Genomic DNA, 144,179 nt, shown 5'->3' on the forward strand with positions numbered 1-144,179 from the left:
TAGCAAAAGCCTAGTGGAGTTCTATCCTGGTAAAAAAGATGAGGTCCTTCTTTGCAATGTGGGAGAGGACTTTCTGCTTCCTGTCTTCCCCTCTCCAAAGCCTCATGGCCCTTTGTCCAGAAAGCTGCTCCTAGGTAGAGGAAAACAAAATAAAATCTGCAATGCGTGTATCCATATAATAGATCCTGTGTTTGAGCCTGTTTTTGTTTTGTTTTGTTTTTCAATGATCCGTTGTGATGGTTTCCTCTGCCTGAAGAGTCCTTTCAATTTGAAGGCCGCTTTACTGTAACCACCCCCCCCCCCCCGACCTTTTTTCTTCCCTTTGGTTTGTAACACCTACAATGATGACTAACATTTAGTAAACATTTAATGACCATTTCACAAAATAAAATTTGTCCCCTCATTTTTTACCTGTTTAAGTTGACGATGCATAAAAAAGCAAATGGTAACACTTAAAGCAATGATCAGTTATAAACTAATAAGACATAGCCTCACGTTCCCTGAAAGGCTGGTGACATTATACAAAAGATTACTTCTCTACAGAGATCCGGCTGCACAATGCTAGAAATTGCCTCTTGCTGTTCAGCATGTTTCCTGTCCTTCCTCTTTGGGTTTTATAGCTGGAGGCAGGTGGCTCATTACAGCTTGAAAAGAGCTTCTCCAAATTCAATTTCTGGGTTCTCTGCAGGAATAGGCTTTGTAGAGTCTTATTGTGCAGAGACACATTTGTTTGTTTGTTTGTTTGTTTTTCTTTCTCCGTAGCCAATAGGAAACTCACTTAAATTGATTAGCAGTTAAAGTCAGGGTTATTGCAAACTGTTCTATAAGCAACACTTCATATTCCAGAACCAGTAGGTTGCTGTTTGATTTCTGCTAGTGGGTGGTGGGTTTTCACTTCTTCACAACTCCGATGACAGGAACTTTGCTGTGGAGAGTCAGAAGTAGGGTGAATTTTTGTGATCTTTAGAAGTGTCTTGAAGGAGAATTTATTACACTATGGCAACAAAATTTTATTACCTCTGACAACAAAATAAGTTTATATACATGTATATACACACAAGTATGTACATATAATATATACCCATAAATATTAAGAAAAAAGACTATGAAAAATAAAATGGCTGAGAAAAAACAAATTATAAATCAAAGTAGGAGTATTCCTCCCATTTTACAGACAATAAAAAAATATTTGCAGTGAGATAGAAAGGTTAAGTGTCTTATTCAAAACCATAAAACAAATGAGTGATGTTTCTGAGAAGAAAAAAAAAATCTAGAATACTCCCAGCCCCGTTCTCTATCCTCTAATCCTGAAACTATATTTTCAGTTTTATCCTCTGTCTACAATGCTTTCCTACTAGCCACTACCTTTGTCAGTGAAAAAGGCAGCTTTATCCCCTAGTCCTGTGATGTCTCATCTTCCACTATCACTGGACAACTATCTGCATAGAGACAGCATGCAAGTCTTAATCAGGTGAGGCCATTTTACTTGGTCTTCCCAGACTGTTCTTATTTTCTTACAACTATCAATTAGTCTCATAGTCGTCAGGAATTTAGATCTTTAGTTTAATTTTTAATTAAAAGTTATCAAAGTATACTTTTTAAAAGTAAATATACTTTTAAGTATATACAAAGTATATATGCTTTTAAAAAATAAAATAACAGAATCTATGATGAAAATAATTGATTCCTTCCTCTGCCCCAAGACCTCAGAAAAAGCCCCTTTTAATGGCTTTCAGGCTGTTTTTCTTTTGGCTATCTTTATAATTCCAAATAAGGTGCTTATGTTGTCATTTCTTGATTTCTCTCTCTCTCTATTTTTTTTTTTACAAATGCCTTATAATAGATTGATACAGATTTATCATCCTTTCATATAGTGCACACACACACACTATGTCAGTATTTTTGGTTCTCTCTCAAGCTACTTTGGTAACTTTAAATACCCTTAAGATAGTATCTCTGGAGGGGTACCTGGGTGGCTCAGTTGGTTAAGTGTCTGCCTTTGGCTCAGGTCATGATCTCAGGGTCCTGGGATCGATCCCCATGTGGGGCTCCCTGCTCAGCCAGGAACCTGCTTCTGCCTCTCCCTCAGCCCCTCCCCTCGGTCGTGCTCTCTTTCTCCCTGTCTCTCAAATAAATAAATAAAATCTTAAAAAAAACCCATAATATTTCTGGATTATCAAGTTGTTAAGGGTTGAATTGTGTCCCCCACCTTCCCAAATTCTGATGTTGAAGTTCTCATCTCAGAATGTGATTTTATTTGGAGATAGAGTCTTTTTTTTTTAAGATTTTATTTATTTATTTGACAGAGAGAGACAGCGAGAAAGGGAACACAAGCAGAGGGAGTGGGAGAGGGAGAAGCAGGCTTCCCGCTGAGCAGGGAGCCTGATACGGGGCTCGATCCCAGGATCCTGGGATCATGACCTGAGCCGAAGGCAGATGCTTAACAACTGAGCCACCCAGGTGCCCCTGGAGATAGAGTCTTTACAGAGGTAATAATCGAGTTAGAGTGAGGTCATTAGGGTGACCCCTAATCCAGTATGACTTGTGTCCTTTTAAGAAGAAATCTGAACACAGTGACACTCACAGAAGACAATGCGAAGAGACAGAGAAAGAAGACCACCATCTATAAGCCAAGGAGAGAGACCAGAACAGATCCCTCCCTCACAGCCTTTAGAAGGAACCAACCCTGCCAGTACCTCTATCTCAAACTTTTAGCTTCCAGAACTGTTTATTCCAGACAGTAAATTTCTGTTGCAAGTTACCCAGTCCGAGGTACTTTGTCAGAGCAGCCCTGGGAAGCTAACACGGGTACAGTTCATTGTCTCTGGACCACACACCACCACCTCTCAGCTGAGTGCTGTCCCAATAGGACAGATGGGGGCCTTAGGTCACTGGCCTTAGGCTGAGTTGGAGCCTTAGCCTCTGAAAGCAACTGATGCTCCTCCTTAAAAGTGAATCATTGGTTGTTGTTTAGTTTTGGGTTTTTTTTTTTTTTTTTTGAGTTTATAAAAACTCTTCTTAAAGCAGTAAATGTCATTTAAAAGTCTTGAAAGTTCAGCACAAATCTGAGACTGAAAAAAATGCTCATTAATTTTGAGAGCATATGCTGTTATGATTTTCCAGCTTCTTTTCTATCTCCACACCTGGCCCCTTCTTTCCTCCAAATCACAATTCTAGGATAACACCACATACGGAAGACGATCTATTTCAGTTAGTCAAGGAGCCAATGAAGTATATAACACCATTACAAAACCCTCCAAGAGACATTTCCTTGAGGAAGAGAGCTGCTTCAGGTTCAAAGTAGTTATGGAAGCAAGAAGCATGATGGGTAAATGAATAAGGGACTGAATGAAGGAAGAGTTACAGAAGGTTACAGATTTTTGTCTGTTCTTAAATAATTATGGCCTGAAGAAAACTACTCTATATAAGTATCTCTTTGCTCATTTATTACATAAGGATAACAGATTATTTCTGAAAAATTTTTAAGAATAAATATTTGAATTGTTTAAATTGACTATAAATTGTTTGAAGCACTTCAGAGATCAGTTTACTATTCTAAAACATTAAAATATTTACTTGATAATGAAAATTTCAGAGGAAGTGCCACTACTTATAATTTTCCCTAAGACAAAAACAAGATTACTCTGTCATATCACTGCTTGTATGTCCACAATACAAACTTTGAGAACTATTACTTGGCAAGTGTCTAAGAATAGAATGTTTCCATTTGACTTTTGGATTAGTTGAACAATATGCTATTTATTAAAGTATCCTATTTTGAAAATAAGTGTTCTCCTACAATAAGTTAATGTGTTTCTCATTGAATTTGGTCATTTTGATTTAGTCCAGAAGCTCATCTCTTCCACTGAGATTAGGCAATAAGTGTTAGCTTCTTCCCCTTTCTCCCACACCTTGAACACTGGTTTTATTGAAAAGTTTACTCAAATATATTTTTCTGCTTAACATACTGACTCAGTCTCTGAAATAATAATGGAAACATGGAAGATATTATAAAGTAGAGAGAGACTTAAACACCTAATGTAGTTTATGAAATGTACCAAAAAAGAAATGTGTGTTATAAATAATAATGAAAACAAAATCTAGTGTTAATCTAACCAGCTTTCCTCTCTAAAGTCTCCTAGAGTGCCCCTGGATTAGTTAGATCAAAACTGATCCTGTAGTTTAGTCCTGAAATAGAAATTCAGTTTGGACATCCCTGCCTCCTGCTTTATCAAGAGAATGAAGATCATTGCACATGAACCTCGTCAACTCACTCCTTTCTAGTCCAGGTATTCCCTTATATTTACCATTTCTGTTTCCTTTCAGACTCCTCTCCATCCTGTCATTGCCCGCCCCCCTCCCCACCCCTCCCTAAGAGTGGTGTAAGGATTATCCCCCACCCCCTACCCCCATCTGAAGAAGGACCACCCTCTCCCTGCAGGTTGACAAAGGACTATTTATTTCACTTCCAAGACAACATGGATGTTTTAAAGTCTGCTCTTGATACCATTGTATCTCTGCCCCACCAGGACCTAAACCTTAATTATTTGCACTTTTATTTTTATTTCCAGTATCTCCTTCTCTGTGGTCTTCATCACCTCTCTACCCAAATTTCAACCTTAAATGTAAATAAACAATAAAAAGAGCATCTCTCTCTCTCTCTCTTTCTCTCTCTCTCTCTCTCTCTCTCTCACACACACACACACACACGCACACACTCTCTCTGCCATTCAAGCTTCTGGCCTCTTCTGGTTCTTCCAGCTCTCAGCACCTTGTGTCCTAAAAGAGCTAACTGGAAGTATTGCTCCCACGTCCTTGCAGACTTTGTCTTCTTCATGATCCCTATATTTGGTGGCCAATTTTGCAACTCTGCCTTCTCTCTTAATAGCCAAATCAGGTACATGTTTCCTTAGTTCCCCTGCTCCTTAAAGTCTGAAGGATTTTACAGTGTTTCCCATGTGTTACTTCTTAAAACTTTACCTTCTTGGTGGATGTGGACTTCGTTAGGCCTAGATTTCTTGAGTCAGAACTTGCCCACGTGGTCACTAAAAATGTGTTATAAAAAGGAACTATTCCAATTGTTGTCAAATCCCTGAACAGGATTCTTTCACTCACATCTCTCACTATGCCCTTGCTCTCAAAGAGTTTTTAATTTTTGAGGGCCAGAAAAGACTGATGTTTTTTAAAAATGCCTTTTAAAATGCTGTCTATTCATCCCTGATATCTGTAATGGTGCCTAGTAAATATTTATTGAATTGCATTAAATCACCTGACTTCAAGCTCTGAATTAGGTGAAATCTGTACTCTAAAACTTTTTTCTATTTCTTTCTGTTTCAATTTTTGTAGTTTATATATTTCTAGGAATTTATCCATTTCTTCCAGATTGTCCAACTTGCTGGCATATAATTTTTCATAATATTCTCTTATAATTATTTGTCATAATTATTTGTCATAATGACAAATTGTTTGTTGGTTGTTATTTCTCCTCTTTCCTTTGTGGTTTTATTTATTTGGGTACCTTCTTTTTTCCTTGTGATAAGTCTGGCTAGGGGGTTATCAATTTTATCAATAAATGGGTGATGGGTATTAAGGAGGGCACTTGTTGTGATGAGCACCAGGTGTTTTATGTAAGTGATGACTCACTAAATTCTGTACCTGAAACTAATATTACACTGCATGTTAACTAACTGGAATTTAAATAAAAACTTGAAAAAGAAAAAAAAATAAACCTTCTTTCAACTAAAAAAAAAAAATTAGGGGCACCTGGGTGGCTCAGTCGGTTAAGCATCTGCCTTGGGCTCAGGTCATGATCCCAGGGTACTGGGATCGAGCCCAGTGTCAGGCTGCCTGATCAGCAGGGAGTCTGCTTCTCTCTCTCCCTCTGCCTCTCCCCCCAGCTTGTGCTCTCTCTCTCTGTCTCAAATAAATAAATCAGTAAGTAAGGAAATTTAAAAAATGCTTCCAATTATAAGTGAACTTTTGGGTACCTTTACATCTCAGTATTTTCCTATTTTCTTTAAATTTATTTTGTGCTCATGTTCACATTAATTACAAGACCTCCACACCCCCCCCAATAAAAATAAATAAAAACAAAACATAATGTCATATAGAAGAAACATAAATGTAAGGTCTCGACAAGTCTTATCATATGCCTTTAATCATTTCTTCCAACCAAAGTTCATTTTATAATTCTTTTGGAATCAGTTTCTCTGCTTATTTCCACTTACAGGGTGATTCAGATGAAGACCACTCTAAGGAAAGTAGAAATTCCTTGAACTCATAACCTTACTCTAAGTCTCACATTAAAACCTTAAAGTCATACCATCCATTAACAGCATTCTCAAAACCTGTCATTTCCCTTTCCTTTGTTGAACATTTAGATACTCTGCTTACCCATTTTTAATGGCATTCAAGCTTCTGACTGTGTTCTGCCCTGCCCTTCCTGTCATCTTACCACGGGTTCCAATTCTTGATCCACATCCTTGCACTCCTGACTCCTCCACATTACTATTAGTAACGTTTGAAGATGGAGGTTGATTGCACTAGCCTAAGCTTACCTTTTGATATCTGAAGAGATGTCATAACGCTGAATTCTCCATTTCTCCCTTGAACACGTTACCTCCCTTGCCACCTTCCACTAAATCGCTAGCTGCAGATACAGAGCTTCATACTAAGTTTGGAAAGTGAATATAGGTCACTAACACAGCAGGGCCATGGACTGCAATTTGTCCACCAGCCAGCCTCATTTCATGTTCTAATTTCAGTAAGAGGGTGCTGATTCTTTGCTAAGTGGTAATTGCACCTGCAGTACTAAAACCCTTCTACATGCCTGGAAAAGCGCACTCAACATCAACTTATAATCATCTCCTACCGTGCACTGCAATAGCTTCTAGGAGCTTGCTGGCCTTGACCCTCAGAATGAATCCCTGGTTTCTTCTATTAGAGGTAGTTCTGCGCCTCCCAGAAGGCTGTTCTTGTCAGCGGGGGACCAGGCATAAGATGTACCAAGACTTTGGATCAGTATCCTGTTTTCACTCTAGGGCTCTTATGGAGAGGTGTCGTATGCTGCCTTTGGTAGTTTGGGAACTCTTTTTCACCGAAGGTTCAATTGAGTCATAAGAATATCAATGATAGAGATTGGAATCCTAAACTTAAATCCACTAATCTAAATAAAAATTTTATGTTAGTGCAAGATACTGGATCTTTTCTTCATGAGACAGAAAATTCAGAGTTGTTGCCTTTTCTTCCTCCTCTGTGTGTATTAGTACTGAGAAAAAAACACACAGATAAAAGCCCACTTCTCTTTGTGTTGCAAACAAGATTGGGCAGCAATTCACCGTATGACTCAACTTGACGTTGCAAATGCTCAAACAGCTATGACTGCTCTTTTAAGTTTGAATACATATTCTGACTGCATGCTTGGATTGAAACAAATCACAAGCCAGGCCAATGTTTGCTTTCTCTTCTTTACTATTAATACTATATACTGTATATTCCCCTTCATTCACAAGACTAGGGGCAAGGATTTTGACTTCCCTGGGAGCAACTGTAGTTTCTGCCAAACCAATGCCCAGTAAATGTTTATTGAATGAATGAATGAGTGAATGAATGAATGGAGATGTTTCGCCAGCTTAACAAAATTCACACTGGAAAGTCTAGTTTGGTATCAGCAATTGTGTAAGTAGAGATTGGATGTGGTTAATTAGAAGGTAAATAGAAATGAGGAGAGACATAAGCAATATATAGATTAAAACAAGACGAGTTTGATAAGAATTTAGTAGAAAATTATAATTTTCTAATCTATTTTAGAAAAGGTTATTGCATGGAGCACTGGGTGTTATACGCAATGAATCATGGAACACTACTTCAAAAACTAATGATGTACTGTATGGTAACTAACATAATAAAGAATGTTAAGGATGCTAAAATAAAAAAAAAGAAAAGGTTAAATTGCTACCGTGAGCACATGAGACAAATGGTGGGGGGAAGAAACTAAAGCTGTTAGTATTCACAGAAAATGAAAGAAATCAAGGGCTAGGCAAGCAAAAGAAAGATGGGGCATAAAGAATCTGTGTTTCTTTCCCTCTTCCCTTAGGACTGGAACTCATAACAGAGAGAGCTGGTTGATTTGTCACCATTGTTATTTAACAAAATGGAGAGCCCTGAGATAAAAGGTGGTGGTGGTGGGGGGAAACAGGGAGGATGTGTTTTTAGGGTCTGCAAGGTACACTGTTTGGACTTCTGGTAAAAAGAAAGAACAGTGTCAGGGGCCTGGGAGCCTGTTCTGTGAAGAAATGGGTAGAGGGAAAATTGTAAAAGAAGATGTGGGGAAAGAGGCACATAAAAGAAAATCTTCATTCTCATAATGCCCTGTTTGAGGAATGAAATGTGCATGCTTTTGCCCTAGGAGAACCAAACTCTTGGTATTTTACTATAGTTGAAATGTAATCTCTCACTTCAGGGAACTTGTCCTATAGAGGCGTGTCTTCATCATACAACATTCCACTCTTTAAGATGGATGCACACCCTTTGGGAGAGGATTTCCTAACACCACTTTAATCAATAATGGTAATAGTACTACTACTTAATTTTTCATGTTACATGCCAGAAACACTCTGGACTTCTCTGTCTCTCAGAACTATAGACTCAAAAATTCACAGAGAAAGTCTAGTGGCATCTAGACGAGAGTGGTAGCATGCAAACCACTAACTAAAAGGACAAGGTTCTTGGGTCATATGGAGGCGCATTTCTTATCCCTCTCTCCATGACCCCACTGGAGTCACCTCTGAAGGTAATGTCTGGTGCATAATATCCTCTTAGTAAAAAACACTTTAAATGGAAATAGAACAGGGCATCTAATTTATGCTTGGAAATTCTTTGCCATACCCTTGGAATGAGAAAATTTTGTTCAAGACATTGACAGCAACACTGTATATGTACTAAGGTTGATGCTTTTAACCTCTGTGAACCACAGTTGAATAGTAAATCACTGAAGGTGAAAAGAAAACTATAAATATTTTGGGGAAAAGCCAAAAATATTAAAGGAAGTTGAGCTTAGCCAGAGATTGCAGCCAATTTCACTTGGCAGGATTGCTGCCATCAAAATGTGGAATTAGATGCAAGTCACTTAGAATCAAACAGGCAATTACAGTTACCCAACCACTTCAAAGGAACTAGTAACTAATTTAGTAATTAATCAGTATTTATCGAGCATCTACTTTATTCAATGCCTTGTCCTAGGCGCCATTTAAGATTTGCCTTCAATGAGCTTATATCATTTGAAACCGAAACCATTTCCAGATCTAACAAAGATTCTGTGGCCTTTTAAGGTGAATTTAATCTTATATACATACACTTTATGCTGTATAAAAAGGTCATAAGTATTACTGAGATGAAGTAGCTCTTGATTACTACTAAAATTTACTACTGAAATAATCATGTCTAAATATGAAATGTTTCACATTCTGTAGACACTACTTTGTTTCCTTTGTCTACTACACTTTCTACCTGTTGTCGCCCTTCATTTTCTTTGCGGCAGGCCTGCTCACCCACTGGGGAAGCTAGAGCCCTGTACGAGAAACACTTACATTCATTCACTTAACCATTCTTGCCATACGTATTTATTGGCAACCTGATATGCACCAGGCACAGTGATAGGCCCAAGGTGTGCAAAGCCTGCGTGGTTACTAACATCGTGAAGCCTGTAATACAATAAGACACAAAAGCAATAAATAGATCATTGTGAGTATGTGTTTCAAGACAATTACACATTGTTTTATGTGCATGAAGGAAAATAACGGAACATCATTAAGAAATAAAAATGAGGAGCAATTTTAGATAAGGCAGGAAAAATCTCCCCAAAGGGAAGAATGAAAAGAAGCCAGTCGGGGATATTGGGGATTAAGCATTCTAGGGGGGAGAAAGCATCTGGAAGGCCAAGGTGAGGGCAGGGGAAGTAAATAAAACTTGGCTCAAGGAACAGAGAGAAATCCAGTGCGGCAGGAAGATATTTTGCTGGTGTAAAGGTATGAAAATGTAATAATAATAGTAGAGCTTTTCATATGTGCCACACATGGTTGTAACCACTTCTTATGCATTATCTTATTTGACCCTCACAACAGATCTGTAACTTAGGCATCATGATGCTCTCCATTTTACAAACAAAGGAAACTGAGGCAGGGAGAGAGTACTTTCAGAGGTAAAAATTGAAACTAAGATTCCAACAAGAATGTGAATGGAAGAGTCCCAGTGCTTAAACCATTACATTATATTGCTTAGGCATAACATCGGGCAGGTGATGGCCAGCTCACATGGAGATGCCGAGGTCATTCTAAAACTTCCTATATTTTATTCTGAGTTCAGAGAAAAGCAATGAATAGTTTTAAGTAGAAACCAAGCCATCAATTCTACTGAAAGCTGATAAAACATTTAGTTTGATGAGGACTGAAAAGCTTCCATTAGATTCGCCTTTATGAAAGTCATTGGCTGCGTTGGCAGGAATTTTTGGGATGGTGGAAGCAGAAATTGCATTGGAAGAGATTGAAGACTCCTTGGGAAATGATGGGAAATAGCATATGTGGACAATTTCCTCTTTCCCGAGGTTTGGCTGGAGAGAAGAGTGGAGAAATTGAGGGCAGCTAAAAGGAAGATACGGAATCATGGGAAATGTTTTGTTTCAAATGATGGGGGCCATAAGACATATTTGTAATTTAATGGCAATATTACATAAAATTTCCTTTGATTTCCAGTTAGGCATGATTCTGTCTTTGCTGCAAATGCTGTATGATAAGATCTATGCTTGGCAATTAAAATAAATCTTTGTTCCATGTCAGCTGTGCACTAGGACTTCACTTCTGCCCTGCTGCCTCGATTCAAAATCTGAAGGCCTTTATGAGGGCTTCTGTTATTTTTGACCTCTACTCTCAGGTTTTGGGACCTCAATTTTGGTATTATCTTCAACTTGCTGCCTCCCTGGTATGAGGAAACCTCTATTACTTAGAGCAGTGCTAACCACTATAACATACGAACTAAAAATTTTAGTGGGTAAACACACTAAAAGTTTATTTTATGCTCATGAAAAACCCAAAGTGCCTACTCAGGAGAAACTGGTAATCTCTTGTCTCTGCAATGAGCAGAGCCCAGGCTCGTTGCCATGGATATCTGTTTCAAGCCAGTGAAAGGGAGAAGAGAGTGAAGGATCATTTATGGGAAGGTTTCGTAGGTCAAGCACATCACTCTGAAGTGTACATCACTTCTATTTATATGCCACAGGCTAGAGCTCAGTCCTAAGGGTAAATCTAACTGCAGGAGGCTGGGGAATGTAGTCTAGCTGTGTGTTGAGGAAGAAGAGGTACAGGGTCAGGGGACTAGACAGACGGTTACTTGTTGCTTCTCTGGATCTGACCACTTGCCCCTTAGGTGAATTAGAACACCCGCAGCCTACTCCCTTGATTGATTTTTCTGTACTTGACACTGCACCCCTCTACTGAACAGACCAGGGGGCTTCCTCCCCTACAGCAAAATTTCTGCTTCTTCCTCTATAGTTCTGTTTAATATGGCCAAAGTCACAGAATGACATTGATGTTGGTTTACCCTGTCTTCCAAAGGAAATGGACAACACTCCCTATTAAAGAGAACTTCATATAGCAGCTTAATTCCAGTTACAACTGCAAGAACAATTGCTGTGCCCCTTAGCCACAAACCAAATTAATCTCGTTCCAGCAAAATCAGCTCCTCCCAGAAAAGATACGCATTCAGAAAATATCCTTTTTTGAGAGATATATTGCTGCAGAACATTTTATTACATAATCCTTATAATTCTAGGAAGCAGAAATGTTAACCCTTTTATTTTATGAATGAGGAAATTGATAGGGAAGTTAAGTTTCATTTAACTCATGGGTGGGTGTTAGAATTTTTTGAAAAGCTCTTATTTCTGAAACTTGGTGAATGATTTTCTCTCATCTGGGGCAATGTAAATTTTCTGTAGAACATATGGAAAAACTAATGGAAATCATAAAATAAGAGAGGGTTAAGAAGCATATTATCAGTGCCCCAAAGCAGCAAATTGGTAAATTTTTCTTACAATCTAATTTCTATGATTTTTTAAAAAAAGATTTATTTATTTGAGAGAGAGAGAGTGTGTGAGAGAGTGGGGGGAGGGGCAGAGGGAGAGAGAGAGAGAATCTCCAGCAGACTCCACACTGAGTGTGGAGCCCAACGCAGAGCTCCATTTCACCACCCTGAGATCGTGACCTGAGTCGAAATCAAGAGTCAGACGCTTAACCAACTGAGCCACCCAAGTGCCCCTCTGTGATTTTTCTTGAAAGAAATTAGTTCTGAAAAACTATGTATAATGAATTTAAAAAAAAACACTTACGTACCCACTACCCAAAATATTTTGAAGTTATTTTGTTTAATGTTTGATTCAGATCTCTTTTTAAAGATATAAAAATGTTACAGATAAAAGTCACATGTACTTTTTCTTCACATTGCTAATTCATGGATTTATCATTTCATACTTTGCTCTTTGCTAAATATTTCATCATAAACTTAATCCATATCATTAAAATTCATCATAAACTTAGCTTGTTGAATGATATTCTCTTGTTAAATATTTAGGAATTTTTTACAGTTATGCTATAATTGTGCTATAATGTGTTTCTTTATGCTTAAATCTTTTTCCATAGTACAGATAAGTTCCTCTTGGTATAGTTCCTAGAAGGGAAAATAAATGCAAATTTGTCTCTACCATGTCTATCACTACTTCTACCTTCTTAAATTGTTAATTCTGATTTTTGTCTCATCTGAAATATTTCTTTATGTCACTTGTTTCCAAGATGGGTAGGTGATTAGTATATTTTTTAAATTTTGCTTATAAGAGAATGGTTTTTTGTCAGTTTCACAAATGAAAGACAATTTCGCTAGTGAAGAAATTCTTTCGTTATAGCCTTTTCCTTTGAAAACGCTATAGATTGAATACCAGATTTTCTGGCACTTAGTAATACAGATGAAAAATATAAAGGCAGCCGGTTTTTCTGGGTGTTCTTTCAATATTTTCTTTAACCATTTAATTCAAAAATTTTGCCAAGGGTGTCTAGGGATCGAACTCTTCAATTATTTTATGTATAGTGCAGTGTGATTTCACAGTTGACTTACTCAGATTTTTGTTTGCTTGTTTGTTTTAGATTTTACTTATGTTCCAATGGTTTCTTCTCCTTCAAAACACCCAAAATTCTTCTTCCATAATTTATCCTCCATGTCTGTCATCTTTTTTCCTTCAGCCCCCTTTTTAATCTCTTGGTCATTTTTCTTGCATTCAGGGAAAAAAGAATTGACATTTACATTTTACCAGTGATTTGATTTTTAAATAGATTTTAATGTCTAATATGAATTTAATTTTTTCATTGTATTAGAGTTTTTCTGCCAATCTCCCTTTCTCAGCCCCCTCCCATTTCACTGCATCCTGTTTCTGTCCACATTACCCTGTACTGTATGTGTGCCTTTCACACCTGCATCATAGATTCTGTATTGTTTTGCATCCTATAATGAGTCTAAAGAGCTATTGTAGTTTCCTTTCATTATTATTATTATTTCTGGATCCTGGTATCATTTTTTCAGCTTTTGGGATGACAGTTTCTTTTTTTTTTTCCTGCTGTGTCATTACATAGGTCCCTTTATTGTTATTTTATTGTTGTTAGTGTTGCTTTGTTTTCTCCTCCTCAGATGGGTACCTTTTGTCAAGGTTCACCATCTGCCAGTGGACAAAGGATGTTTTGCCTTTGGTCCCATTCTCTAGGGATTTCAGTGCTGGGTGAAAATCCCCTTGCTGAGGTTTGGCCAGACGTCCAGTTAATACGCACAGCTCTTAGCTTAATTGTTAATGTCAATTATTAGGATTTTATCAAGTGTTACTATCCTGAACTACGATGAGATTAGCATTTTCCACTTTCCAAGTCTCTTTCACTCTAAACAGGACAGGAGGAGAAGAAGAAAAATATATATATACACTCAGGAGACACTCAGAATTTTTCCAATTCCCATCACCATAAAGTTCTTGGAACGCAATACGCCAATGTTATTTCCTGTGCCTACTTCATAAACACTGATTCTCTAGAAGTTTTACCCTTCAACTGAGAATAGAAGGAAAAGTGCTAATGGGTAGGGAGCAAAAGCTCTACCCACACAGAACAAAGGCAGATTCCTGACTTTCTCCTTGCCAGAGAACTTATATTTCTGAAAGTGAGTAAGTCTGGGGACGATAAGGGGACTGTAGCGCATGCGTGCTCCATCAGCTGGGTTAAACTGAGAGCCAGCCCCCCGAAAAAAATGGAACAAAGTACAAGGTCCTGGCAGCAGTGGAAATGTTCGTAATTATTTCCCTCACTTTGCCAGTCCTCATATCTTAGCAGTAAGTTGCAAAAAACTGAACTGGAAAAATTAGAGCCAGTTTTAACCTGGAACTTTTTTTTTTTTAAGATTTTTTTTTAATTTTTTTTTATTAGAGAGAGTGCAAGCAGGGGGAGCGGCAGGCAGAGGGAGAGGGAGAATCGGGCTCCCTGCTGAGCGGGGAGCCCAACGTGGGGCTCAATCTCAGGACCCTGGGATCACAACCCCAGCCGAAGGCAGACGCTTAACCGTCTGAGCCACCCAGGCACCCCTTAACCTGGAACTTTTAAATGATTATCACATAATGTATTTTGAAGAGGATACTTCTATTTATTATAAAATACACAAAATGATCCAGGTTAAACTTTTTCTATGATAAGCCCAACTTTTTCCTGTACTTACTTAAGAACACAATTAAAAGAGGAAAAGGAAAAAAAAAAAAAAAACATGGAGAAAGCACAGATGGTTTCTTAGGATGTTTTCATTAATGCTTTAATGTAAAAATTTTGCCGTTCCAAAAATGGGATATATTCATAAGGTTTGAATGAATGTGGAATTTCGCACGACATGACAATTCTCACATTACTTGAAGAAGACCCTTCTCTAAAATCCTAGGAACAATCTCAAAATGTACCCAGGCATACTCCCTATGATCTTTCCCACATGACAAATTTATCAGAGTCAATCAACATTTTTATTCATAACTGGATTATTTTTTAATTGTAGGTATGTAAGTAGTTGTATTTGCTTGTGTTCTACAATCTGGGAGATCATACACTGTCTTTTCTTTCCTGTCCTTGAAATACATAGAAGCAAATGCCTACAGTCTGTTTTCTTAGGATAATAAAATGTCACTTTCCAGTGAAAATGTGATAGGTATAAATTTGGAAAAAACGTGATTAATTTTTTTTTATTTCTACTTAGGATTACTAAAAATGTTGGGCTTTCACTTCAGAATAAGGAAATTCACAAAAATATTTGTGGGAAGCATTGGTGCTAAATTCTTCCCAATTGAATAAAAATGAAATAGATCATTTCAACTGGAGATGAAATGTTCTGGAAATGTACTGCTGATGGTGCCAAAGCAATTAGGAATTAAACACTGACATTGGGAATACTATTTTTTACATGTATTGAAGGGTGATCATTTAAGCATTCTCACCAAGTAAGCACATTATCTCTAATTGGGCACTCTAAGGATACATCCTTATACTTTTTCCCAATGATAATAATATTAACTGGAAGATCATTATCAATTTTAAAATTGAGATTAGTATTTGCTCTTTCTTACCTGAAGGGAATACCCTTCAGGTTATAATGACTGTGTGAAGGGACCAAATGGATTCCAACAGTCAAGCTAGTTCTACGCTTGGCCATATTTACCTCGGTTCTCTGTGACATAGTGAGATAAAAGAGCGTGACCATTGGGCCATCTAGTATATTTAAAAGGCAATGGAAGGGATATGAAAGCTTATATATCATGTTTTCTGATATTCTGCATCTTTATTTTGAGAGCAATGGGAGGTGTGGTCTTTTAAATATCTGGAGAGGGAACATCTGCTCAGTAGACTCAAGGTTTATCAGCTACATCCACTCCAAGGGCAGCCAGAGCAGCCAGATACAAATGTTCTATTAACAGACTTGGCCCTGGTCTCCTGCCTGTAATCTCCACATTCTCTTTTGCCCTGTTGGCTTTTCACAGGCCTTTTGTAAGAGCCAAAGAACCTTTCTTGGAACCTGTAAAATGCAACACAAACAAAAAGTAAAAAGTCATGTTTCTGATAAAGAGCCATTAGCGCTAATTATGTCACCAATAGTCCAGTGAGAGGGAACAAGAAAAAGTCTCCAGATAAGGACCTGAGGAAAAAAATATTGAAAATCAACTTTTGAGTTATTTTTTTATCCATTTGAGCTCCTTGTGGGTACACAACTAAGTTAATATTTTACTTGCTTTTTTTAGTCTAAATAACAAAAATAAATTCAAACTTTCAAAAAATATCAAAGACTTTTAAATTCAAAATTGTACATGTGATTTATTTAACCTATTTGCTGTTCTTCCTCAGGGTCATAAACGATTTTTTCTTGAATATTTATTTAGTCTTTAAATTTCTCAACATTTTATATAATATGAAAAAATAACACATTAAAATAGATTTATTGTTAAAATCATCATTCTACTTCTCATTTTGAGAAGGTATTTGCAAGGCATACAGATAAATATTAAATCTCTTCGGGAGCAAATAGATTTATCATACAGGATGTATTTACATTGTGATAGTAAAAGCCAAACTTCTAAATGAGAAAAATATCTCTACATAAAATTGTTAGAACTTGTTATACTTTTATAGCCATGGAGCTCATTAGTGGCCATTGTAGGATGATGTAACACTGAGAATTTCTTGCTCTAAAACCACTAGCAGACTAAAATATTCCTGGTACCCACTCAGAGATCGTATACATATTCCAGCTCTAGGAAATCTTAATGCCCTCTCCAAATTATACTATTATAATTGTGGTTAAAAACAATAGAAGTTATTTTATTTATGAAAAGATGAACAGGGTTGTAGGTATAGCATGGCTAATGGTAAAGGAAACATGACAAAGCTAACGCCTAAAAATATCTTGAGATACAAATGTCTAAGTCAGGAATAATGGGAATGCTGATGAAAATTTAAATATGTAACTGTTTGAATAAGGTTGGTTTGTGACTTCAGCAAATTGAAAGTTGTTCTTGAGGTTGGTTTTACATTAAGGTACTAGCGTCATCTGTTTCAGTATCTGGTTTTTTATTTTATGTTTTTTAATAGAATTATTTATTTATTTATTTATTTATTTGAAAGAGAGAGAGTGCGTAAACAGGGAGAGGGGCGGGGGGCAGGGAGAGAGAGGGGAAAGAATCTCAAGCAGACTCCCCGCTGAGTGTGCAGCCGCATGTGGGGGTTCATCCCATGACCCCCGAGATCATGACCTGAGCCGAAATCAAGAGTCTGGTGCTCAAGGGACTGAGCCACCCAGGCGCCCCTGTTTCAGTATCTGTTTTGATAAAAACTAACCCACACAATTATTTTCTCTTTTAAACATAATTGTAGACTCACTGAGTATATAACGAGTTAGCATTCTTGGCAGTTAGTGTACTTCAGAGCAGCATGTTCATGACTCAGTTTATTTATCCCTTACCAGTAGACTGATAGCTAATATAGTAGTTGTGATGGCTTAGATTTTTATATTAATATTATTATTTGTTGTATGTGCTCTATTTTTATGCATTTAACTCAACTGGCAAAAACAGAAAGCAAGAGGAATACTTATATTGAAACACAAGTTAAAGTGCCTAAAATATAAAGTCTGCCAGTTTACCTGAAGATATAATCATTGCAGGATCCGTAAGTGATATTTATCATATAAAAATTACTCTGTAAAACCCTAATATCCCTCCTTATATGTCAAAAACTTTGACAAAAATCAAAATATGGTAAATTTTTAAAAAAATTTTATTTATTTGAGAGAGAGGATGAGAGAGAGAGAGCACATGAGAGGGTAGAGGGTCAGAGGAAGAAGTAGACTCCCTGCTGAGCAGGGAGCCCGATGTGGGACTTGATCTTGGGACTCCAAGATCATGACCTGAGCTGAAGGCAGTTGCCCAACCAACTGAGCCACCCAGGAGCCCAAAATATGGTAAATTTTTATGAAATTAGGTTTTTCGTTTATTGGAACTAAAAAAAAAAAATCTATGCCTACAGTATGTTACATACTTGAAAATGCAGCCAGAAATTCTGATATCTTGTCATTTAGAAAAATATATGAAAACCATAAAGACAAACCAGTGGAAAAAATAAATAAACTAGTGGATTTTTAAATACAAAAATTCCAAACATGAAATTTTAAAAGTGTTTCCATTATAAATATTAAAATTTCTATTTTAATAAATTGGAGTTTCAAGATTCAAAGTAAACATATCAACAGTATTGTGGGGCACCTTTGTGGAATAAAGAAAACTATGTCCATTTGAGTTTGTTTCCCAGGAAACAAACTGACCTACACTTCCAGCTTCTTACAGAAAATTTCTTCTCTCTAACTTTATTGAAACCTTACTCTTCCTTTGATATACACTCCTTGCTGAGGCCTCTCTGATGGAGGTGGCTCATTTTCCCTTACCCGTGTCTTAGCTCAGGCTGCCATACCAAAATACCATAGGCTGGATGGCTTAGACAATCGAAATGTATTTTCTCACAGTTCTGGAGACTGAAAGTCCAAGATCAGGGTCCCAGCAGGGTCAGGGTGTAGTGAGAGCTCTGTCCTTGGATTGCAGATGGCTACCTTCTTGCTGTATCCTCACATGGTAGAGAGAGAGAGAGAAAGAGAAACAGAGCTCTTTGGTGTCTCTTCTTATAAGGACACTAATCCTAATGTATCAGGACCCCACCCTTAGGACATCATTTAACCTTAATTACCTCTTCGTAGAGATAATTAACTATATCTCCAAATTTAGTCACGTTAGGGGTTAGGGCTTTAACATAGGAATTTGTCGGGGGACATAATTCAGTCTATAGCAGTTCATGTACCTCGGGTAGGGAGCAGGGGCAGCAGTATCCTCACTCCTCCATGCAATTTCCAAACTGTCCCTTCTCCACCTTCATGTAAACCCCCTCGTTCCTTGTTCAGGAACTCCTAGAAAACCTCAGTGCTAGAAAGAGCTCAGTATGTGCTCTCTCTGTGCCTTCACTTGGGACACTGAACCTAGCTCGAGAAAATCAAACAAATGCATAGACAGGAACTCCTGTAAAGTCATATTCTACCACCTCAACTGCAGTCTCACTGTTGCCCAAGTTTTGCATAGATAGTGGTTTTCTTTTTTTCATAAGAGAACCGTACCAAGTTGCCTTCCACTTCTAAAATATGGATCATCAGATTGCTCTTTTGACTGATTAATTGATTATTTGGATTGGTTAATTGATTATTGAAGTAATAGCTTATCAGGTGCAAAACTCACTCTACTTTCTGTTATCAAATTTAAAACTTATCTGTAAGTCTTCCATCTTCTCCTTCTAAAACTAATTCCTCCCAACTATGCTGTATACATTAAAGTTTTTTTTTAAATTTACAACTAAAGAGACTACAAGCAAAGTTAAGCAATGAGGAATATGGTGGAAGAAGCATTCATTTGCAATGTGTTTAACCAGCAAAGGGTTAGTATCCAATTTACATAAGAAGTTCCTGCAAATTAATAATAATGGAAAACAACCTAGTTGAAAAATGGGCAAAAGCTATGAATAGGCATTCCACATAAGATGCTTTTCACTAGGACTAACAGGCAAATGCCAATTAAAACAACATGATACCAATTCACATCCATCTGTCAAAAATAAATTGAGTAGCACCCAGTGTGAGCAAGAATGTAAGCTGTTAGATACTACTGGTGGGAGCATTCATTGGCACAATGACTTTGAAAAACAATTTTGTAATATCTGGAAACATTACAGATGCATATTCTACAACCCAACATTTCTACATCTAGGGAATACCCTAAAGCAACTATCATTCATGGATACAGATGGTCATTGCTACATTACTGATAAAAGTGAAATATCATAAATCACTAAAATATCTACCATTATAACAATGCACAAATAAAAATGGTTATATTCCTATCATAGAAAACTATGTAGAAAGTAAACTAATGACCTTGATCTGCATATAGTAACACTGATAAATTTGAGCCATTTCATGACCCCTTTGAAGCATTATCTTCATTTAACATCCAGACTATGACACCTGATTCTCCTCCTAAATTTCTGGCAGTCTCTCTGTCTCCTTTACTGATTGCTAGGCATCTCCATAACCTCTCCTTGGATTTCTCTTTTCTATCAACCTTTACTCTTTAAGTGATCTCATCCATTTTTATAGCTCTAAATACCATCCTTGTGCCAATGACTTTGAAGTTTTATCTCCAGCCTAGATCTCTCCCCTGAACAGCCAGACCCCTATATCTCATGGCCCATGTATTCAACATCTCAACTTAATGATTTGGACTTAGGATCCTATGACCTCATTTTTCACCTGTGTTACTGGATGGCAATTCTTAAAGTTGCTCAGAGCCTCCAAAATGTATCTCCAATCTGATCACTTCTCGTCATCCCCACTGCCACCTGCCTGATTGAAATCACCATCATCTTTTGCTTTTACTACTGAAATAAGTTTTGCAAGAGGTTTCTCTGCTTCTGCCCCTGGACTTTTTTCTTAACAGGACTGTTGAGAACAATTTGTTAAAATGAATGTCAGACCCTGTCATTCCTGTTGAAACACTCTCCCATGGTTTCTACATGATCTGGCCTCCATTAACCCTCCAGCCTCATCTTCTCCCACCCCTTCCGTCTTCCCCTCCACTCCCGCCATCCAGACCTCCTCATGGCTCCTGGAACACGCCACACACTACTGCGTCAGACTCTGCACTTCCTGTTCTCTCCATTAGCCAAGTGACCACCTCCTCCACTTTCGTTGGTCTTTTCTTAAGAGTAGCTTCTTAGATAAGACTTTCTTGGACGCTCAGTTCCAACTTCCAGAGTGACCCTCATCACTCCATCCCTTTTCCTACTTGCTCTCGTTAGCACTCATCAACATATAGCAGCTGCACGAGTGTGCTGGGGCTGTCATAACAAAATGCCGCACCTTGGGTGGCTTAGAGGATAAACGTTTATTTTCTCATGGTTTTGGAGGCTAGAAGTTCCTGATCGAGGTACCAGTAGATTTGATTTCTGGTTTGGGCTCTCTTCATGGCTTGTAGATGGCGTCCATGTCCTCACATGGCCTTTCCTCTGTGTATGTGTGAGGAGAGAGAAAAATTTCTGATGTCTATTCTTCTTATAAGGACACCAGTGCTATGGAATTAAGGCCTTTCCTTTATTATCTCAGTGAATTTTTATTGGCTCCTTATGGTCCTTTATCTCCAAACTGAGTTACATTGTAGGTCAGGGTTCAACATACGAATGTGGGGGGTTCTCAGTTCAGTCCCTAACAGCACTCTATATAGAATATTTCATATTTTGTTGTTTATTGTTTGTTCACTCTACTACAATATAAGCTTATGAAGGGCAGAAATGTTTGGTCATTCATTGCTATATTCTAGCACTTAGGATGATGCCTGAGGCATAGTTGGTATTTAATAAATATTAAGTAAATTATCTCAAAAACCTGATGTGAAATATAAAAAGCAAGTTATGATTTTGCACTAAAAACATCATTTCAAAATTTCCGAAATACAAAATTATGCTACGAATTTTTCATGAACAAATATGTATGTGATAATATATTTTAAAATAATTGGAAGAATGCCAACTTCAGGATAATTAATTACTTCCCTGAAGAGAGGAAGGGAAATTACGTTTGAGATAGGTCAAAGCAGCTCTAACTGTCGCTATGTGATTTTGTTTTTTTAAAAATATGTTTTGAAACAAATAATGCAAAATATTACCGTTTGTTAAATCTTGAGGGGATATAGGAATGTGTGATATATGATTCTCTGTATTTTCTATTTTTAAATATTTTAAGAGAAAGAGGTAAGAGTTCCTATAAGGGCAGAGACCATATCTGTTTTGTCCCTGCATGTATTCCAAAGTCCTAATGTGAGTGATGGTCCATAGTAGGACCTCAATGAATATTTGGCAGATAGATGAAGTTTTAGACCATTTGGACTTATTTGTCTTTGGATCTGAGCATAATACCCGGTACATAGATGAGCAAGTAAGCAAAGAAACAAACAGATGAAAATATTTCTTGAAAGCTCTACAAGTCTCCCTAACCATACTAATCATGCCCTTCCCTCTTTCTGACCCTTCTCGTCAGTGATTTGGGAATGGTATATCTGTCTTGGCTGCCCTGTTCTACCATGTCCTTTTCTGTTCTCACCTCTAATTTTCATTTCTGCCAAAGTAGAAGCCACAAGAGAAAGCTCATAGGGGATGAACAGGGCTTACAGTTAAGGCGCTGATCTTCTGCATTTCCCCATAAACCCTTAAGTCATTTGGAACCCCTATTTAGATTTGCACTTCTCTGTGACTCTTCCTCATTAGCTTTGATAGATTATTCTGCCTAAAACAAGTCTTGTTGGCCCTTCAAAGAGTAGCAACAGAAACCTGTTGTTTTTAACCTCTGCTTGACTCGTTAATACCCTTTGCTAACTAACATCATTTCCTGCCCATCTCACAGTCAGACGCCCCAGATCTAGCCAGACCAGACGTAGGCTGCTTTCTCCCAACATTCTCTACACAATTTTCCTAAAAAACATTTGTGGTTCCTGGTTTATCTAATAATCTAGCGTCATACATTTATATTTACCTTCCGTAGATGACAAATTCTAGTACATGTTGAGAGTTACTGTGTTCCTTTTTTTCTCGTTTTGCCTAATTGTGAGTATTTTATGTATGTTTCAGTCCATCTATCTCTTTTCTGCCTTAATTTTTTTTTACAAACAAGCAAGAGTCAAGTTATTAGCCAGAATGTGAAGATATTCAGAGAACTCATTCCCTGGAATAGATTCTCACTCCATGTTAATTAGGAAAACAACAATACAGTATTTCACACTTGCCTGTGTAATCTTTTCTCTCTACTTGGCCATGGGGAAAGTGAAGACCCTAGGGATTAAAAGGAGAAAAGAATTTGGAATTACAAATTAAGATCCTTTATCTGATAAATACCAAGCCAGAAATTAGAAATCGCACCTCACACCACACTAATAAATAGGTTTCAGATGCATTAAGAGTTAAAAAAAATCAAACCAGAGAAAAATTGAATAATGCATCATTAAGTATTCATCAGATCTCTGGATGGAAGTCTTTCTTAGCTTAAAAGCAACCACAGGCATACAAAAAAAAGTGGACATTTGATCTGCATAAACATTTAAAATTTAGATACGATTTTTACTTCAAAAAGGCAAAAACACATAATTAAAAACAAAAGATGAAAAATGGATTGGAGAAACTGTTTGCAACAAATATAGTATTTTTCACTATAAAAAGAGTCCATTCAAATTGATACTAAAACACTAAGACCCTTGAAGCTGAAAAAGGATTGAGTGACATGGCCAGTTAATTCGTAAATGAACTACATTTAGTAACAACATAAATATATGTAAGTAATAAATATCATAATAATAATGAAGGAAATCAAATTAACAAAGCAGAGGGAACCAATGGGCTGTGGGAGGCAGGCTTTATAGTTACTAGGGTGGCTTGACTTCTGCTTCCCATAGGAGAATGTGATTGGCTTGTTTGAGTAATTTTATGGCCTGGCAAGGAAGTATAATCCTTTAAATTGAGAAGGGGCAGGTGCAGCTGGTCCGGCTGATAGGGGACTAGCTGGTGGAGTTTTTCATGCTGAGCGTGAAGGCGTATCTGGCAAGAGCAGTAAAGTCATGGTTAGGCCTGTGGACCCTGTGAGGCTCAGCGATGTCAAAGCAGCACTTGAAATTTTAGGTCTTACAATTCATTCTACCGGGAAGAGAAGGAAGAAGACAGAGACCTGGTCTACTTCTCTTTGTGTGAACAGTTTCCAGCCACGCACTCAGTGACAGTAATTTTCAGTAGTGTCTGCTGTTTTCTATAATGAATCTTAACAGGGTTTTTATTGGGAAAGATATAACGAAACCGGTAGTAGATGTGTAAAAAACTCCCATTTCAGAGGGAAGTACAGTGGAAATTAGTTTAAATGTGAATGGCTCGTATGTAAGGTATAATTAAGATGGGTATTAATATTAATACTTTAGTGTTCAATTAAACATGCATATATTCTGTACTTGAATAAGCAAACGACATAAAATATTTCTGACCATGCATAAAGCAAAGCATGATCAGATTTTTCATTGGAATTTAATTATTTTAGTTAAATTTAACTCTATCAAATCTTACCTGTCCTCTCGACTCTACCTAATTTAAAAAAAAAAAAATGATCTGAGACCATTTTTAAAGATTTCTCTGTAACATTAGGGGCTTATGTTTTATCCATTCTCATGCAGTGTCTGTTCTTTGGGTACCATTTGGAATTTTTCACCATGTTCTGTATTTTTTCACTTAAAAACTAGCCCTTGAGACCAGAAAGACATTCACTGGTGACTCTCAAGGTGAAATGGTTGGATCACCCACTGAATCAGAGCCCCCGATTGGCAGGGCATTTTTAATGAGCTCTGCAGTTGATTCCTGTGCATGTCTGAGTTTGATAAGTCCACTGATACTAGACATGCTTTCATTTCTGTGGCTCAAGGAAGTTATACAGTAGTTCTCCATCTCTTCTAGTGGGGGGCAGGAGATGGTAAAAAAGAGAAAGGTGGTGAAAGGTTTGCATGCAAGCATCTCTCTTATGTGTGACTGTGGCAGGTTACATTGCTTCTTTTCACCTCCTCTTCCTTCTCTGTAAAACAGAGGTAACCTACAATATCCTAGTCCTGTAAGTCAAGAATCTGGTACAGAGCTGGCGTCCACTGTACAATGAATAATGTTACCGCTCTCTCCTCCTTTCCTCCCACCTCCCCAGTCTCTTCTCTTTCTAACCCCCTTAGGAGAACTTCGGAATACAACTAAGGTAAGGTAAGTCATTGTGAATCTTCTACACCAAACCCCAAATTATACACGTAATAATGAGGGTTTTACATTTATCATCTACCATGTATTACGTGCTTCTATAGGTAACTTTTAATTCTTAGAAAAATGTGACAAAGTTGATTATTGTGTATCCAAATCAATAGATTTACAGATGAGAACACTGATGATGAGAGGAACGTTTAACTGGGCCATTATCAGTTTAGTAGGTGTTGAAACTAAGATTCAAGTTCACATAAGTCCAGATACCCAACTTGTCCCACCAAAAGCGCCCAAAACTGCAGTTATTTTAATTTAATTTAATTTTTCCAAAAAATAATTTTGGACCGTGCTCTTGATTTTTAAAACCCACATTCAGGTGTCTCAAACTCATATGCCTAATAGGACCAGGAAGAAAATGTAAATGAGAGGAAAAGCTGGGTTGTATCCAGCTGACATAAAGACTGATTTATATATTTTTTGACCATTTTTCCTGAAACACATAACCCTCTAAGCCTCTCTTTTCTTTTCCTAGTTTTGATAGAAAACATAGTTACAGAGAAAACCAATAGCAGACGCATGATGAGAAACGGCAGCTGGAGTTTGGCTTCAGGATTGGGGCAAAAGAAGGAAGTGGCAAAGCTTTGGCTAAGGCAGGGCGAAACCTCATACCTTACCTGAGGAGCACAACTAGCTGAATAGCCCACACCCGCTGTCCCGAAATTCAGGTCGCAAGACTCCAGACCTGGTTTCTAAAGAAAAGTCAGAAATCCAGGTTTTAATCAGAAACCTCACAACTTTTGGTTGTTGGCCTAAAATAATAAAAGAAAACAACCACTGAACATTATGCTGGCCAAGCAGAGCAGCTCTGCAGCCCACATTTGCCCACTGGCCACCAGCTTGGAACCTCTTCTCTTCATGAACAATAAGAAACACCTGGGGTTTTAAGACTCCATACTTAGGGAAACTATTTTAATTAAAAATGGTCTCAAGCATGGGCTTTTGTATCAGCAACTCCTGCTTGAAGGGGCCTTCCTCTAAATTTTTGTGTGACTAACTCCTGGTTGGGCAGTTTTCACCTCCAAGATGTCTTCCTTGATCCTTCTACCAAATATTGTCCCCACGTGTCTTATTCTGTCCCACTACCTACTACAGTTACTGCTGTCTGAAGTGATCCTATTTGTTTCTTAGTGTGGATCTTTCCCACTGGAGGATGGTTTCCATTGGGGTAGGAACCTTGCATGTCTTATTCACCATTGTATTCTCAAGACCCAGAGCAGTATCTTGTACCGGGTACATGTTCCACAGTAGTTCATAAGGGAGAGTAGCAATTACTGACTGAGTACTTCCTATATGTCCACGTGCTAGGTGTCTGGAGATCAAGTATTTGATGGCTGCAAAAGCGAGAATAAGCAAAGGAGCTGACTGTACCCTTTCCAGTGCCAGGCACGCAATAGATTATCAATGAACATTTGTAGAGTAAGCGAACACTGAGTAAATCACAAATAATTCAGATTCATTTAATTTACACTTAGCTTCCTAAAATAAGGCATGGTGGGGTTTAATATCCATAGTATTTGAATGTATCAGCACATTATGTGCCACATTATTCCAGAAATTGCATATTTGATGTGACCACTGTTGCTAATAAAAATGACCTTTTACAAAATGATTTGCATCCCATGCCCATGGGACTCACTTACTTTGTTAGGCAATTAATCCAGCATACTACCCCAAATTACACATTTTATATTTATTAATAAAGGTAATTTAGATGTTTCAGATACACTGTAAAGCTTTTGTAGATTGAGCAAAATATGGCTTTTCTTCTATACACAGTCAAATGGTTTCTTAATAACACAATTATCTTTGGCTGATTGATTCTGGGAATTTTGCTCATTGTTTTCTCAAAGTACTGTGAGATCTTACATCTCATATTACTTTAATTTTTAAGGAACAAAGCACTGCTCACTTTTTCTAGGTGCGATTTTCTCTTTTTGCACTGCCAGCTCTGAACTGCACATGGTTAATCGTGGATTCCTAGAATTGATAGAAAACTAGCCGGGCCTAGTAAATTCCATGCATGTTCTCCCCCTGTGTGTGCATATTAAAAAAAAAAAACAAATATAATAATCAGGTTTCTGAAGAGAAGCTTCTATAAAGTACTCTTTTATGTAATCAGGAGCTCACTAATGAAATTATGGATAATATCAGCTACCATTTGTCATAAATCTCACCTTTTAAGAGTTTCACTTTTATTATCGTTAGGAGGGAAAGAGATTATGTTTGTTACCTCTCCTTGTGCCTCCATGGCCTGGATGTTTCAGAGTTGAGAGGGGAATTACACCTAAATTGGCAATCCTGTGAAGATAAGGTTTTGGATCTTTTCTCTGGAAGTGGCTTCTGGAAGCTTCAAAGTAATCTTACCCCATATGTACAAAAACTCTATGTACTTCTGTGAATCATCAATTTAGACTAAAATGTCTGACGATGTCAGAAGGGTTCCACATAAAAATCTTCTGGCAACTCTAACGAATTTCCATAGAAATACAGACACAACCCTCCATAATTTGATAAGTAGAGTTCAAAATAACCCAACCATGTAACATCTGTGAATAGTATTTTTTAGTCAGGTTTTTTTTTTTTTTTAAGATTTTACTTATTTATGACAGAAAATGAGAGAGCAAGGGAAAGAGCAGAGGGAGAGGGACAAGCAGACTCCACGCTGAATGCCAAGCCCAACACAGGGCTTGATCCCAGGACCCTGAGATCGTGACCTGAGCAGAAATCAGGAGCCGGATGGATGCTCAACCTACTGAGCTACCTGGGCGGCCCAAGTCAGTTTTTACTGAAACACAAGCACATAAATAAAGATAGTGAAAATTGTATCTAACTGACCATACACACAAAATTAACAAAATCATATATGATCACAGAACAGTCTTTAATAAGAAGTCTTATCTTCCCCCCACCAGAAGATAAAATCTTGAGCACTCTCCTGCGCTCTCACATTTAACCCAGTAGAAAAGCTTGTCAAGCCATGCAAGTCCTATTTGTTCTGCAAGTACCTTCTGCCTCATCTATTCTCGTGTCCCAATCTGTGCTAAGCCAGTCATCCCCATCGCTTCCTCTTGCCAGTTTACTGACAAACATGCTTATAGATGTACGTAAAGGAAATAAAGCCATGGTATTTTCTAGCATTTTCTTTTTTTCTCCCGCTTTATTTAGGTATAATTGACTTATAAAAATTATATATGTGTAAGGTATATGTGATGATTTAACATAGGTATACATTGTGAAATGATTATCACAATCAAGCTAATGAACATATCCATCATCTGATATAGTTACCCTTTTGTTGTTGTGAGAACACTTAAGATTTACTCTCTTAGTAAATCTCAAGTGTACGATGCAGTATGATTGAGTATAGTTGCCATGCTGTACATTAGATCGTCAGAACTTACTCATCTTATTATAACTGAAAGTTTGTGCCCTTTGACCAACATCCCCTCATGTCTCCCACCCCTGAGCCCCTGGCAACCACCAACTGCTCCATTTCTATGAGTCTGACATTGCTTTAGTGAAATAACTCGATCAGAGAAAGGCAAATATCGTATGATTTCACTCATACGTGGAATTTAAGAAACAAAACAAATGAATAAGGAAATATGAGACAAACCAAAAAACAGACTCATAAGTACAGAGAACAAACTGATGCTTACCAGATGGGGGTGGGTGGGGTGAAATAGGTGAAGGGGATTAAGAGTACACTTATCTTGAAGAGCACAGAGTAATGTATAGAACTGTCGAATCACTATATTGTACACCCGAAACTAATATATAAAACTGTGTGTTAAGTATACTCAATTAAAAATAATAAACTCAAGGGGCGCCTGGGTGGTTCAGTTGGTTAAGGGACTGCCTTCGGCTCAGGTCATGATCCTGGAGTCCGGGGATCGAGTCCCGCATCGGGCTCCCTGCTCGGCAGGGAGTCTGCTTCTCCCTCTGACCCTCCCCCCTCTCATGTGCTCTCTCTCTCTCTCTCTCATTCTCTCTCTCAAATAAAATAAATAAAATAAAAAATAAAAATAAAAATAAAAATAATAAACTCGAGTCACTGTGATAAGCATGCGTCAAAAACTCCCCAGACCTGGCTTTAGTACAGAGTACCCCCTTGACAGGGGGTTGGCGTTCCCCTGAGCATCTCCTAATGGCTTCAACATTCTGGGTATAATGAGTGAAAAGACACTTGCAAGATCAGGTCCCTGAGGAAAGAACAAGGGTCCATGCAGACAGGAGGCAGCTGGCCCATGCCATCTCCTGAAGTGACAGAATTTCTGTTGTGAGCTCTGAAGGATGTCTGAGTGTCCAGGGATTGTAGAAAGCCTCGGCAAGCTGTGATTTTTATCAATTTTTATCACCATTTTAATTGTTTAAAATTGACATTCTGCTTTATAAAACTTTACTCAGAAACCTTCCTTATATATAATTGCGTTAACATACTTATAAAAGCATATGTATACTTATAAATAATTTCTAGACATGAGGGTTTTTTTTTTTTAGTTTGCTTATTTCATACGCCTAAGAATCTGAAGAAAAATGTATTATGCTGTGGTTTTGGAAGGAAGAAATAGGAATGTCTATGAACAACTCTATTAACTAGCTTTTATAACCATTTTTAAGAGGGCGAGATAACATCACAGGTTTAAATTCAAGGTCTCTAATCCATCTGAAAGATTTATTGTGTTGGGGAAAAATTCTGCTTGTTGCTGCATCTTAATAAAATTAATCTCTATAATTTGTATTTGGGCTTATATATACAATCTCATATTTTGGATGCTGACAGAAAATGAAATTTTTAGTGGACAATAAATTACCTTTGCTTTGATTTTATTCTTATATGACATGGCCATTACCTGGGAGAAATGCAATAATGGAAGAGTTGCTCCTTGAAAGAAATTTTAAAGCCCAGATAATTAGAGCCAAAGAGTTTACCTAAACTGAAAAAATATATATATTTAACTCTTTTCCCTTTAGAATTGCCTTTCTTTTTAAAGAATCAAAAATGTTTGGGTGCTTTTTTCTAAACTGAAATTTTCTTGTCTTTAATACACTCTATGTTGCTGGAAAGCACTCAAACGTTAGTCTCTCATGCAGAAGAATTTGAGAAATGTCGTTTTCATCTACAGTTTGTACCTTCTGTGTAACAAATAAAACTCAATTATATATTAAAGTATGAAGATGTTGTATAGCACCCAAAATAGGGATGCATTTTTAGCCAAACTAAAAAGTCATGTAGTAACCTTTCTTCTTTCAACACAAACATTGACACATTTAATTTGCAAAATATATACTATATAGGGAATTCGACTATTCTTTAACAGAAATATCTTCCCATTATGTAATGGATTGTATTTTCTTAAAAAAAAAAAAGACCTCTGTAGAGTTTCTGTTTTGCAGAATAATTTCTGTCCCCCAATTTTGATCTCTCAGTAGCTGTCTGGTTTGGAAATAACATTATAGAAATTCCAGAGGATGTGTCTTTCTTTTTTTATTTTTTTTATCATTTTACTTTTTTTTTCCATAATAAATGTACTCTTTAATCCCCATCCCCTATTTCTCCTAGTCCCCCATTCACCTTCCCTCTGGTAACCATCAGTTTGTTTTCTTTAGTTAAGAGTCTGTTTCTTAATTTATCTCTCTCTCTCTTTCTCTGTTTTTTTTTTTTTTTCCTTTGCTTATTTGTTTTGTTTCTTAAATTCTACATATGAGTGGGATCATATGGTATTTATCTTTCTCTGACCAACTTATTTTGCTCAGCATTATACCCTCTAGCTTCATCCCTGTTGTTGCAAATGGCAAGATTTCATTTTTCTTTATGGCTGAATAATATTCCATTGTGTGTGTGTATATATATATGTATATATAAATATATGTATGTATGTATTTATATACCACTTCTTCTTTATCCATTCATCTATTGATGGACAGTTAGGCTGCTTCCATAGTTTGGCTATTGTAGATAATGCTGCAATAAACATAGGGGTGCATGTATCCCTTCGAATTAGTGTTTTTGTCTTTTTTGAGTAAATACCCAGTAGTGCAATTCCTGAATCATAGGCTAGTTCTATTTTTAAATTTTGGAGGAGCCTCCATACTGTTTCCATAGTGGCAGCACCAGTTTACTTTCTTGTCAACCATGCCCCAGGGTTCCTTTTTCTCCATGTCCTCACCAACACTTGTTATTTCTTGTCTTTTTCATATAAGCCATTCTAACAGGAGTGAGGTGGTAGCTCATTATGGTTTTTATTTCCATTTCTGTGATCATTAGTAATACCCAGCACCTTTTCACATGCTGTTCTTCTTTCAACAGATAACCTGTTGGCTATTTTTTTTTTTAGTATACTTAAGACACATTACGTTAGTTACATTAGTTTCATTAGTTACTAGTTACATTAGTTTCAGGTGTACAAAATAATTATTTGACAAGTTTATTCATTATGCTATGTTCACCTCAAGTGTAACTGCTGCATGTCCCCATGCATCCTAGGATTTGTCTTTCTTAAATACTGTGTTGCATAAGTGAGGTTCAGATACATGAAAGTTAATATTGCAAGGGAAGTGTCAACCGAATGTGCGTTATTACCAGACTGAGTGCTTTTCTTGGAAATCTGTCTTCTGTGAAATTCTAGGGCTCTGTGTTGGAAGAACTACAAGGAATCTTAAGCACATAGATTCCCAAGTCGATGTCTGCTGGAAGCTGCCAGCTCCTTATTTCTACCCATTGATTACATCCCTGTTCCTCTTTCTCTTTGAAATCAGAGTGTAGCCTATGTAAACAGCACTCCTAGACAAAGAAGAAAAACAAAAAGCATTGGCCAAAGATGGCTACATAAGCACTCCAAGGAAGTACAAAAGGCTCTTCCGACTCACAGTTGCCGCATTTCTGCCACCATGCAGCACAGCGCTGCCATGCACAATTATTACCCACCACCTGTCAGATCCTCTTCAAGTTTCAGTCTCCTCCTCCTCCTTCAGAGGATCAGTCCCTCAGCCACACATTCAGTTGTGTTCTGCCTCTAAAGTGCAAGAGTCAGGGGATAGTCAGGATAAAAATGGAAGTTTGTTTTTCATCTTTGATCTTTCCCCTACCCTACACCCCTTCTATTAGTTGGCAGTGATGCCATGACAAAATACCACAGACTGGGTGGCTTAAACAACAGCAGTTTGTTTTCTCACACTGGAGGCTTGAAGTTCAAGATCCCAGTGTTGGCAGGTTTGGAATCTTCTGAGGCCTCTCTGCATCACTTGTGGATGGCTGCCCTCTCCCTGTATTCTCACACGGTTCTCTCTCCATCTCTGTGTTGTCTGTGTCTTAATCTCTTCTTCTATAAGGACACCAGTTATGTTGGATTAGTGCCCATCCACATGACCTCATTATACTTTAACTGCCTCTGTAAAGGCCTTATCTCCAAATGCAGTCACATTCTGAGGCCCTGGTGCTTAGAGCCTCAACCTATGAATTTGGGAGGGGGCACAATTAATCCCATAACACCCTTCTGTCGATTTCCTAGGACTGCTCTAACAAATTCCTGAAAGTAGGTGGCTTAAAACAATGGAAATTTATTCTCTTAGACTTCTGGAGCCTGCAAGTCTGAAAGTAAAGTATTATCAGGCCCATGCTCCCTCTGAAGGCTCTAGGGGAGAATCCATGCTTCCTTTTAGTTTCTGGTGGTTCTTGGCAATCTGTGGTATGACTTGGTTTGTAGCTGTATCAGTTCAATCTCCACTCCGTGTTCCCCTGCTCTTCTTCCCTGTCTTCACACGGATATCATATAAATTCACCAGTCATTCGATTTAGGGTCCATATTAATCTCGTATGATCTTATCTTAACTACTTAAATCTGCAAACATCCTGTTTTTGAATCTGGTCACATTCTGAGTGAACATGGGTTTTGGAGGGATGTTATTCAACCCCATAAATCTCCTAATATAAGTAATCTCCAATAAGTAATCTTCCTCCAGTAAGGAATCTCTCACAACTCAGGTTTGTATGTTTTGTTTTGTTTCTCGTTCTGGAAACAAAGATTGCAAGTGAGGAGGGGAAAAAGTGAATAATTAAGAGCTCGGGAATTGAGGGATGAATTTTCCCACATTCAATCTTTGGCTCTAAGTGTCAAACATTCTTAAAGAGGGATATAATACGTACTTAGTACACTAAAGCGCTTTTTGTTCTTTCTGCATTTATGGCATTGTTTTGCTTTTATGACATGCTGATGGTAGTTCCTTATTCCTTTCTCTTTTCTATCTTCATTATGTCAACATGTACCATTTTATTTCTGTACAGGCTTTAGAATTAGAGAAAATTGAACTCCAACAGGCCATTTGTCAAGGCACAGTTTTCCTCACATCCAGAATTAATGTAATAGTATTTAACTCTCAAGTTTGCTGCAAGATAATAATTGCTTGGCATGCTATTTACACTTAGGTCATGAACAAGACATTGCATTCTATTTGTAGCTCTCTCTGGCCACCTGACCTTGCTTTATGTCCTCAGGGACAAACGATGACCATCAGGGGTTAGTATATAAATATCCCAGTTCAATCACCCCTCCAGTGAAATAACACACATGTGTTTTCTACACTGACTCCCAGAATTCCCTTGTGGGATTAAGCTCCAGTTTCCCACAGAGTAACTAACTTGGCATGGCAACCTTCACTGCCTGGCTCCCTTTCCCAGTCTCACTTCTGCATTCCTTTTATGGCATGTCCAGGGATTACCTTCAAATTGATGACTTTCAATTGAATTATTTGCTCAAGATCTGCTTGGGAGAACCCAAACGAAGACAAATACTATTATATCATTATTAAGAATAAGATATGGAGGGGATGCCTGGGTGGCTCAGTTGGTTAATCATCTGCCTTCAGCTCAGGTCATGGTCTTGGGGTCCTGGGATCGAGACCCACGTCGGGCTCCTCACTCAGTGGAGAGTTTGCTTCTCCCTCTCCCTCGGCCCCTCCCCCTGCTTGTGCTCTCTCTCTCTCTGTCTCTCTCTCAAATAAATAAATAAAATCTTTAAAAAAAAAAAAAAAGAATAAAATATGGAGCTTTTAAAATGCTCAATAGTTTTCTGGGTCCACGCCTTGGGGGGAGGTGCCTACCATGTCCGTTATCCCTTCTCAGTGGGAGACTTTTGCTGCAATCTGCTGCCATTTCTCTTCCCATCCAATGTACTTCTTTTGATGGCCAGCCCAAGTCTTTTTCATTCCATAGAGTTTTGCGTCGGCTGGCATCATGCAATTTTGTGGGAAATTCCCAGCCTTATTTAAATGCTTAACGCTGGCCCCCAAGCATCACGTATGACTTCATCTACCTGTCTCTATCTATCTACCAGTCTCTTTTTCATGGCATTCACACTGAATTACTTTCCCTGACCAGTTGCTAAACCACATTCGTCCTTCGCTTGCTCCTTTGATGCTAATTTCAGACCCACCTTGGCCTCTGGACTTGATGCCTTTTCACTTATTCAGGAATTCAGTACCTATGCATTGAGTGCCTACTATCCGCCAGGGACGGACCTGGTATTCAGAGGTAGACAAGACGAGGTCTCCATTCACACTCTCGGGTTTCCTTGCTTCATTCTCTCCGTAAAGTCTTTTATTTACAAGCAGCAAAAATAAATGGGCTACTTTAAGTAGATGAAAGGAACTTATTCAAAGACATGTAGTAGCTCAGAGAATTCTTGAGAAGGCCAAAGAATTGGGCTTGAAAGCTACTCTGCCAGGAATAGCACCCAAAATCACATCTCAGAAATGTTTCTCAGGACAAAATTGCCATTAGCACTGCAGCTAGAGCTTCGGTATTTTGGGACTTTTAGAGCTGAGTGTAGCTGCTGCTTTTGCTGGCACTCTCACTAGAATGAATTCCATACTTTCCATGGTAGGCAATTTCTGAAAGGTTGCCAAGGATCCCTTCCTCTTGGAATTCACATCCTTATGTAATACTCTCTCCCTCATGTGAGCAGAACTGAGTGACTTGCTTCTAGTGAACAGAATATGGCAAAGTGATGGGATGTTATTTCTGTGGTAAAGTCTTTAAAGAGGTGACTTCTGCCTTGCTTGCATTCTCTTTCTCTGTCTGTGGTTCTTGTTTGCTTGTTCTGATGAAAGCAGTTGCCATGTTGGGAGTTGCCCCCAGAAGAGGCCCGTGTTACAAGGAATTGAGAGCAGCCTCCAGCAAACAGGCAGTGAGGAACTAAGGTTGAGTCCAACAGCCTACATGGAACCAAATCCTGCCAACAACTGGAAAAAGTAGCTTGGAGGCAGAAACTCCTCAGTTGAACTTTGAGATGGCCCTGGCACCACAAGGCCCTGATGGCAGCCCCAAGGGAGATTCTGGAGAGAAGACTCAGCTAAGCTGTGCCTGGAGTCTAGACCCACAGAAACTCAGATAGCAAATGTGGTCTGAAGCCACCAAATTGTGGTGTAATTTGTTATGCAGCAATAGATAACTAAGATACCACCTATAGTTATTTCTGTTGCTAGCTGCAGATTCAAAATCTGGCAAGATCTGGTAAAATCTGTCTAACCAGTTGGACAAAGAGCATACACTTGTATCCCCACTGCAAGGAGGCGGGGTGGGTGAGCAGCCAGCATTTTCATCTATTACAGTTGGAGGTGGTTTCCTCCTCACAACAAGGCACATAGGGGGATTTTCCCAAATTTCATATTTTGGTCAGTTAAAAACAACAAGTATTGTGTAGTATGTTGACTGCCTGGCCAGATGATCAGCTCAACTCACGGTCTGGGAAGGAACCAATATCTTGCCTCCCTTTGTACACTTCAGATAGGATTTTCCCTCTGTGCTTGCTCTGGGGCAGGCCACTCTACTCTCTCACCCAGTTTTCTCTAGACTCCTGAAATAGCTGAGGTCCGGAAAGAACTAGAGGGGTATTTTGTTCGGGCTGCTTATGGATTTCTAGGGTATGATTTTAGGTGAAACAGTGTGAATCGTTGAAATCATTGCTCTGAAAGACCAACGGGCTTTGTTGTTTCCCCTGGAACACTTTGAGATAGAAACCCTTTCAAACAGATATCTCTCATAGTAATAGGAGGTGTTACAAATCCACACAGAAAGCCCCAAATGTCACAATAATCCTACCCACTAGCAAAATCACAGGCCTTGGCGCAGAGAAGAGATGAGCAAAGATACCCTGGAGCTGTGGGTGGCTGTATAGAAGGGTTGGCAGGTTCCTGATCGCCACAGATCCTGGGAGAGAGGATGCCAGCTTGAAGGCATAAATCCATTAGTACGTGAAATACTTTAATAATGAAAGATGGGTGCCAGTGTGGAAGGCAGGCTCTTTGCAGAACCCACAGGTCATGGGGAGAAAAACCACATCAATGGAAAAAAAGAGAAATCCCAGTGAGCAGGGGAACTGGTACTTTTTCAATACCTGCTCTCATGTCCCCAGCCATGGGCACAGCAATTACAGGGGTGACTCGGGCACCTCCCGCATTCAAGAAGTGCACAGGATCTTCTAGAAAACAAAGAGGGAACCAAGGGTAAGACTTAGGGGCAGGAAGAGAACAAGCTGGAGAACGCAGAGAGGACATTGTGGTGTGCTCCAATTTTCATATATATGCATGTTGCAGAATCGTGGGGGCCTATTAATTTTTCGTTTTCTTTCTTAAACCTCTTACTAACTCAGTGCGGTCAGAGGATTTGCAGTGATGAGAAATGTCTTGTCCAGAAGGTTGCATGCCCTGATTCTGTTCTTTAGGGGTATGGGAGGTGTGAGCCAGGCAAGTTAGAGCCATCCTCCAAAAGATGGCTCCAGGAGATGCTTTACCCCTTTGACCGTATTTCTTCTCTCTGCCCTTGAATAATCTCAGTGAGTTCGTTCATAATGACTTTGTCAATGTATTTTGATTAGTACACATGAAACATAGTAAACGCTATCCTTTCTCCCTAGTCAAAGTCTATACAATTCCTTCTGGCCAATTTTAGCATGCCAGTGACAGCAAAACACCTCAGAGAACTGAAAGGAGCCACAAAATTCATGGTGCATTGGGGAAAATCATGATTGATTGAAAGAAAATTTATTGTCCCTCAGTATGAAATTTAAGAAACAACCCGTGTACAGTTTCCTTCATTACTTGGGAGGCAAGATGGTAATAAGTTTGCAGTTAGTGATATTAATGGGATACATTTTTTTTTTCAAAACTGTAGGCATGTTATATTTGTACAGAAATAAAGTTATTTTTAGTAAGGAAGTGGAAGAGTTGTGGAATCCAGTATGTTAAGATTTCATACAAGTAAGCCATCATTAAGAGAAATGTTTTCTACGTGGTAAGCTGTCATCTTTCTCTTGAGAACTATACTAATAGCAAAAAAAAATATGTCGAAAACATATCTCTTTTAAATTTTATCAGATCTCCTTTTTGAGGCAATGGACCACAAATTGGCTGTGGGTTCTCAGTGTCACCACCATCATTGTGCGTGATTCTATTTCCCAGAGTAATAAGCCTGTTAGGACTTTATTTCTGTAAATCAAATAGATATCCCTAAAACCTACAATTATCTGTGCAACTGTCCACTTACATTTACTGTCCAAAATAGAACTTTTCCTCTATACCACATTGGTCATTTCAAATAATACTTGAACCTATTTACTTTTCTGTGTACTAACTCATGTGCTTTGTCAGCACTGCCCAGCACGTAAGGGGCACCATCCCCACCATATTATGAAGGGCTGTGGGTCTCGATCTAGGCATAGCTCCCTGAGGGGAGGAAATCCATCTTATTTTCTAGCACAGTGTTTCATCGATAATTTAATTATCATTTGCAGTTAATTTTCTTGTTGAGTGGTTCTGGATTCATGAAGAATGTAGGAGAATGCTCTAACAAGTACATTTTCCTTCTTGTTATTATTGTTGTATAGACCAGTCTGACATATTTTTGAAACAAAATCATGACCAACGTGAACCATACGATGGAGTGGACTTTTTGTGGGCTTTTGTATCTGTAGTATCCATCACAGTATCTACCAACAGTAGATGCTTTAGCAATTCTTTCATTGATCCTATTGATTTTAAGAAAGGTTATCACCCCCCCACACACACATAAAGGTGGCAAAATATTGTATGGAAAGAGAATGTATAGCATGGGGAGCAAAGAAAAAACTTGCACCATTGAGACTTCACAGAAACCTTAAGTTTATTCTATTCATATACTGATGAAGTAGATATTATAATTAAAAAAAGAAATAACCAGGTGTCTGGGTGGCTCAGTTGGTTAAGCAGCTGCCTTCAGCTCAGGTCATGATCCTGGAGTCCCAGGATCGAGTCCTGCATTGGGCTCCATGCTCAGCGGGGAGTCTGCTTCTCCCTCTGACTCTCCCCCTCTCATGCTGTCTCTCTCTCATTCTCTCTCTCTCAAATAAATAAATAAAATCTTTAAAAAAAATAACCTTCAACAGATTCATTTATGCCAACGATCTAAACATCCACACTTCTCATGGACTTAAACTCAGTTTTTACTTGTCTTTCTCTGATTGACTTATTTCGCTCAGCATAATACCCTCCAGTTCCATCCACGTCATTGCAAATGGCAAGATTTCATTCCTTTTGATGGCTGCATAATATTCCATTGTGTGTGTGTGTGTGTGTGTGTGTGTGTGTGTGTGTATATACCACATCTTCTTTATCCATTCATTTGTCGATGGACATCTTGGCTCTTTCCACAGTTTGGCTATTGTGGACATTGCTGCTATAAACATTGGGGTGCACGTACCCCTTCGGATCCCTAAAGAGGGCACATTTTGCATGGAGCACTGGGTGTTACACGCAAACAATGAATCATGGAACACTACATCAAAAACTAATGATGTAATGTATGGCGATTAACATAACATAATAATAAAAAAAAGAAAAAAGAAAAAAGAAACATATATTGCAGATAAAATTAAAAAAAAACTCAGTTTTTACTGATAAATGAGAAATTCTCATAATACCAAGAGAAAAGTGAAAGAAACCCCCCTGCCCACTTACTAACATCAAGAATCCCTCAGTTATTTACTGCTGGCATTAAAGTTTTTCCAGGTATTTCACCTCTATAAATTCTTTAGCTCTGGCCTAGACACTGTTTAAAAAGGGAAAAAAAAAATGATCCCCAGTTGTTGATTTTTATAAAAGTCAAAGATTTTGTGTATAAAAGAAGTTAGCAAGTGACTGGAAGTCACAGCAAACTTATTTTCCTATGCAATAAATAGCATCAACATCAAACATCAAAATCAGTGGTTAAGCTAGGAAAATAACATCAAAGAATCAGTTTGCCGATTTAGTTTGCCAGCTATCTCACAGCCTAGTTTATGAGTTTATGAATTAGTTTTCTCATTAATAATGAATAATATTTAACAATATTTAACAATAGACCATATTCATATACAAATCAGAATCAAATCCTCATAAACATAGATCTGCAGGAACAGCATGTTTCCCCTTCATTTTACCCTGCCTTTACTCCACCCTTTTTAAAAATCTCTTTTTCTATGTCACCTTCCTCAAGACACTTTAAACAACCTACTCTCCTTCACTCTAGATGCTTTCTCTCTTCCCTCAACCCTCCTTGCATCTGATTTTTTCTCTATTGTGTCACTTACCTCATTTTTCTGGGTTTATATTTCAGTTAATTATTCTTTTTTTTTGACCAACTTGTTCTTTCTTAAGTTGTATATGCTCTGAAACACCTAACACAATAAGTGTTCAATAAGTAAATTTAACTGATCATCCTCCACCTCTGATACATAACCTAGTACTAGTACTATAAAACTAATGCAGGCTAGAGAAAGTGTATGTCAGTTCAGGTGCACTACATCTAGCCACATTAGGCCTCATTTGATCTGAGGAGTAACTACAAAAACTGGTATGATTCAATTCCACAATCAAATTGCATCTTTCAATTGGAAGAGAATTGTTTTCATAAGAGGCTAGCAGGAATAATCATCTGTTCTTGAACAGTCATAGTAAAGCAACAATTGCAGTAAAAACAAAACAAGATTTCTGCAGATTTTTTAAGTACTGTATTTGTGACCCTGTGGATTAATTACTCAGCTGAGAATTTTTATAATAATTCTGTGTATTATCCCTCTTGCTTATGGACCTTGGTCCATAATTTCCTCAACTTGCCTTATTTATTTATATTTTAAATTTCACACATTTTGGGGAAAAAGTGCCTAGTGAGATCCTTTTTTACTGACTTCAGTGACTAAACATCTCATCTTTAAGAGCAGGGTTTGTTCCCACTGATTTTTAAAGTCTGCTTTTAGGTCACGTAAAGGTAATTTTTATGGCTAAAACTACAATGACATTAACATAAATAATTGCAAAAATTTTACTTTGTGAAAATAAAAATAATATTTAAGATATATACCTCCAGACTTTAGTTAAAGTAACTTTAAGTAAAACCTTGCCCATTTATCAGACTTTTTTAGCAATTAACAAGTTCCAGAAAAACAAAAATACAGTGGCATATATAATTCTTTTTTTATTTTTATTTTTATTTTTTTTAAATAAAGATTTTATTTATTTATTTGACACAGAGACAATGAGAGAGAGCCCAAGCAGGGGGAGCGGCAGGCAGAGAGAGAAGCAGACTCCCCGCTGAGCAGTGAGCCCAATGTGGGGCTCGATCCCAGGACCCTGGGATCACGACCTGAGCTGAAGGCAGCTGCTTAACCAACTGAGCCACCCAGGCGCCCCTATAATTCTTTTTTTAAACTACTTTATGTTAAGATGATTTTTGGAACATTTTTATGGAACAAATGAAGGTGATTTAAAACTGAAGACTTAAAAGTATCTAGAAAAGGAAGACAAAGTTCCCAAAGTGGAGTCACTCAGCCATAGGATGCAAACCCAGCAGCATTCAGTGAAGGGTGCATGTGCTGAGGGAACCCACATATCATTCTTTGACCCAAGTGAAAGAATCCTATTTACTTGGGGAATCATAACATTACAGTAAATCTTCATGTGGCTATTTATTTGTATATTACTTGATGCAAAAGTGTAGTACTGCCCAGAGCTCTGTGGTCTATTTTTAATTAAGGTAAATTTTAAGAGATTCTTATTCATTAAAGAACAGTAGTAGAGTTAGTATTGAGCCCATTGAATCATGAGGACTGTGGACTATAAGAAAACAAAAGGATAATTCTGTTGCATTTTCACCTTTATCTAAAAAAGCTATTTAGATTTTTTTTTTTTTTCCAAAATGTTCAGTTAGTTTTCAAAGAACTTATCCAGGCTTCATAATCCACTTTTTTTTTTTCCTAAAAGCAGATACAGTACATTTAAACCAAGTCCCTAAAGTATCCCCTTAACATACCATCTATATTTTTAAATGGTTGGAACATTCTGTCTCACGTTAGAATAGTTTACAGTATGAAAGTCCTTCTTTTATGGTGCTACATGAAGCATAATTTCTTCATAAAACTCCTGACTTTTTCAATCATACATATGTGTGGAGACACATTACAGCAAGGTGAAGATGCACAGATTAAGGCTTCATTCCAGTTTCTAACAGGCAATGAGAAGGTGAAGTCATTCCAGCAGCCACATATGTTTTAATTTCACGGTGTGGTTTCTAATACTGTGGTGCAAATGTTGATTCTAGTATTCTTATTTTCTTATTTTATTTGTTTAAAGATTTACTCATTTATTTGAAAGAGAGAGCGCAGGAGCGGGGGGGAGGGGCAGAGGGAGAGAGGGAATCTCAAGCAGACTCCCCGCTGAGCGCAGAGCCCTACGCAGGGCTTGATCTCAAGACCCTGAGGTCACGACCTGAGTCGAAACCTCCAGTCAGTAGCTCAACCCACTGAGCGGCCCAGGCACCCCTAGTATTCTTATTTTAAAAGCTCTGCAGGCAAGCAATCTGCAGTTATTTATTTATTCGGCACCTTCTACATAGAAGCAGCAAGTTAAGGGTTGTGAAAGGTGAAACAATTTGAAAGTAAGATTCCTGCCAGAAGTCATCCCATAAAATAATAACAAAAAATATAAAGTTAGGGGCGCCTGGGTGGCTCAGTCGTTAAGCGTCTGCCTTCGGCTCAGGTCGTGATCCCAGGGTCCTGGGATCGAGCCCCGCATCGGGCTCCCTGCTCAGCGGGAAGCCTGCTTCTCCTTCTCCCACTCCCCCTGCTTGTGTTCCCTCTCTCGCTGTGTCTCTCTCTGTCAAATAAATAACTAAAATCTTTAAAAAAAAAAAAAAAATATAAAGTTATATGTGATTAGTCCACAATATATTTCGTTGGGGAAACAATTATAGTGGGAGGTCAGATGATGCCGACTTCTGTGTGCGCTGGAGGGAGAGGAGGAAGCTGCTTTGGGGAAGTGACATTTGAATCTGGAAACAGAAACTTCAGGAACAGAAATAAGACTTAGAGGGGTAGAAAGGACTTGAGAGAGCACTCCAGCTAGGGAAACAGCTGTCAAATGACAGAGGCAGGGGATTTAAATAAACATGTGGGGGATGGTGAGAGGTTAATGAAGAAGAGTAATTGGAAAACAAGGCTGGGAAAATATGTTTGAAGCATATTTTAAGGGACTTAAATAATAACCTAGGAAATTTGCACTATGGTTTACAGCTCTCAATGACTACCTGTTTCTCAAAGTTACAGAGGAACAGAATGATTTGGGAAATGTAATTAGCTGATTTCTAAAATCAATATCAAAATCAAAGAGATTTAGAATAGCCAAGGTAACCTGGAAGAAGAAAAAACAAAGAGGATTTACACCACCAAGTATCAAGACCTACTATATAGGGGCGCCTGGGTGGCTCAGTCGTTAAGCGTCTGCCTTCGGCTCAGGTCATGATCCCGGGGTCCTGGGATCGAGCCCCGCATCGGGCTCCCTGCTCAGCCAGGAGCCTGCTTCTCCCTCTCCCACTCCCCCTGCTTGTGTTTCCTCTCTAGCTGTCTTTCTCTCTCTGTCAAATAAATAAAATCTTAAAAAAAAAAAAAGACCTACTATATAGATATAGAAATAAAGTGTATTGGCATAAGAACAGACAAATAGTCAAATGAATTAATATAAAGAGCCTAGAAAGAGACCAACACACTGATATACAGCAAAGGCACTAATACTATTTAGTAAATGGTGCTGTATCAAAAGGATAGCTGTGTAGAAATTTTTAAAAATAGGACCCTTGATTTTGAATTCATATCACATGCAAAATTTAAGATGGATGATAGATGATTAAGGTGAAAGATAAGTAAATAAGTAAACAAACAACACATATATATATTTTTAAAGATTTTATTTATTTATTTGAGAGAGAGAGAGAGAGAGCTCAAGCATAAGCAGCGGGAGAGGGCTCAGCAGGGAGCCCAAGGTGGGGCTTGATCCCAGGACCCTGGGATCATAACCTGAGCTGAAGGCAGACGCCTAACCAACTGAGCCACCCAGGTACCCCATAACAACACATTTTTTTAAATGGGCATAGTCCTTCAACAGTCACCTCAGAAAGGATATCCAAATGGCCAAGATGAATACAAAATGGTGGTCAACTTCATAAGTCATCATGGAAATGCAAATTAAAATAAAAATCACATATATATTAAGCTACTATCAAATTGGTTAAAACTCAAACAATGACCAGTATCAAGTGTTGGCAAGGGCATGGCACAGTTGGAGTTCTGATATTGCTCGAGAGGAGTGTAAATTGTTTCAAGTACTTAAGAAATTGTTTGGCAATATCTTAATAAGAACTGAACATACATATCCCCCTTAATCCAGCCATTCCACACAAAAATGAGTGTTTATGTCTATTAAAAGACCTGTGGGCAAATGTTTCTAACAGCTTATAGCAACTATTTTTATAATAGCCCACAAATAGAAACAATCTGAAAGTCCATCAACAGAAAGGTGAATAAATTGTGGGATGTTCATATAATAGAAGACAGCAATGGGGAAAAGACAAGTAACAACATGGATAGTTCTCACAGACACTATGTTGAATGAAAGAAGCCAGACAGATACAGAAGGGTGGTATCGTTGTGTTGGTATGAAGTTCAAGTTAGATGTTCAAATAGTAATACCTTTGAAGGGTGGTTGTTGCCTGGGACCATGAGAGAGCCTACTTGGGGGCTGGAAATGTCTTATAATTTGGTATGTATGGTGGTTATAGAGGTATAAACACATATAAAAAATAAATTGAGCTTAGCAATTAGAATTTATGCACTTTACTGTGAACAAATTATTCTTCAACTTGAAGTCAGCAAACTAACCAGATGTTAGGAAGTCTCTTGCTTTTTTTTTTTTCAATTGCTTGTTCACTTTTCTACAGATCTATTAACTTGTCCAGTCTTGGCTGATTTCTTCTTACTCATCTCATCTGTTGACCAAGTCCTTGTGATCTTTTGCCTTGGTTCCCCAAAGATAAACACTCACCTCTATTGGTCTCTGTCACTCATTTCAATCTACACAATAACAGTAATAACAGCTAATACTAACTGTGAGGTGTTGGGTTGTTTTACATGCATCATCCCACTTAATTCACACAACAAGCTCTTGAACTAGCTATTATTATCATCGTTTCACTGATGAAACTCTGAAAGATTAAGTAACTCACAGAAGAGCTGGCATTTGAACCTAGATCCATCACATTCCAGAATTCATGTTCTTAAACACAATGCTCTGAGAAAGATTGAGACCAAGAGAGGGGCTGACTTTCTGATTTTCCAGGCCATCTTTTCATATCAGCAATACAAGCAGTAAATCACTGAGAATCTTACAGATGGCCAACCTAGGGCAGTCATGGCAGATAGAATGTGTAGAACATGTCATAAAATCAATGTCTAGGTAGATCCCAGGGACTTTGGGTGGGAGCTGACTACCATTGCTCTGAAATTATTCAAAATTGCATCACTTACTGGTCTCTTTCATTTAAATCAACAGTCATTGAAAATCAAAAATAATTTAAAAAATTAAAAACATCAGGGCACCTGGGTAGCTCAGTCATTAAGCATCTGCCTTCGGCTCAGGTCATGGTCCCAGGGTCCTGGGATTGAGCCCTGCATCTGGCTCCCTGCTCAGCAGGAAGCCTGCTTCTCCCTCTCCCACTCTCCCTGCTTGTGTTCCCTCTCTCACTATGTCTCTTATCTGTCAAATAAATTAAAAAAATCTTTAAAAAAATTAAAAACAAAAGAAATACATTCAGATTATCAGTGGAAGGTATAAACAAATGTTCATCCTAAATGACAGAAGAGGACTGTTTTAGTACAATCTAAAATGCTATGTGCTATGTTACAAAATGCGCTAGAATTACTTTTTTTTTTTTTAAGATTTTATTTATTTATTTGAGAGAGAGTGGGCGCAAGAGCACGAGTGGAAGGGAGGTGCAGAGGGAGAGGGAGAAGCAGACTCTGCTGAGCAGGGAGCCCAACACGGGGCTTGATCCCAGGACCCTGGGATCATGACTTGAGCTGAAGGCAGATGCTTAACCAACTGAGCCACCCAGGCACCCCTTGTCCTAGAGTTACACTAAAGAATCTTTTGTCAGCCCCTCACCTGCATCCTCAGACTCCATTGTAAGAATTATAAAACATTATCTGGTTTGAAGTTAGGTGCACTTGAAGAGAGGACTCGCATGCTTTATTCATTGTTATTCTTCTTTTGGAATAAATGAGCAGACTTTTGCAAAGTGATTTTGTTCTGAGAAAAGCTGAATATTTCATTGCTGTAGCTAAAAAGCATCTACACTGTATCTTCTTTTTCTCTGTAGACTCTTTGGTCCTACCATGGTATATTTTGAAAGTGAGATCTCTCTAATGCTTGGGTATGACAGAGCCCTGTCTTCCCCATATAAATATGTGCACATTTAGTGAAAGGAAATTTTGTTCTGGGTGTTGCGTTAATTAAAGTTTTTATTGTCACTGATAATTTTCCCATTGGATATTAGATAAAAATAATTGTTTAATTTATTCCATAGAAATAGATGGGTTGGATACAAATGCATATGTGATGTCAAAGTCCGGCATCAGCAGTTAGGACTTTTTAAATTAATCCTAGTGTGTGATTGATTATTAATGAATGCTCATAAAATGTCTACAGACTTATCTCCAAATGTCATGTTTACTGCCATAATTAGAAGGAGAAAATGTTTATTTTTAATGGGAACTTTCCCAGAGTTTCATGATTAAGTAGAATTAAAACATTGAATAAAGTTCAGTACAGAAACTAACATTTCTCTCTGAGATACAATTAAACCTAAGATTGAAATGGATTTACTTAAGCATAGTAAATTTGTTGTTTTCTTTAAGTTTTTCAGTAAATGTCAGGATAAAATATTCGAGGATACAAGGTATTTTGTGTAGTATTTTCTGTCCTTTAAAAGTAATTTTTCTCATATGTATTCATAACTGTATTTTTTATTTATATATAAAATAAATATAAATAAGTATATAAAATAAAAATTGCATATTTCAGATATACAAATGATTAATATACATATGCATTGTGAAATGATTACTACTATCAATATTGTTAGGATGTCAGTACTACTCAAAATAATCTACAGATTCAATGTAATCCCTATTAAAATCCCAAAATTTTTTGCAGAAATAGAAAAATCTGTCCTAAAATTCATAAGGAATGTCAAGGGACCCTTCTTCATATCAAAACTTATTACACATCTACGGTAATAAAAACAGTGTAGTACTGGCAAAAGACAGACAAATTGACTAATGGAATAGAATCAAGAGCCCAGAAGTAACCTCACATATATAGTCAAATAATTATAGACAAAATGCCAAGACCATTCAAAGGGGAAATGGCAGTATTTTCAACAAATGGTGTTGGAAAAACATATCCAAGTGCAAAAGAATGGAGTTGTACCCCCCCTTTTTTTTACACCATATACAAAATTATCTCAAGGATCAAAGGTCAAAATGTGATAGCTAAAGTTGTAAAACTCTCAGAAGTAAGCATAGTAGAAAAGCTTCATGACATTGAATTTGGCAGTGATCTCTTGGACTTGACACCAAAAGCATCGGCAACAAAAGAAAAAATAGATAAATTGAACCTCATCGAAATTAAAAGCTTTATGCATCAAGAACACTGCCAACTGACTGAAAAAGCAATCCATGGAATGGAAAAAAATATATGCAAATTTTATGTCTGTCAGGGGAAAATATCAAGAATATATAAAGAACTCCTGTAGACCAATGATTTTTAAAAACCTGATTTTTAAAAATGGGCAAAGGACTTGAATAGACACTTCTCCAAAGAAGATATATAAATGTCCAGTAAGCACATGAAAAGATGCTCAACATGACCAACCATTAGGGAAATGCAGATCAAACCCACAATGAGCTGCTAGTTCACACCTATTAGAATGGCTCTTGTAAGAAAACAAACAAAAAATGACAAATGTGACAGTGTGGTGAAATGTCCTGTCCACTAGTGGTAGGAATGTAAAATGCAAAAACAGTGTGGTTAAACTTAGAATTTCCGAAGGATCCAGCCATTTGACTTCCGGCTATGTACCCAAAACAGGTGGAGGCAAGGCTTCAAACAGATATTTGTACATCCATGTTAATAGCAGCATTATTCACAATAGTCAAAGGTGAAAACAAGCCAACTGTACATGGAGGGGTGAATGGATAAGCAAAATGTGGTACATGCACACAACAGAATAAATATTATTCAGCCCTAACAAGGAATGAAATTCTGACACACGCCACACATAGATGAGCCTTGAAGACATCATGCAAAGTGAAACAAGCCAGATGCAAAAGGAAAAATCTTGTATGATTCCACTTTGGCGAGGTACCTAGAGTAAGTAGTCAGGTTTGTAGAGACAGAAACCAGAAAGGTAGTTACCAGGACCTGGAGGGAGGGGGCTTGAGGAGTTCTTGTTTAATGAGTACAGACTTTCAGTTTGGGAAGATGACAAAGTTCTGGCGATTGGTGGTGGGATTGGTTACACAATATGAATATACTTAATGCCACTGAATGGTGCACTTAAAAAAAAAAGGTTAAAATGATAAATTCTGTGTTGTGCATATTTTGTCACAATAAAAAGAACACATGCTTATCATCAACTCTCTTGCCCATATATCCTTCTGCCTAGTAAAACCCCAATCCTACTTAAATCCAAATCAGTCTACTCCATGCACCTTTCTGGTTAAACTCAGCTGAAGCAAAGTGACAAACTTGGTTGACTGATCTTTCTTTAGATTTAAAACCCCAGCAGGTAGAGTGATCCCTTATAATATAAGCCATCGTGTTGCTCCCCTGTAAAAAATTCCACAAACACTTTCTCATCACAAAATAAAAGCCACATTCTTACACAATTTGGCTCATTCATTTCTATTCTGTTTTATTTCTACTATCCTTCCCCTTAATCTTCCTAAGCCACACTGGCTTTCTTGAAGGTCTGTGGAAGTGCCAAGGATATTTCCACACCGAGACCACTGCATTTGCCATTCTAGATTTGGAATATCCTTCCCCTAGATATTTGTCAATTCCCTTGCTTTCTTTAACTGTCTAGGCAAAATTCACCTTCTTAGGCTTTCCCCATCCACTGTCTAAAATAGCAATGACACCACTCTCTTTACCCTTACGCTGCTTTATATATATTCTTCTCATAGCGTGTACCATTACATGCTATTATAGGACATAACTCATTTGTTTATCCATAATCTATTTTCCTCATTAGAGTGGTGCCATGAGGCCACTGACTTTTGTTCACTGTTGTGTTCTTAGCACCTTGGAGAGCGCCTGCCAGTTGGTTCTCCATAAATAATCACTGAATGATGGGATTACTTCACATGTCCTCACAAAGGGGTTTAGAATCCAGCCTAGAAGAAGAATTAGTTAAAAGGTGGATCCTGCCATTCTCTTGACATTTTTATGTTTCGGATTTGAACTCCTTTCTTTTTTGAAGAAGAGATCCTTGTTGTCCCATAATGGACTCTTCTTTAGCCTATTTAATAAGCAAAATATGCCCTTTATAGGATTGTAATTAAATAGTATGAACCATGACAATCTGTTGCTTTTACACTGACGACCTTGACTCAAGTATTACTGAATGTGTAGCACATGGAGATATACTAAATAGCCTTTGATTCTTCTCTCTTCTTGAACTCATAAATTTGTGTATAAGCTAAAACCAATACTAGAACATTTTCTACTGTTTTTCTTCCTAGGATGAGGGCATATTCTCTAAGCAGTTCATGTTTTCCCATTTTAAAATTATGTTTGTTATGATTCTGTTCACTGCTGACCTGTGGGCTTATTAAAGTAAGCAATACAAAAAAAAAAGATGTTTTTTTAAAAGAAAACAGTTATTTAAGGAAGGTGCTTTAATGAGGGGCATCAAAATATTATTTTACAGTACCAATTATTCCTTTATGAGAGGTAATTTATGTGGGTCCCATTCATATATCGCCATGTGTACACTACATATATATATATAAACTTTTTATATATAAAATCATATATGTCCTATAAATTATAATGTCCTGAAAAGTCTTGCCATGTTTCTCTACATGATCTCTATTTATAGTTTTCTAAGAAAAATCTTTTAATCAAATCAGTCAGTTCTTTTTCTGCTTAACCATACGCTTATCCCTGTTGGAAATAATATATGCAGTGGAAACCCACTGATACTCATCCACCAAAAATATTTTAGTCAGTTTTCTCTTTGGAACCAGATACAGTTGAAATTCATTGTAGCTGGCTTAGAGTATATTATTAGGTATTTTATTGCTGTCTGACTTTTTGAAATTCCAAACACTTTTAATGATTAAAACCATTTTACATAATAAGAGGCTTTGTGGTGAAAATGATTGACTAGTTGCTATCTGCAAACAGCAATTTATAACCAAAAGGGGCTTTAAGATCCTGAAAATAATTGGTAGCTCATTATTTGGATTAAATTGCTGAGTTTAGCTTTTCATTTAAGTTTTAACAAAACCACATTTACCAACTACTAGTGTAGGCTTGGTAATGAGTATGGCCCCTCGTATCACTCTTCCAAAATGACAGAATGACAGTAGAGCTGTAAGTGGGTGAAGGTGCCAAGACTTAATAATGCAATTAACTGAAACAGTACTCAATAACAAGGAGGTTTGCTGTCACCTTCAAAGAGGTATCTTTGCCTTAAAGTTTCCTTACAAGTGGCTCAAGAACTTACAAGATAGAAAGGTGTTATTTGTAACTTGGTACTGAATAAGCACCAGTTTTGATACCATCAAAGGCCACTTAACTCTTTAGAGAGTCCCGTGGCCAGAGTCCCTCTATATTTCTCCCAGCCTTTAATAACTACAATCCATAAGCTAAATGTGGTCAAGGATACATAACAGGAGTGGGTCAGTGCTACTGCTTAGAGCATGGGGTTATGCTGCTCATGTCATTTTCTGTCTTCTGATATGAAGGATGAAGTCTGTAGTTGTGCTTGAAATTTCTGATTCTAGCACAGAAAGACTCACTATGTCCAAACACTCTACTAGACACTTTGCCTAAAGCGATTATAATCTTCACACTAACCCCACGAAGAGACCTTTATTATTCCTGATATGAAGACCCTGATCTTCATCACTAATAAGTCAGCCAAACTATTGGGATTTTTAATTGGGATTATTGACTCTGGTATTTGCTATCTTCCCACATATCCATTTTGGCCTTCTTTAAATAATTATTTCCAAACAAAGCAGATCTATCCTCTCTGTGCTTCAAAGGCAACATGTTAGTGGGTGATTTGATGGTCTGGTTTTGCTCCGATGGTTCCTAACTGAAAGCTGGGATTGCCACATGAATGAGCAGGTAGGCTTGATAGGCTCAGTAGGAAAGTCCCCCTGAGCAGGTGCACAGCCCATGAGGAGTGCAGAGACAAGCTCCTTGCTGTTATTATGCGATGTGTTATTTCAGGGCAAATTTATGCCTCTCCTAGGGAGTCTTCTAGAGTAATAATCTCTGACAAATGGCGATCCTGTTACACCTAGGCTCCCCAAATAGCTCCACCTGAATTTATTTTGCGTGTAAATTACAGTGCTCATGTGAAAGAAGAATCCCATAGACATAGCTTTATTTCTACTTATTAAGGGTGGAAAGAAAAATGTCATGATTTGTTAAGAACATCTTTCAATCATTCTGCACTTTCCCCCACCTATTAATTTTCTTGCAAGTGGATTTTAGGAACCTAGGCTCCCCTTCATAAAAAAACAAGTGTCATTGTGAAAGTGTATGTAACCAGGTCCTGCAAATAACCAGAGACAATTTTAAGTGGGCAAGCACAGCATATTAAAATAAAACATTTCCATTTCTTGCATTTTTAAACATTATTAACAACTTTATTTTTCTTCAATTTGGAGAGGAATAAATTTAGTCACTGGGATTTTATGTATAATTATTAATCACATGTCTTGTACTTTTCCCTTCCCCATGGCCTCATTCATGGTCTCTGTTTTCTCTGAAACCAGCATTTCCCACTGTTGCTTCATTTTCAGTGCTAAATTCAAGATTGACATCTTTTCTCTACCACTAACTGAAATATCTCTGTGAAAATGATCATTTTGTTCCACCTTTTTTCTTGATTAAAGACAAACCAAAATATGGAATTAAGAAAGAATAAGTTAAAATAAAGCTTTCGTTGCCTTCTCTCTGAATTGTTCTCCAAACAGCTTGTAGAGAAGAGGTCATTAAAAGTTTTCTTAGTTGGGCAACACGTATTTATCTCCCCTACTCCCAAATTATTATATCACACACTCCTTCTATAGTTAGAATAATAGCAGTAGTTTATAAGTGGTTACACATTGGTCTTGACTTATTATAAATCTATGCAAGTAAATACATAAGAAAGCCTTTTACAGAGGAATCATCTCAGTTTCCCTTGCTGTGTATCAGGAGATCTGAGTGTCGTTTAGGATGTGCTGCATGTCGCTCTTTATTCTTGGAAAAACTCATTGTTTCTCTGGTAAAAGTCGGCTGTTCTTTCTATGCTTGTGGTTTTTTGTTTTTGTTTTTGTTTTGTTTTGTTTTTGCTTTTTTTTTTTTTAAGGGAATGGGTAATTTTCAGCATCCATTTGTTTTGTTTTTGCTTTTTTTTTTTTTAAGGGAATGGGTAATTTTCAGCATCCATTTGAATGCTTGATTATTTATAAAATCAAATAGGGTGTTTTGGTTATGAAAATAAAATCATTTTTAGTTGATATTTAGTGTTACTGAAAAGTTCAGAGAGAAGGATTCTGTTTAGTTGGCCACATTGTATTCCTTCTTTGAGAAATGCAAAGAAAGCATCTAGTAACTTTTTAAAAAAGATAATATATAATGTGTTTCTATCTTTATCATAAGTCTTCTATGTTAGTGGAGGACTCCTTGCCCCTACACAGAAACACGTTTATAACTTAAGGGGAAATAGATAGATGATAGGTAGGTAGGTAGATAGATGGATAGATGAACAGCTATTAGTGTTCTTTAGTATTGAAAGAATGAATGCTGCCCTCTGGAGGCCACAAATAGAAAATGCAAACCAAGCGATTCTACCATCTAATCACATGCTTAATGCTGTAAGTTTGAAAATAAACTGTATCTCTTACCTTTACAGTAAATTGTATCTAAGGTGGCACAAACAAGAACGTAGGGTTAGGCTGAATCTGAATTTCACCTCATTACACATATTTTCCTGGGGTGATGCGTTATTATACCTTCTCACAACATCTCTCCCAGTGACCAAGGAGCACAGAAAGAAATCAGTGACAGAGAAAAATGGAGGATGGAGTTGACAAAAAGCAAATTAATCTTTTTGTCTACTCAACCTCCACTTGTTATATATGACTTTGTACTTCAGATAGTACTTTATGCTTTCTTGCATAAGATATGTGCCAAGTTCGTGAAGTGAAAAATGTGGTTTAACAAAATAGATGAAAATGGAAGAAAAGCTGTGAGTGTGGAATTTACAATATATTCTTTCTCTGTCAGGACAGCTTTTCTCTTAAGAAAATGAAAATACCATAATGAAAGAGAATAGCCTTTGCTGCTACTTACTTAAGTGTGTATCCCCATATGATCTTGGTCTTGGAATAGGAGATATAGATTAGAGTAATAAAAATACACATGTTTCCATTTAAAGTATTCCAAAGACTCCAGAAGTAGCCATTAGGAACCCAGATATTTGGAATGTTTCTTCCTAGAAGAGATCTTCTTTCTTAAAAATATAAATTTTTATAACCCTTCAAAGGCCATTTAAAGTTTTAAGTCCAAGAAAAGTCTTTCTTTGCTTCATTTCATTTCAGGAACTGACTATTCCCTTTATTTCTTTGACATTTTCATACAATTCTAAGTGTCTTGAAGTACCACCTACATTATAATTTTTTTAATATACACAATGTTATTCTCATACCACTCTCCTAAAATAAGGATATTTACTTTATTTCATAGATAAGATAATGAGAATCATTTAGGTTATTTGACTCATTTCTTTGCAAGAACATGGTGCAGTCTGAATCAAATACAAAATGTATCACTTCAAAATTGCTTCTCTTTCTACTACACAACATTTCAGAAAAAAATAAAAACTATTTTTTATGGACTCAAACATGACACATTTAAAAGAGATGGAGGTTTGGGAAGAAAATGGATACAGAGCTATACTGACAAATAACATATCAAATGATAATTGGGCATTCTGGAAACTGAAAGAAGGAAGGAAGTGGGGAGAGACAGAGGAAAAGAAGAATTGTAGTGGGAAAGAAAGGAAGAAAAGAAACTGAGCATTTCGCTTAGTCTCATGTATTGCATTTTATTACTTTTTATTTGCCAGAGGAAAGAGCATAAAAAATATGATTTCAAATATGGGGATTGCACAAGTATTTCTGGAGTAACAAACTCAGGTATAGAAAAAAAAGAATATTATGGAAGAGAAAAAGAACCTAAGGTGATAATGAGCCACCAGGGCATAGCTGTGGTTGGTTAGAAGCAATAGTTGACTATACAAAGACATTTAATGAGAAAAAAAAATAGGACACTCTATTAAAGGGCACATTTTTTAAGCCATTTTCCATCTGTGTTCCTGGAAATGTGAGTTCAATCAATGAATAATTCACCCAAGGCTGATAAAGGAAAAATGCAGAATGTATTCACTTGGCCAAGATATGTAGGACAGTCAACTGGTAACAGCTTCAGTCACCCTGGCATCAAGGTTTAATTGACCCAAAAAGCAATTCTGAAATTTCAAAAGAAAATTATTTCTTTTATGAAATCTGTAAAATTGGACAGAAGCTTTTGAAGGCATAAAACTAAATTGAGGATAAAATAGGCTTATGAATTCAAACCATAAAGGTTATCAATTTTATCCCTACCTAGTTTAGTTAAGTAGAGAGTCATCATTTTCTTTCCACCCTGCTTCATTTTCTTTGCTTTTATAGTCATATGTCACAAGTTCAATATACAGATATTATTACAGGATGTAGAACATGAACAGTAGCAATACCTTGATTCCAACTGTAAGCCATGATACTCTGGTACCATCTTTCTAAGAAAATTCATTATTGTTGGCTTTTACAGCTTTAAAAAAAGTCATTATAAGCACCGTGACTTAAAACAATAGCTACATATTTGGCATTGGAAATACACTTTGGTCTGGGTCAACTAGAAGGTCCTTCAACTTATCTGGTCTCAGTCATGCACCTATGGCCAGCTCTCTGGTTGACTGAGGTTAGTTTGTCAAAGGGGATGTTCAGTAGAATGGCTGATTTTTATTCCATGTGGTCTGTTAGCCCCCCAGCAGGCTATCCCACGCTTGACACATGATGGTCTCAAGGTCCCAAGAGTGAGAAGCATACAAAAACCTCTTGAGGTCAGGCTCAGGATTTGTATAGTTTCCCTTCCATTGCTTTTTTTAGTCAAATCAAGTCATAGGAGCTGCCCAGATTGAAGGAGTATAGAAAGAGATTCTAGCTCCTGAATGAAGGAAAGATTACGTGGCCATTTCTATCACTACTCTACCTTCTTTAGAGAAATTCTCACTAATGATGATATAACCATGAGATTAAAATTCATATGTAATTTATGACATACATTTAGTCCTCAAATATTTCTGAGCTCAGAGTTTCTACCATGCTTCTCTTCCCATCTTTTCAGTGCTCATTCAGTCACTCAGTCAGACTCCCTCAGAAACTTTTAGAAAGTCCCATTGGGATACTAAGCTCTATAACTGATGTCATTTACTAGGTTAATTTCTGGTTTTCTTTCTACATATGTGGTGGTTCTTCTTCTTTATTTTTCCTTTCATTTCTCCTTCTCCCTATATCTATTTCTTGAATATTAGTGCAACCAAGTTCTCTATTCTTGTTGCTCTTTTCTCTCTTTACATTGTCTCCATGGCTTCAGGTATCCCACATCCTCCTCACTAGTTATCTGAATTCCTGCAGTAGCCTCTTCCTGCATATTTCATATCTTTGACAATCACTTATTTTTTTTCCATGTGGCTTTTATAAAGAGCTCCCGAAATACTTAGAATAACCACATCAACTGTAATTCTTAATAATCTTTTTTTCTATAATTTTCAGAATAGAGATCAGGTTTCAGAACACAAGGGTATGTATGCTCTAATCTGTTTTCTGCTTAAATTCTCCAGATTATCTCTGCTAAATCCATTTTTGTCATTATTTTAAAATATTTACCATTTTTTCAATACCTTTTGTTCGCGTGATCTAGAAAATAATTTGCTGCTTCCTAGAATGTTCTTCTATCACACCTTTTTAACCAACTTATCTCCTACTCATCCTAATTCAAGATACCACACATTTCAGTCACTGCCAGGAAGACCATTTGATGTCTGTTTAAGTTGAATAACCCCTATGGGGGCTCCATGAACTCTGTAGTCATCTGATGTAGCACATCACACTCTATTATAAAGTGTTGATAGTTTTTCCTTCTGTCTTTCACATAAGCATATCAACTGAAAGAAGGTTTGTTGATACGTGTTTCTGTGCCTTTAATATTTACAACTAACTATATGGTGCTCAACAGATGTTTAAAATAATTAGGTGGGAGAAAATGTGTGCCATAATAGGAAAAAGAAGTACATAGTATTTAGTTCCTTAATACTATAATAGTGCTGTGTAACAAACAAACAAAATACCCTACTGGTAGGAAATGTATACATTTATTTTTGCTCCAAATCTAGGGATCAATCAACTGGTTTGTTGATAATGGACAAGTGCGGCTGATCTTGACTAGACTTGCCCAAGCACTTGCACTCAGTTTGTTAGTTAGGGGCTCACTGGTCTAGGATAGCCTCCTCTGAGACTCATCACTCCTCAGTGTGGTCTCTGATTCTCTCAATGGGTAGTCTAGGCTTACTGCCCTGGAAGATGCAGGCATTTATTAGAGTTGCTAAGCTTGGAACTAGGAAGATGTCTTCTGCTCCATTCTATTGGTCAAAACAAGTTATAAGACCAGCACAGATTCAAAGAGTGGAGAAATACACTCTACTTCTTGATGAGAGGAGTAGCAAAATCACACTACAAAGAGTATGGATGTAGGGAGGCCATTAACTGGGGCTATCAGTGCAATCAATTTAACATACCCTACCTATAGCATATTATCCTAATTTACATAATTATGCACATCATGCGATAGTATGCTACTAACTCTATCACAAATGTGTAGAGAAATACAATTTCAGAGGAGACATCAGATTTGCTCAAACTACTTTAGTTTGAAATAAAAGTTTCTGATGAAAAAAGAATTTAGAAACAAAACAATCATTTAAACATTGAGCACCACAGCTCAAACAATAAAGAAATTATAAAATAAAGATGCTAATGAAACAAAGAGAAGTAAGGAAGGAAGGAGAGGAACAGATAATGATTCAACAGAGCCAAACAGCTAAACTGTAGCAATCAAAGCAAATAGCAAGAAAACAAAAGGCACTGATTAAATTCAACCTCTCTGCTCCCAAAATAATATGTATGCTGCATCGTTTTCGACAAACAGTATGGTAAAGACCTAAGTTAGTGCACAGCAAGCATTATCAATTCTATTTTCATTACTGTTGGAGGATTCATTTTCTTGATCAATTAGGAAAAATTATCCTTATTAAAGTATTATGAGTACAACTATAGCGGGCCACTTGAAGCTATCCTGTCCTTGCTCTGGCCTTGAAGTGTTGGAAGAAAACTGTATTATCATCCACATTCAGCCTGGCAGAGAGCAAAATGACATACCCTTGAAGCCTCAGTTTTCCAGCTCAAGGGACCAGTTCTCAGCTTAAGGACAATTAAGCAAAGTTTAATTTGGCAAAGCTAAAGACTCAGTGTCAGAAACATAAAATCATTAGTTAAGGAAGGCAGTGATCAAGATAACCTCAATATTTCCTTCAGCTTGACTATACTTAGACAGGCTTCTCGCTGCCTCCAGGCCCCTGACCTCCCTTTTACCCAGGTCGTTAAGAGAATCCAGATGGCCTAACCACAGAGGTCTCTCTGCTCCCTTATCTTAGAGCATTTACTTGAGAAAACTTGTCATTGTAAAATCTTGCTTTGCCCCTTTGAGATGCAAATCTTTTAAAAAGCCTCTTGCTAGTTTTACAATCCAAGACTGTCTTTCTCTAGGACCTGGGGCCATCCCTTTGAAATGACATCACTGAGGAAGATAGTGTCCCTTTCTCCCAGTCTCTGTGAGAGGGTAGGAGCCTCCCTTCCTTTCCTGGGTCCTTTGTTCCATGTGTAAAACTATCTCCCATTATGAAGACACATGAACATTTACTTTTCCTTTGGTTAAGGCCAATTAGCAAACCCAGATGGCCTATGATCCCCCTACCCCAAGTCTTAAAAAGCTCAGTGAGTTCTGGTCTTTCCTCTATTGCAATAGCCAGGAAGAAAGTCTTCTTTCCGTGTTTAATGTTGTCTCGTGCAATTCGGTTTTGAAAGTAGCATCCACACATGAGCAAAAGTTGAGATGTTTGAAAGTCCTTTTCAAAGTTCAAAACTTCTTCACAGAAATTCTAAGAAGCCTGAAGGTCTCTGTGCAGTATTTAAAAAGCAAATACTTCATCTTTTGGAAAGCCCCATTTATTCAGAAGTGATTTAAGATTTAGGTCAAAGCTAAAAAATTTTCCCCTTAATTGAGGGAAGAAGAAATGCCCTATATTTTTCCACAGGTAGCTTGAAGTTTCTTTCTCAAGACTCCTTTTTTATGAGTGTTTTTCTTTAACCGGAACAGCATACGCTGCTGTCCATCTTTCCCCTGAGAGGCTTATAATAGGAAGATATGACCTATTTCTAAATTAACTAAATTTGAAAATGATTAAGTTTAACTTCAACTAACTGTGCATTTACTGTCTGTCTCTTAGATCCTAGGCCTGTTTCAGAACCAGAGCACCTAATCAGATGCTGGTGAGCTTCAAGTCTAGTACAAAAGGTTCACACAACTACCTCTAGAATAATGCAAGGAATGAGTGCAAGTCTATAACAGAGGGACACACAAAAAAATTTAAAAAGGTTTACAGGCAGGAGCTGTTAACATACAGGAAGTACAAGGAAAAAATTTAAAGAGGTGGATGCTTGATGGTCAGGTCTTAAAAGATGAGTGGGAATTCCAAAGGAACACAGAGAAAGGAAGAAGATTCCAGGTGAGGGAGGGCAATAGCTTGATAAAAGGTTAAAGAAGCATGCTTGCTTATGTCACATTCTGTGGAGCTGTAAAGAAATTAAGACAGAGTCTGGCAAAGTAGATACAGGCAAATCCTGCTTAATTACTCTACTTTCTAAGAATTAACTCTACCAAAAAGTCCGTGAAATATGAGATTTGCCCTTTTAATAATTAATTTATGTTGTTTTGGGTTTACATACATACTTTATTTTTATTAACTTTACTGAGGGGCAATTTATGTAAAATAAGCCACATCCATTCTAGATGTGCAATTTGGTGCCCTCTGACAGATGTATACATCCATGAAACCACTGTTGCAGTCTAGATAGTGAATGTATCCATCATTCTCAGAAGTGCAACCCACCTTTGCTCTTAGTCACACACAACTGAACCAGATTTTGTCATTATAGATTAGTTCTTTGTTTTCTAGAATTTTGTATAAATGAACTGTAAAGTATGTACTCTTTGTGTGTCTTGCTTCTTTCACACTATATAATGAATTGAGGAATGGCATAAGGTAAATGTTAGCTTAACTATTTGAGAATCTGATAGATAATTTTACAAGTGGTATTACCATTTTACATTTCCACCCGCTGTGTGGAAGCGTTCAGTTGCTCTACATGCTTGCCAGCAATTAGTATTTCAGTCTTGAAAAGAAAAAAGGGCAATTCTAGAGAGTGGGTAGTGATATTTCATTATGGTTTTTTTCCTTGACTTGTTCTGTTAGCTAATAAGTTTGAGCATCTTTTCATGTGCTCATTGGCTACTTTTACACCTTGTGAAATATTTGTTTGAATCTTTTCTCTTTTATTTATTAAGTGGTTTATCTCTTAACATTGAGTTGTAAGAGTTATTTGTATATTTTTGTTAGAAGTTCTTTGTAAGAATCATCTATTTTGAATATTTTTTCCCTTCTGAAACTGACACTTTGGTTTTGTTAATGTTGTCTTTTGAAAAGTCAAATAATATAATTTCAATAAGGTTCAAGTTTAATCAAATTTTTAATGATTTATGCTTATTTAATAATTTATGTCCTATTTAAGGAAACATTGCTTAATCCAGTGCTGCAAAAAGATCTTCTCCTATGTTATCTTTAGGAAATTTTGTAGGATTAGCTTTCACATTTAGATTTATCATTCAAGTTAATTCTGAGATATGGTGTAAGGTAAAAGTTGATTCTCACTTTTTTTCCACATATATATATATATATATTTTTTTTTTCTCCCCAGTAATATTAGTGGGAAAGAGCTTCTTTCACCCTAAGAACTTTGTAAAAAATCAGTTGTCCATAAATTTGTTGTTGTATTTCTGGACTTTCTTCTCTGTTCCATTAATCTATTTATCTAAACTTTTGGCTAATTCCATGTCTTGATATGTAACTAACTTAACAGTAAGTCTGAAGTCAGGTAGACAACATACAAATCTATCATGCACATAGAAAGAGAGAGAGAAAATAAAATTACAAATACCCCTCACAAACATAGATGCAAAAATAACAAAATATTAAAAAATCAATTCAAGCAATATGTTAAAAAGAATCACATAGAATTTCTCCCAGGAAATCAGTTTATCATTTGAAAATCAATAAATATAATTTACCACATCAAACAAATTTAAAAATTAAAACCATGTGATCATTTTAAACTATGTATCTAAAATGCATTTGATTAAATTCAACATTCATTTGGGGTAAAAATTCCCAACATATTACTAACAGAAGAGAATATTCTTAAATGGAATATTACATCCAACAACTTCAGAATAAAAACACTTTTCAAGTGCTCATATACCTTCATGAAAAAGAAATGTATTCTGGGCAATAAAATAAGACTCAATAAATTCAAACTAGTTAAAATTGTGCAAATTATATTTTTAATAATAGATATCTAAGAAAACCCACTATACTAGGAAATTAAACAGCATAAATTTAAAGTTTTACAAAAGAAAAAGACAATCATAGGGGATATATTTAAGATATATCTCAAAGTAAATAAAAAATATATCAGAATTGGTGAGATACAGACAAAGCATTACTTAATAGAAACTTATTTTAGAAATTTCTTATAATACAAAAGAAAAAAGATTTAACACCAATGCCTTCAGGTTTCACCTTAGGAAATTTTAAAAGACAAGCAAAGTAAACTAAAAGTATGTAGAAATAAAAACATAATAGAGAGGAAATTAATTAAATAGAAAAGGGATAGATAATAGACAATATCAATCAAGCCAAAAGTCCTCTAAAAACAAAATTAACAAATCTTTTATCTATACTGATGAAGAAAAAGAGAGAATACAAAAGAAAAAAAGAGAGAATACAAATCACCAAATCAACAATTAAAAAGGAATTATCACCACAGATCATATAGACATTAAACAGATAATGAGAGAATATCATGAAAAACTTAATGCCAACAAATTTTAAAATTTATATGAAATGGACACATTTTCTTGAAAATCCAACTTTCAAAATTGATACAAAAAGAAACAAAGAATCTGCAAGCCCACTATATATTAAACAAATTGCATTGCTTATAAAAGTCATTCCAATAAGAAAACTCAAGAATCGTATGGTAAGATCCATCAAACATTCAAGGAAGAAATAACATAAACTCTTTCAGAAAATAGAAGAATAGGGATAATTGGCTAAGACTAACTTGTATTATGAGGCCAGTAAATCTCTATTATCCAAAGCTGATAAAAAAAATTATATGACTAAAGAGGGGCACCTGGGTAGCTCAGGTGGTTAAGCGTCTGCCTTCGGCTCAGGTCGTGATCCCAGGGTCCTGGAATCGAGCCCCACATCGGGCTCCTGGCTCAGCGGGGAGCCTGCTTCTCCCTCTGCCTCTCTCCCTGCTCGTGCTCTCTCTCTCTCTCTGTATCTCTGTGTCTCAAATGAATAAATAAAATCTTTAAAAAAAATTGTATGACTAAAGAGAAAATTACCAACCAGTGTATTCACAAATAAGATCCAAAATTCCTTAACACAATACTAGTAAACCATAACTAAAATGTTTTTAAAATATATTTTTCAAGTATACTACATTTTAACCAAATAGAATTTATATCAGGTAGTTTGCATTCAAAAATCAATCAATGGTATACCAATGTTCATAGCAGCATTATTTGCAAAAGTCAGAAGGCAATCAGCAAGAAGCAAATTGAAAAACAAGGCACCATTTCTTATCTTAAGGGTAGGCAAGATTTTAAAAGAGTAGCAATACTGAAATATGTGGTACCAAGAAATCATTGTACATGTCTAGTGGGAATGTAAACTGGAGCAACCATTTCAGACACTTTCGTTGTGTTCCAGTAAAGTGTAAAATAACCAAAAAATTTTACTTTTAAGCACATACTCTAGTAAAACTCTTGCCCATGTTCTACAGAAGAAATATATCAGAATATGTACAGCATCTTTTGTAATAGTAAGAAAACTGGAAACAACTCTGTCCACTGAAGAGGAGGGAGAACGAATTGTCCTATGTTCATGTGATGGAATATTATGCAACAGTAACAACAAATCAAATATGGCTGCATGTGCAAAATAAATCTCCTCAAATCTTTTAGAAGATTGTGCAGAAGAACTATTCACAGTGAGACTAATAATTACATAAAGTTTAAAAGCACTTGATCAACAATTGAATAATGCATTTTTAGGAATAGATAAATAAGTCTATAGCAACAGAAGGATAAACCTACAATTCAGGAAGACAGGCAAGGTAATAGAATCACAGGGCACTCACAGGAAGTTCATAAATTATTAGCAATGTTCTATTTCTTGAGATGGGCAGTGTGTAGATGAATGTTCATTCTATTTATTAGTCTTTTTAACTTAGATAAACCTCATCTCTCAAATGTAAGAAAAAAATTCAAGGGGCAGACTCTATGTCCGTTGGGTATTAGCTCAGCTATTAATCATTTTTCCATTCATCATACATCTGCTATTTATTCCATGTAGCAAACACTACGAAAAGTGTTTCTCCTGAGAGAAAGAAAACAATTTAGTATCTCTTTGTTTGCTTTACCATTACTGATGATGCTAATTGTACTATTGTTTTAAAAAATAATGTGCAAAATTCCTGTCTTATTTTACTTCCTCTGCAACTAGGGTAAGGATATTTTTTCTCATTTCTAGAAATTAATTGCTTACATATCTCCCCACATCAGGTGGGCAACAGACATTGTGCATGTCATTCATAATTTAACATAGGAAAATTTTCATCTTTGAATGTACCTCTCCCTTGTGAGTATCTGCAAATTGGGAATAGTTGGAAACTATCACCATGAAACAAAATAAAATTCAGCTCATTTTGAAACGTTTGAAATGTTGTCTTTGTTTTCCTTTCTAGAGCCTAATTCCCCAATGCTACATCTATGTCATCTTTTTTAATGACGGGAAGATTAATAGTGAACATCACATAAACCTTTTTGCTAGGCCATAGGTTATAGAGGACACATTGTGACCAGGATTATTTTGTAATCAAGACAGAACTTGACACAAGCAAGATTTATCTGGACGTAAACTTTGTAAGAGGAAAAGTTTACCTGAGTAATCACAGGAAGTATGCATTGCTTTGACTTAAAACTTTGAAAGTGGGGATTTATGACAAGTTCAAAGCAGTTCTCATCAACATCATCCAATGGCATGCAAGGAAGAAATTTTATACTGTACAGGATCAATTTTCTGTTTCCCAATATTTATCTGAATTGACAACTAATAAGAAACTTCCTCTAGTAGCTGTTGACAATTTCAAATCAAATACTCTGTTCCTGTCACTGCAATATTTATTCTTTGCACAAAAATTTATTCTTTGCACATAAAATAGAAAATAAAAAAAATTAAAATACCATCTAAAACAAAGTTTGGATGAGAGTTTGCCTACTGTCAAATAGCACTAAGCCAATGAAATCTCATTTTATCCTGTGTTTAGAATCTGACAATAATTGTATAGTGCTGTGAATGTGAAACACCTTTGGGAAGGTATATGCTTTACATTCTTTAGTTACTTCACAGTGATTAATCAATAATGTGATTCTTCTGTCCTTTGCCCATTGATATTAACATCTGAGAACAATGAAAAATGCATATGGCATGATTGTTTATGTTGGAAAATCCTAAGCAATGTACAAAAAAAAAACAAAAAAACAAAATTCCACTAGAACTAAAAATTAAATAATAGCAACATTGCAGTACACCAGCCAATATTCAAAAATCAATTGTTCCATACACAAGCAACAATTAATTGGAAAATACAATAAAAATATTATTTATAAATGTAGCAAAACCCATTAACTATTTAAAAATAAAGTTAATAAACTATGTGTAAGATCCATATACTGAAAGCTACAAAACATTGCTGAAATGAATAAAACTTAAGTAAATTGATATACCATGTTCATGGATTGAAAGATTCAATATAGATACTCCAACATCAATTCTGCCTAAACTCATCTGTGTTTATTCACTACAATCCCAATGCAAATTCTTCTGGGCTATTTTATAGAAATTAATAAGTTAACTATGTAATTTATATGGATATGCAAAGGACATAAAACAGCCAAAACCATTATTGATAAAGGAGGTAAAAGTTTGAGAGATTCATCAACCTGGTTTCAAGCCTTAATATAAAGTATCAGGAAACAAGACAGTTTAAATACTGATGTAGATGGAGACAAATAGATCAATGCAGCAGAACTGGGAGGTCAGAAACAGATCCACATGTATATTGATTTTCACAATGACTGAGTTAATTGGGAGAAAGGATAGGCTTTCAGCCAATGGTTGTAGAGAAACTGGATATCTATTTAAAAAAGAAAAAGAACTTTGACACCAGTCTCACACCATACACAGAAAAAATAATTTAAGATAAATCACAGATCTAAAAATAAAAGCTGAAATTATAAAGCTGTAAGAAAATAGAAGAGAATATTTTTATAACAGAGAGTAGGCAATACTCTCTTAAAAAAGGACATAAAAGCACTATAATTAAAGAATAAAAATGATAAACTGGACTTCATTACTATGTTTAATGCATTTACTGTTCAAGGAAAAAAATAGGAAAATGAATAGGCAAGCCACAAACTGGGTGACAATTTTTGCAATACAGATACATTGCAAAGGACTTGAATCAAGTATATATAAACAACTTCTAGAACATATGAAACAGAAGACAAAATAAGAAGACAAAAGAATTCGATAATTTAGAAAAGAAAACAAGAATGACTAATAAGCATATAGTAAGACATTCAACATCATTAGTCATCATAAAAATAAAAATTTAAAACAGAGTATGATACCATTAGACCCCATTAAAGTGGCCAAATTTTTAAAAGACTGAAACATCAAATTTGGGGCGCATGGGTGATGCAGTCAGTTGAGCGTCCCACTCTTGGTTTTGGCTCAGGTCATGAGATCAAGCCCTGCGTTGGCCTCTGGTACTCAGCATGGAGTCTGCTTGAGAGTCTCTGTCTCTCTCCCTCTCCCTCTGCCCCTCCTGCTCATGCTCTCTCTTTCTCAAATAAGTAAAGTAAGTAAGTAAGTAAGTAAGTAAATAAATAAATAAATAAATAAGTAAATATTTTTTTTAAAAAAAGACTGGAACATCAAATTTGATGAGGGTGTGGAGCAGCAAGAGCTCTCATACATTACTGGTGGAAGTTTAAAAGACTACATGTGGGTGCCTGGGTGGCTCAGTCAGTTAAGCATCTGCCTTCAGCTCAGGTCAAGATCCCAGGGTCCTGGGATCAAGTCCGCATCGCATCAGGTTCCCTGCTCAGCAAAGAGTCTGCTTCTCCCTCTACCCCTTCCCCCTGCTTGTGACCTCTCTCTCTCTCATGCTCTCTCTCACGCCTCTTTCTCTCAAATAAATAAATAAAATCTTCAAAAAAAAAATTAAAAGACTACATGCTCTTTATTAGACAGTTTTGTGATTTTTTTCTATAACGTTAAAACTCACACTTACCATATAACCCAGGAATTCCTTAGGTAATTCCTAGGTATTATTTAAAAGAAATTTTTAAAAAATGATCACAAATCCACAAAAATACCTGTAGAAAAATATTCAGGGCAGCTTTATTTAGGGTGAATAGATAAACCAATAGCGATGTATTTGTTCAGTGGAACACAGATAAATCTCAGTAACATGTTGAGAGAAATAAAAAGCCAGTCACAAAGGGCATACATCTTATCATTTTATTTATATGTAGTTCTGGCATAGTCAAACTAAGCTATGATGTTAGAAATCTTACTGATGGTTGTCTCAGTTGTGGTAGCAGGGTAGGGTGGTGATTGCCTGCAGAGGAACATTAGAGAACATTCTGGCATGATGAAAATATTCCACATACTGACTGATTGGGATGGTTATACTAATGTATATATTCATCAAAACTCATAATACTGTACATTTAAAATCTGTACCTTTTATTGTACCTTTATTATAGCTCAATAAAGTTATTTTTTAATATGGAAGAGGAATTGTAATAAATCATAAGACATTTAAAAAGTATAGCAATCAAATATAATATAGAACCTTTTTTGGATCTTGATTCAAATGATTTAACTATAAAAGACATTTTGGAGACAAGTAGAGAATTTAATAAGGACTGATTATATATGAGATTCTAACGTTAATTTTGCGAGGCATGATAATGGCATGTGGTTATGTAAAATAATGCCCTTATTTGGCACAGATGCACACTGAAGTGTTCATGGGTGAAATGGTATGATGTCTTAGAGATGCTTCAAAATACTCAAGGAAAAAGTGAAGGAATAGATAAAATTAAGAGTAATAAAATGTTGGGGCACCTGGGTGGCTCAGTTGGTTAAGCATCTGCCTTCGGCTCAGGTCATGATCCCAGTGTCCTGGGATCAAGCCTTGTATTGGGCTCCCTGCTCAGTGGGGAGTCTCCTTCTCCCTCTCCCTCTGCCTGCCACTCCCCCTGCTTGTGCTCGATCTCTCTCTCTCTGTCAAATAAATAAATAAAATCTATTTTTTAAAAAAAGAGTAATAACCATTGACAATTGTTGAAGCTGGTTATGGTTACGTAGAGATTCCTTATATTTTGTATATTTCATGTATCTGGGAAGTTTTTCATAATGAAAGGTTAAAAATTCTAGTACTAATGGTGTAGGTGTTAGCAAATAACATTTTTTCCATCTAGAAATATAAAATTCATCCTGAACTGCATTATCTGAAAAAAAAACTGTAAAAAGCATCATCAACTAAGATTCTCTTCTGTATTTTAATCTCTCCTATCTTTTAAGAGTTTATTACCTCTATGTACTTAAGACCACACAAAATGAGTATGAGTTAACCATATAATTGACTAATATGTTGTTACTTCCAAAATATTTTTCTCCTAACAAACGATCTGTCCGTTACCTCTTCTACCATATATTATTTTCCATCTGTATGAAAGATTTTGTGAAAAGTGGTACCTACTTTCCTATTCAAATTATATATAATATATCTAAGTTATGAGATGTGTACCTTTTGAGTGTGCCCAGGTCTGAATTACACCTGATATCCATCCCAACTTTGAGAAGTGTCTTGAGGCACCCAGTTGGTGCAGTTAGTTGAGTGTCTGACTCTTGGTTTTGACTTACGTCGTGATCTCAGGGTCCTGGGATTGAGCCCCAGGTCGGACTCTGTACTCAGCGTGGAGTCTGCTGGAGATTCTCTGTTCCTCTACCCCTTCCACTCGTGCTCTTGCTTGCTCTCTCTCTCTAAAATAAGTACATCGAAGGAAGGAAGGAAGGAAGGAAGGGAAAAAAAGGAGGGAGGGAGGGAGGAAAGTGTCTTAACTTGGGCACCCCTGAAAACAAAGCTTGAAAACAGGAAGTTTTTTTGACAGATAATGCCAGAGATCTCAAAAGGGGTTGGGGGGAGAGGAAGGAAAAGGATGAAAAGCCAGTTGCATTATAAAGATCCCCGCTGCAGGCAACAAGGGCTCAGTTCAGATGGGGCCTCTGCAAAGCAAGAAGAATGATTTCCAGAATTTTCATTCCAACTGACAGGAGGCTGGAGAGATTTTTCCACTGGCTCCTATTCCCCTTAGTTGAAGGTTGCCTGAGACATTGTACCCTCCCACGCCTCTCATCTTGCAGTTATAGGCTCTGCTTGTGTAGTTTGTGAGGGCTGCTGGCTCCTGAGAAAGCTCTGAAGCAAACAAACCCTGAGAGCTATGCAGGTTACTCTTGGGTGGAACAATGTCAGCATGGCAGCACAGCCCACCAGAGCTGTGGCGGAAACAAAAATGAGCTGAGGGAATGAGATGTGGGACAGTGAAAGCAAATGCCACAGGGAGTGTGCCAGTGTTTTCAGTTTGTCTGTTTCATATTGAAAGAAGCATATTCATTCCAATGTCAGGGTTAATTAAAGGTGCAGGTAGAAGGTACAGGGTAATAGGAGTCATTGTGGTCTTCAGAATCAAAGATGACTTTATTGACAATATTGTTTCCCACATTTTAGATACTAACTAGAGTATTCTCCCATTAATGATGTGCTGCTTGTCTGCTAATGGATGTTTATTATTATTTATATGGTTTATGTCCTAGCTGCCAAGCAATGAGTGCCTTCTATATATAGGAAACTGTACTGGAAAAAAATGCACTTTTTCTGATCATCATGACAATCCTAAAAGGTAGATGTTATTACAGCCTTTACATATGTGTGATCTATAGATAATACAGAGAAAAAAATTGCTTGTTTGAGGTCACTTTGTAGTAAGTGGCTGATCATTTCTGAATCTAAAGCTCATCTTCTTTTCTACTCCTTACCTTTCCTGCCTTGACTTCAGGCACAGACAGGTGTTTTGTTTTGTTTTGTTTTTTAAGATTTTATTTATTTATTTACTTGAGGGAGAGAGAGAGACAGAATGGAGCAGGGGGAAAAGCAGAGGGAGAGGGACAGACAGACTCTGCACTGAGCATGGAGTCTTATCCCATGGGTGCAGGACTCTATCCCATGATCCTGAAATCATGACCTGAGCCAAAATCAAAAGTCGGTCACTCAACCAACTGAGCCACCCACGTGCCCCAGGCACAGATGTCTTTGATGGCTCTGTGTACCAGAGATTGAGTGACAAAGAGTAAATGTCATGAAATAGACTCTCCAAAGAGAGTTTGTTAAATGTTTCTCAAGCTTGGCTTTGGGTATAATTTCCTTCTCCCCATTGCCGTAATAATACACTATCATGAACATAATCAGGCATGGGTCCTCTCTATATTCCTAATTTTTCTTAGAGAGATAAAAATACCAGTGATGGAGCACCTGTAATAAACACCTGCCTAAGTGCAGAGGACTGGCAAATCAGGTCACTCCAGTGTGCATGCTAATAAGCCTCCTGAAATGCTATCCATGGCTTCAGGAGGAAAGAAAAGCATTTAATATTTCCCTTTCCACTCCTTCTCAGCGTGCAATTATTGCTAAACCTTTCTCTCTTGGTATTTTTTCCTCCAATAAGCTAAAAATATGCAAATAATCTTTTTAATTGTTCATGAGAACTCATTAAATTTCCCTCTTATGATGAAATTTCATTCTTTTAATCAGCGGTTGTTTGGAACCTAGTAGATAAAAAAGTATCAGTATTAGCACACTGCATTAGATTTTTTTTATTATTTAACAAAAGGGAAATTTTAAACTGAAGTGATTGCAGAATTTAATTTAAAAACCATATTCCTTTTCCATCTAATTAGAATTTTAAAATGGTTTCTTGTATCAAAGCTAAACTATCTGACCTCCCTTTATAATATTCATTGAGAATTCTGATTCTGTAAAGTATTGGACATGAATATATGAAATGGTACTACTATTACTTTTCTTTCTAGTACCTTCTTTTCTCTTTCTAGTAAGAAATGTGAATCCCTGTTTTAAGAGAGGGACGGAGAGGGTGCCTGGGTGGCTCAGTCGGTTAAGTGTCTGCCTTCGGCTCAGGTCATGATCCCGGGGTCCTGGGATTAAGTCCTGCATCCGACCAGGGAGCCTCTTCTCCCTCTGCTTCCCTCTCTCTCTCTCTGTCTCTCATGAATAAATAAATAAAATCTTAAAAAGAAGAGAGAGAGGGGGAAAGAAAGAGCCAAATTCACAGAATCTGCTGTATTTTGAATTAAAGATAGGTTTGTCAGTCTAATTATCAGAATTCTGTGGATGCTGGAAGGCTGGAGCAATAAAGGAGAGGTTTTATCAGGAATTCCCTCCATTAGAAGATAAGGAAACTGATTAATGATAGGCAGTACACTGGTTGTTTCCTTCACCTATATGGGCTACTGAAGAAACTAGATTATTTGACCAACTGTTCACCTTTGAGTAGTGGGAATTAAGGGAGAGATTGTTATGGGTTGAGCAGAAATCTAACAATAGGACCCTAATTTATTGCAGTTTTCTGAGCTGTAGACCCATTCCAGAGAATCTTGGTGTCCTCTAAACCAAAAAATTCAAAAGTTCTTCAAGAACAGAATCAATTTTAGTCTCAATCGATCTTTCAGGTCTTGCTTTGGCAATTGTACCAAGACAGAAATTGTTACATGGACATAGCTAAGATATATTCCTGCAATAATGGCAGAAGTTCTGAGTGACCTAGAACTGATTTCATAAGTGGGCTGGACAAAGGAAATAGGAGAAACACTTCATCATTGGTTTACTCAGGGAGGAGCTATGTGGAAAGGCCTTTCTTCAATCTTAAAGCTGAAATTGTTTTTCTCTCTTTTTTTCTGCTTTAGAAAAGGGTATATTTTAATATACCAGTGATGCTGTTAGTTGGACTGTAATTGAACTGACATTTAGTGTCAGGCATTGAAGGTTCAAAAGGAATAAACCAAGGTCCTTCCCAGTTTACAAGTTAGGAGAGGACGATAATTGAAGCCAGGCTGTGTCAGAACACACCAACATGCATTTATTGAATTGCTACAAGGTGCAAGGGGAGAGAGTCATGTGAAAGGATATGAGGGAATCAGTCATGCTTCCCTTTGCTTACCTGGCTTCAGCACCCTGGCCTCCAGTGTATTTCAGCATCAGAACCTTTTCAGTTTTTCATCTATCAGGACTGAGATTTCCCCAGATAATTCCCTCCCTTGCTCTCTGACTTGGTCTAAATCATCACTTCAAAGTCACCCCTCAGTCCTAGCTGAATTCATTTTCCCTATCACTTTAACCACTTACAGTATTTTACTTTTCTTTACTGCTGGGCATTATAAACTTATTTGGTTATTTTTGTGTCCCCTATAGAAGCACTTTGAAGGCAAAGAATTTTTCTCTTTTGTTCATTGCAGCAGCCTCATGTCTAAAGACAGCAGGTTCTCAAATATTTGTTGAATAAATGAATGAATGATTATGATAGGAAACGTGATGAATAAAATATGGGATATTTGGGCTGGGTATTGAAGAATTAACAAAATTTCTACAGCAGTGTGGAAAGCACAAGGAAAGGCTGTTTTCCTGGTTCAGCCTCAGTCCACTGGCTCCCTAGTCCTCGGGGTAGGGCTTTCTCAGTGATTTCACCCCTCTCAGTGGGAAGGATTCTCTAAGTTTTGAGTTCAGCATATTTTTCTGCCCCTCCCCTAGGATAGAAGTTTTGTTTTGTTTTTTCTTTCATTCCCACAGCTACAGTAGGTCTTCATGTGTGCCTTGGGGACTACAGAGTTTGCTTCCCTTCAAGGGGGCTTAAGTTTTCTGTTCCACTGGGGAGAAGGATGTGTGTCTTCCAGTAGTGGTTTCTGTCTCTTCCTCCCCAAAGCCTGGACCTGTGGGAGGCATGCTCCAGCTTCCTCATTGCCCCTATCTTTCTCTTGAGCATCTGAGGAAGTCCGTGGAGAAGGGTTTGCTAGCAGGTGCAAATTCCTCTGCATCTGTGGCTTCTACAGCTTCCATACTCTCATACCACACTTGGCCTCTAGCAATTTATTTAAAAGTTTAGCCGAATTCTTCTTATCAGTTTATATGGCATTCCCATCCTCTTCCCTTGCTCTGCCCTAGGTAATCCGGTACTCACCTCCATCTCTCCTCGGAGACCCTGGTTTTCCTTCAGATTTAAGGCTAGTTACTCTGAGACCTCTGCCTTTCAAGAATTTCAAGAGAAGTTATGATTTTAAGGATTATCTGGCTTTAGCTTGTTATTAAGATAGAAATAATTGTTTCACAGATTTCTATATCCTAAGTTAGAGCTTCTATTCCTGGTCCTTTTTATCTTTATTTATTTAGATTGAGTACATTTATTTTTGATCACTTTTATTTAGGTAAGTTGTTTCTTGTTTCCTATAAATTTGATGGTTGTTTTATTCTTCAAATTCTTGTATATGTCAGAATATTTGAATGACGCATGGCTAAATATGAAACTCTACTAAATTAAACTTTTATCTCTTTGGAAATGTGATTCAATATCAAAATGTGCTATCTGGAATGTTGATATCACTCTGATATTTCCCTTTGATAAGTGACATGATTTTTCTTTTTTGGATACCCCTTGGATTCCTCCTTTATCCTCAGAGGTCTTTTTTTTTTTTTTTAATGTCACTGTGATATATATTGTTAGTAATTATTCCATATAATTACTGTGCTTTTTCCAGTTTTCCTAGAATTTTTGGGAAATATCTTTGTTTTTTCAAATTGTTCATGTGTTTATTTTTATTCTCTTAATAGAACATATATCATATTTCTTCATCTGTCTTCATATATTTTATTTTCCCTATTCATTATTTTACTGTTAACATTTTGTTAATTTCCACCTAATTTTGTGTGATTTTTTTCAAGTCTAGCCTTCTCGCTTTGTGTATACTTTTACCATTATCAATTGTACATTTTGTTGCCTCTAAGGTAGCAGTAATTTTAGTTAACAATGTAACATCTTCCCATTTATTTTCTAATTCAGCACTCACATTCTATCCCTCTCCTGTTTTTGATATATGTTTTTTGAGCTAATTTAGTTTTGTTTTCTCTAAGAAATTTATGAGTTATGGAAATATCCTAATATTTTCTTTTAAATCCTGGGCAATTTTTCTGATATATATTTATCTTCATTTTGTGTATTATGTGTCTCTTGTTTTTTGAGTTATATTTGGTTTTAAATCCTGTTTTTTTTCCTTTCTAAATCATTACTAATTTTCTTTTCATGGAGCCTTTCTATTTGAAATAGATTTTACTAAATCATATATTGGAAAAGTAGAGGAGGAAGAGAAGGCTAAGTAGTTAGTACTTTCATTTAGGGTTTTATTCCTCAGACCACAAACACTATGCCCTCTGCCCTGTGATTATATCTACTCTGGGGTTTTATGCTCTTTCTTCAAGAAAACAAATGGTTGATGTCATTCACAATAAAACTTCTAAAATGTTACAGGCTATGATGCTCTATCACCCAAATATTTGAATCTTTTTAACCCATGCTTAGATGTGAGGGAGCAAGCTTACGAAGTGCTGGACTCCAGGCTTTGAGTCACCCCAGCTAATGCAAAATTGAGTAGAGATAGTCCAAGGGGCAGACTTGTGGGAATAAAAAAAGTGTTTAACCACTAGGTGTGAGAGTGATTTATTACACAGTATGTAACTGGAAGAATCATATATGGCCAAAGTGAAAGAGCTGTGTGTGGGTTCTGTACACATTCCTCAATCTGGGTCCCCATGCAACTGAATTTGGTAGATAATCTTCACTTAGTCAACAATAGGAAATAATATATGCTCATTTTTGATAAGATCTTAATTTTATACTTAGCTGTACACTTAGGTACAATGTAACTAATATTTAAGTAGTGGTTTGACCCTATGGCCACAATTTTAAGAGAGCTATTACAGTCAATTGGTAAGTTTAAAAAGCCAGAGTGGAATTTAGAAATTGATATTAAGAAATCATAACTAATAAAAAAGAAGAATTAAAATAGAATGAGCCATTTTAAAGTTTTTCTCTCACTTTTATTTCTTTGACTATAAATTCACTGGTTTCTTTTCCACATAAATAGAAAAGTTGAGACTTTTCTATATTAGACCTCCCTCATATCTTTTAAACATTTTAGAAAATAGAGAACAACTGTTCTCAACTGTTCAATTATTGCAAAGGACACTTTTTCCCTATCTATTTAAAATATGAGGAAGCTTATCTATCTTTAGAAAGATCCAAATTTGCTGGACATAGAAATATGAAGCAAATTAGAATTAGCCCTAAAGTGGCTAGTATTAATTTTCTGAAGTTCCTGAAGACTCACACCCCACAGGCTGTTTTGTAAATCAAAACACTATTCATGGACAACATGATTTAACAGCCACACAATAATGGCCACCATTATTTGGATGGGTTGAGAGTCCATTAAATCTAGTCCATGTAAATCTCTTCTTCTATGTACTCTGGGTGCTCAGTAAAATTGCCTTCGATGTAGACTGTACATGAAAGATAAGAAAGAATAAGTTTCTTTTTGCACTCCCTCAACTGATGAAACAAATGGATTTGCCAAGACTAAAAACCATAGTGACAGGCTGAGGTCGGGAGTATGCTTGTCATCTCATCAGAACTGTAAATCACATAATCATAAGTTTATGATCTTCTGTTTCCTCACATTTATCATGTGTACTCTTCCAATGACATTGGAGATAATTGCTTTGGTTTTTCTTGCACATGATATTTTAAAGATTTTATTTATTCATTTATTTGAGAGAGGGAGAGCATGTGTGCATGATGGGGGGTGGGTGCAGGGGGAGAGAGAGAGAGAGAGAGAATCTGAGGCAGGCTCTGAGCTGAGCAAAGAGCCTGATGTGGGGCTTGATCTCACAACCTCGACATCATGACTGGGAGATCATGACCTGAGCTGAAACCAAGACTCCAACACTTAACCAACTGAGCCACCCAGGTGCCCCGTACTTGGTATTGCAGAAACTCAGTCCTCCTGTGCAGTCCAGGTCTCTGTGCTGAAGACATTTCTGTTATTGATATTGGGCTTTTCGATATTAATGACACCTTAGTGGTAGCAGTGGAAATAAATGACCTTTTGCTTTTTATTTTTTTTAACATCTGAGTCATTTAGCATAGTAGTGTTATTTAGCTCTAAGCCTCTAAGCCACAGCATCTTTTTTATGTTTAAATAACTAATCATGATTTATTTTCTTTGTAATTCCTAACTAGTGACCTCCATAACAGAAGCTCAAAGCAACACCAGGAAAAAGATTCTGAACTTCCAGGAATGTAGTAACCTGCATTACTTTAAGATGAGATTCAAAGAACTGTTGAGGAATAGAGCTTAGAAGGAATCTTTGGTGCATCTTCTCTCTAGCTCTCTTTTCTTCCCTAGATAATAATGAGGATCTGAAAAAAAAAAAAAAAAGGCAGGCTAAACAGTGTGCTCCAAATTTATTATATTTATCATTCGGTTAACCAGAAATATCTATTATTTAGCATTTTATTTACTTCTAATTAAGTGACATCTAAAGACTCTAATAAAGACTTGAAGTGCCAACCAATTCTTTAGGATCTTCTGAATCTGTCAGAGATCAATTTTAAGCTATCTAACTCTGGTGTTACAGTCTGTTCTTGGGGTTCAGTACGAGACAGAAGAACAGGAAGCTGCAGGCCTGAATGGCGGCCTGTGCTTTGGAAGATGCCCACTTCTTCATCCATTCATCCAGAAATCTTAAGAAACAGCACAATGCACAAGTTATTATGCTCAAAGCATCACTGGTACTATTCATACAATACCTAGTAGAGTGGATTGCATAAATAATGTAATATTTAGTAGATAGTAACTGATGAATAGGGCAATTGAATTAGTTGGTTTCTATGATCCTTTGGGCTTGGACCATGACTTACTGTATGTATGTATGTATGTATGTATGTTACATATCTCTTTGCTTATTACTTATCTCTATTTTTAATAACTGATAGAATCCATTCACATTCAGGACCTGGTATCTTTTTATTCTAAACCTCAGAGTTCTCAGAAAACCTAACATTAAGCACAAGCTCTTTCTTATTGTTTTAAGGAGGAAGTTGGAAGGTTATGTTCTATGGCTTCATATTTGAGGAGGACTCTTGCTCAGCAGAGTATGAAGTTGCTCATGCTGTCATCAAGGTACAATAATAATATCCAGATGACATGAAAACACCTAAAGTTTGATACAATGCTCTCCTACTTGGGGCTTCAATGTCCCCCAGCTGTCATGGAGCTGCAATTACTTACAAGGCCCAGCTCCTGGCCCCACCTCTACTCCCTCAGACATAACCTTGCCCTCTAGAGGAAAATGATGCAACCATAATTTAAGATACTGTGATTAGAGTTTTTTAAAAAAATCTGTTTTTACCAACTCTGCCATGGCTGGAACTCTTGGAAGATCTCTCAACAATAGAATCTGAATGTCCTTTCTAAATGAAATGATTGTCAGAATCACTGGACCTGGTACCTGGACCTGGTTGGGGTTTGTGACCTACCAAGCAGTACAGTCCTGGAGTTCCAGGGATGGAGCAACCATGATCTGTTGTCCTTATCCTAGGAACAACTCAGTGATGCTAGACAAGACTCTGACACAATCATGACTGTTCTGTGATTCTCGATCTAGTCAAAGATTTCTGCTAACATATCTGCCTGTGTCTCTTGGTGATACGCCTTGGCTAGTTCCATCCTCTCTGTGACCCTTGTGCCAAAGTTCTGGCTACTAACAGGGGACATTATCATAAACATGTGCTTCAAAGCTGCCCTTGAAAGTGGGCAGGATCAGGTGTAATGAAGTGTCTTTCCAAGTCAAAACAAAAGTTCTTTGAAAATATAGTTAATACTAGCTGTTAAAAATCACCATCTGACCCCACAGAGACTCAGTGACCTCCATAAATTATGAATTACTGGGAATTCTGTTCCATTATTCTCAACATTCAATATTGCTAAATGTGATCCCTCATCAAACTTCACCAGAATTAACTCTTAGGGAGCAATTCTTTGATATATTTTCGATGAATATATTATTCTTGAGGAGATTTATAAGAAGAATATACTTCTAAGAAAAATATATTTACTAAATATATTCAGGGAGAATACAGCTTAAAAATATATTCATGAAAAATGTGGAAGTATCTTACTAAATATATATTATAAATAATTATGTGATATATAAATATGTAATATAAATAAATATCATAAAATTTTAAAATTATATATTTTATGATAAATATATTAATGGTGATATTAGTAAAAACAATGCATATGCAAGATCATATATTCTGTGATTATATTTTTAAAGTGCTCAGTCTCCTTCCTTCCCTGCTTCTCAATCTCCAGCCACAACAACAGAGAGCTAGGACTAAGATAAGTAAAAATATTCCATAAAATGCAACCACAAAAACAAAACAAAACAAAACAAAACAGCAAAACTGGTTGAGTTAAACTAAACAGCTATAAGAAACAAGTAAATTTGAAAAGATTTTCATTCAGCAAATGGGCCAGTTATTAAATTATAGTTTAGAGAATTGGTCATGAAGAGAAATGGCCCTCATTTCCTCAGAACATTCCTTCTTTGGTCCTCCAGGTGCTGCTTCCTATTGCTATTAATTTCTTAATCAGTTCACCTTTCATTTCTATCCTTTCAACCCCTCAAATACTTTGTTAAAACATCTCTCCTTTAAATTAAAAGTGTGGTTTCAACTTTTGTAAATGGAGCCTGCTTGATAGAGAAAGGAAGAACATTTCAGGGGAAGAGGTTAGGATGTACTAATGTAAAGAATGACCATGTTATTTCAAGGTATTGCAAATACCCTGTCATGCTAAAGTGCCAGGTGTTTATGGGAGTGACAAGGTTTCTGAGGCAGGCAGAGGTCACATCAAAACAAAACAAAAAAAACCCTTGTAGGTCAGTCTAGGACTTTGAAGCTTATCCTATAGGCAGTGGAGATTAATTCAGAATTTTAAATCAGGAGAGGTACAGCCTGGATTTTAATTGACAAAGCTCATAACAATAGCGGAGAATAGGTTACAAGGGATAGGCTTAAAGTAGGGAAAGTTAAAAGTTTATTGGGACTTCTAGACTGGACAAAATGCTGTGGACTTATTTCTCCCTGTTCCTCCCTAAGTTCAATTATAAACTATGATAAATAATGCAAGAGGCAGGGCGCCTGGGTGGCTCAGTCGTTAAGTGTCTGCCTTTGGCTCAGGTCATGATCCCAGGGTCCTGGGATCAAGCCCCTCATCCGGCTCCCTGCTCGGCAGGAAGCCTGCTTCTCCCTCTCCCCCTGCTTGTGTTCCCTCTCTCGCTGTGTCTCTCTCTGTCAAATAAATAAATAAAATCTTAAAAAAAAAAAGCCATGATGATGATGATGATGTTATTATATGTTATAGCATATATTTTATATATTAACATATACATACTAATGATAGTGATGGTATTAAGATGCCAGATTTTCACCCACAGTGCTGAAGGAAAAATTACATGACAAATCAAAAATTAGGAGGATACTCAGAACTATTATGTTTATTTATCTTAAAAATATATACGATTTGGTCTACAACTGCATTCATTCTTCCTTAATTTCATCTCATGTATAAGTACCTTACAAACTGTCAAGTAGCATTGTCTTTTGGCTTGTCTATTCTTGAGTTAAGCTCAAAAGAAGGACAACTGGAAACATGAATTGCACCATCCATTAAACTATCCCAGGAAATAAGTATGTTATATATAGACCTGGCTAACCAATTTTTTACCAAATGGTTTGATTTGGAAAAATAATAGTCACCACTTTTGTTAATGAGGATAGGACTTATAACACAGAATTCTTTCAAATTAAATATTAAGCCTTCTTACACTTAATAGAATAATAATAAAGAAGAATAAAATTGGGGCACCTGGATGGCTCAGTTGGTTAAGCATCTGCCTTCAGCTCAGGTCATAATCTCAGGGTCCTGGGATTGAGTCCACATGGTTTTTGGCTCCCTGCTTGGCGGGGAGTCTGCTTGTCCCCCTCCCTCTCCTCCTCCCCCCACCAATTCATGCTCTCTCTCTCAAATAAACAAAATCTTTAAAAAAGAAGAAGAAAATAAAAATTCCAATTTCAAGTGTACCTATTTTATGCTCTCAATTTATGCTATCAATCCCTCCATTTTCAGATGCCAATTTAATCTATTTCTTTTCTGTCTCTAGACACAACCCTGCCATTAACTGTCACCTCTGCTGCTTCTTTATAAGTCTGTCATTCCCCCATTCTGCCTGTGGCTCAGCTCTGTGCCCTAGTGCACACCTTATTAAGAGGTAGATCAAGCTCTAATGACATTTGGCAGCAGCTCATTTAAAAAATAAACTCAATTAAATAAGACAAAAATAACAAAAAAAATATGGGTTATGGAAAAGCAATTGGAGAAGAGTTCACAATTTTCTCTAACAAGGGAAGCCAGTGTGGGTTGGGTGTGATGTCATAGTAAATGGAATTTTGAAAAGAAATATTAGAATTAATGCTTTCCCTGAAAGTCAAGAATATATGATGACTATCTTCCCATCTTTTAAAAATCATATTTGTAGTCAAGTGGACTCATTAGGAATAATTTTTAAAAGCACACATATGGGGGCGCCTGGGTGGCTCAGTTGGTTAAGCGACTGCCTTCGGCTCAGGTCATGATCCTGGAGTCCCTGGATCAAGTCCCGCATCGGGCTCCCTGCTCGGCAGGGAGTCTGCTTCGTCCTCTGACCCTATCCCCTCTCATGTGTTCTCTCTCTCTCATTCTCTCTCTCTCAAATAAATAAATAAAATCTTTAAAAAAATAAAATAAAATAAAAGCACACATATGTTTAAAGACATGCATGTGTATCTAATCGGTATTTACGTAAGTGTTTATTACACATGTACTACATGCTAGTGCTGTGCCGGATGCTGGTGATTCAAAGATGGGAAGACTGGACCATTGTTCTCAGAGAGCCACAGTCTATAGAGGGGAGGCAGGCATATAGAGAGAGAAAAATGATACATTGTAAAAAGCAGGGCTGGGACCAGAGAGGCTAGTGAAGCACTCAGCTCAGGTATACCATTGAAGGGAGTGCCAAAAAAATCTTAGTAATCAAAATAAATCAAGTTTGATGTGATATTTTTAAAAATCAAAACTGGTGCAAAAATTTCATGATGAAGAAAATAACAAAATTTTAAACAAAGCAAGATCACTATTACTGATTTTTCCTTTTGCCTCGAGTTCCAGTACTGCTCAGCATGACACTGGTCAGAAGTACAATGCTGGGGTAGGCACAGGGCCGAAGGGGTTCTGAAGAAGGAACTCCCAAAACTGTTAAAAGTGGGAGAAAGTTAGGATCCATGAACATGTTCCTAGAGAATATGAGAACACAAATATGACAAGCCTGAGTTTGCTTGATAAAGATGCGATGTGGGCAGGTATTATAATATAGAGCAGCATTCAACATAGATGTCTGTAAATACACAGGGATTTTCGCTTTTAGTATGGTTTCTTCAAAAGAGGAAAGTAGGAAAACAATTAGACAAATTCTGTAACATATCAGTAAGACTTCTGAGCAAAGATGACTATACAAAAATATAAAAGTATTAATTCCAGAAAGTGAAGTGGGAAACAAAGGCAAAAGAAAACTTAAATTTCTTTACTACCTGTTAGCCCACTGACAAGTCCTTGGAACAGGCAGAGTGACCAGTTTCAGGGTTCCTCCAAAACTCTTCTGCCTCGATGTTAATACTTTGCTAAGGGCAAAAGGCCAACCCCCAGGATCCTGTAAGTCTACTTTAACATATAAAAGTTCCTTTGGAAACTTCCTTTATCTCTACCCCTAAGATACACATTGGCAGTCATCCCCCAAGCATATGACCCACCGATACACATCTGAAGGGTCTCATGACTAAGGTTTTATTAGACAGTAATAAACTACCTTTTCCTAACAATAGCTAGCCCCCCAGGGTCCTGGAAACCTGCTTCCAAAATTCCTTAGAGACTTCTGCAATCCCTAACCCCCTCCCAACTTGAAAGTATGTAATGGGCCACTCCTCATGACCCCCGTGCGGCTCTTTCCACCCAAGAGTCCTGTCCCCGTGCTTTAATAAAATCACCTTTTTGCACCAAAGACGTATCAAGAATTCTTTCTTGGCCATGGGCTTTGAACCCTAACATCTTTCCTACATCAAAAGCACTTATGAATTGTCATCTAAAACTTCTAACTTTGTTTTTTTTTAAGATTTTATTTATTTATTTGACAGAGAGCACAAGTAGGCAGAGCGGCAGGCAGAGGGAGAGGGAGAAGCAGACTCCCCGCCGAGAAGGGAGCCTGATGCGGGGCTCAATCCCAGGACCCTGGGATCACGACCTGAGCCGAAGGCAGATGCTTAACCGACTGAGCCACTCAGGCGCCCCTAGAACTTCTAACTTCTGACTCAAGCCCATGTTAATGATAAGAATAAAAATCTAGATGCATTGCTCTTTCTTTACAATGGAATAACCAGAGGGCCTCAGCAACATAGTTCTATGAGAACTTTATGAATCTTATTTTCTGTATGACTTGCTTCCATCTGTTTATCTCTTTTTAATTGGGGTAATTGTCTTTTCCTCCATTTGTATAACCTCTTTGTTCCAACGCATCCCAAACATCTGATTTCTATATCTCTACAAACGTTTAACTCAGTCTGGAGTTAAATACCTAGGCAAAATTTTTTTTTAAGATTTTTACTTATTTATTTGACAGAGGGAGACACAGCGAGAAAGGGAACACAAGCAGGGGGAGTGGGAGAGAGAGAAGCAGGCTTCCCGCTGAGCAGGGAGCCCGATGCAGGGCTAGATCCCAGGGCCCTGGGATCATGACCTGAGCTGAAGGCAGACGCTTGACTGAGCCACCCAGGCGCCCCAATACCTAGGCAATTTTTGTACTTGTAAATATAAAATCAATTCTCTTCAGACTGATGTGACCTGATGGTCATTGACCATGATGTTGGAAAGCAGAAGAAAGATTTAGCAGGACACATAGATTTTGCCATTTTCTGAGGGCATAAAATAGTGTAATTTATAGCGCATTCTTCTGAATGCTCTTGTATGTAATTGCTGTATGATTGCACTTTTAAAATACTTATATTGTTTACCAATAAAATAATTTTACAATTCCAGGCCCTAAGAATCTCAAACTGCTGAAGTCATTCTTAGCAAGAGAACATTGTCCACCCTTGATTTCCTAGTGTCCAGTTAACAGCCAAAATGCCATGTCATGATGGTGTCTTGTTCTGTCTTTGTATATTTTCTGTTTGGAACGTGAGGCACAGAAGACCTCGTTGAATGACAATAAAAGAACATTTCAGCTGCATACAGAATCTAGAAAATATTTGTATTTCATTAAAGGAGTAAAGTTACACAGGGAACGTTAGGAAGAGGAACAATCCATAAGTTCGTGTGCTTGAGGAGGACGCATAGCTCTAAGGAAAGGGCAGAACTATCCACAGCTGTGCAGGAAGGACATGGCTCATTTCCACTTCCATTCATTTTAATCTAACATATGACAATTGGGTTTTACTAATACTTAATGTGTAGACTGATTTTCATGCCCTCCAACATCAACTGCAGTACGTACCCATACCTTCAAGGAAAATTATGAGTTCCGTACTTCAGAGCTGTAAGCAACAGTGCCCTCCTCTGTTTTCCATATTTTGCAAAGCATAAATATGTACTTATTGCCAGTTAAGTGGATTGATGGATTATATTATCTAGTTTTAACTAAAACTAATTCTCAGAAAATGAAGTAGTGGCTTTAAATAAATTCTTGAAAAGAAAACAAGAATTTTAAATAATAGTGATGTCATTCCTCAGAGATTTTATTTTTACTTCTAATATAAGCTCTTCATCAACCACATTACTTGATAAAAATAATGGCAAGCTAATCGGATTTGATGACATTGGCCGAAAATTCAAAATATTAGGAATGTTACTTCCTATATACATTTGTATTCAGTATTAAAAATGGCAAACTTGTCCTAGGAATGTATTTTCTATTTTTACAAATTGTGTCATTGTGATAAATCTTTTTTAAAGATGGTCATTATGCATCATATGTCAGATAAACTAAACTTCAAACTAGATTTTTGAATTTCTGTATCTCAAAGTATTTAAACCAGATTTTCCAAAGATAAATATTGAATCACATGGCTTTCACTAAAATAGCATGAATAACATTTTTAGTGAGATAAAAAAAATTGTAAAAAATGTAAATATACTTAATACTATATTCATTCCATCCCTTATGAATACCTAATTCCTGTGTATTTTATGATATATATATATATATATATATATATAATATGAGTAAAACAATGTTGGTATGTAAGTAACTATATACTGGGTGAATAAAAACTAAAAGTCTGGAGAAACAACTGCCCTACCCATTCAGTTCAGGCCTCTTAGAAGAGAACAAAGACAGGACAAAACCTGTTTTACTGCAACATCTGAATGGATTCTTAACAGGTCTGTGGCCCAGCTGGGTCTAGGACAATTCTGAAGCCAGAATAATTAGAAGACCCTATCCCACAGAAGAAGGTCACGTTGCTGAGGTCAGAGATAGGAGACAGGCAGCCAAGGTCAGAACAACAAAAACTAGTCATTGTTGCTGAGAAGTTCCAGGAACATTTGCCAGGATGCTTGTTTTGGGTTTTGTTTTACCGTCTATTTTTATGTATATTTTTAGCTGTTTTCAATAGGGACTTTCTAAACAAGATAATAAGGATAATTCTACGTAGACAGCTTTCCTTAAACTTGGATTGGGTATATATATCTTTGCGGCTGTGCTGTTGAATAATATAGTGATTGCTAACACAACTATCAGCTCTTTCACTTGTAAAATAGGTATTCAGTGACTAATACTCTGACTTTAGCATTCAATACCTGTGCTATAGGTAATGGTTACAGTCTCCCTGGGAAGTTTTAAAACCATAGCCAGTATCTGAGTTTTTTGTGTGTTTGTTTTATGTAAAATCAATACTGTGACTAAGGAAGCTGGTTTTGATTTTTTTTTATTTGAATGTCACATTAAAGTAATAGTTCTCAACCAGAGCAATTTCCCCTCGCCCAACCTGATGGGTTGGAATATTTGGCACTGTCTATAGAGATATCTGGTTACCACAACTCAGGGGCTAGAGATGGTACTAACATCAAATGGACAGAGACCAAGGATACTGCTAACCATCCTACAATGAATGTGCAGTAGACCGCCCCCCCCAGCAAAGAACTGGCCCCAAATAGCAATACTGCTGTGCTGAGAAACGCTGCCTGAAAGGGATCATCCTGTTGATCCATACTTATTTCTTGAGTTCAGGAAAAAAAATTTTGATCTAATTATTATATTGGAAAAATATTTTTTAAATAGCCTTTTTCAATTACTTTTTAGGTTACCTTTGCATTTTCTCTCTCTTCTGTAACATCTCTGTTCATATGAAGACATTGTGTACAAAGGCATTTTTATTCCTAATTTTATGACCATTTCATTGTTACTGTATTTATTCTCGTTAAATAATTTCTCCTCTTTATCTAGTTTAACTATATAGCAGCTGAACCATTGCTGTTACTTTTCTTTTAACTTACTTTGTCTATTAATATGAGTAAATATTAAACACTGTGGGGACCCATTTAAGAGGAAGTGCTTTATGATACGCATTCTCACTTAAAAATTACCTTTCCCCACATGAATAAATAAATTTTCAAGCAAGTGACTGAGCTATTTAGCCTTCTTTGCATTTTTATCTCATTCGCTTTCTTTCTCCACTGAAAAGTGGCAATACTCTAACTTATTTGATCAGTTTTAAATTTTTTCCTCACAGCATTAAATCCCCATCCACATGCTTTTGTGAGGCTCTAGCTACTTCAATGACCTATCTTGCTTTTCTTCACGGCTCCTAATAGTTAGCTTTCCACACAGAGTTCCATTCTCTAATTCATATTAACAATTTGATAAAAGTCGGGTAACGGAGGCAAAAAAATGTTATTCGCATTGTTCAAAAATTCATCTGTAATATGAAATTTTCACTTGAGAAGAAAGCATACTAACAAAGGCTACCTTACATGTAGAAATAATCAATTTAACAGGATAATAAGGTGGTACTAAGAAAAGGCATAATAGAAATAACACAAAAATTGGATTTGGAACAGATAAAATTTCTCAACTCATAAAAAACCAGAACTAATATTCTATAACCTTAGATGATAGTATAGAACCATATTTATTTTTGAAATATTTCTAGAACTCGTAGATAAGTATATAAACACCAGATTTTAAATGAAAATAGCCCTAAAATGTGAAGCTCACTTGAAACCTAACTATTGATGAGATATATGAAGTACTTATGGGGAAAAAATCAAAAGAAATGCTTGAATTATTTAGGACAATAAAATGATATAAATATAGAGAAAGCATTTTTGAAGAATGCCATCCCCAATACATACAGACAAACATGAACAGTATAGCTTAGAAGAAAATAAAGCAGAAAAATAACAGTAAATGTATAAAAGGCACACAGACTTTTTTAAGGAAATGATAAAATATATAAACAAAAACAAAAGATTCTCAGAAAAAAATTTAATAGAAATTAACCCTTTAGGATAATCCCCAAATGAAAACAATCAAAACCTCCACACGTTAAAGTAGAAATCAAAGTATCACAGGTATTTCTTTGTAGTGTACTTTAAGTAATCAGTTATACAATAATTTAATATTTGTTTTAGGAGAAACTATGAAAGTTGAGGAAATTGCCCACGTCATTCGGGGATTCAGCCCAGGATCTAGTGCTGTGCTGGGTACGTGGAAAATTAACTGTTAGGGATACTCAAAGGCATATAAACTCCAAGCTAGTGGAGGCTTCCTGGAGGAGTTGGACCTTAACTAATGGATACAACATAGACATGCAGTGAATAGAGTAGACATTTCAAAGTGGAGGAAATGGCACAGACAAAAGAAAAATCTTGGTAAGAATGTAGTAACAGTGAAAAAATCCCATTGGTTTAAGGCATGGGAAGAGGAGTAACAGGAAATAAGATTGGATAGGTATTTCAATTTAGTAGGACATAATTTCTTAAAAGCTACTGAGAGAAGGAAAGTCAACTGAAATCTATGTACTGGTCAATGTTCTAAAGTCTGTTATGCTTCTTATAATATGTAATGACTGTAAGAACTGATTTTTTTTTTTGTCTTCTCTGTTAAAAATTGATACAAAGACCTCATGGCCAAACATCACAGCAAAACAATTTGATTCTACAAAGGAGGGGGGGAAGGGAACATCATGAGGATCCCCAAAAAATAACAGGCTGTTTGGTTCCGTGGGAAGATCTTCATCATTTTACAAGGGGTCATCTAGATGACGTTACATCAAAGAATTCTATCTGCACATATCAATATAATGATCTCTCCTTCATTTACAGATGAAACCACTGGAGTCAGATTGGTGGGACATGCACTTATAATTCATTTTCACTAGTGGTGTTGAGCTTAGACTAATTCATTTTCACTCTTCTCTCCATATTTTGTGATCCAGGATGTTTCATTGTCCACTAAAATATGAATGTAGACACAAAAATTCTAAAAACATTCTAAAAACCTCTTATGCACAAAACTATAATATGTAACAAACAAGTGGAGTTTATTTCAGGAAAGGAAGTGTAGTTTAGCATTCAAAAATGAATTGATGCAATTTATCACATTGATTTAAAATGTGAAAGTATCATTTAATCAATTCTATAGGTGCAAAAATAGCTTTGGAAATCTCAGCATCAATTTGTGATTTTAAAAGATCCACTAACAAGCCAGGAATAAATAGGAACTTCCTTACTTTTATAAGGATAAACACAACAGTTATCATATTTGGTGGTGCTATATGGAAAACCTCTGAGGTTAGAAATAAGACAAGAGGGCTCACTAGTATAACTTCTATTAAACATTATACTAAATCTTCTAGCCAGTTCAATAAGAAGATTTTTGAAAGAAAGGAATAAATACCTATAAATTAAAAAGAAATAGGGGTGCCTGCGTGGCACAGTTGGTTAAGCATCCAACTCTTGATTTCGACTCGGGTCATGAGATCGAGTCCCATATCAGGCTCTGTGTTCAGTAGGGAGTCTACTTGGGATTCTCTCTCCCTCTCCCTCTGCCCCTCCTGTTTGTGCTGTCTCTCTCTCATAAATAAATAAAATCTTAAAAAAGAAAGAAAAGTATTGTAAAACATCATATTGGATATGAAGAAAATAGGTAAAACAGAAAACTATTAGAATTTATCAGCATACTTAGCAAGTATAGTGTGTACAAGGTTAATAATATACAAAAACAATCTGTTAAGCACTTCTAACCCAATTATTGGCATGTGCATATCCTTTATGAACTGGCTTGCCCAGCCTATTTATTTAAACCTTATATTCTGTATTTTTCTTATTGTTTGTAGGAGGCTTTTAAAATCTCTTATGCAAGTAAGTCTTTTGTCACTTATGTAGTCTAATTTTTCAATTGTAATTGTTTATGAACTTTTTCCTTTGTCCAAAATCATGAAAATAGTCTTTTTTTTCCCTAAAAGCTTTATTGTTACAGTATTCACATTAAAATGAATAAACCACCTTGAGCTGAATTTTGAGTGGGGTGTAGGGATCAAGATTAATTTTGTTCCCATTTGGTTTATCTAAATGACTCAGCAACATTTATTGGAAAAAATAAATTTTCTCTACTATTTAAGTCAATTTTTCCATAAAACAAGTGTGCATAATGCAAAGATCAGCTTTGTGAGTAATTTTGCCAATATCACACTATCTTAATTGCTATAGATTTATGTCTATATTATACACAGTATATTAAGTCCCACCATATTGTTCCTCTTCTTAAAAGTTGTTAAGATATTTTTGGTCCATATTCTTTCATTGCAGTTCCATATACATTTTCGATGTATATAAAATGTTAGGCATGTTTCAGGTGTAAATTTGAGGAAGGGAGGTAAGCTCTTGGTCAGTTCAGTAAATATGTAAGGAACTTATTAGAGAATATATTTCAGAATCGAGAGCTTGCCGTCTCTGATTACTATAGTGTTGGAGACCTTCATCTGCCTTAGAAGTTCAAGTAAGAAAGAAGATAGTGGTATTTTCTGGTTCTACTCAGAAAATAAAATTAGGGGCACCTGGGTGGCTCAGTCAGTTAAGCGTCAGCCTTCAGCTCAGGTCGTGATCCTGGGGTCCTGGGACAGAGCCCCACATGGGGCTTTCCGCTCTTTGGAGAGCCTGCTTCTCCCTCTCCCTCTGCCTGCCACTCCCCCTGCTTGTGCTCTCTCTCTGTCAAATAAATAAATAAAATCTTAAAAGAAAAAAAACAAGAAAAGTAAATAAATAAGGAAAGGAATGAATGAATAAATGGACAAAAACTAAATAGATGAATGAATAAATAAATTGGCTAAAGTAATAAAGTGGCTGAAGTTGCCCAGTACATTGATAATAAAATTAAGTACGACTCTCGTGGTTCTTCTTTAACTGCAAGGTGCTTGAGTGCAATGCTTTCTTTGGTATCAGAGGAATGTGACATAGGATAAATTATTATTCCTGTACACCCTCGCCTTTTTTAGGTTTTCCCCTGCCCCTGTGTCTGTAAAGAGCTAAACAGAAGAAGAAGGACTGGCCAAGTTACAAGCAAGCTGTAGCATCAGTAGGATGCACACGGTTAAATTTATTTTGAATATAACATTCTCCAGAGGAGTTCCTAGTTGACGGTGATACAAAAACAGGTCACAAAATACTGAAAAATACACTCTGGGATCTGCACATGAAAGATTGAAAGAAGCAAAATACAGTATTAGGGTGGGCCTTTAAATATCTCATTCTTGTGCCTGCCAAAGGTTCAGCATCTTTTAAGAAAGGTCTCTTGACACGTTCATGATGGTAGAAGATAAAATGTTGCTTTCCAAAAGCATGCACATATGTCTTACTGGAAGACAATGTAACTGTAACCTGGGGTTATGTTCCTTGCTTTAAAAACCTTTCTTGGCTTCTATCTGTGAAGATTTCAAGCTGACAGAGGATTTGGACTTATGTCTCTATTCTGTTGTAAAAGAATATCAAGTCCCATTAAATGATTCTTTCTGCATTTAAAAAACACGAATATCAGCAGTAAAGCTGTATGTCAGTATATCTTAAATATTCAGATCTTTGCTAACAAGATATCCCTCTATACAGTATTTCCCCTACAAAGTCTTATTTTATTTTTACTACAGGTTATTCTCCTATTTGAAACATACTCTTATTTTGGCTGTTTGCCTGCTTTTCCTTGGTACTTTATACTTCTGTATTCTTTCTTTTCATTTTTTCATACTTATTTTTGTCTAAATATGATGCATCAAACCTATAACAAATTATGTAGGATAGAAAAGGTACCTAAAAACCATTTTAGCTTTATTTCCATATCAGTAAATATTGTTGTCCTAGAGGCTTCCTTCTCCCCACCCTCTATCCCCTTTGTAAAAATGACTGAGTTTCAGTGAATACTCACTGAAACAAGGAAGTCATTTTTCAGTTTTGACTATCAAATGAGATTTTTGTTTGTTTAAATTGGCAACAGGACAATAAGCTTGAAAACCCAGCTTTGTCAAAACAGTGGGGATTTTCTTTAGCACATCAGAACTTAGCCTGGTAGTCTCAGATGATAACAAGTGCATCCATAAGACTCCCTGTTTTCTGATGACAACTAGTGCTTGAGCCTTGCTGCATAGGGTAGGGGGGACAAAGGTAGCAAATTTCAAACCTGCCCCATCTTGACTGGAGTAGAGAAAGAAAAATAGGGAGAGGTGCAGAGGTATGAGATAAGTGTCCTTTATTTATTTATTTATTTGGGAGAGAGAGAATGAGAGAGAGAGAGCATGGGGAGGTGGTCAGTGAGAGTACAGACTTCCCGCTGAGCAGGGACCCCGATGCAGGACTCAATCCTGGGACTCTAGGATCATGACCTGAGCTGAAGGCAGTTGCTTAACCAACTGAGCCACCCAGGTTCCCGGAGTTTAGGTCTTTTTTAACTGAACTGGCCCAGAATGAGGAGGGATGCTGGAAACCACCTAAATGGTCAAGCATATGAGACAGCTTAAGCAAAAGATGGTACTTCCAAGGGTAATAGTATGGCGCTCATTAAGAATGCTGGTAGTAGTGGTGTTTAACACATGATAAAAATAAGCTTGATTAAACATGATGTTTAATATAAAGATGTAAGGAGTCTTTGGAATTCAGTTGTGAATGTAACCTGCTCAGTAGAATGGGTTGTTGTCAGATAACTACTCTCCATCTCCCTCTCTCTCTCTCTCCTACTGTTTCTGTCCCTCCCTTCCTACATAGTTGATGGTTTCTTTGACTTTGCTTCTCATTGTGTATCTGCTTCATTATTCACACTCTCTCTCTATAATCAGTTTTTCAGTTTGTTTATCTACTTACATATTGTCCTTAAACACTGGCCTCAAATAAAATAAGATTAAAAAAAAGATTAAAACCAAACAAACAACAACCCTGGCCTCAGCCCCCAGGTTTTTCCACTTCATTTCCAAACGAGTGCCTATGTCCAGATACTCATATTTTTGAACAGAGTATCTGATTTGTCCATCTTGGCTCAGAAGTTCATAGCTAACCCAATAAGCAGTGGGATGTAGGGTATGAGGTCAAAGAGGGCATAAAGTTGCCTGCTTCAGGGTCATGGATAAAACAAGATTTGTATGAGGGGAATGTATGAGAGGAAATTATATTTCTAGGATAAGCTGATACTATCTGATACCTTACACATAACATTTTTTTCTTTACTTAATTTTTTGCTTTACAACATTTTGTTCTTCTGTGAACTATACCAATTATTTGAAAAAATAATAAAATAATTTTCTGAACAAAGTCACCTAAGATAGAAAGAAGCTCCAGAAGGAATTCCATTTCTATCACTAGTTACGATATTGATATACCAGAGGCCACTAAGTCAGGGACCAGCCGAAGTTGGATATATACAAAGGGCAGCTGTTATGAGGCTTATAACCATCATATGAATTTCTCTGGTGTTGAGATATATATATATATATATAGAGAGAGAGAGAGAGAGAGAGAGAGACAGAGAGAGAAATATTTATATTTATATAATATATATTTATTTGTATTCAAATAGTCAAACTGTCTCTTTAAGCCACTCAAATCTACGATATTGAAAATCCTTTCATATGATTGAGGCTTGACTACACTGAGAATTAAAGAAAGAGACAGTATTTGTCTTTTTACCATTGAAGTGGTCTTTACTTTGAAGAGGGATCGGAGACCTTTTCATTTATAACATGATTAAGGGATTTAAACAACAAAGACTGTTTACATTATTTTGTTCAGTAGCTGAATTAATCATTACTCTTCCCACATACATGGAAAGATTATACTTCCTACACAGTAAAAATTAGGTGAACGTGTGGCCGGCTTTGGCCAATGATGGCATGGGCAGAAGTGATGGGTGTTACTTCCCGGTTGAAGCTTAAGAGCCAGTGTGCAATGGCCATGCTTGCACACCTATCTATAATAAAATCCTAAAATGCTTGTTAAAATGTATTCTGCTATTAGGTACCTATTCCTTTTTGTTTGAACTGACCATGAGCTTCTTCCAACAATAGCTACATTTCTACATTGTGGTGTCTTCACAAAATATTTTATTATAAATTAAAATAAGAATATTCTAAGTAGAAAGGGAAAGTAAGTGAAGCTACGCCCTTCTTGGACATCAGTTTCTTGTTAGCTGGGGTTTTCATCTTCCTAGGAATTGCATGCAATGGCTGTTACTTGGAAGTGAAGGAGCTAAATTAAATAAAGCTATTACTAATGAAACTCAGGGCTACTTGATGGTAAATGAACAAGAAGTACACGTTAGGAGGGAATTAGAGCAAGACTAAGATCACAGAAAATCTAACGTTGCAGGGTGTAGATTTTGTTCCTGGGCTAGAGGCTATACTTTTTTAGAAAAATAAACTATTTCAAAAACTGTGTATTAAGTTGTCTGTTACCATAAAATGTATAGGAAGTAAAAGAATGATATAACAAACATTCATGGACTACCACATTTAAGAAAATACTAATATTACACTGTATTTGTTTCAAATATTCTCAAAATAAAAAAAATAAGTCATAATTCTTGGAGTGCATTTTAAAACCCTTCTCAAACGTATTCAGCTTCATTACAGCAGAGATTTAATCACTAATCAGAATGTAACCACTAATCAGTATTTTTATACTTTACTACATCTTTATATATTCAAAATGAATGTATAGTATTATTTAATTTATGTGAATAATAAATGGGAACAAACATTTCATACCCTGAAATCTTATCTAGTTTGCATTTTTTTCACTCACCCTTAAATTAAATGTTGGTATACAGAAATATAAGTCATGTTAGTTGCTCTGTGTTCAAGTAACATTTGAATGTTCTAAAATATATCTATCTTTTCAATTAATAAAAATGCTTCAAAATTTTCATTTTTAGAAACAGTCCTCCAATTAACAACTTAACACTTGTCTGGGCACATGTGGTAGAATTTCTATAGAATGGAACCTTAGAAATGCTAGATGGTGGGCTTATGCATGTCAGCACCGTCAGGTAGGCCAACATGATGTCCAGAATGGTTGCTCCTATTTACCTTCATATAGCAGTGATTAGAGACCTCATTATTCTATATCCTTACCAACACTTGGTTAAGCTTCTCATATTTTGCCAATCTAATACGTATGTGACAGGATACTGTTATTCACTTCACATTTTATCAGTTACAATTTTTTAAATCTACTTTGTTGTTGCTCTAATTGGATCATTTCTATTTTTCTGTCTTCAGGTTCACAGAACTGCATTCCTATCATTCTGCTACTAAGTTTCCTTGTTCTTGGTGATTGTATTTTCACTTCGTACCTTCTGTTTGGTCATTCTTTACATCTTCTGTTTCTTTGCTGTAATTTTCTAATTTTTCATCTGTATTTTAAGAATGTTCATAGTTGCTCTTTGGAGCAACTTTATGATGGCAGCTTTAAAATCCTTGTTTGACAATTTCAACATCCGTATGATCTCAGGGTTGGCATCTGTTGATTGTAGTTACCCAGATACTTCCCTGGTTTTCACGTGACAAGTAATTTGGGACTGTATCCTGGACATTTGTGACTGCCGTGTTGCAAGATTCTGGTTCCTATTTAAATCTTCTCTTTGAACAGGTAGTCAGCCTGTCAGATTCAGAAGCCCTGGTTCATTTGTGTGGGCTCTGGTTCAAATGTCCATTTAGTTCATAAAGCCCCTGCAGTGTGCTTCTGGTTTGCTTCATTTGTGTGTTATCCGGAGATGGGAACCTCCCCACAATCTCCTCAGCACTGGCTGGGGAATGAAGTTGTCAGAGTTCTGCTCTCAGGTACCACTGCTGAGGGCTGCCTCCCTGTTACTGTTGGGGCAGGGGCTGTGAAGGTGAGAATTCCATCCACAGGCTCTGTGAGCAAGGGGCACCGCCCCCTTGATCAGTCAGGGGGACTAGAAGTCAGAGGTCCACCCCCAGGCTCTACCAGGAGGGCTGCCTCCTGGTAGCTGGATCGGGGAGGTGAGAGAAGGTGGAAAACAATTCTATTAATTCAGTGCCCTTTACGGTGGGAGGGGGACACAACGTTTTTCATGGTGCTTGTCTCAAGAGCAGAAAGAACAGAAGGAAGTAGCCTACTGGGCGACCCTTTCTTGGTCTTTGTCTGGAGAAAGCCAGCTTTTCTTGAGGTTTTTTTTGGTCTGTGCTCCCTGGCACTTCCAGGCTGTGAGCTTCGCTGGCACTTGGGCTGAGATATATAGCTGCCAAGTGAAAAGCCCACAGAACTCATCACTGGGCTGAGACTTGAGTTCTAAGCTCACTAGCCAATCTGCCTGGTTTTCTCCACTTTTCAGTCTTGTGTTGGGCCATTGATGGGGTTTTGTCCAGGACTTTTGTTGTAATTAGCAGGAGAAGTAAAATGAAATGTCTTTCCTCCATCTTGCCTTGCTCATCATTCACTTTTTATGTGCTGTTTCAACATACAAATTTATCTGTCTTGTCTCTGGAATAAAAGCACTTTTTTCTACCTAGAATCTCTATATTAATCTTCCCCAATTTCTTTAGACAATTACAATTCAAAGAAAGAGTTGGTAATGGTTCTAAATCAAAAAGCTTTCGGAGGCTCTGTTGCTTTAATCACTATTCTGATCTTATCTGTTAAATGTCTTAAATTAGAATCCAGAAATTTCTCGATTCTAGTCTCTCAAACCTAATAGCCTTTGAAATGACAAACTGCATACTTGTGGCAAAGGACCTCCTGCTGAAGTATTATTTAGCATGCCATTCCTCATACCCCAAGAGCCAAGTATCAATTTATTTAGGTCATACTCACAATCTGAGCTGTTATTCACTTTACACGTAAATTGAAAGGTGGTGATACTGTTTTGTCACCGATGATGGATAATCTTATTGTTGTAAATAAAAGAAGAAACTGAAAAAAATGATATGTGTGGACATTTTGTTGTAGAATATTGAACATTTCTCCCTAAATCGTATCTGTATTCTCTGTAGCCATAGAGTCAATTCTACAAAAAGCTGCTATTTCACTTTTCCAAAAACCAAGAGTTACAAATTATTTGCTCCCCAGGAAATTACAATTTTAAGTGTGTGATAAGTTTTATTTTAGTTTCTGGACTGAATGTCATTTAAATATTTTTGATACCAGATAGAAGATTATAACATCTTGGGAGACTATCTATAAAATGATAAGCAATATTGGGGCATTAAAGATGAATTCTCTTATGATTCATTTCCAGTTGTAATAAAGAGAAATTAAGGGAATCCAAATGATACGTATATAGAATCTTGAATTTTGATTGCCTCATAAAAGGCAAATGACTAACTTCAGGTATATCAAAATTTTGCTATGATTTTAGATTCCAACAAGCCCAGCAAATGTGCATTAACTTGTTTTGCTTCTGAATGTTCGCTTTCACATGGCCTTATAACAGAGCTTGAATGGGACAAGGAGCTGGAGAGCAGATTAAGATACTTGTGGTTTATAATCTCTAGAATTCGGGGTGCTATGTCTAATGATATACCAGCAAGCTTGTATGAATACATAAAATAAGACCTGATGCAAACCTCCTCCAAAGGCTTTATACCACACACATGAATAGAGAAATTTAAAAACATATTCAGGGGCGCCTGGGTGGCTCAGTCAGTTAAGCATCCAATTCTTGATTTTGGCTCAGGTCATAATCTCAGGGGTGGTAGGATCGAGCCCCTTGTGGGGTTCTGTGCTCACAGTGAGTCTGGGATTCTCTCTTTCTCTCCCTCTGCCCTCCCCCCACCCCCGTTCACACTCTCTATATAAAATAAATAAATAAAATCTTTTTAAAAATTAAATAAATAAAAACAAAAACATATTCAAATTCTAAAAATAGCATAAGAACTCTGAACAGTATGTTCTAATTCCATCTATATGTTTTGCTCTCGTAAACACGCTTTGTAGCAAGTGGACTTGGGAGGGCTAAGAGTCATTGATTTACTTAGGGCTACCACATGTGTTTTGCAGACTGTGTCCTATACAAGACTGCCCAGTCAAGTACACAGATGGTGTTAAATTGCAACCATGCTTTATGGCCTAAATTGAGAGATTTGTTGGGCTGAGTCTACCTGAAGGAGAGATCTACTTCTAATTCCCGAAGCCTGGTAGAGTCTAATGATGACTCTGGATTTAGGGTCTAGCCTAGAAAAATTCCATTTGCTAGGTTACAATACACATCTATATCTTCACTGTTACAATAATCCCTCAACCACGTGTATATTTTGCATGTGTAAGTCCACACACTTAGCTTTGGTTTTCTTTGAGATTTTGTGATTTTTTTTGCAGAATTTCTGAAACCCTTTGCAATAATAATTTAAGTTCCATCGGGGCGCCTGGGTGGCTCAGTCGGTTAAGCGTCTGCCTTCGGCTCGGGTCATGATCCCAGGGTCCTGGGATCGAGCCCCGCATCGGGCTCCCAGCTCTGCGGGAGGCCTGCTTCTTCCTCTCCCACTCCCCCTGCTTGTGTTCCCTCTCTCACTGTCTCTCTCTCTGTCAAATAAATAAATAAAATATTAAAAAAAAAATAATTTAAGTTCCATCAAATATTCAGCATGAGAAATTCCATTCTCACCACTAGATGATCAAGTGATTGTTTGTTTTCTAGCTTAAGCTATAATTGCCACCCATATTTTAGTTACAATTAGGTTAGACTTTTAATTAAAATTAGACTAAAACCCAGTTTCTTCTGTGTAAAAGTAATGGGAAGAACACTGCACTGGAAGTGAGGAATCATGCATTAATACTGACTTTGGTGTTGTGTGACATTGGTCCAGTGGCTTAGTTAGTGGGACATGAACTTATTGTTGCTGTTTCTGAATCTGTATAATGGGAACATTTTACTGAAAAGTAAGAGTTTAGAGGCAGAATTGAGAACTGGAACTAACTTTTTTTTTTTTTTTGTCCCTGTGCTAAGCAATTCTGGGACAGATCATGCTCTTCTGACTTTGTGCTAAACAATACTGGGATTAAGCAAAACAACTTAAATACGTTCCCCAGGGAAATATTTATTCTTGGCAGACTGTAAACCAACCAAAGTAACCTACCTGTCAAGACTAACAGCTTATTCCATAATATACACTTTTCTGTGCTTAAAGTACAAAGGCTTTATGTCATAAACTCTGCCCAACCCAACCAATACTCTGCCTTGCAAGACGCACCTTGAAATCACTTAGCCTGGACCTCCAACCCTATAAATATCCTCTCTCGCCATCCCCTTTCCGAGAGATTTCTAAGACTGTCAAGGTAGTGTGCTCCCTTATGGAAGCAAGCCTAATAGCTTAGCTTTTAGGTTAGCTTTTCTTAGCTTTGCTGGTTCAACAGGTTTTTCTGGTGATTGTTTTGGGGAAGTTGATGGATTGTTGACGGAGCACACTTTGAGAACTAATAATAGATCATCAGCCCTTCTGATACTCAATGCAAGACCTTTGCAATATCATTGCTTAATTTAGTTTGTTGGTTTTTTTTTTTTCTCTTTTAGGCCTCTGCGTAAGATGCAACATAAAATATTCATATACTCATACCAGTGTGCTTCTTAGTGGAAGTGTTGACTCCTTCCAGGCTCCACATACTATTTTTTTTAAAAAAGGGTTCATACTAAAAAATATTATCTCTTACATTTATATCATAATGTTTTCTAGAATTAATCTAAACAGGAATTTGGAGGCATTTCAGTAATTTAAAATAAGGTTAGAAAAGGACTCATCATCATTATTACGAAGTTTCAGAAGTCGGTTTCCACGTGAATACTGATTTCACAAAACTTTCGTGAAAATGTAAGCAGCTGTACTTGACATGAGCTGCTTTAACTGTGTATTTTCTCCTAAGTTAGGATGCAAATTAAGTTTATCTCTCTCGTACAGATTAAAGATATAATTGCTAAATTTCACATGATTTAATGGTGTTATTTCTTATTGGGAAAAGAAAAACAGACATGAAAGCCACATCACAGGAGGGAGAGCAGTGATTACCAGGGTGACTTTTTGCCAATAGAAAGGCAGGAATAAAGTGGAAATGGGAGCAGGTAATGCAAGACCACTGCAAGAGCAACTCTGCTGTTGCTAAAGTTATCACATGGCTAACAGTTGAATCTAAGCTGTTGAGGTTGACTAGGGGTGTCAGATTGATTGTGAGATGTGGAAGCTGGCGCTAGTTTTAGAACTGAAGAAGAAGTCACATTTAACTCCCAACTGGTTAGTAATCAAATGACTACTTCTATGGAGAGAAGGAAGGCCTTCTACAACCTTTTCCTGCTTGGGTGCTCATGACCGCTGGAAGGTTCAGGAAGAAGCCACAGGAATAAATGAACTAGGGAATTTCTTGATAGTTTAGGGGATGCTATAAAGATCTCTGAATTTTAGAGCTGAGGGATGATTGAGTTCCAATATTTTGTGACATAGAAATGCAAAATTTCCTGTTGATGGGCAATATGGAGACATGGCTATTTTCACATAAATATGTTGTCCTCAGGGAAGCAGGGAAGTCAGAAGAAATGATTCTATATTGTTTTCATCTGGGCTGCTTGCACCCAGACTGGGAGATACAGGAACAGCTCTGGGCCAGGACAGCCTCTCTTACTGTGATTTCCTTCGGACACTAAAGGATACAGCTTTAGTGATGCAGTGATTAGTTGCAGAGAGATATGATTTGCCATATTCTTTTGGACTGGTGAAATCTGTGCCTCCGATTTTAGTAAGAGTTTATGAAACATTGGATAATTTTTATTATAGGAGGGAAGATAGGAAAAAGAAATGATTTAATTTTTCATCCAAATGAAGGCCAAGAGAAGTCTGAAGAGAGCTGTTTTTCCAAATTGATGTGGTGATTCATAATTTATTATTGTTCCTGCTACATATGGTCAATTAATCCTGATAATTTACACTCTTATAAAAAAATGATGTTACCCCAAATAGCTCTGATGGAAGTCACAAAGAGTCTGGCTTCTGGATTGCCAAGAAAACCAAAGGTAAGATCATGAAAGCTTGGGTTCACGTGCTCTGATATGCTCACACTATTCCTCTGTGTGAAAAATGATCATATTTAATTTATCAACATAGTGGCTATACAAAATATGACCCCTGCATTTGCAAATGATTTGCTACAGAGCTAAAAAAAAAAAAAAAAGCCGAAAAGAAACTCACTGTTGACCACTTTCATTAGCAAGTTATTTCCTTGCTTATAGATGACAGATTAGAGAACTAAGCCAGCTAAATACATAGTGTTTACATCTCACTCTATTACTTGTACATATTTTTAAATGGCCCATACATCCTATCCATGACACTATGGAAATATGTCTGTATTGAGAGCAGCAAGCTGTTGGCATGAAAATCCCAGTGGCTCAAAGGCTCACAGATTTGGAAGCTCAAGTAGTTTTGCCAAAAAAAGAAAAAAAAGTCCTGGGAGAAAGGAGTGCTGCATTCCGGTCTTCACTCTGCTGGTAACTTGCCATGTGATCTTGGGCTTCCCCTTTTCCTATTTTAAAAAATTAATCAGATCATTTTTAAGGCTCCTTTCAGCTCAGTTTATACAGCTGTCTCTGCAAACATGTATTTGCTATCAGTACTGGGTGAGCTAATATGGCTGCCCCTCCTCATGGGATGACGTTCCTCCCCTGATTTGGAGAGCTGGTACCTTTCTGCTGGGCCCCATGGGAGTAGTTGTCCTTTCGGGACAAAGGAGTCTCATACTGGTCTCAAAGTAGAATTTATCAGTATGAATAGGCAATTTAAAAAAACAGGACATGTAGACACCTCCCCAAAGTACCAGCCACCGCCTCTGCAGTGGTCTCCAGTCTGGCGGCTCCTTCCGCGCGCCGTGGGTCCCGTTTGCGCTTGCGTCACCGGTGGCGTCTGCGCATGCGCCAGCTCCTGCAACTGCGGAGTGCAGCTGCGCTTCCTGCTTCCGCGTGAGCTGTGCTCCGCGCCCAGCGCTGAGGGGGGGCATCGGACAAGGGCAGGTGCTGTGCCTGATGTCCCGGAGAAGCCTGCTCCTGATGTAAATGGAGCAACGTGTACGGATATGCAGTTTTTGTGTGTGTGTTGATGTTGGTTTTGTTTTTTGGGTTTTTTGGTACAACCCTGACCCATTCATTTTTTTCCTATAAAATACATGAATTATAATAAAAGTTGTTGACTTAAAAAAAAAAAAATAGGACATGTAGGGACGCCTGGGTGGCTCAGTTGGTTAAGTGGTGGCCTTCGGCTCAGGTAATGATCCCAGAGTCCTGGGATTGAGTCCCTCATCGGGCTCCTTGCTCGGCAGGGAGCCTGCTTCTCCCTCTGCCTGCAGCGGCCCCTGCTTGTACTCTTTCTCTTTCTCTCTCTCTCTCTCTCTGGCACATAAATAAAATCTTAAAAAAAAAAAAAATAGGACATGTATTTAAATGTATATAGTCGATTCTCATTATTCATAGATTCTGTATTTGCAAATATGTCTACTCACTAAAATTTACTAATAACCCCAAAGTCAATATGGTGCTTTTGCAGGTATTCATGGATATGAGCAGAGCAGTGAAAAACCTGTGTCTCCTGCTGTGTGTCCCTGCTGGAGTCAAATGAGAGATTCTCTCCCTTCTTTTTCCAGCTCTAACCCCATAAACTAGTGTCCTGTTCATGACCTACAGAGTGCCATGCTTTTCTCATTTTTGTGCTTTTGGTTGGCAGTTTTACTTCAAGTTTTAAAATGGCTCCCGAGCATAGTACTATAGTACTATCTACTGAGTCCTAAACTCAAGAAGGCTGTAATGTGCCTTATGGAAGAAAATGTATGTGTTAGATCAGCTTCGTTCAGGCATGAATTAATTCATTTTTCGCAGTGACTTTATAGATCGTGACTACCATGGATAACAAGAATCGATTATATATAGAGAGAAGGATGTTACAGGCACCAAAGCACTGCTGTGTGTGGGTATGTGTGTGTGTGTCTCTCTAAAGGAGGTCCCTAATTTATTGAGAACTTCCCTCCAGGTGTTTGGGCCAGCATGCATGTATATAAGGGAAGTCATCAAGAAATGTCATGACACCCAAATGCGATTTGATATCTATCCTCTGCCTGATTCTGAATTAATATTATTTGCTTTCAGCATATGGAATATGTAACATAAGCTGACTTTAAATGGCATGATGTGCAATCATAGGTAATGGTCTTCATAATGTCTGAATGGATGCTAAATGGCATTAGAAAGCATAATGTGGAGCATGTTAATTGATACTGAATAATGTATAGCTGACAGTCTAGGAACAATTTTCTTGATTTTTCATTATGAAAAAATTTTCCATGACAGCACTAGAAGAGTATGCGCACCTGTTTATACCTTTGACATATATTCATATCAGTGATCTGGGATTAGAGATGGTATCTAATTGCCTCATTGAGTTTTTGTCTAAGATTCAAAAAGGGTAAGAAGGTTTGTGCAATTATCAAAGTTATTATTTGGGTCCTGAATCTCACAAAGCTTTACTAACCATGGCAGAGTTTGGGATCAGGATTGGGAATTTGCAACCCAAGCATCTTTCTGCCTGTCCTCTATCCTATAAGTAACATAAGTTGTCTACCAGAGTGGGTAATTTGAGGAGAAATGCAGCCTGGAGAGTGTAGGGATGTAGCTGTTGGGTTAGAACATGCTATCAGAATGGTTTGAAATTCTGTTAATTTTTCATCCTGTGTTCTGTGACCTGATTCATGGATAAGAGGGAATTTAAGAGAAATGAGGAAAACGAGAGAAAGTGCAAACAATGACTAAGGAAGCCAGAGGGATACGGGAAATCGCAGGCCCAAGTGTTAGCTTACACCTTCGATTCATCAGTTCATCCAGTACATTTAAGCAGCCCTCTCGTAAGATTTTTCCATGAAAGCCACAGTAGAAATAACCATTCTTTGTATTGTTTTACCACCACACCAACTCATTATTAATGAACTCTCAAAAGCTCATATGCATAATGCAGGACTGAGCAACAGTAACCCCTTGCCATGCGGTTGGAATAGTAACTGCCGGGCACAGGTCCTTCTGAACTAGCCACACAGTTCTAGCCAAATGAAATGGCCTCACTTCATGTGCTGAAAGCCATCTTTAATTACCATTCCCACCTCCATTTTTTTCCTCATTCAATTATAATAAAATATATGCACTCTCGTATTCAACTGACAAATTAAAATCTCAATTCTCATTAAACACCTTGAGAAACTAAATATTTTCCATGAAATATTTTTGTTTTGAATTCTTACTGCAAAAATATTTTTTAAAAAAGAATTCAACATCTCATCTGCAGATACTGCATTTTTGGCACGTGAAGATGTGGAACTAAGAGGAAGCAAGTGAAGTCCTTGCTTCTGGTGCAACACTTAAGGAAATAACCTCCCCGCCCCCACCACCAAAAAAAAAAAACAACCTTCAACTATTGCAGATAAATAACGTAATACAATATTTTTAAAAAATTAAAATTATTGCAAAAATCTAATATGAACAAAGTATTTCAAAAATAAAGACAAAATCAGTAGGAATATTAATTAATTCACCCATTCATTCCAAAAATATGTGTCAAATGCTAACTAGGGGAAGGAAACATTTTATGTGCTGGGAACACAGCAGCAAACAAGAATGGCGAGCTCCCTATCATCAGATAACATAAAACAGGGTGTCTGAGAGGTCTCCCCTTCCCCTTTTTTAAAAACACTATGTATCAATTAGGTAAAAGTCAGTTTCAGAGCTAGTGCCATTTGCAAGGCTTATAACAAAGGCAAAAATCAGGAAAGAGGGAATAAGAGTATCATGAGTACTGTCTTTCATTTAATAAAAAGAAAAAAATGGAGTCCAGCCAAAAGGACCAGGGGACTGGCTGCCACAGACTTGAATGAGGAAGAGTTGCTGCAGTGCTAGAAAGAAGTTCAAGATTCAAAGACAATAAGCCACTTTCTTTCTTCATTGTTTGGACAACTAGTGAGTACCATCACTGCCAAAAAGTTTGCTAGGCCTTGGGATACAGTGTGGAAGAAGATGGGCAAAATAGTTGACAGAACACACATTTTAGTCATCACTGGGGAGAGGTTGACCTTGTTTTCCAGTTAATTTTCCCAAGATCATGGCCAAAAAAAGAATTTCTGTGCAAGTTGAAAACTGAGCAGAGTATTTCTGAGGTAAGAAATCAGTGCTTCCTTCTTTTCTCCCCATTTCTACCTACCTGAATAATAGTGCCCCTTGCTACGGAAAGTGTGGTCCTCAGATCACCAGCACAGATGCCTCTGGGGAGCTTGTAAAATGCAGAATCTCATAGCCTACCCACACCTACTGAGTCAGAATTGACATTTTAACAAGATCCCCAAGTGATCCATCTGCACATTAAAGTTGAAAAAGCAACAGTTTAAAAATAATAAGTGAATTTTGGGGCGCCTGGGTGGCTGAGTCAGTTAAGCGCGGGACTCTTGGCTTTAGCTCAGGTCATGATCTCAGGAGCCTAAGATCAAGCCCTGTGTCAGGCTCCTGCTCAGCGTGGAATCTACTTGAGATTATTTCCCCCTCCCACTCTTTCTCCCTCTGCTCCTCCCACTGCTTGCTCTCTCTCTCTCTCTCAAATAAATAAATAAATAAATAAATAAATAAAATAAGTGAATTTCGAAGAGGAAAAGTATTACCCACAATTTCATCTTCTTAAGTAGATCAGTTTGTTTTTTCCACTTTTTAAATTCCTGCCTATATCCACACATACTTTTTATATAGACTTAGCCAGAATTCATAGAATTTTGTTTTTTCAAATGTATTTACTGATAATATTCCAAAATCTTTTTAATTACCATTTTTATTGGTTGCATGGCATTTCCTCATATTTTTATACATGATGTTACTTTACCTGAATTTAAAAATAGCCCTAATCTTTAATAGTAAAGGACTGATTATTTTAGATAGTGTGGCAATAGTCAACTGTTACAGACTGAAAGTTTGTGTCCCCTCAAAACTCATGTATTGAAGCCTAATCCCCAATCTGATAGTATTCAGAGGGGGGGATCCTTTAGAAGATAATTAGAAGGTTTAGAAGCAGTCATTAGGATGGCACCTCCATGATGGAATTAGTGCCATTGTAAGAAGAGTAAGAGACCAGAACTCTCTCTTTGTCTCCATTATGTGAGGATACAGTAAGAAGGAGGAGGCCTGCGGACCAGGAAGGGGGCCTCACCACAACCTGGCCGTCCTGTCACCCTAATCTTGGACTTCCAGCCTCCATAACTGTGAGAAATAAACGTCTGCTCTTTGAGTCCCCCCATCTGTGGGATTCTATTACTGCAGCCTGAACCAACTAAGACCCCAACAAAATGTGTGTAGACTCTTGGTTGCTTCGCATTTATTGTCACATGTAAGATTGTGTATCAGTGGATACAATCATGCATGAATTACTGCTCAGTTTCACCAGATTTGTTCCAGTGTGCCCTGTCTCCAGCATTATGTAAGTTGGTATCAATTTCACCATAATATCCCTGGCATTATATTTTTTTTAAAGTACATAGATATAATCTAATGTCATAATTATGAAAGTGTTTGATCCTTCTTCACTAAAGTACATTTGTATTTTATAAGTTGATGATTTCAATTTGAAATATAGATTAATTTTCTAAAAGACATTTTTAACTAAAAGCAATCTAGAGATTGGTCCCCAACAATACAGATCAAACATTTAAAATGGAAAAACTGAAAACACAGATTTTAATGAAATCCTTCACTAATTAGGTCACTCCTCTTCATTTTTCACCAGTAACATATACTGCTAGGTTGTAGGCAGGAAGTACCTCAGCTGTGCAGCACAAATGATCAGTCGGTAAATAGGGGGGTGATCATCTCTAGCTGATATTAGGATTGGATGGGAAATAGTGTCTGGGAAGTGTAACCTACGTTTAACAGACTCTGGTGTCATTAACACATACGTTCGTGGTAGGTGATGATCTTTGGAATTTTTTTCACAGGAGAGTTTTGTTTTACTTCCATGAGACAAAGCTGTAATTAGAAAGATAATCAAGTCCTAGTTTTGCAAGTTTCTCTCTGTGTGATATCGGATCGTTTATTTTACTTCCTCGAACTTTGGTTCCCTCCTCTATTTAGGGAGTAAAAGGATGATAGTACTGCACAGGTGTTATAATATCATGTAAATAATATGTGCTTTTGAACACAATAGCTGTTCAAATGTTAGTTCTTTCCTGCTATTCATATACACCACCCAGAAGCCCCCTGATTTCTACTTTCTGGATTCTGGCAAAGGCCATTAAGAATTTCAAAAAAGCCAGAATTGATTATTTTTGTTCTCCATGTATACCAGAGACAGGAAACACACACTTTTCTAGAATAATCGGGGATCCCTCAGCTTTGAATGGAGGTTAACTTTGATGACCACCCACATCCTTGCTGCCTGACTCTAAAGAAGATGCACCTAAGCATAGGTCAGACACGTGCAGAACTCACAGCCTGGCCTCCCTGAGGGTTTATTTATGTCAGTGAAGATTGGTCAGAAGGCGATATCCCAACAGGCATGGCCATCAACCTAATGATTTGGTTACCAGTTCACTAAAGTTCCTTTTCAACAGATGCATTTTTTCAAGTATGACATAAAGATATTAAAGTAAATACACTAGAAGACGTAATGAAATACTATACATCCACTCTTTTTAAGTAACTAGAAAACTGTGATTATTGTTAAATTTTGCTTTGTTTCTTTTATTAGTAACTGAATTATATGACATTTTCAGAGCAAATAATTACACTATCTATCTTCTACAAAGCCAGATGAGTTTCAGATTACAAAAATCTTGCCATTCGGCTCCATGAGAAAAGTAATTCTCAGCGTACCATGAGTCTTTTCTCTCATATGTGTGCTTTTACCCATCCCCACTGACATACGAATCACTAGCTTCACTGGATTTAAATATGGGATATCTCATTCTTTTCAGTGGATTATGATTCATATTTCCATTTGTCATGTTTCTGCCTTTGTAACAGTGGGATGGGGCAAACTGTTGGCATTCATAGATTGCAATCTTTGGCATTCTACTTGAAGCTGATGACTTTTCTAAAAAACATGGTGTAATGTAGAGGTGTACTGTTCAGTATACTGAAGCTACTGTTAAAATGGTTTATGTCTTAATAGTTTTAAATACAAGAGAATCAAGCAATGTGATAGGCATATAACATCTTTTTAGCCATCTGGCATTCTATTAAATTATACTCTTTATATAAATGTGTAATTCAATAGGGAAATTCATAAAACAGTTGTAAAATCATTTTTGTGTCAAATTAACTTAAATTTAGAAAGCTATAATTTTCATATATTTCTGTGGTCTGAGACCAAACAAAAGAAACTGTGACATGGTAAAAGCCAAAGTATTTTAAGATGCCAGGGGTTTTAATGGTTACGTGCACCGGGAATGTTCAAATGAACACAAAGAACACTGTACTGTCAGGTCTCTAAGCAAAAGTGCAAATAGATTGCTTAACTACCTCACTACAAAGCACCTTAAAACATTCCCCAAAGCTTAATTTGTTTTAATATTATAAAAATTGATAAAGGCTCACCTTAGGGGAAAAGATAATGGCAATAAATACTTAAGGTATTAAATGATTTTAGGAAACTGAAATTGAACATAATCCAAACAAATTCAATAATTTGGTATTTTGTAACATATGTCCTATTTTAATAAATTTCATTAAGTTACAACTGAAGCTTTCAAAGCATGAGAGAAGGGAAACTTCCATTTATGTGACACTGGGACTTGTATCTTTCCTTGAGTCAAATGGCAACATTTTATTATTTTTATTTTTTTTTAAGATTTTATTTATTTATTTGACAGAGAGAGACAGAGAGAGACAGAGCACAAGCAGGGGGAGTGGGAGAGGGAGAAGCAGGCCTCCCGCGGAGCAGGGAGCCCAATGTGGGGCTCGATCCCAGCACCCTGGGATCATGACCTGAGCCGAAGGCAGATGCTTAACTGACTGAGCCACTCAGGCGCCCCAAATGGCAACATTTTAAACTTAGCTGGGCTCTTTAGGGGACAGACGATGTCATTATTTGCTATTAAAAATAGTGTACTGAGTTAACTATAAAAGAAATGAAACAAAAATACTTTTAAAATATTAGTCTCTTGATGTGCAGGTCGGGAGTAGAAATGAATAAAAATCTTAGGGAGTAGAAAGGCTACACAAAGACTGAATGTATTATATTCAGTGCCATCTATACATTCATATCAACCAAAGGTTCATTTTTTTTTTTTAGAAATTGTATACTGTATGCCAGCTGGAAAACAGAATTGGAGTTTCATATGGCATCTTAGAAATATATCAGTCCCTGTCCTGGAAATGCATGCTATCTGAGTAGCTAGTTGCTTTCATTGAGATTGTATTTGAAAACACTTCATCAGTGTAGGTAGGCTTTTTATAATACATTCGCTGAAGAACTCTGGAATATTAACACTTGGCTTTGAGTCCTCTTTGCAAAACCAACAGAACTAAAAGGAGAAATAGACTAGTTCACAATAATAATTGAAGATTTCAAAACCCATCTCTCAGAAATTGATAGAACAAATAGCCATAAAATCAGTAAGGATCTAGAAAACCTTAAAACACTATCAGTAAAATTAATCTATGTGATATTTATATAATACACAGCCCATCAATAATAGAATCATAATCTTTTCAGCTGTACACGATACATTCATCAAGAAATACCACACTTCCCCCACCCACTTTTGGACAGTTTTGCTTTGTGCAGACAATAAAGGCTCACCTTACAGCTGAAGTCATTGTTAAGTTTGCCTTGTTTCATTTATTATGGACTGAATTATAGGACATTTGAACGGCCAAAGGGAGGTATACCGCCCCCTGCAGGGAAGGGCTGTGGCTACACGGAGGCCGTCTCAACACAGGCTCTCCTTAAGCTCCGCCGCTGCAGCGTGGCTGTGTGCACAGGACCCTCACACCGCACACGAGGGGACAGAGGAAGGACACAGAGAGGCTGGGGGAGGGTATGGAACACGTGCTGTAGTGAGTGGTGTGGGGGACCAGCAAGACCAAAGCGAGCTCACCCACTTCCGGTAACACATGTCCACAAAGTTTTCATTCCGGATGGCGCATTCAGCTGTTTCAAGGGCAGTCACGTTCAAATGATTATTTACAGCTGCAGACAGGAGGCAAGACAGAAGCAAGCGTCTAATTACAGCAACTTGATTTGAGGGTTTTGTTTATTAAAGGTCAACACAGAAGCCAACTTTAGTCACACAGGTGGTGAAAAACTTAATTTTATAAGATCAGCACTACCCTAATACCAAAACCCAAAAAAAGGCATTGCAAGAAAAGAAGACTGCAGACCATATCCCTCATAAAGATTGACACAAAATCTTCAACAAAATATTAGCAAATATCAAATATGACAATATATAAAATGGAATATGCATCAATTGGGTTCAACATGCAAAAATCAAGTCACGTAACTCATTATATCAGCAAACTAAAGAAGAAAAGCATATGAACACATGATCATTTCAATATATGAAGAAAAAGCATTTGGAAAAATTTCACATCCATTCATGAAAAAAATTTTTCTCGCTAACTAGGAAAATGAGGAAAACTCTTTAATCTGATAAAAGGCATCTGTAACAGTTATAGCTGATAGCATATTAAATGGTAATAGACTGAATGTTTCCCCCCAACATTTGGGAACAAGGAAAGGATGTGCAATCTCACCACTCCTTCAAATATCGCTCTAGGATCTAGATAGTGCAATAGGGCAAGAAAAATAAAAGTCATACAGAATGGGAAGGAAGAAGAATGACTGTCCCTATTTACAGATGACCTGATTACCGATGTAGAAAATCATATAAATCTGCAACAACAAAGAAAGCCACTTTAATAAAGGAGTTTAGGAAGGTTACAGAACAAAAGATTGATGTACAAAATTTAATTATGTTTGTATATACTAGCAATGAACAATTAAAAACTGAAATTAGTAGATTAGTTCAGTTTAAATTTACACACAAAAAAGAGAATTACTTAGGTATGTAGATATTGCAAAAACTATAAACATTAATTATTAATGAAAGAAGACCAAAATAAATGGGAGAGATACATGTTCATGGATTAGAAGATGCAATATTGTTAAGATGTAATTTTTTTTTCTAATTGGTCTATAGAGTCAAAGTATTCCTAACAGAAATCCTAGGAGGAGTTTTTGGTTTTGTTTTTATAGAAATGGATATGCTGACTCTAAATTTATACTGGAACATATAGGAACCAGAAGAGCCAAAATGATTCTGAAAAAGAAGATAGATCGAGAACTCACACTTCCTCATTTTAAGACTACTGTATACCTACCGTATTTAAGATGTGATACTTACAGAAGGATAGACCTATATATCAAAGAATCAAAATAGAGATTCCAAAAATAGACCCTGCACATATGGCCAAAAGATTTTTGAGAAATATGCAAAGGCAATTCAATGGAGATGAACTTTTTAACAAGTAGTGGTGTAACAATTTGTCATTCATACACAAAATAATGAATCTCAATCCACACATTGCATCATATGCTAAAATTAATTCAAAATGGATCATAAATCTAAATGGAAAAACCTAAAACTCTACACTTTCCAATGGAAAACATAAGAGAAGATCTTTTTATCTGAGATACACTAAAGTTCCTTAGATACAACACTGAAAGCATAATCCTTAAAGGAAATCTTTTAAGATAGTTTTTGTTGAACAAAAGTCCTCAAAATCAAAAGGAAGCAAAGAACTTAGGTCTTCAAGTCCCACTAACAAACACACATGAGTTAGAACTCTAAGAATATGGCCATTGTTACTCAAGTTCTTGTTTTTCCCAAAGATTCACATTCTCTCAAGGGATACCACCAACTGAAATACAGGACTGCTAAACCTCCTGCAGCTTTCTAAAGACCAGATGCTCTCTCAACATCAAATAGTTTTATAAATACTGCCCTCTGATGCACTGCCTCCTTCTTCAAAGAGTTAATGTTCACTCAACTTTGTATTCCAGCTCATACTTCAGCTCCTCCAGATGGCTCCACTGACCAATTCTATCTCATCCTCAGTAGTGCCATGCTATGGGCTGAACTGTAGCTCTCCAAAAATTCATATGTTCAAGCCCTAAACCCCTGTACCTCATAATATAACCAGTTTGAAGATAGGTCTTTACAGATCTACATTTAGGGTCCTTCCTACTTAAGTTAAAACAAAGCTGGGAACTTTATAAACCTTAGATCATTCCATTCCCATTTTGGTTAGTAGAAAAATAAGACTTAATAAATGATCTGAGAGCTCACAAGCTATCACAGAATGAGGTCTGAATCCATCTAAAGTAGGGGTCAGCAAACTTTTTCTATAAAGGACCAGATAGTAATTACTTGAGACTTGGCAGGTCGTACCGTTTTTGTCACAACTACTCAACTGTGCCTTCATGGTGTAAAAGCAGCCACAGACAATGAGTAAAGGAATGGATGTGGATGTGTTCCAATAAAACTTTATATATAAAAACAGGTAGTAGAATGGATTTGGTGGTGGTTTGTCAAGCCCTGATATAAAGTCTTGTCTCTTAAATCTATAGCACACATCTTGATGAAACCATTTAAAATTGAAACACAATCTTTATTCCTCTTTTTAAAGCAAGAATTCCAATTAAGAACTATCTGTCTGTGTATTTTTAACACATGATGATATATCCCTCCCTGTGATGGTTTAATTAGTATACAATCCATGCCTAGTTGAATGTAAATGAAGTGCTTACTTCATGATAATTTAAAATGCTCTGTTGTATCATGAGCAGTTATTAAAAGCCTCATTGACATGATTGCTTATTTTGTTTTGAAATTTATTTTCAAGATGCAAGTTGGCAGGTTTTATCCATTCTTTTTCTAAATACCAAACAATGCTATGGCATGGAAGAAAATGTCAACTAGAATATTTTCTTTGGGGCTTATATGATGAAAACTGGCACAATAGTATTAATAGATTATGTGTTCATTCAATAATATACATGATATACTAGAAACCCAGAAAGCTGCTACATGATCCCAACCCTATGGTTACTTAGTACTTTTAGTAGAGTTAAGAGCATACTCTTTTTTTTTTTTTTAAGATTTTATTTATTTATTTGACAGAGAGAGACACAGCGAGAGAGAGGGAACACAAGCAGGGGGAGTGGGAGAGGGAGAAACAGGCTTCCTGCCGAGCAGGGAGCCCGATGTGGGGCTCGATCCCAGGACCCTGGGATCATGACCTGAGCCCAAGGCAGACACCTAACGACTGAGCCACCCAGATGCCCAAGAACATACTCTTAATATCTCTATTACATTGTTTTTCACCTTGCAAACTAATTTTTTTTTCCTGAAGATCATGATGGTGATTGTCTTTTTATGGGAAAGAGGATTCTAGAATCTTCAGAACAATTTCCTTCACCGAATACCTTTGGCAAATACATTTACGTGGGCTTCATTAGGCAACACATATTATAAAGTTATCTCATCTAAATAAATGCTTTTAATCTGTTTTGCATTTAAAAGTCATGTGGGGTTTATTTTTATTTTGAAAGTATGGTTCTTGTGGCCATACATGGATATTGTGATTCAGCTGATCTGAGGTGAAGCCAGGGACCTGCATTTTAAGTTAATAATCCAAATCTGCATTTTAAAGTCAGACAAGTTACCTGGAGATCACAATTTAGGAGAAATCACCTAACTTCTTAGATCAGTTTGAATTATCAGTTAGCTGGGTTTACACATGATCTAAAACTCAACAGAACTAGGATATAATGACATCATACAATGGTGTCCTAGAACGCTGGAGGAATTTCTGTGGATTACAGCAAGGATGAAGATGGATTGGGAGACTCTTAGTGGACTTGGTCCATGTTGGGCCTCTTAAAGTAGAGCAGTAGGATCAGACAGAAACAGTGTAGAAGGAGGACTTATACCCACAAAGGATATGAGGGTTTACCCGCATCTCATAATATAGGAAAATTGTATTCTGGTCAAGAAAACCTGGTTTTCTTTTGGGGTGATGAAAATGTTTTGGAAATAGAAGTGCCACTGAATTGTTCACTTGAAAATGGTCACTTTTGGGGCACCTGGGGGGCTCAGTCGGTTGAGCATTCGGCTCTTGGTTTCAGCTCGGTCATGATCTCATGGGTCATGATCTCATGGGTCATGAGTTTGAGCCCCCTCAATGGGCTCCATGCTTAGCCGAGAGTCTGCTCAAAAGATTCACTCTCACTGCCCTTCCCCACTCGCACACACACTCTCTCTCTAAAATAAATAAATCTTAAAATGGTCACTTTTATGAATTGTGAATTTCATCTCAAAAAATTTAACTTCTCCAGTAAATAATTTAACTTGAATTACGGGTTTTTTTTAAAGATTTTATTAATTTATTTGACAGAGAGAGAGACAGTGAGAGAGGGAACATAAGCAGGGGGAGTGGGAGAGGGAGAAGCAGGCTTCCCACTGAGCAGGGAGCCCCATGCGAGGCTCGATCCCAGGACTCTGGGATCACGACCTGAGCCGAAGGCAGACGCCTAACCGACTGAGCCACCCAGGCGCCCCTTGAATTACAATTTTAATCATGATAATCTTTAAGAGAAAGTTTAAATAACCCGAATATCACAGATCTATGTGGGAAAAATATTCTTTCAGGTGTTGAAAGTAGAGCTTACTACTCTCTCATCTTATGGAAGCTAAAAGGCTCTCAATACCACAGACACATGTGTGGGCGCCATGATTTTTTTAGTGTCAAAGTACAAATGCTGGGAGAAGACAGGTGCCTATGTGCTGTGATGTCAAGAATACCAGAGTTCTTTTTTTCTATCATACCATTTCTCTCACAGATAAAATTTGCTGATTGTTCCACCCAGTTCCTTACTAATAATCAAAGGCTTTCATGACTCAAAAAGAAAATAATTTATGTCAAATGTCCTAAATTAACATCAAAGTGAAATGACAAACAGAAGTATTTATTTTCCTAAAAATAAATACTACAGGAAAAAAATAGTACAGACATCCGTAATAAGGTTGGGGAAAAAGGCACGAACTTGCAAGATAAAAAAAATCAAAAAAAGGAAGCTGGGCTCCTTGTGGATATACTTAGTATTTGCTGACCTAAAGCTAACTCTGCAAAACACTTCAGGAAATTCTATGTAAGGGGAGGCATTGACAAACCAAACAAGTGATATATTAATAGAAGTAAAACAAGAGCCTCATTATTGGATCATCACACATTAATCCAAATCAAAAATTAGCACCAGCACGTCACGTCCAGGGATCTCCTGAGAACATTCATCTTGGTGATTTATATAATAAATTATCTAATGTGAGAGTTTGGATCCACTTTTGGATATACACTATGGATTTCCTATTTGCCCTGAGACTAATAAAAAATATTTATGAATCTCTGATTACATGGAGAATTCTTTAAGAACCAGTGAGAAAAAAATCAAAACTGTTTACTCTCAATAACATTTTCCATGCTTCCATTCAAATACTTATCAATAAATGCTAGAAAATAATGGACTAGAGAGTTTAGTAAATTTTAGGAAATTAATTAATTTTAAACATTGAATAGTAATAATTTATAATATTTTTCTGGAATAGTTCCATATTTTTAAAATGGTGAGTGAAGATACAAACTAAATACAGTTAAAATTTATAGGTATATTTTAGAGTTTTAAAAATATACTATGGTTGAACTGTAAATAAACTTTTTATTTAAAATTCAAAATGGCTTTTTTTGGAGACAGTTTATTAAAGCAATTAATTTGGTTGTTTTACTTGCGCATTGAATGTTTTGCAATTGAGTAGTTACTATAATTATGTCATTACAATAATTATGCAATTACTCTCTGTAATTATATCATTTAATTATATAAGTATGCTTACAGGAATTAGTTATATAATTAGAACATGTAATTACATAGTAAAATAGAAAACTATATTTTAAAACACACTTAGATATATTGGCCTATTCCAAATTATAATATTCAAAGTATTATGATTGCTTTATCTTGTATAAAATTTCTTAAAATGTTTAAAAACTTTTTATTTTGAAATAGTTATAATTTTTCAGAAAATCCTTATTCCTTTCATCCAGATACTCCATTCAAGTTTTGCCAATTGTCCAGTTATGTCTATTTTTGCAAAATGATCCAATCCAGGATCATGCATTGCACTTAGCTGTTATGTCTTATTCGACTTCTTCAACATGTATGCATGTATGTATGTATGTGTCTGTCTATCTATCAATAGGTCTATTGATCTCTGTATCTATCTGTTGATTTATCTGTGTATCTATCCATCCATCTATCACCTTTCTATTTCTCAATCTATCCATCTATCCTTCTGTTCAAAACTATGACTCCACATATGGATCAACACCACCAATTCCAATTAAAAACTTATTCTAGCTTTCCCCCTTTTTCCAATTTGTAAATGACTTCTCAACTTGAGAAATTTGGTTCTCACTATCCTCAAGGTATTTACTTATTTGCTCACCTCTAGAACAGTCCCTTAGTCCTTTCTTGGCCTCTATGATCTTATTATGTTGAAGGTTATAGATCGATTATTCTGTAGAATGACCCTCAGTTTGGTTTTGTCTGGTTTCCTCATGGTTAGATTCAGGCTTAGCACTTTTGGTAGGGATATCCCAGAATGACTTGGTACTCTTCTTCTTATGCCCCTTTGTAGATGTAGGGATTTCATTGTGTTCCATTGCTGTTGATGATAACTTTAAGCAGTTAAATAAGGTGGTATCTGCCAGTTTCTTTACTGTAAAATTTATCTTTTTCCATGTGTAATTAATAAGTATGTGGAGATACTTGGCACTTGTAAATATCTTACTCTGTGAGATATCCTGATTTCACCTACTAGCTCATCAAAGTTCACCCAATAAATAGTTCATCAAAGAACCTTGCCTGAAAATTTTATTATTAAGATGGCTACTAGGTGGTGATTTTTATAACTATCTCAATCTTTCTACATTTATTATTTACCAGTATAAGAAAGAGTTTTATCTTATTCACTCATTCCTTTATCTCTTTGTATCAATATAATGTCATAGATTACTAAATATTGCTAAAACCTACTGTAATAAAATCCATCATCATTATTATTTATTTTCATGCTCAAATTATCTCAGATTTTGGCAAGTGAGAGTTCATTCAAGCTGAGTTCTGTTCTTTTCAACAGATTTCCATCGGCTTTTGAGCATTTCCCTACTATTTGCCATAATAACGTGTTTTAGGTTCATCATCTACTTTGCCTACCTACCCCAAGACTCAGTCATCTCTCTAAGGAGCCTTGTTTCCTTCTCATAGAGAATGGTATTTAGAAATGAAGACCTTGATGCTACGTGTGCTCATTGTTACTGCGGTGTTGCTATTCTCAAATTCTCTCAATAAACAAAGCCAAGAAAAAAATACACACAAACACACACATACATATATACAAATTCATACAAATATATTTTACATATATACATACTATATATATAGTATATCAATATATTACATATTGATAACTGTTAGTTTACAGTGATTCTTCCAATTCCAATCCAACACATCAAAGTTTATTATACCTTCTTCAACTTAAGAAACCTGGCTCTTGTTATCCTCAATATGTGTGCTCATATACTCAATCACATGTATATAACCAATCTCTGACCCTTCCTAGGCACTGCCTTGCTTGATTGCCATTGACCATTGCTGGACTGGCACCCCCTCAGCTGCTTTTTCACATGGGCCCCAACTTCTTCTTGGAAGTCTGTCCCCTTGGCCATCTTTTCTTCTTCAATCCCAACACTTTAAATAATCTGTCCAAAGTTGTACATTGTTCTCTTAAACTTCGACACATAAACTGCCACACTATACCTTGACTATTGGTATAAATGTCTGTGTTATCAAATGGGCCATAAACTCCCCTGTTCCTAGCAACTATTAGATGTGTAATAAAATGTTAATGTATGTATGTTTTAATTGCATGTATTATTCAATATGTTTCTACCTAACAAGCAATAAAAGGTTTTGGAAAATCCAAGGACTTCTATGACACTTTTGTCTTTATCCTGATACTTTGAGCAGATGTAGCAACAATTTAAAATATTCTGATATCCCTAGAAAGAATGAATGAAAATGAAAATGGATGACTTCGAGAGTGAAGGGGAGGAAATACAAAGAAATTAATAGTTATGAATTTATCTGTTTGGAGAGATCAACAAAATATATGACTCTCAGTTGTAGGTGTTATCAATTGAATGGCAAAGTATTAAAGAACTGGAGAAAAAGTTGTATGCACCCAAATTTGTATAATGGACCTGTGCTATGAGAAGATACTACATGTATGTAATTCATCCTATAAATGGGTCCCATAGATTAAATAACTCTGACATTTTGGACTCATCTGATATCTAATAAACTTTCTTTTTTGTACAAATATATTTATTCCAAACATCTATGTGTCATAAAAATGCTAAATTTCAGCTTTTCCCCTTTATTTCTTTTTAACTAGGAAGTCACAAATATAGTAAGGGTCTGTATTCTTTTCCGTCAGTTTATTCTGCCTTTTACTAATAAATAACTTTGAAACTTGCATTTACTTACAGTTTCCTAAAGTGTTTTAAAGTCTTATTTATATGATTTTTTTACAAGGTACAAAACAGATTACATATGCTAGCTTCACAAAACCCTTGTGATATAGGTCAAACAATTATTATGTCTCTTTTGCATAATAGGCATTCCCACTTACGTGGTATTTGGATATAGGTATGCATCTGTATAAAACATATGGATTATGTCCTTTTAGACAAGCTTTTTTTCTTTCCAAAAAAAGAAAATCAATATACTATAGAAGCAAGAGCACGGAGTCTAGATTCAAAGTGAACTAGATTCAATGTCTAGCTCTGACTCATGGAGCTGTATGACCTAGGGAAAGTGACTTAATTTTTGGAAGCTTTGTTTCTTTGTAGATAAAAAGGGGGCTGGTAGCACTTACTTTGTTTACTTGTTGGGAAGACTTAAGATATTTTATGTGTAGTGACAAGCATAACAGAAATGCTCAATAAACACTTCTTTTATAACTAAAAATCCTATGGTTGGTTGTAATCAGGGTCATAAGGACATGACTTTATGTAAATAAAAGGTGAGAATAATTAAACAAGTGAAACTCGTGCCCTCTTTCTCAGGATTCAGGAGAAGAAATGTTATCAACACTATATTAATTCCATAAAATAGTGTCATCAGTGGTTAGAAACATCAAAAATACTTGTTTAGGTCATTAATGTATCCCTTTCAAACAGGTGACTTAAATCAAAGTGTTTCCTGCAGTCTTAGGAAATAACTTTAATAACATTTCATCACATATTAGTTTGTAAATGGGGGAAAAATGGTATCCACTTTGGGAAAAATTAAATAGGAAAATCTAAGAAATTAAACACTGAATCAGAAGTTATCCCCCATAGTGTTTTGTCAGTGCTATTATAGTTTTTTTCCAAATAGCTCTTTTCTAACAATTGGTGATAAATGGATTTGAAATTGTTGCAGTTAATGACAAAAACCAAGACAGCAAAATCACTGGTGACATTTTATATAATTACACATAAATTCCATATGTATAAATCAACTAACTCCTGGGGTGCCTGGCTGGCTTCATTGGTAGAGAGAGCATGCAACTCTGGATCTTCGGGGTTGTGAGTTTGAGCCCCATGTTAGCTGTAGAGATTACTTAAAGATAAAATCTTTAAATAAATTAATTAATTAACTAACTAACTCCTAATTTATCCAGAAGTAATTTATCTGGTAGGGTAAAGTCTTCAGAATACACAAAGAGAAAACAAATTAAGTAAAATATCTTTCTGAACAACCCAGATATGTGTCATAGAGTCCATCATAAAAACACACAAAACAAAACAAAACAGACAAACAAAAAAACAACTCCTTTGCCCTGTCACTAGAGGTCCATTAATGAACCCACTTAATTTTCCCCAACATTTTAGTAATCGAATTTCCCTGACTACAGGAGATTTACACTGAAGGTAAGTAAGGGAGAGTTCATAGAAGCTGACTTAATGATGGCAGCCAAAATTGTAGATGACTGTTTATTACTGATGGAACGAAAAGAAAGTAATTGTTAAAAGTAGCATTGAGATCATTAAAATGCATATTAAGTAACCAATCTGCAATGAATAGTAAAATTGTAAGTTTAATTATACGTGCTTAGCTCCTGTTTTTAGATGTTCATGTATTGTGGAAAAGCTGAGATCAGCCAATGTGCCATTTCCTGGGATGTTATAAGTACTTCTTGGCCAGCTTACATACCACTTATTTGCTGTTCGTCTTTTCAATGAGTTTCTAAGCAGCTGTGTAGAAATAATTTTTAATTGAATAATTTCACCCACCTTGACTTTATTTCAGATGTCCTCTATCATTATCGATTGGTAAGGGAAAATGACTAGATGATCCCCTGGGGGCATCAACGACTGTAGCCCAGAAGTGACTACTGAAATAATGACACCCTCATTAAACAATGATTAATTCTTATGAGTTAATGGGGTAACCTCGATATATCTGGATTGTTTCCTTATGTGGAACACCTCCTTTTCTGTGTCTCGGTTTGAATGAAGTCCTATTACTCTTTGCAGTACTCTTGGGCATGTTCAGGATTATAGAAACAGGCAAACAGTACATACACATCTTGTTTTTTCAAAGTGCTTTTTGACATTCTTTTCAAACATCCAATATTTGAAAGTTTTCTTGACCACAGATAGGATAAAATATAGGAAAGTCAACTGTAAATGTGTGTAAGGAAGATATGGTGAATCTTTAGACATTAGGGTGGATTTGTACTATGCCAAATGAACACCGTTGCAAGTCTTCTTCATAGTATTCCTTTCTTTTATGATTCCAGGTTAAGGTTAGCCACAGGGGAATCTGTTTGATCAGGTAAGGCAGAAGTGACCCAAACCGATGCAGAACTAAAGCAATATGACCAGTAAAATATAAGCATGATGGTGGCAGAGAACTAACTTGTATTTTTTGTTATTTCTTTAGTGACTAGGGCACTGTCTGGCATATGGTAGCTGCTCAAGAAGGATTGTGGTATGACTTGTGACCTCAGTGGGCAGGACTAGAGAAAGAAAAGAGAAGAGGTATGACAAAACCAAGAAGGACAGAAAACTGAACATGTTGAGGACCATACTGACATTGCCCTTGCTACAGGACAAGGTAATGCTAATGCTCCTCAGTGTCTAAGTCCACACTATGCATTATTAGCTACCAATCACACACAGGGCTGTTGAGAGCATGCAATGTGGCTAGTGCGAATTAAGATGTTCGGTAAGCATAAAATACACACTAAGTTTCAAAGCTTAATGGAAAAAACCAAGAATGTAAAATATCAAATTAATGATTTGAATGTTGATTATAGGTTGAAGTGATAGTATTTTGGATATATTGAGTTAAATTAAATATATTGTAAAATTAATTTCTCCAGGTTCTTCTTAGTTTTTAATGTGGCTACTAGGAAATTTAAAATTAAATATTTGGCTGACATTATGTTTCTACTGGACAGTGGCTTGTCTAACTAGTTCTTTAGTAGAAATTTTTAAAATAATTGCCAATTTAGAGCAGCCTCCTTTATTGACAGGTGAAAGTTGATGTCTTACAAACATGTCTCATGTAATATTCACGAGAGTTTTTTGGTTTGGCTACTGTTTACTGATAAGGAATCAGATCTATAATGGGCAAAAGCACTTTGGAAGATACATATATTGTAACAGAAAAAGAAAAACCCTTTGGAATCATGAACCATGTCTTTTAACAACTTTTGCAGCTGATTTTGCCCATGAAAGTAGCATTCCTTTTGTATAAAACAAAAAGAGTAGACTTCCATGAGCATTAAGAAGATTTTTGTGTCCATAGTCTAAGTAAAACTATCACTTTCAAACTTGCTTTTGGCTACAATGATCTATTTCAGTGTTTCTCTAGGAATTCTTGAAATACCGAATTCTCACTGCCTCTTAAAATCACAAAAAAAAAAAAAGAAAGAAAAAATTGGCCTTTGATTGCATCCTAAGGGACATGCATTCTCCCATCCTCTCATCCCCCATACAAAGGAGTTATTATGTTTGCTTTAATTAAACTTTATTTTCTCTGGCATTCCTTTACTTCTCTCTCTCTCTCTCTCTCTCTCTGGTCACTCCCTTGGGAAAGGATACTATCCTCTGGCTCTTTGGTATTTGCAGTTTTCCAAATGAATGACCTCTCCACCTCTGGGCTTACTCTGTCTAATCCATTGTCCAAACCACAACCAGTGTGATAATTATAAGCAAATTCTGACCACCACTTTACTCCTTACGAACTTTTTGTTGGTACACCACGATCTTCAGGAAAAAGACACATTAGTCAGTGTTACTAAAAAGGCCCTACATGATTTTGTTACCCGTGGGAAGGTCTGCCTTGTGTGAATGGAAGTCTCGGTCCTTGGATTTCCCATGAAAAGAATCACGTGGGGATCTGCGCTCGAATAGAGACAGGCAGAGAGAAAGTAGCAAGCACAAAGCAGTTTAGAAAAGCGAAAACACACTCGCAGGGTGGGGGAGCAGGCAGGTTCTGGAAGGTGGAAAAAGCCCCTGTGTTGTGTTTTGTTTGGGTATCATTGCATCTCTCTGGGCTGGGGAGGAGCTGTGACCTATAGTGAGGTGGTCACTAATGGAAGCTGCTTCCAAACATTTGGGAATCTCCTCCCACAGGTTGGGAGGAGGAGTTTTTGATCCTACGAGGTTTGTAGGGGGAGCCATCGTGGCAAACTTTCTCTCCATTGGTGGCAGGGAAGAGACTGTACTCGCAATGCAAATGCATTATAATGAGTCTAGGGGTTATCCTGGGCAGAGGTGAAGAAGGAGAGCGCATGCTCTGCACCTTGGGCTCCTCATCGGTCAGCCCCAAGGTCTTCGAAGCCACCAGGCCAGGATGTTTTGCTCCCAGGCTTTTAATGTGTATCTTATTTATCACTGTTCTTGCCCCCAGCTCAAGTCTCTATCATTCCCCTTGAAGGACTTGGGACTCTGACTGGGGGGCGTTCCTTCCGCCGCTCATGTCTAGCTTCTACCTAGCAATTTGACCAGAGTATTCCTCACAGCCTCCTGTCTTACTATAGGCACAACTTCCGCTGGAGTCTGCTCCAGACATTGTTAACTACCTGTCACCCCTCCTGACCATCGCCTCCATCCTGTGTTCACAGCCCTTAGGCAGGCACCTTGCTAATTCTCATTTACTCTTTGGGCCTCTTCAGGCAGTCCCTGAACCCTTCTCCCTCATGTTCTCCCCACTCCTCCAGTGAGGCTACAGAAGATATTTATGACATGTTCATCCCCATATGACAGCATTTGTAAGCAACATTATAATCTTCTGCTTACTTGTTTATGTAGATGGTAAGTGCCTTGAAAGACCAGGATTGTGATTTATTCCTGAGAATATTTCTTCATAACCACATAGTACGTGTGGTCTGGTTATTATTATTCAATACTTATTTTTAATTCATGGAAATAAAATTCTGTCTCACTCATTTAATAAAATATAGAAAACAATTTGCCTCAAAAAATGTTTGGAGATTTGTTTATGGTGTTTTCTCAGGTTTAAAATATGTCCTCCACCTCCCTCTTTCTGATCTTTCATATTTAAGACATCAGAATGTTTATGTCTTTCACTGTCCACTTCAAATTTTATCTTTGCAAGAAGATGATAGTACTTTCAAATCACTTTATTTTGTACTAGAATTATGAACAATTTATACCTCCAGCTAGCACTTCAGCCCTTTTTTCTATTATGTAGCCAACTTCTTTTTTTTTTAAGATTTGATTTATTTGAGATAGAGCGAGAGTAAGTGAGAAAGAGAGAGAGCACAAGCAGGGGGAGCAGCAGAGGAAGAGGGAGAAGCAGGCTCTCCACTGAGCAGGGAGCCCGACGCGGGGCTTGATCCCAGAACCCGATCCCAGGACCCTGGGATCATGACCTGAGCTGAAGGCAGACACTTAACCGACTGAGCCATCCAGGTGCCCCAGTGTAGCCAACTTCTGATCACAAAACTTGTGGATGTGGTCTGTGGGAACATGCACACACACGGTTATTATGCATCCATCATTTATCCCTCATGCTGAGCTCAGGATCTTTCCTATAATATTTGCTTATAAATTACATGCTGGATTAAAAATACATTGGAATACTATTTAGTACTCATACTGATAAACATATAAGCAGAATATTGTCAAATACAGGTTCTTTTTTGTGTTAGTCTGACTTGTAATTATTCAGTGAATTCAACAATTTTCCTTAACGTATATTTGTCAGAGTGTCACGGGTTTTGGTTAATTTCTAGAGTTCTAAAAAAGTTTATTTTAAAATTTTTCCCAGGGTTCTCATTGCTTTCATGGAGGAGGAGAGTTTTACAGGTCCTTCCTTCACCACTCTGGACATGCTGTCCATATTTCTTTTCAGACAAACTTTGGTACTTTCGGCCTTTCAAGTAATTTGCCCATTTTTCGTAAAGTTGTTTATAAGATGGCCTTATTAATTCTTTTGGTATCTGTAGAATTTGTAGTGATGTCACCTCTTCCGATCCCAATATTGCTGATTTGTGTTTGCTCTCCTGTTCTTTTTTTCCTGATCAGCCCAATTAGAGGTTTCTTAATTGAACTGGTATTTTCAATGAACAACCTTGTTATTTCATCAATTTTCTCAATTGTTTTTATGTTTCCTATTTCATTGATTTCCATGGTAATATGTATTCTTTTATTCTACTTACTCTAGGTTTTCTTTGCTCTACTTTTTCCCCTATTATATTAAGGCAGAAGTAGAGGTTATTGATTTGAAATTTTTCTTCTTTTGAATGTAAGCATTTTGTGTTTTTAATTCCTCTCTGACTCGTGGCATCCCACAAATTTTGATATGTAGCATTTCATTTTTGTCCAATTTAAAAGTTTCAAATTTCCCTTTTGATTTCTTCTTTGAACCATGGCTTACTTGAAGTGTGCTACTTAGCTTCCAAATATTTGATTATTTTCTACATATCTTTATACAATTGATTTCTAACTTAATTCCATTTGAACAGAAACATACTCTGTATCATTTGAATCAATTTAAGTTTATTGAGTCTTGTTTTACACCCAGATTATGGTAAATCTTTGTAAACATTTCATGTGCACTTGAGAAGAATGTGCATTCTGCTGTCTTTGAGCAGAGTGTTCTATAAATGTCAGTTAGGACACGCTACTAGTCAGTGCTGTATGGTCTTTATCCTAACTGATTTTGTCTAATTGTCCTATCAGTTATTGAAAAGGGTATTGGAATCTATCAGCTGTCTCTTCTTGAATTTTGTAATTCTGTTATTAGATGTATAAATGTTTATCATTGTTATATTTACCTGGTAAATTTACCCTTTTATAATTATGAAATAACCCTCTTAATTCCTTTTAATAATTGGCTAAAATCTATATTGGCTGGTATTAATACAGTTATTTCAGGTTTCTTTTGATTTGTGTTATCATGCTATATCTTTTCCTATTACTTGATCTTTAATATATTTATGTTTCATATTTAAAGTGGGTTTCTTGAAGAGAGACTTTAGCTGAATTTTTATCCAATCTGAAAATCTCTACCTTTTAAATTGGAGTGTTGAGGCAATTTACATTTAATGTGATTATCAGTATGGTTGAGTTTATTTTATTTTTTAGTTTAAGATTTTATTTATTTATTTGACAGAGAGAGACACAGTGAGAGAGGGAACACAAGCAGGGGGAGTGGGAGTGGGAGAGGGAGAAGCAGGCTTCCTGCGGAGCAGGGACCCCAATGCGGGGATCGATCCCGGGACCCCGGGATCATGACCTGAGCCGAAGGCAGACACTTAATGACTGAGCCACCCAGGCACCCCATCAGTATGGTTGAGTTTAAATGTACATCTTGCTATTTGTTTTATGTCTTACCTAATTTTCTTTGGTACTTTTTTTCTTCTTCTTCATTTGGATTCAGTGCTAAAAGAAAAAGTTGTCAAACCACAATTCTATAGCTAATGAAAATGTCTTTCAAAAACGAGGGTAAATTAAAGACATTTTCAAATAATTAAAAGTTGACAGAATTCATCATAGAATTCCATTAAAATACTAATGGAAGATTTTTCAGAATGAAAGAAAATGATTCCTAAAATACATTTATATCTGCAAGAAGGATTTAAAAGCATCAAAATGTTGAATATGTAAGTAAATACACTATTTTTTCTTCTTTAAACTCTTTGAAAAGAGATAACTATATTTTTCATGTCAAACATATAACACCACATTTTGAGGTTTATAACATGTATAGATGTAAAATATGTGACATTAGGATTAACAGTTGGGTAATAAATGAAATTATATTGTTGCAAAGGTGCTTATCTTCTTGGAGAGCAGTAAAATATGAACTCTACATCCATTGCAATATAGATATGCACTCTAATCCAAGAGCTGCCATTTAAAATGAGACGGGACAAAAATAGATATTTCACAAAGGATAATATAGAAATGGCCAATAAAAAATGTTGAATATCATTAGATAATTAGGAAAATATACATTAAGCTTATAATGAGATAGCCTTTCACGCCCACTAGAAAGGCTAAAGTTATCTTGATGAAGTCCCAGTAGTTCATTTTTGCACTTGCTTCCCTTGCCTTTGGCGATGTTTCTAGGAAGAAGTTGCTGCGGCTGAGGTCGAAGAGGTTGCTGCCTGTGTTCTCCTTTAGGATTTTGATGGACTCCTGTCTCACATTGAGGTCTTTCAACCATTTTGAGTCTATTTTTGTGTGTGGTGTAAGGAAATGGTCCAGTTTCATTCTTCTGCGTGTGGCTGTCCAATTTTCCCAACACCATTTGTTGAAGACACTGTCTTTTTTCCATTGGACATTCTTTCCTGCTTTGTTGAAGATTAGTTGACCATAGAGTTGAGGGTCCATTTCTGGGCTCTCTATTCTGTTCCATTGATCTGTGTGTCTGTTTTTGTGCCAGTACCATACTGTCTTGATGATGACAGCTTTGTAGTAGAGCTTGAAGTCCGGAATTGTGATGCCACCAGCTTTGCTTTTCTTTTTCAACATTCCTCTGGCTATTCAGGGTCTTTTCTGGTTCCATACAAATTTTAGGATTATATGTTCCATTTCTTTGAAAAAAGTGGATGGTATTTTGATGGGGATTGCATTGAATGTGTAGATGGCTCTAGGTAGGATTGACATCTTCACAATATTTGTTCTCCCAATCCATGAGCATGGAACGTTTTTCCATTTCTTTGTGTCTTCCTCAATTTCTTTCATGAGTATTTTATAGTTTTCTGAGTACAGATTCTTTGCCTCTTTGGTTAAATTTCTTCCTAGGTATCTGATGGTTTGGGGCACAATTGTAAATGGGATTGACTCCTTAATTTCTCTTTCTTCTGTCTTGTTGTTGGTGGATAGGAATGCCACTGATTTCTGTGCATTGATTTTATATCCTGCCACTTTACTGAATTCCTGGATGACTTCTAGAGGTTTTGGGGTGGTCTTTTGGGTTTTCCACATAAAGTATCATATCATCTGCAAAGAGTGAGAGTTTGACTTCTTCTTTGCCAATTCAGATGCCTTTTATTTCTTTTTGTTGTCTGATTGCTGTGGCTAGGACTTCTAATACTATGTTGAATAGCAGTGGTGATAGGGGACATCCCTGCCGTGTTCCTGACCTTAGGGGGAAAGCTCTCAGTTCTTCCCCATTGAGAATGATATTCGCTGTGGGTTTTTCATAGATGGTTTTTATGTTATTGAGGTATGTACCCTCTGTCCCTATACTCTGAAGAGTTTTGATCAAGAAAGGATGCTGTACTTTGTCAAATGCTTTTTCTGCATCTATTGAGAGGATCATTTGGTTCTTGTTCTTTCTTTTATTAACGTATTGTATCACATTGATTGATTTGTGGATGTTGAATCAACCTTGCAGCCCAGGAATAAATCCCACTTGGTCGTGGTGAATAATCCTTTTAATGTACTGTTGGATCCTACTGGCTAGTATTTTGGTGAGAATTTTCGCATCCATGTTCATCAGGGATATTGGTCTGTAATTCTCCTTTTTGATGGGGTCTTTGTCTGGTTTGGGGATCAAGGTAATGGTGACCTCATAAAACGAGTTTGGAAGTTTTCCTTCCATTTTTATTTTTTGGAACAGTTTCAGAAGAATAGGTATTAATTCTTCTTTAAATGTTTGGTAGAATTCCCCTGGAAAGTCATCTGGCCCTGGGCTTTTGTTTGTTGGGAGATTTTTGATTACTGCTTCAATTTCCTTAGTGGCTATAGGTCTGTTCAGGTTTTCTATTTCTTCCATGGTAAATAAAAGTTCTTTTCACCATAAAAAAAAAAAAGGAAAAGAAAAAAGAAAAAGAAAGGCTAAAGTTAAAAAAACTGACAAGAGGAGTACATCTTCCAGCTAAGATGGACTAAGAGGAACCACCTAAACCATCCCATGTGAAACAACTAAAACACAAACAAAATATTGAAACAGGTATTTCAAGACACTAGACATTGGGTAGCAAAGGACAGAGATCACTGAGAAAAGGGAAATAAAGAAGGTGAGCCTATGATTGCTAACACATACTAACCAGAGAAGGTTTCCAGACCTAGACTCAGAGAAGGGAAAATCAGGAGGAGGATGGCAGTCATCTCAGCTGAGAAGATAAACAGGAATGTGGAGAAACCCAAGTGGCTAATGTATATGTTATTGGGAGACTCAAATAGTGGGAGAGAAAATATATTTGAAGAGATAATAGCTAAGTATCCTTAAAAATTGATGTTATAATTCTACATATCCAAGGAGCTCAATGTCCCTGAGCACAGGAACATGAAGGAAAGTATACCAAATCACACTGCAATCAAATTATTTAAGACAACGGATAGAAAGAGAAGTTTGTTGTTGTTGTTGTTGTTTTAAATAACACAAATGTACAGAGAAAAAGAGATCAGAATTAAAGTAGAAAGTGGAATTAAAGTAGAAAGTGGAAGCAGTGGAAGCCAGGAGATGGTGGCATATGGTCTATAAAGTACTAAAGAGAAAAATTGTCACCCTAGAACTCTATACTCAACAAAGATAGCTTTCAAGAATATAAGTGAAATAAAGATTTTAAGCATATAAAAGCCGAGAGACTTCAGCACCAGAAGACATGCACTAGAAAATATAAAGAAAGTTCTTCAGGAAGAAGAAAGAGATACCTAATGGCAATCTAGATTGGTACAAAGGAACGAAGAGCACTGGAAATGCTAACTACAGGAGTGAATACTTTTTTAAATGTTGTTATTTAAATACCTTTAAGATACAATTGACTTTTTAGTACAAGAAATACTAACAACATGTCATGAAGCTTACACTATGTGGTGTTTGCTGAACTTCTTGGATCTGTAATTTAATTTCCAAATTTGGGAAATTTGGAGGTAATATTCCTTTCAATATATTTTTTGGCCCATACGCTCTCTCTTCGGAGACTTCAGTTACACATGCATTTGACTCCTTGACACTATGTCACAGGTCACTTAGCCTCTGTTCAGTTTATTTTTAATATTTTCCCCTCTGGTTCTTCAGGATGAATGATTTCTATTATTTTGTTTTCTTAGGTCTTCAGTCTTAAGTCCATCTAATAGACATCCTACTTCAGATGTTATACATTCCAATTATAAAATTTCCAGTTTTATAGTTCTAACTTGCCTGATATGGTTCTTTATATGTTCACAAATTATGACCACCCCCTTCTTTAAGGCCTTCAATATATTTATAATCACTCCTTTAAAGTTCCTGGAAGACCTTGAATATATTTATAATCAGTCCTTTAAAGTTCCTATCTGTTCATTTTAATGACATGGTCACCTCAAGGGTAATTTTTATTACCTGACTTTTTCTTGATATTGCATCTCACTTTCCTGTTTCTTCTCATCTGTAGTTTGTTGGGGTTTTTGCTTTGTTTTGTTTTTTATATACTGAACGGTTTTAAGTGCTAGCTGAAGGTAAGGGAAATCTAGAATTGGTAGTGGTGGAGGAAGATGAGGCAAACCTACTCTGATCTGAAGACTAGCTGTAGCAATGGAGACTAGAGCTTATTTCACTAATTCTCTCGCATGAAATCTTTTGTAAAGGCTGTGTCAGGCAACCACCATGATGTCTAAGTTACAGTAGAGCATGAGGAAGTCATGAGGAAGCATGAACCACCGACTTCCAGCCCTACTTACACCTTCTCCATCTAATCTCAGACTACAGCTGTGGATACCAGGGACAGGTCGAGGAGTGGTCCACCTCCCTGACAGTGTGACAGAGTATATCCTCAATTGTGTACCAGGTATCTTCACTAAAGATCTGGGGAGAATTTTATTCAGGCTACATTCATGTGCTGCTCAGATGTACAAGGGATTAATGCTCCCAAGGAAGATCTCAAATAATCAGATATGGGAAGTATGAGATAACATTCGTGTTTCCCATACTTTGGGTAAATAATTCAGTGAAGGATCTTGCTTGCTTCTTAGGAGGTCCCATAAGAACTAAGTCCCCATTTGTAATTTGCTCTGATACTGAATTTTCCTCCTGACTATCTCACTTTCTGTGTTTCTTCAGTTCTCCTTTAGATAACCTCCCTGGTAAAATCTGGTGCATAAATCCTTGTTTCAGATTGTATTTGTTCTCCAATAGGATAACAACAAAACTACTGAGTTCAAAATGTTTTCCCATGTAAAAAACAAGATTGAAATAAAACATATTCAAGAGGATATCATAAGATTAGCAGTAGTTATTTTAATACTGAAAAAGTCTGAGCATTTTCAGAGCAAAAAAAAAAAAGTTTCCCATTAAAAAAAATTTTTTCAAAAGATGTAATTTTTTATTTATTTTACAGAGAGAGCATGAGTGGGTTAAGAAGCAGAGGGAGAGGGACAAACAGACTTTGTGAGGCTCAGTCTCACACTGGAGATCATGACCTGAGCCAAAATCAAGAGCTTGGTGCGCAACCAATTGAGCCACCCAGATGCCCCTAAAAAGAATTCTTGTGGGTTAACTATTCTTAAGTGCACCATTTATGTAAATTAGTGTGTCTAAATGGCTTGTAAACATAATATTCCCTCAAGTGTTTAATTTATACATTTACTCTGTGGAAGAAAGAATTTATTCATCAAAAGTAAACATTAATGCATTTCATTCAAATAATGATAAATTCTGATGGGTATGACCAAATTAATGAGACTTTAATGATGATTTATGTTTGCTTATGTTCAAGTAATCCCTTCCACATCTATTAATGTAAGAATTACCGATCTCAGACTACTACCTAGCAGAAGATTCAGACCTGATTGATTCCTTTTTATGTCATCAAGAACATTACCCTCTGCCTACAGGAACATAATAAATTCAAATCAAAATCAATAGCAATAAGTACCATTACAATGAGAATTCTGAAATAGCAAAAACTCTTAGAAATGCTAAATTATGGATCCTTCTATTCAAGCAGTAGTCAGGATATCCATGTTATGGTAAAGAAGAGGTCTTGGTACTTCCTTTAAGCAGAACTCGACTTGGTGTGATTAATGATGAGTACCATGATGCCATGGAAACAGTGCCCTTAACCCCATATGTAAGACTTTGGCCTAATCAATCTTTTATTTGGGATATATCAGTTTTTGTTGTTTAAAAATAAAAGAAGTTTAAACTTTTGTGATATTTAGATAATAGGATTTGTTTTTCAAAACATCATTTCTCCAGATTATTCAGGCAAAGGGAATTCATGCTTCAGTGGGAATACATTTAAATAACTGCTAGCTCTGAGTTCATCCTACTGAGAGCGGGAAGGCTGTTCGTATAAAGACAGGGTAGGTGTAGAATATTTACAAATTGAATAATAAAAATAGGTTGAATGAGTTCAGAACCTAAATTGAACATGCAAATTGTTCCAGAAAAATCCTCCAAGAATTCTCAAGATAATGCTTCCCCTCTATTTTCAGTTCTGGATCCACTCTAAGGATTTTCTCTTCTGAAATCATGATGACTCTAACTATATGTCTTGCCTTTTACTGACTTTCTTCTTGGTGCCCTAACCTTTTCAGCTGTTCATAACTGGTTGTCTTTTAGATTAGGTTTATTGTCTAGCATAGGAAGTAATCGCTTTTAAGCATTTCTTTTCATTAATTAATTGAAGAATCTCTTAGTCTTAGAAGGAAAAGAATGACTTGACAATCCTCATTTAGCAAAATTACATTCTGAAATTTGTTCATGAATTGTGAATGACACTATATCCGAATAAGATAGTATACATTTACACACATAGAGGAAGTATATTTGGAAGAAAACCAACCTAGAAATGGTTTTGTTAAATATCCTAACAACATTCCCTTATTTTTGATAGTTCTTTATCTGGTTACTTGATTATTTCTCATTTCAAATTTCTTTCCACAGATTAATATGTACAAAATATAATGCAACTAATAGAAAATGCTCACAGTTAAGAAAATGTGCTTCATGACTGATAAATTAGATACCAGATTCCAAAAGAACTGCTAACAATTTGAGGTATAACTAAATTAGGGAATAAAAGTGATGACACCAACATAAAATATTTTATTATCTTTTTTATGATTTGTATATATTTAAAATGCATTATCTTCTACTTGCCATAAATAATAGTTCTAATGCAAATGGGGAAAGTGGTAAAGATAAATATCTTTGCTTGGTTCTTCAGATAAGAAAACTATGTCTCAGTGACTTCCAAGCATCATTTGTTATTATTCGTGCAGCGCAATTTCCCTTAATTGTTGATTACCAATGTATTTTTCTGCAGTGGTTTCAAGCTTTCAATTAATAAAATGCAATTTTAATAAAATTTAATTTATATAAGTGTAATTTTGTTAGTTAAAAGCTTGAAACCATTGAGGAAAAGTAAAAATAATAAGGGAATTAAACAGTAAGTTATTCCGAAAGTCAGAAAGCTATTGCGTCAACTTAACCATATTTCTGTAATGGATTGTTTGTTTGGGTTTTTTTGCTCTGTTTTCTGGAGGTTTTGTTGGTTTGGTTTATTATAGGTCACTGAATTAGCATGCAGCACAATAAGATGGAGAAATAAACATGTATGTTTAGGTGATGCACAATTGGTATAGCCTAATTGAATAAATGCCTATATAGAACTGTGCTTTAAAAGATTAGCCTAGGGGTGCCTGGGTGGCTCAGTCGTTAAGCAGCTGCCTTCTGCTCAGGTCATGATCCCAGGGTCCTGGGATCGAGTCCCACATCTGGCTCCCTGCTCAGCCTGGAGCCTGCTTTTCCCTCTCCCACTCTCCCTGCTTGTGTTCCCTCTCTCGCTGTGTCTCTCTCTGTCAAATAAATAAATAAAATCTTAAAAAAAATAAAACAAAAGATTAGCCTAGCCCCAAGAAAGGTTTGGCCCTTTGTTCCCAGCTTCTGGGAGATAACTTCTAGTCCCTTGGAATGTCCTGATTGAGAGGTATGTCATTGTTTATCTGGGGATCATAGGCCACACCAGATTGTCTATGTTAACAATGTGATTTATGGTGGGAACCTTGGGCCACATGGTTTCAGCTTGACTTCTGAAGGAGCTGGAGCTGAGGTCAGTCCTGGGTGCAGTCAGCTATGTTTCTGTGACCAACCTCCAATAAAATCTCTGGACAATGAGGGGAACTTCCCTGGTTGGCAGTACTCCAACCAGTGTGGCACATTGTCACACATTATTGCTGGGAGGAATAAGCACTGTCCATTGTCCATGTGAGCCCACCTAAAGAGGAGAATGGGAGTCTCCACACCCAGTCTCTGCTAGACCCTGCCCTTAGGTACCTTTTTCATTACTGATCTTAATGTGTTTCTTCTTGCTGTAATAAGCTGTAACCATGAATATAAAGCTTTGCTGAGTTCTGAGTCCTTCTGGTGAATTACTAAACCTGAGGGTGGTTTAGGGACCTTCCAACATGTAATAACCATAGCTATTGGCATGTATATCATATACTGTATCATTATATGCATGTATAGGGGTATGTGGAAAGGGTACCTTTCAAAAACCAAACTCTGAGTGAATATCCAATTCCATTCTAAATCCAAATTTCAGAATAAATAATAGTATCCTTTAGGAGAATATTCATATTAAAAGATAAGCATTTTTATGCTAAGAAAAATAATTTACATTCTACGATGTTTTCAGTATTTATTTTCCTTGTTATTAGAATAGTTGGTGACTACTTTAGAAAAATTTAAAAAAATTTTTAATTAAAAGAATGAAAATCTCCTAAAGTATTTGTTAAAATTTAAGTGTATATAGTTCAATTTATGTATTTTTAAACTTTTACTTAAACATCTATGGTCATCTGATTTTTCCCAAAATAACACTGCAGAGAAATAAGAGAACACCAGTATTTTCAATAAATGTTGTTGGATCAGATGGATATGCACATAGGAAATATTATTCTTGATGCCTCCCTCTGACTGTATACATAAATCAATTCTAAGTGGACTATGGATGTAAATGAAAAAGATAAAACAATAAAGCTTTTAGAAGAATAGGAGAAAAATCATCATTCATGATAGGCAAATATTTCTTAAATAGAAAACAAATGAGAAAGAAAACATTGATAAATTTGTCTACATTAAAATTAAAAATGTCTCTTAATCTAAAGACCACACTTAGGAGTGACGAAAGGCAAGCCAAGAGAAGGCAAAGATATATTTAACAAAGAACAAATATGAAGAAAATATAGAACTATCAATCAATAAGAGAAAAGCAGAAAACCCAACAGCAAAATGGCAAAACACTTGAAATAGCACTTCCAAAGAAAGAACCAAATGGCCAATAAAATAAGAGGTACTTGAGAGGGACTGAACTGTGTCCCTTCCAAAAGTCCTCACTCCCAATGTTGACTATATTTGGAGATTGGGCTTTGAGGAGGCAATTACATTTAAATGAGGTCATAAAGGGGGCCCCTAATTCAATAGGACTGCTGTCCTTAAAAGAAGAGAAAGAGACACCAGGTGTGGGCAAGCACAGAGAAAAGGCCAGGCAGTGTGAGGATACAAAGAGAAGAAGTTGAATGCAAACCAAGGAGAGAGGACTCAGGAAAAAAACAAACTTGCCAGCACACTGATCTTGGATTTCCATTCAATTTACAGATCAGCTAATAATAGATGATAATATGTCATTCTCTGCAAACATGATGACACTGGCCGACATAGATTTTTAATGCCAACTTGAAAGGCAGCAAATAATATCATCTTGATGTTGTCTTTTTCATTTACTAAATAACTGACAATTTAAAAATTTTTATCATAATAGAAGAGCTGCCAACATAAACAATCCAAGTTCCTGCCCTCATGGAGATTATACTTTGGGGGAGATATTTAGACAATAAACAAGTAGGTAACTATGTAAAGAACATGATTTCACACAGTGAGAAGACTAAGAAGAAAAAATTGTTTTAAACAGCAGGGTAATGGAATATGGAAAGTGAAGAGTAGTAACTGCACTGTGGTTGGGGGTGGAGAATAATGTAAGGGTCACCACTTCATAATAACAGAATATTACTTTCTAGTAAATATTATAGATTATAAAGATCTAGTGAAAAGAAGCTATCCAAACTAAATAGCAAACACAAGAGATGGGAGCAGCAGTTTGCTGCGGCCTCAAAGAAACCTAAAAGAACTCAATCCCCCCAAAATTATAGGAGATTGAAGACCCATGGCTGAGCTTATCCCTGGGTAAAGAGCAGGTGGAAGAGGAATCCGCTGTAGATGATGATAAGGTGGAAACAGCTAAAATATGGAAACCTTTTCACATCAAACATGGGGGCCAGCAAGTCATATCAGAATTACAAGCAGCCCGACCCCAGAGCAAGTCTGCTCTCAAACACCAACATCTTCCTGTGCATCTTCACCAGAAACGTGGGGGTCGTTTATCAACAGCTAGGGCACAGAAGGAGAACTGAGAAGGATTCTCCCTAGGGCACATGCAGCCCCCTCCCCAGTGCAAAGCAGGCACCTTTAGAGAGTGGTGGGGAGGGCAGGAGATCAGATGGAAATCTACCCAAAAAGTTCTGGCTTTTGCCTGCAAGAAGAGTGAAGAAGGGATGTTCCAAAAACAGCCTCCCACGCTCCTCAAATTTTCAATGACCAAAAACTGAAAGTTGGACATGCAGCCAGAGGGGGCCACCTGAAGGGATCAGGGCTTTTTAATCACCGAAGTCTGGAAGTGGGGTGACAGAACTGTGAGAAATTCCACGGAGCCGCTCCAGTATTGGGGATACCAGAGCCTGAAGGCATCTAAGAAGAACTGAGAGAAATTCTGAGACATTCTGGGTCGCCCCAGAATGTAGGGAGGCCCCTTCTGAAGGCTGAAGAACAAACAGGATTACAGAGTTCTCTTGAAGGCACAGAAATTAAAGGGAAGCACTGGGAGCAAAGAGGGGTCTCTGGGGACCCAGACACTTACCAGCCAGGCTGGGAAGTAGGATGAGATCTCTCTGGGGGCTCAGCTCCGAAGCGCAGGCAGATTGCCGAATCCTGCCAGTTCTTGGCCCCATGCCCTGCTGATAGGACAGTGTCTCTCCAGTTCTCAAAATGTCTAGTCAGTGGTGAACTGGATCAAACTCCATGTGTAACAAAGCCCAGACCCAGATAACCTACAGTTCAAATAGATTATCCCTTCTCTCAGCACCCACAGCTTAACAAAAGATTGATGTGCAGAAAGTATCTGTCATTTGATTTATTATCTACATTTTTTGTCTGTGAAAACATTGGCATATAATCACAAATTAGGAAACACCCACACAAAAAATTAGAAAATGTGACATACAGACAAAACAAGAAGTAGTCTATAGAAGGAGACCCAATGGTGACTCTGTTGTTGCAATTATGACAGTGATTTTGAACAATTATGGAAAAAAAAAGAAACCCAAGGACCTATTTGAAGAAGTGGATAAAATCCATGAAGAGATAGTAACTCCAGAAGAAGTGTGGCAACTCTAAAAAGCTAAGAACTATATAGAAATGCTAGAAATAAAAATATAATAGCAAATATGAAAAATTTATCTAGTGGATTAAATTAGAATCAGTGTACTTCGAGATTGGTCAATCCAAATAGAAACACGGGGTGCCTGAGTGGCTCAGTTGGCGGAGCGACTAACTCTTGGTTTCAGCTCAGGTCATGATCTCAGGGTCCTGAGATCGAGGCCTATGTTGGGCTCTGCACTCAATGCAGAGTCTGCTTGAGATTCTCTCTCTCCCTCTTCCTCTACCCTTCCCCCAAGCTCTCTCTCTCTCTAAAATAAAACAAAATCTTTTTTAAAAAATCTAAATGGAAACACAAAGTGAAGAGTTAAAAACATAGAAAAAAGCATCTAATATCTGTTGTACAATACTTTTCCGTCCAACATTATTGTAATCCATTCCCAGAAGAAGAAAGTTATACAGAAAAAAATACATATTTGGGGAAAAAAAGTGGTGTGAACTTTCTAAAATTGAGGAAAAACATTGATGCAAAGATCCAAGAATCTCAGCAAATTCTAAGCAGAATTAAAAACAAAACAAAAACACAAAACACCTTGATGTAGAGTCAAACTGCTGGAAACTGAAGACCACGGGGATTAAAATCAGCCGGAAATACACTACATAACAGAATTCCAATTCACTTGCATCAGGACTTGACCTGGGTTTGGGTTTCACTGTTGCTTCTGTTTTTGTTCAGTGTATTTCAGATGCTGCTTTTCCCCACGCTGAGAGCAGGGCCTGGTTCACAGGGTTTCCTGCTCCAGGATCTGCTCTCCCGGTCCCCGCACATACATCTGGGCCTTGGAGGGCAGCCTGGCTCCGTCCCCAGTGGGAGCGCTTCCGCTGTGGTCCGAGCCACTTTGTGGCATCACCCTGGGCTGACCTGTGCTCTGGGCAGCCTCCACCACAGGCGGGTCCTGTGCGCCTGGTCCTTGGGGATGAGCGTTCTAACCATGCTTGGACACCGGTCTGTGATTTGTGTCGGGCAGGAGAGTGTTTCCTGCTCCTTCTCCAGTGGTAGCTCACCCCTGCTTGAAATGGATGCAGACTCCTGAATACATGATGGCATCCTGTCTCTCTCTCAGGTGCAGAAGGTTTCCTCCAGACACAACCCATCTTTGCCTTTATTCCGAGTAAGACAGAGGGGATTTTGCGTCTATTCTTTCCTCAGAATTAATTTTTAATTGGCCCTGGGTGTTGAGTGATTGCTGTCTCTAGCCACCCCCCCCCACCGAGTTTGGGGGGTTTTGCTTCATAGCACAGAATGATCCAGGGCAGCCTGGCAGGGCTGTGTGTCTGTGCCCCAGCAGCGACCTCCTCCATCCCTGCACCACCAAAGGGGTCTCTTGTCTCCCACCACATCCCTGACCTCTCTCGTGAGCACCTAGTGGGGAGCAATGCCAAAGGATGAAACGCGAACATAAACCCCCATTGGGTCTGGGATTTTAGTTATTCTAACCTGTTGCTAACCCACATTGGTTCTTCCATAATGTGTTGCAATTCCAGCCAGTCCTTCCTTACGTGTTTGTATGGCATTCACATCTTTCTTCTCTTCGCTGAAAAAGAACAGTTCCTGTGTCTGTCTCTCTCTCACTGAAGGGGATTATCTCCCTGTGGAATAGAGTTTACTTGAGGTGTGACTTTAACTCTCTGTTGAGCTCAAGGAAAAGTTATGATTGTGTAAATTATCTGGACTTTTTTGGTCATTGTTAGTTCGGAAATGATTTTTTTCTGGAAGCTTTCTTTATCCTGAGCAGAAGCAGAACTCAAGGGTATTTTTATATGTTGACTGATTCTAGAGTAAGAAGCAATCCATTGAGATGTGGTACATTCAGGGTGTATAAATTCCGCTGTCACTGCTCATCCCCACTGGGTGTTGCTAGATTTGAAGAGCAAGCATTTTATAACAGAAGGAGGGATGTTTGTGAATTTGGTCTAGCTTTTATTTGTAATGGTAAGAGCTATACTCTCTGGCTTTCCCGCATAGGTGGCCTGAATTAGATGAGCAAGCATACAATTTATTATGCATTACTGGACAGAAATATTATCTCCTGTTATCAAATGCTTATATTAATGCTTGTTTTTAAAATGATATGAGATCGTAGAGAACAGAAACAAAGCAAAGAATGCCCCACTCTTTCTTCTGCTTCCACTCACCCTACTTCTGGAATGACTGCTTCCACATTGGATTAATGCCCATACCTTCACCCCCCGCTCCCATGAGCATAAACACACATGAATAATCTTTGCCCTTCTGTTTTGGGGTTGTGGCAGTATCTGGGAAGTTAAAAATGATTGTGTTCATATTGACCATCTCAGAAAGAAGTACTAGTTGCCCCGTTTTGTGCTCAGCATAGATATTTCTTTTTTGCAAACTAGATCCAAAACAGTAGGAATAAAAAGCTAAATCCTATCACCACCTCTTTTTCAAGAAAGAACAAAATGTCTGGCTCACAGCAAACATTTAGTAATGAATGAATGATAACTTCTGATTATGATTGTTAATTGGGATTCACACATCTTGTAATTAATTAATTTCTCCTCCAGCCCCAGATGTTGGCAACGCTAATTGCCACTCTTAGATGAATGTTTGTCTCCTCTCCATTTCTTAATTGTTTTTTTGTTGTTGTTGTTTGTTTGTTTGTTTGTTAGTGGGGAATTGGGAGAAGCTGCATTAGGGACCATTATCTAGATAAATTTTTAACTAAAAATTCTATATATTATTCTGATTTTTGGACCTAATTCAAGTGGTTTTTATTTAGCCTCGTGAGTTCTTGTCATCTGTGACCCCATAGTCCACTCCTATAATTTACAAAATGCATGGTAATTTACCCGCTCCTTTTAAAATTAATGTGATAAAAATACTTTTGTTATTTACCTTAAAAGGATCAAATGAGATGACAGATACAAGAGATGTTGCTCATTCCTGAACTACATATATAATCATTATGTGTCTGACTTCCTCTCTAAATTGTGGACTCTTTGTGGACTGGGTTAGGGCTTGAATTCTTTCTATGCTTGGGGTCTAGCACACAGTAGGTACAATCTAATTGCTGATAAAAATAAATTAACACAATTGTAATGTAAGGTTAATCATTATAATAAGTGGAATGTACATAAAATGGTTTGTAACTCATTTTTAGTTTCTTATAAAACAATATAGAACCATGCACATAGTGAAAATTCTGTACATGTACAATATTTGCATTGTTCATTATATTATAAATTTATAATATATAATTTATAATCTGTATAAATCATATATAAGTGTATGTTATGTATGAATATTTATAAAAATAATAACATTTGTCATTGTGTATTTTATCCTGATACTATAGTTCCTAGGAAAGTCTTGCTGCAGAATAATTACTTTTTAAATGTTTTGGTTCCTTTTCCTTTTCTGTTACATACTTGTAATAAGTGAGAATTTTGCTCAATTTGTATTCTATTTAGAAAGAATGATACATTCTTCAAACTTCAGACATTTTTATCATGTTTAATTGGTGAATTCAAAAAATACAGAAGTATTATTACGCTATGAGTATTATTAAGTAAGCTAGATAGTAGTTGAACCTAAACATAAAGTAATGCCAACATTTGATTGAATACATTGTAAAAAATCAACTAAGCCAAGGAAGTAAGAGTAAAATAAGTATTTTTTTCTTGTACTTCTAATCCTTCAGGTTTTAACTTACATTTAATATCCTTGGAGAAAATTAAAAGGACATCTGGACAAGCCCAGCTCATTCTTCTAGATATTTTCAAAGTATCCCATTCCCCTGATAGTAAAAATACTGCTGCTTCTCCTTTCCTTGTTAAAGTGTAAGTTTTGTAAGGGAAGTGACCATTTTGGTGTTACTCATCTTTGGTTTTTCAGCCCTTTGAATAGCGTCTGAAACACAGTAGGCCAGCTCAGTGCATCTATTTAACAAGTATTTCTTGATTTTAAATGTAATTAAATTTGCATTTTTCCCTTATAAATAGCACCCAGATTATGATGCTATTTTATCCTGATACCAAAAAATTATCATCCTTGATTCCAAGGTCATGCTGCTAAAGCTAATTTCTTGTAATGAACTTCTTCCCACCTCAGTCTGTCATCAAGGAAAGAATTCACTGATGTCAATGATTTCAAGTATTCCAATGCCTTGACAAATAGATTTATTACTGGAAAATTGGCATTTTATTTTTTTTGTTTCATGTTTTTATTTAAATTCTAGTTAGTTCACATATATGGTAAAATTGGTTTCAGGTATAGAATTTAGTGATTTATCTCTTACATACAACACCCAGTGCTCATCACAACAAGTGCCCTCCCTAATACCCATCCCCATTTAACTCATCCCCCACCCACCTCCTTCCATCAACCCTCAGTTTGTTCTCTATAGTTAAGATTCTCTTATGGTTTGCTTCCCTCTCTCTCTCTTTCTTTCCCCCTTCTCCTATGTTCATCTGTCTTGTTTCTTAAATTCCACATATGAGTGAAATCATACTTTTAAAAGCATGTAAAACTTTTGGTTTGGGGAAGCAGATGATTGAGGAAGAGTTACTATCCACAAAAGATTTGAGTCAACTGAACATGATATGATGATTGAAAACTAAACAGATTAATATTATTTTGTTAGGGGAATAGTAGTTTGTTTATTATGGGAATAAACAAATTTCATAAGAACTTTGTTTTAAAATGAAACAAAAATAATAATCCACATCCAGAAATGAAGATAGAAATACAGAATACACACCTAAATTTATCCCTTTTTTAAAATTTTTCATATGTTCTCATAAATTTGGTAGATTTTTGCTGCTAGGCCCCCAAATGTTTTAATAATAGTACAATTCTAGTATCGACAAAATTCTTCAAATTACTATGTTTCATATCACTTGAAAAAATTGAAGATCTGTCATTGGCATTAATTATGTCAACAAAATAACATTTATTGTTGCATATTATTTTTGTCCTTTATTATACCAAAAAGTAAAGGATTTATAAGTATGTATATGTGATATTTATTTTTATTTCTAAAAATTTTGTTGAATTAACCACAAGATGTTACATGTAAAAACCATTTTCAGTTTACCCATATTTTTATTAATTTTGCCCATAAGTGTAAATATCATAATAATTATGAATAAAGGAGCTCCAGATAAGATAATGGCATATTTGCTCTAAAAGCAGATTGTATTTTGCTATGAAAACATGACACCAGTATGGTTCTAATTACCTCCTATATTTTGGAGAGTGGCAGCCGGCCAATGAACTGCATTTTTTTCTCCTAAAAGGATATAATCAAATAAATGGTAGATGAAGCTTTTGTTGACTCTTGGATATGTAAATTAAGCACGCTATTTAACAAGTTATTTTGTCATCCTGATGAGTGGAAACATTGATTTGCAAGACTAATTATACTCACTATTTTTAGAATAAGCAAAGGGCTTTGCATTATGTAGTTTTGCAGAGCATCAGAATTAGACAGGCAGGTTCCCTGCAGGTCAGGCCCTCTCAGAAGATGCCCCAGACTTTTACATAAAATTTATCTTAGTGGAGGAGGTGAGGTTTATAGATCAGTAATTCACTGTGGGGCCATTTCATGTTTAGAAGTCAATCAGAAGTGGCTGCTTAGACACACCTTCCCAAATGTCAATGAAGGTCTTCACCTGCAAAAAGGCCACTAATTACTGGTAAAATAAGTCCAGACCTTTACTAGTCCTCAGAAAAACAGTGTTCCTCCAGCATAAAAATATTATTTTTCTGTTGACCTAGTAAAACATCTTGTAAGTCAATTGAGATTCATTGAACACATCTGTTTTATGCTATAGGGGTTCAAAGAGAGTCCCAAGAGAAGAGTTAGCACTTAGGTTTTGGAGTTACCCAAATATATATAGAAGTAACAATCCTTTCCAAGGAAAGAAGCATATTAAGTAGATATTATAAGACAAAATTACATTTTAGGTTTCTGATTTTCAACTGCGAGGAAATTCAGGATTTTCATGGAGTACAGGAATATATCATCTAGACTAACATTTTTGAAAAACTGTCTCCTCTTAAGCACCTTTAGGATGGAGATCTGCGAATTGGAATTTAGTGTCAAGAATAAGTGGAGGGCGCCTGGGTGGCTCAGTTGGTTAAGCGACTGCCTTCGGCTCAGGTCATGATCCTGGAGTCCTGGGATCGAGTCCCGCATCGGGCTCCCTGCTCGGCAGGGAGTCTGCTTCTCCCTCTGACCCTCCTCCCTCTCATGCTCTCTGTCTCTCATTCTCTCTCTCTCAAATAAATAAATAAAATCTTTTAAAAAAAAAAAAAAAAGAATAAGTGGAAAACACCCTTCCATTTGTTTGTGTCATCTTCAATTTCTTTCATCAGTGTTTTGTAGTTTTCAGAGTACAGGTCTTTCACCTCCTGGTTAAGTTTATTCCTGGGTATTTTATTCTTTTTGGTACAATTGTAAATGGGATTGTTTTCTTAATTTCTTTCTGCTACCTTATTATTAGTGTCTAGAAATCCTACCAATTTCTGGGTATTAATTTTATATCCTGCAATATTACTGAATTCATTTATTACTTCTAATAGTTTTTTGGTGTAGTCTTTAGGGTTTTCTAGTATACTATCATGTCATATAGTACCATGTCATCTGCATTAATAGATGAGTAGATAAGGAACACAGTGGAATATATGTGTGTATATATATACATATATATATATACACACACACACACACACACACACACAATGTACACACACACAAGAATATTACACAGCCACAAAAAAGGTGCGATCTTGCCATTTGCAACAACATGGATGGACCTAGAGGTTATTATTGCTAAGTGAAATAAGTCAGACTGAGAAAGACAAATGCCATATGATTTCACTCATATGTGGAATCTAAAAACCAAAACAAATGAATAAACAAATAAAAAGCAGAATCGGACCTATAAATATGGAGAACTAACTGATGGTTGCCAGGGGGAAGGGGGTGGGAGATGGGTCAAGTGGGTGAAGGGGAGTGGGAGATCCAGGCTTCCAGTTATGGAATGAGTAAGTCAGGGGAATAAAAGCCACAGAGCGGGGAACATAGTCAATGATACTCTAATAGTGCATGGTGACAGGTGGTAGCTCACACCTGTGAGCATGACGTAACACAGAAGTTGAATTGGTAGGTTGTACACCTGAAAATTAATGTAACATTGTGTGTCAACTATACTCAAATTCAAAAAGCAATTGAAAAAAATAAGTGGAAGATACTTATAACCTGAAAATTTGTGTGCAAGTCTCACATTTGTGGGTGTCAGAGGATGCTGAGAACACTGAATTTATTAGGTAACAGAAAGTTGTCTTCTTTCAGTGTTCCTTACTCAGAAATACACCCAAGAAATATCTTTTTGATTTAAGAAGAGAAAGTTGGATCATTCTCCTAGGGTTAATTCCCCTAGGGCAGGGACAATCACAGTGCTGTTCACCTGTCCTCTCCTCCTGAGAAATCAGTTTGCCTCTACTAAAGGTGACATATTCCTGCTGGAGACGAAGTGAAATCGGGGAAGGAATGTGTGTCCACATCAGCACCCGGCCAGCTCTTCAAAGACTCCGTGACAAGCCCATTCTGGAGTTGACAGTAATGTTACTGCTAGTGGCAGGGGCTAGGCTTGCAAGATTCAAAGCTGTACTATTTATATTAAGCTATAACTGTAAATCTTTATCCTCCATCTCCTTGTCTCCCCAGTCTTGGGATATACCCGGACATTCGGCCATCAGATTAAAAGTCACATTTGGAAAAGTAAAGCTCTAGTTTAACACCATCTGGATCATTTTTATTTTTTCCATCCTCATTACTAGTTAAAGACGTATTTTACCTGTACACTTCAAAACCTGAATTAAACCTCCCTGAGTGACATGTTACATAACGACATAGAGAGGTGAAATAACATTGGTCGAAAGTAAATTTCATGAGCCAGGCACTACATTGGGAACTTCGTACGAATGATCTTCTTTAATCCCCACAGCAATCCTGTGAGATTGGAATTACTGTCCTCGCTTTACCAAAGAAGCTGAGGGTTACAGATGTTAGTGACTCCCTGGCAGATAGGACCCACAGCTACTAACCTGCAGAAGTGGAATTCAAACCAGATTTGTCTCAGTGAAAGTCTGTGCCTACTTTATAATCTGAGCAAAAGAACTTCAGGATTTTAACTATGAAACAATTCAGTCACCCAGTGCAATTATTCACTTGATGCTTGGATTGCTTCTAAAATAACACTTTTAATTAGTCATCGGCTAATGCTTAAAGATTGCTAATAATGATCAGAACTTTTAAGATCTTCTCTCTTAGCAACTTTCAAATATGCAATACAGTACTGTTAACTATAGTCACCATGCTGTACATCATATACCCATCACTTATTTTATATTATGGTGATTATTTCACAATATATACAAATATGGAATCATTATGTTGGAAACCTGAATTATGTCGTATGACATTATGTATATTATGTTGTATGACAACTGTGTCTCAATTTTATTTATTTATTTTGTGTTTTTATTTTTTAAAAGATTTATTTATTTATTTTAGAGAGAGTGAACACAAGGGGGAGGGGCAGAGGGAGAGGGAGAGAATCCCAAGCAGACTCCCCACTGAGCATGGAGCTTGACACAAGGCTCGATCCCATGACCCTGAGATCATGACCTGAGCTGAAATCAAGAGTGAGACACTCAACCAACTGAGCCACCCAGGCACCCCTTATATCTTAATTTTAAAATAATAAAGAAAACATAAATACAAAAATTGGGGACTAAAATTAAGAAAAAAAGATTACTAATAATGAGAAATTGAGGCAGGTTATTGAGCTCAAAAATTTCTAGTTTCCCTGTCCAACATCTTAGAAGCTAGCCACAGGAACTGCTTAAATTAAAATTAAATAAAACTAAAAATTCAGTTCCTCAGTCTCACTGCATTTCGATTGCTCCATAGCTTCCTGTGGCTGGTGGTTACCATATTGGACAGCATTTAATATATAAATGAACTCACACACAGATGTCTAATATATTAAATTCAAGAGGAACTGATCTAGTTAGTATCTGAATGCTTAAAGCCAGTCTGAAATACAGTGCATTCATTAACAACCTTGTGATAACTCTTAAGCACCTCCTAATACCCCTATGGCTTGAAGAGCACAATTTGAAGGTGGCTATTCTAGAGAAATTATCAACATCATTATAATTGTGATGTATAATTATAGAATGTCAGAGGTGGAATGGATTCCAAGATCAGCCTATTCAATCACCTCATTTTGCCAAAGAGGAGACAGAGTGCAGGCAGGTGAAACCATCATCACGCTTCAAAATTAATAGCTCAATTGTCTTTCCCGTTTGCTTATTCTAAATTCCCATTCACCACACATGGGGGCAAAAAATAAACTGGAGTTCCTTAAATGAAGTTCATGAACTCTAAAAGGACACAGATCCACCGAAATTGCATATATTATTCTTGTCATTTATTGTATATGACCAAGGGAAATGACCCATAGATCCACACAGATTTCATCAAAATCTCAGAGCGTTTTTGTGATACTCAAAACCATGAGACTACTGTGACCCTAATGAGTATGTGCAACGTAAGTTTCCTACAGAATGACTGCACTTCAGGCTTTAAAGGACTTTCCTTGCAGTACATATTGAGACCCAAAGTAATAAGAAAGGGGCAGGCATCAGAATTAATTCATAGAACAATTCACCCTTGCAGGAAACTCTTAATTGAATTGGAAACATCACATTAAATTAAAATAAACATTTGCATATTTGACAAAGAGACTAGACCCCTTTGTTGTAAACACTGTTGAGAACAACTTTGACGATTTAAGAAACAAAACAGACTCATTTCACTTGCTTAATATAAAAGCAATAAAGGAATTGGAAATCCTAAAGCAATTCTTGGCAATGATCAGAAATATTCTTGACTTTTTATTCTGAATTTGATGACATAT

Source organism: Phoca vitulina, unplaced genomic scaffold (genome assembly GCF_004348235.1).
Source record: "Phoca vitulina isolate PV1807 unplaced genomic scaffold, GSC_HSeal_1.0 scaffold27, whole genome shotgun sequence".
Taxonomy (NCBI): Eukaryota; Metazoa; Chordata; class Mammalia; order Carnivora; family Phocidae; genus Phoca; species Phoca vitulina.